The sequence below is a fragment of the Sylvia atricapilla genome, chromosome 13 (assembly GCF_009819655.1).
Source record: "Sylvia atricapilla isolate bSylAtr1 chromosome 13, bSylAtr1.pri, whole genome shotgun sequence".
NCBI classification, from domain to species: domain Eukaryota; kingdom Metazoa; phylum Chordata; class Aves; order Passeriformes; family Sylviidae; genus Sylvia; species Sylvia atricapilla.
Window position 1 is genome coordinate 6,936,719 of NC_089152.1, and position 144,179 is coordinate 7,080,897.

Here is a 144,179-nt window from a genome sequence, read left to right on the forward strand (position 1 = left end):
TCTCAGAGGCATTGGCTGAGCGGATATTGAGGGGAAAGGCTGGGGAAACGGGCAGGGCCCTTGGTGCAACGCTTGCCTGGTAAAATTGTGATGAGCAATTTAAAAAGACAGGTTGTGATGACCTCCTGGTGGTGCTTATTTCATCAAGACAATTCTGTGCGCTAACAACAGTTACTGCTGATGGCCTTTCCCCTCTCTCTTTCTAAATCTTCCTTTTGCTGTCTTTAGCTTCTTGCCTTCCCCCACAGCCTTTCATCTCTCATTTCCTACTCAATCCTCCCCATCTTCCATCAACTAACCTTTATTTAACCTTTCACCCACTTTTTTTCTTTTTTTTTTTTTTTATTAAACCATAAGAATTATATTTTGTGGCTGCTGGGATGAAATAATCATTGTCATTCCTTTCCTTTTATGTTGGCATCAAGGAGGGGCAAGCAACTGGGAGGAAGAGAAAGTGATGTTCTAGCACAGAAGCAGATTAGGGCGTGTGATAGGCCTGCACTCTCTACAACTGAATTCATAATGCTTGAAACAGATCAAGTGATGCAGGACTTTGATCTCAAGTGGAAATATCCCATTGTTAAACCATCCCAGTTCCTGTAGCCAGCAGCACAATGTCTGGGATTTGCCTCATACTGCACCAGGTGCCCACCTCTCATCACCAGTTTAAATCTTTATTATCCATCTTTGGATTCAAACTGCAGTGTCAGTCTGGCTCCAAATCCATGATCCCATCTTGTCAGGTATTGTGATCAGAGTTGAATTTTTCCCTTTCATGGTAATCTAGACCAAGCATTGTGTCTGTCTTTTCTTCCTGAATTTCAGAATGCGAACAGTCTTGATTCTGTACTTTTATCTCTTTCAGAAGAGCCACTTTGTGGGAAAGAAAATAATTTTTCTATGTCCTTTATATTACTCCCTTCCCCAAGGTTCTTCATTCACAGACATATCCCAAACTGAAAGTAACTCAGTGCTCCAGAGAAAAATGTTGGCTTTATCTCCTGGGGCATGGCAACTTCCTGATGTTTTGCCTCTCAGAGTGGGTGTAATGAAAACTAAGTGTTGAGGAGCTGCATTCTCTGTTGACATCCTTAATAATGATTGTTTACCTCCTTATCTTGGCATGGGCTATGTTTGTGCCTCCAGTGATGATCTAGCTTCAGAAAATTCAGTGCCTGAATTTGAGGAAGTCTTCCAAATTCTGGTGTCCTTATTAAAACTCTTTCAAACCACTTTAGTCAGAAAAATCACACTGTAGATTTTGTGCAACTGTATTTTTGTTTTTCATTTTCTGATAACTTGATTTTGTTTTTCTGATTTTCTGATAAGTTGCAACCAGAAGATACTGTGAAACTGAAATCAAAGAAAAAAAAAGGGAGACTGTTTAGGGCAAAAGAATAGGGCAGTTTTCTGGCTTCCAACATGAGTTGAGCTGATGCCACCCTCTTGATGTGGTGTCCCTTGGGTCTGAAGTGATCCCAGCACTTCATGTGTGACTCGGTTTCTTCATGGGGACTATTAATTTTTTTTCTACAGAGAGCCCTTGTGCTTTTCTCTGCAAAAATGGCCCGTCAATGACCAAATAAAACAGCTGTGTTCTCTTTTCTGGAGGAGATATCTTGCGTTGTTCATTCCCAAGAGGCAGTCACTCGAGCAGAGTGGGGAAGTTGGAGTTTTTCTTACTCCTTTCACTGCTTTAGGGGCCATAGGGTTAATTTAGCAGAGTATTCTTATCTCCAAGCTGTACCAATGTATGTTCTTGGCATAATGAATCAGCTGAGTGGCATCAACAAAGAGATTTCAGCAGATAGACAGAAAGATAAATATCTCTTTGTTCTGCCTGGTAAGCAGTGCATTGCTCATCATATTTCAGGTTGACGGTAATTCAGTTTTGTGATTAAATACACTGCATGTTTTCCAGTGGCACCCGTGTTCTTGGCAAACACTTCAAAGGGGACTGGATTGCAAAGAGGGCTTCAGAAATGTCCCCAGTAGCACTGGTGCTCATGAGGCTTTCGTCTACTGGACTGAGCAGCTGACTTTAGGCCCCCACCACAGAATGAATATTCCGTCAAAACAGAGGATTTCTTTCTAGTGAAAATCCTTTCTAGGATTTCTTTCCTCTTGCTAATTCAGATGCAGCTTTAACCATTTGAGGTTTCTGCTTGAACTGAGTAGGTGATTCAGGTCCCGTGTTCTGAGCTGCAGCATTCAAATGTTCACTGATGAGCAGCACTTCCCTGAAAGCCACAAAGGGAGGGGCAGGTCTAGAAATATGGGAAATTAAGATGATTTTCCTTTCACCCCAGTTCTCATCAGGTAGAATTAAAACTCTTGTAAAGACAATAGGATTCCAGGGACAGGTTTGGGGTGGTGGTGAAGACAGTGCTTCCCTGTCAGAGATGGCAGAATAAGATTAGGGAGACAGACTGTCACGGGGGAAGAGTCTGAGATTGCTCAGACAGATCTGACCTAGCAGTTAGTTTAGTTTTAATCAGTAAACCTGGGTATGTACAACATCTATTAAGTACAGATGGATTGGAGGGCAATACTCTGCTATTTACTACACTTAAGGTTAGAGTGGGATACAAAGATGAGCACGTAAGTTCAATATAAAATGTCACCAACTCATCCATGTCTGGTGTCAGGCAGGGGATCCCTCAGCCTTGAGGGGTAACCTTGAGAGCTGTCCCTGCTCAAGGGGAGGTCAGTGCCACACATCCAGCTGCTGCAGAGGGAGAGCTCATCTGATGGCTGCAGATACTTACACCTTAAAATGTTTGATGTATAGTCAGGGTTTTGCTGTTAATCTGATCAGTCCAGTCTTTAGCCAAAACAGGGTTTATTTTGGGTTTGGTGCTGAATTCCCACTGATGGCCTCACAAGATAGTAATTCCTTCAGTTCACTCAAAATAGGAAGCACCAGCCCTGAGCACCCCTGAAAGCTGCATAGTAGAAAAACTTCCATTTCCACTGGCCATTGACCATACCCAGGGAGAAGGAAAAGGGCCTGACAAAAGAATATCATGAAGAGGGTCAAAAGGCAGGACATTTTGCCACTTACCACACAGATTGTACACATTCACTCCAGGAGGGGTGATTCTTGCTGCCTACAAATCTGTGCAGTCCTGCTTGTACCTGTATGATTCATTTCCACCATCTGTATTTGTGCCAAAATATAGATAGATACCCATGCTGGTGCATCCCTAGATGGAGAAACCAACAGACACAGACAGGTGGGGAGGCCTCCTTTTTTCCATTCTGCCTTCTGGAGATCTTGGCATACTTCCTCTTTCATTTATTCACTACTTTATTGACTATAGAACTGAAAAAATGGAAGAAAAAATTAAGAAAAACACTGACAGCACAGGAGAGCAGAGGAGAATCAATGAAATCAGACAGGAGAAACAAAATGAATGTGTTTTTTGCCCCTTCAGCAATTAATTCTCATTGCTTCTGATCAAATGGTTCAGGAAACTGTAGTCCTGCCTCTCCATCTCTCTCTCACAGAATAGACCATCTCAGCTTCATTTTGAAAAGAGACAGTTTTGATCCTGAAGGTGGTAACTACTACAGTAAACATGTGAGGAAACAGTAATTCTGCTCACTTTCCTCCATGCTTTTCAACCAGCATTAAAATTAAAGAAGAGGACAGTTGTGTGTTCTGGTCCCTATGGAGCTAAGATTCAAATGTGGAAATCTCTCTTAAAAGATCACAAACACACTTTGAGAGAATTTATTTTTTCCAATAAATTCCACAAGAAGCTCTACACACAGTGCTTCCCAGTTTTCCCCTCTTGCTATTGACATTGACACAGAAAGCTTAGACTTCATGCTCTGAGTGCTAGAGGCTATAAAACCCAAGATCCAGCCCAATTTCATCTGTCCCTGAACAGCTCAAGGAAGCTCTGAGTCTGATCTAAACTGTCCCTACCTTATGCTCCCCAATTCTCTTCTTCTTCTTGTCGTGTTTTATACACTTACTGACTTTTACAGAGCTTCCTGAGTAATTCTTCAAGGAAGACTGACTGATTTAAGGGGTTAGTCATCCTGCAGGTTAGTAAACATGACAGCTGGTCGAGGATTAACAGGAAATCATGAAAAAAATCATTGAGATTGATAAGGGATTCTCAAGCAATTAAAGTTTTCTCGCGGAGAATCAAATAGAAAACAGAAATACAGAGTGAAGGTCAGAGGAGGAGGGTGACCTTCTCCATGCTGACAACCACTGAGCCTCAGAATGCAGAGTTAGTGTAGGTGGTTACCAGCAAGGACAGGCAGTGCTGGAGAGCTGCAGGCCAAGGTGTGGGAGCCTGGGCAGAGCTGTGTAGGACTGGAATTGCAGTGGGACCAGCTGGTCAGGGCAGGACCACGACAGCAGGGTGTGTGAAGATGCAGAGCAGCATTAAAATGAGTTGTCAACCTGGGCTGGGTGTGCTGGTTGGTGCCAATGGTAGAAAAAATTGCAGGACCAGGCTAGGCAGCAGAAAAACCCTCCAATCCCTCCTCCAGGTAAGGATTTGCTAACCTGCTGCGGAGAGCAGACTGAGATGACTCCAGGGGGCTCCTTTCCCCTTTCCAACATCTCCATCTACTCCATCACTGGGATTGAGGTTTGCTGCCCATGCTGCTTCCTCCTTATTCCTTCCATGGCTTCTTTTGTTGCTGATTTTCTTCAGGCAGCATCTTTCCACTCTCTCACTTAACCTCTAGCTGCTTCTCCTGTCCCGTGAATCCCCAGGTGTGAGGGGCTCTGGCACTTTGTTTAATGAAGTGGGAATGGATTGGAGCCCACCAGCCCTGGAGCAGCAGTACCAAGAGCCATCTGCTGTGAGCTGCAAGTGCTGATTGGCATTGAGAGAGCTGAGCTCCTGCCTTGCATATGCTACCTGGCCCCCTCGAGTTGATTACTGAGCTCCTGACAGCTTTTAATGTGTGTCACAGCAAGGAATGTCAGCACCAGTCAGGAGAATTTAGGCAGCTTTGGTTTAAAGGGAGGGGAGCCTGGAGTCTGGTATGGCTTCATGTTCATCCTGAGGGCCAGGCCAAGGAGTGCTGTAGGTGAAGGGATGTGTTTCAGAAACTCAATGGAATTTGTATTATATCACAAGCTTTATCATCTTCCCCTTTCAGTCTGATATCCTGGAGCTACATGATTAAGGGAATATAGTAGATCTCCTTTTATATTTTTTTATAAATTTTATTTTTTAATTTTTTTTTGTAATTTTCTTGCCCATGCAGTAAAGCCTTTAAAAATCTGAATGTGACTTTTAAAATCTTGGAGACCAAACTGCTATTGCTCATGTTGGTGTTTTGCTAATTTTTAAATACTGTAGGTTTTTAAAATCACTTGATTCATGGCTTTCATTATACAGATATTTGTGGGAATACATTTACAAGTTAAATATAATTTCTCTGGCTGTGACAGGACTGTACAGCCACAAGGTTTTTGAATTTGTTGATCTCAGCGAGGTGTTCTCTCAGGACTGAAATGCAGCTCTATGTGCAGATTTTATGCTGTTGACTACTCTTACTTTATTCAGCTTTTCTCACTCAGGAGCTTTGGTAGTTTCAGGAAATCTTGTGGTGCTGCAACTGGAATTAGGTTTATTAGCACTTGGAAGGGAATATAAACTTATGGTTTGGTTCATCTGGAGGGTTCCTGTTTCCAGACAGGACACTGTTGTATTTTTTTTTTCTCATGTCTTGTTCTGAGAACATAAGTCATGTTTAACAAGTAACATTTTAAATAATAATGAAAAAGGTAAAAAAAAAATTAAACTGAGACCATTAAGCCAGAATGAGCAGATGTTAAAGTCTGAGTTAAGCACTGAGTAGCCACAATTACCAGACAGGAAGGAATTTAATTCAGCCTTTTCTCTCCTTTTCAGAGTCAAACAGCCGCCGGGCAGTGAACAGAGGCTACCTGGGTGAATTGCTGAGACTCTACCAAGACTGGCATCGCAATGATGTCTCCAACAACTACATTTACATTCGTAGGGGTCTCCTGCTCTGCCTAAAGTACATCACCAACATCCAGCTGGGTAGGGAGACTTTCTTTGGTTCCCGGGGAATGGAGATCCTCTTCACAAGTGTGCAGGTAAATGGTGCTTTTTGTGTTTAAATGAGGTGATTTGGTGATAAAGGCTGGGCTCTACATCCCACTGCAGGAAATTCCGTGGCTATATAAATTCAGGATAGGATATATAGATGAAAAAACTGATAACGCTAAGAACTATTGACTTTTACACAGTATTTTAGAGAAGCTGAAATGTTTCAGTTTTAAGCAACTCTTAATTCCTATGAGATGCATGGGAATTCTAGTTCATACTTTCAGTGCTTCTCTTCTCTTTCCCTGTATGTCCTGCTGCCTGCTTGGACTTCTCCTCCTAAAGAATGATGCAATATCTCTATAGGGGGATTGCTTAGATCTTTTGTGAAATTTTCCTTTATAATATCCAGATAATTCTCCTCAATCAGCCTTTTAAACAAAGTGCTCATTTAGCTAAGCCTTTCCTAATCAGAAACACCCATCTACAGTTTTTCAGGAGGTTAAATTTTAATCTTGTGGAACATTAATGTGAGTTCAAGAAAAATGCCATGGTCCTGAGGATGGGATGCTTATAAGGTATAGAAAAGGCAGGTACAGAACAGTGAGAGTTTGCTCAGTCTCTCAGCAAAATGCTTCCTTAGCTTGCTTTGAACTTAGAGAAAATCACCTGTATGATTCCATAGCAGTGTTTCCACTGTCATTCTTAATGGTTATGCATTGTCTCACTCTAGAACCATCAGAAAGAAAAGCCTGTCTCCTTCTTCCTTAAAAAATTCATTGCCTTATGATTCAGTGTGTTCATTTCTTCCCCTTTTCCATCACTGTCGTCAAGGATTCTTCTGTGAGTCATTTCTTACCAGCAGCGTATGGGAGACTTCTGGGATTTTTTCACTTCACTTTCCTCATGAAGAATTAACCTTTTCTTTAGGTAGGATGAGGTGGCCAGAGCCAGCAGACCCCCCAAGGGATTATGGTCTCTGATCAAGAGAAGTCCCTGGTCTGAAGAAACATCTGAATGGGGTGGATGGAAACAGCTGCTGGAGGGTGGATGTTGGCTGGTTCCCTCTCAAGAGCCTTCCACAGCCCATGAAGCTTTCTGAGCTAACATCTCCTGATAGCTCAGCCTGGGAGCAACTCCTGGGAAGTGCAAACGTGGGGTCACCTTGGGTGAGCAAACAGGAAATGACATACTAAGGCTCCAGTAAGCACTGATAATGCTAATCCTTCCAAAGGTCAGAAGTGGAGCGGAAATGACAGCTTCAGGGGCCTCCAGTTTGCTTTTTTCCCCAGTGTGCCCTATTAGGGAGACCTTGGACAAAAAGTAACCAAGGTTAATAAATTCAATGCTCAGTATTCTCTCACTGCTTCTTTGGGATATTGTCAGTCTTGCAGTGTCTCTCCAAGACATGAAGTGTTGGCAGGAGTCTGGTGGCCCTAGGAGGTCTCACTCATGCTCTTCCCTGCTCTAACTTGAGGGAGAGGCTGCTGCTGCCATGAAAATCTTCATAACCTTCATGATGGAAAGATGGCAAAGCTTGTCTCCTGAGACGGACAACGGGCTGTAGCAAGAGAGAAAGAGATGGAGACAGGACAAGATAAACAACTCCTGACTGGGAAATGAATGACTGTGTGTGGACATCGTTTTAGTGCCTTTAGGGAATATGCTGGCTCTTAACCTATGATTAACCTGGACCAAACTCTGAGCAGCTAATGGAATTTTTGAGGTGTTAAAATCTGGCTAGAAAAGTTCTGCTTAAACTTTTAAAGTTTTTTAAAGTCTTTTTAAGTGTTTTTTTTTTTTTTTTCCCTAATACAGACATATTTATTGAAATGAAAGCCATTTTGCCAAGATAGGTTTGTTTTAAACTCCAGTGGAAATTCTACTTAAAGGCTGGTTTTCAACTGAAACCTCTCTGGCTGCCTGTTGTCTGGGCTGATGGACAGATGATATACCCTGAGCTTTTAATAGCCCTTAAGCTTATTTCTTTACAGGAAGAGCCAATAGTTCAAAAACTGTCACCTCGCACAGATTAGAAGTGACTGCTACTCTATTTGAGGAGAGTTTAGAGATATTTTAGGGGACTTCAGAGATATTTCGAATTCTACTTCTACCTGGAATAAAAAATAATTTTAGATAATGAAATCTTTCATGGAGAGGAAGTACTTTCTGTTCCCATTCCCTTTCCTAGCTGCACTTAGATTTTCCTGACAGTTAAATGGTATATTCACATTAGCACTGTCTGGTTTTGTGTGCAGTGATAGAGCTGCCTACTCTGAGACAAGAAAACAGGTTTGTATGTGTTTTAGGAGAGACTGTTGCATGGAATGTTATCTTGATATTTTATCACTTTTCCATCTAGTTTCTTAAGCTTGCCTTGTTTCTCTTCAGCCTTCCCATACTCTAGAATAATATTATCCTATGTTCCACTCCCTGCCAGTAGGAGCATCCATCAGCATCACTATCTTCTGTCTCGTTGAAACCTCCTTTTTTTCCCATATATACCACATATCATAATATCTGCTCTGTTCAAGATTCAGTGGAGGAAACATTGAGTGTTGAGATTAAAAAGCAGATCTGAATCTGGGTTAGCTTTACAAGAGTTTTCTGAGCTAAGGATTTACTCCTCCCTCATTCACATTATCCCACCACAAAAATAAACAGGATAGCTTTACACACATACAGAGCAGACTCCTGTCTGCTTCCCAGGTGTCAGCAAAAAGGGCTTTTCCAATACACTGATGTAATAATTTTCAGTCATTTGTAAACAGTGTTACCTTAGAATCTGAGAGCACTTTATGAGCAGTAATGAAAACAGTCCCACAAATTCCCTCTAAGGTATCTGAAGGCTTGTTTGCACTCACAAGCTAATTTGCCATACAGAGAAACATGACTTTCAAATAGCATCATTGAGTAGCTCCGTGTGTTGAAGTTCATTTTCTGGATGAACATGCCTTGTTCTTGACTATTTAAATTCACTTGGCAGTGCATTAAAATGGTTGTCCCAAGGCAGGCAATTAAACAGTCCTGTGTTCACTGTTTTAGCAAAAACAGATCAGTTTTAGTAAACTAAACTAGTAGACTGTTAAGAATATTAGCCTGCTCCCACATGTAGACAAAGTTTTCTAATCTTTCCTTTAATAACAAGAAAACAAAGGCAACCATATGAAGCAGTGAATAAATCGAAACAGAAATAGAAACCAGTTCTCTTGGTGCTTGCTCTACCCATAATAAAACTTTCCTTGGAGATGCTTTCATAATTTTATTTTCTCTCCCCTAGTTCCAAACAGCCAGAGAAACTAGGAATACATATTAAAATTCTTGCAGTGAGTCTTGTAAGCATGTCAGCTTTAGATGATTTTTTTAGCCTCCCTACAGGAATCCTGGTTAATCCCACTGAATCTTATAATGCCATTCAATCATACATGAGAAAACAGAGTAGAATCCTCTACAACCAAAAGAATCCCAATGCAGCCATTTCCCCGTTCCCAATTATAATAAAGTACTTTATAATCACAGACTCATTTTGATTGGAAAAGGCCTTTAAGATCAAATCCAGTCATTAACCCAGCACTGTCAAGTCCACCACTAAACAGTGTCACTTTTCCTAGAAGGAGATCAGGCTAATCAGGCTGGACCAGTGTTCCAATGGTCATTTTATGTTCTTTATGTTCTTCTGGCCCTCTGCCTGGTTCTGCTGAGCCTTTGGACTGTCTGATTTTTTTCTTTTTTTTTGTCCAGCCCAAATCCTGACTTGGGCCCTCAGAGAGTTGCATAAATTATCTGTTCTTCACTCTTGGTTGTTCCATTTTATCTCTGCCACACGAATGCAGAATTATTAAGTGGTAGTAGAATGTATTGCAATATTTCACTTTTGCCTTGTAGCACACTCAGGCTGCTTATTTGAGTTGCATTCCTGTTGAGATGGGCTCAGCCTTAGTTCTAAACCACTGAAGAAAACATGCTGAGAGGCAGAGTGAAAATTGTGAGTTTGGGTAGGATACTTCACCTGTGACTCAGTCACTCTGATAGAAGCTGTGTTTTGTATTTGGGCAAATCTGAGGGCTGGGTTTTCTCAGAACTGCACCCATTGGTTTTAAACAACTTTGTCTTTGTGCAGCACTATCATTCCTTGATCCAAACTCCCTGACACTGTTATATTGAGAACTTGTAAGTCTTATAGGACTGGAAAACCAAGATTATCACTTTTTGCTGTAGTTTATGGGTGTGAATCATGAGTGGCAAAGAGAATTATGTTCTCACCAGAAGAGTGGCTCAGCTCTGGGGGTTTATGTGTGACAGGAAGGACTGTTGTAAGAGACTATTCTTAATGTAGTTCTCCTTTGTTTCCTAGGACTGTTTATCTTACAAAAATCTGGATCCTATCATTACTACTGCCACTCATATTCTGAGAAAGTGCTACCCCAAGGAGCATCTGCCTGTGGTGACTGTAAGGAGTTCATATTCCTTCCCTCTTCCTGGGAATGCCAATGCTGAACCTCCATGTGAGGGATCTGAAGGTAACTGGCTAAATGGTGAGTTCACAAGGAGGAAAAAGAGCATGACATGAAAATTAAGTGTGGGATCTGGGGAAGAGAGACTTGGCATAATCCTGAGGTTTGTAGTTAAAATTAATCTGATAATGTACAGTGTCACTCAATAGGAAAGAAATTACTCCCATGTTTTCTTGAAGCTGCTGGAGTAATTTGGAGAATAAATGAGAGAAGATGGAAAGGAGTAGGCAAAAGGAAAAAAAAAAATCTTCTATTATCCAAAAAAATAATGGAGCAGAGTGGGTACAGCAGAGCCTGGAGATACCAGTGCTCCCCAGTAACAGATGAAGACATAATTGTGCCTGTGCATTGGCTGCTTGGGGGGTAAAAACTGCCCTGCAGCTTTTTCAGTAAAGAATTATTATCCTTTTCCCTTTCTAAAGTAAAAGCAGATAGCAGTCATGCTGCATGAGTAAAAGATGGGAGCTCTTGCTGGAAAGCAGAACTCACACGCAGGCAGGACAGCTACTCTGCAGAAAAGGCTCCATGATACACAGAAGCAGTTTCTGCTGCATTCAATTTCGTGGGGAAGATGCTGAAATACTGTAACAATCATAGCAGTAAAACACCCTAATCTAGATAATACAGATTAAGAGAATTCTGTAATATCATTGCAGCCAAGCAGAAAATCTCTGTATTGCTTTGTAAAATGAGTTGGATCCATATCATGGGGACATTTGTCATGGTTTTCAAAGGCAGCGCTTGAGTCCAAGAGAACAGAGCTTTGAAAACTGGGTGAATTAGTGCCAAATTCATTTATATGAGATTAACAAATGGGATTTGCTTTAATCAGGGCTGTGGTGGGTTGTGGACTGTGTGGCACACATAGAAGAATTTACACAAATTTCTCTGTGGGGTGTGAGAGGGATATTGGGTTGAACACCTTTGTCTCTGCCTCCTTCCTACTTCTCCAGGTGACAGTGAAAGTGAAGGAGAGGAAGAGGCTGAAAAAGACTGGGATAATGAGGATGTGGAGAGTAAAGAGGAAGTAGGTATATGAGCCATAGTTCCCATAATTATTTACATACTGGAAAATAGAACTTTTTGTTGTCCATTTTGACACCCTGAAAGACTGTCTAAGCATGTAGATGTGCATGTGTTCCCATGTGAACACACTTCATGGATAATAGGATACTTGAAAGAAGCAAAGGAGATTTGCACTGACTTTAACTAAAAACTGCCCTGGATTTATTCTGTTCATTTTCATGCTTGTCACCCTGGGTGGAGAAGGTTTGGTGACTTCTCTGTTCCTGCACAGACACTGCCCAGAATCACATCCACAGTCAGGGATAAATGGTGGATCTGTGATCTGGTAGGCATTTGCCAGGAAAATGACACTTAGGGAAAATTGATTTATCATCTAGGAAAGGCTAACCCTCTCTTTATTCCCATATCAGAGCACATTTGGGCTGTGCACCTACCCTAAGGAAAAGGTTAGTTCTTTTAAGCCACAGATGGTGCATTTGAACCAATATTCCTTCTTTATTTGCTGCTGCACACAGACAAATAATACAATGAATTATTCAATACTTCTCTGAATTCTCCCTTAGCACTCTCCCTGCAGTGACCTAACTGGCAAAAAACTCTCCTACCAGCTGAGAATGAGGGTGCAAACTTTTTTGTTGTGAAAATACAAACAAGCTCATATGCAAATGTGAAGTAGTGAATGGTCCTAATAAGTCTTATCCACATAAAGTGGGTTGGGAAATCAAATTAAAGAAATGAAGTTGCAGACACAGTCTAATTAGAAATGATTGAGACTTCTGTAAAAGGGAGTTCTCATTACTTGCCCTGTCTTTTTCTCCTCAAATATTAAACTGATGTCACCCTGTGAAAAAAAAGAAGTTAAAAAGTCACACACACATTATCTGAGTGTCCTAACTTGCCCCTGTCTGGCTGTTTTTATCTGAATATTAGAGCTCGTCAAGATGCTCATTAGGAATAAGGCTCATAGTGGATTTATCTCCTTCTTTAATTAGTTATTCATTCAGTAACAGCTCCTCTATGCTTCTGAACTATTTCATTATTCATAAGGATTTACCAAGTAGATGTAAGCAGTTTTGGGGATGTTGGTTTTTTTAGTGGTTTTTTGTTTTGTGTTTTTTTGTTATATTTTGGTTTGGATTTTTTGCCTAAGAGCTTATTCTTAATATGAGTTTTAAATACTGTTTGTCTGGTTTGCTGGTCATATATCTCCTGTAAAAAAAACTTGCTAAAGGGAAAGCAAGCAGGGAATGGATAATGAACTTTCAGCTTCCCCTCCTCCCCCTCCCTTTTATTTTTTTTTTTTTGTGTGTAAGATCTTTTGCACAATGTTTGCTGTCACTGATGTGATTTACAAACATTTTCACAGCTACATTACACATATCCATGCATGCTAACAACACCAACCAAACTGAAGCTTGGCTCTACCCTTCTATCAGGAACTGTTCAGAGAGTTTTACAAAGATAAAAATCACCACATCAACCATCTTGTTCTTTTCCATCCAAAATTTGAAGCTTCTTATGCATCAGTATGCTCTCAGTGGTAAATCCTTTTCAGGCGACCTCATGCTCCTGGCAGGTCTTCACTGCCTTTTCATCTGTGCCCAAACAACACTTCAGATTCTGCTTTGTGACCCAAGTGTGGCTCAGGGTTTGAAATGCCATGGGCACTGGTGCATTCAGGCAATTTTACTTTTTTCTTTTTATAACAGCTTTGGAAAGGGATCTGTTTGTCAGGAGCAAATAATTTCTTTGATGGCATTTGGTGGGATGCAGAGACGTTGAATTAAATAATTCTGTAAAGTAATGCCCAGCCATCAATGCCGTGCCTCCATCCTTTCCTCTTGCTTCAACTTTTTTTGGTGTTTTTTTTTTTGGTGATGTCGTGTTTTTTGGGGGGGATGGTTATTTTTTAAAAATTTAAAAAAAAATTATTTAGGTTTTTTTTTTTTTTTAATGTAATAGCTGAATGCTTGACACAATTTGGGTTTGGCTCTCACATCTGATATGGGTGAGGCTGCACATTAATACACAGCAGCCTTCAACTGGGAAAGTTTCAAACACTGTTTTTATCCTTAATTCACTGATGGTTGAGATCATCTCATGGGGCAGGTGTAATACATGTGCTTTTTAAATTATACTTTTGTAGGACTGTGACTTGGAGACAGATGTGAATAAATTGAGGTCAAGGCCAGTTCTTGACCGGCCAGAACAAGATCTTGAAAAATATGAAGCTCTGTGTGCAGAACTTTCCCAGAGTTTTCAGGTATGACTGTGGTGCAGTTTCCTTTATTTGTGAATATTCCAATATTTAAGAAATACTTGAAAGGTCGTATTGACAGTAATAGCTAGACAAGACAATGTCAAAAGTGAAATCTGTGAGTCTTACAGGACTGGAAAGCCAAAGATTATGCCTTTTGGTTGTAGCTTTTTGGTGTGAATCATGAGTGATAAAAGGAATGATGTTTGATGCACATTTCTCTGGGTGTAGATTAAGTAAGCACTGTTGAATCAATTGCCACATGAGAAATCTGTCAGATAATATATGTCCTTGCTGGCAATCTCAACAGCAATATCAAAATCAGAATGAGATGTGAAAAATAAATACTGTCAAGTAGTGGTTTGAAGGAAAAGGAGATTGCACTGGCACTGAGTGAAATGAACAGCTCAAATAATTTTTTTTTCTAGTGATGCTTGGGACAAAAAAATAAGGAGTATTGCACTCATTACAAGTTTTGGAATTTAGGAGAGCTGAAAACCCTGCTTTAAATATGAATCTGAAGGAGATCACTGGGTTAGTGTGTCTCCTGTACACACAATATAGTGATGTTTATTGTGACAATAAGTAGCCAAATGGGATTAAATCGTACTCCTGCATGAAGGTGGGGTGGAGTTTTACATGACAGATTGGCCACTTTACCCACCTGTAACATTTATATTAAAAAAAGCAAAACACCTTGCGAAATATCTTGCCTGCTTTGTTTGAATGATTTGTTTAGGTTGAGTCATCTGGGCGAGTCATCTCCAATCAGATCCTTTTGGTTTCTGAGGATTTCTGCTTTGTGCATAGAGAAATGCTGGCCAGGTGGTCCATGCACTGATTTTGCTATGGCTGTTTTATTGGTTGAGTACAGTTTTGGGAGATGTGTAAATATTTCCTCTTTTCCTCCTTGAAAGGTTTCCTCTGGAAGGAGGCACAATCTGTCTGTAGTTTCTCTTAATTTCTTCTGCTTTTTAAATTTAAAGGAGCTTGAATTTGAGTCTGAGGAAAAGAAGAGCTTGGAGGACAGGACTGAGAATCTTCCCTCTGCTCCCTCTCATTTCATTCCAAGTGCTACTTCTGTGAAACATCCAAACTGCAGATGGAGAAACCAAAGTGTCACAGAGATGGGACCAGATCCAGGGGAACAAGATTTCAAAGCCCCATTGAAGAGCTGGAGAAAGGAGGAGGAATGCATATGGGATAAGAATGATGAAAGGAGAGACATTGCTGAAGGAGCCCAGGATAAAGACTTCTGTGAAGAGGAAGATCCAGCCAGGAGTCATGTGTTTGCTTTGTACTCCCTCCTAAAAGATGCTGCTTGGTACAAAAAAATGTTTCACCCTCAGTGTGAGGGTAATCCTAGTCCTGAAGGGAGGCTGGAGAGCTCAGATATAGTTACAAACCTTCTGGAGAAACATCAAGGGGAAATCCAGTTCCACAGCCCTCATTTGTATGCAGCCAGGGCCAGATGTGTGAAGTCCATCCCAGGCTACAGAGAGCTGGCATTCCCAGATTTCTGGGGTCACCAGCCACCTCCTTTCAGCAAACCCGTGCTGGAGCGCAAGCATGGGGTCCAAAGGTAATTGTGCTTTGATTTAGTGACCACCTGGAGAGCTCTTGGGCTCAAAACTGGCTTATCTAGGTCCTGACTCTAACAGCTCTGAATGTCTTAGGGAAGTTATTGAACAGATTTTTTGCCTCAATTGATAAATTCGTCAATATACCTTTATTTGTGATGGTAATCTAAGCTGGGTGGTGAATCTGTGAACTTGTTAGAACACGAATGAGAACAAATCCATTTTAGAGATGCAGAAGCCTCTGTGTCCTTGTGGGATATGCTTTTAACTTCAATCTTACTCTTTATTCAGCTTATACTAAACCTTTAGTGCTTGCAGCATCCTGTCTGGTTCTTTCAGAGAAAATCCTATCTGTCCTTTCAGGAAGGATCTCTCATTATGTAGGTGCTCAGATGAGTGGGAAGTTGTGTTTGGAAGTTGTGCTGGGAGACAATGCTCTTATAACCACGGGTTTTTTGTTCCAAGTAGAGTTGTATGCAATGACTTTACATTTCTTTTTAGTGGTACAGGGGATCATTGACAGGCAGGAAAATGGTGGATTCTATGCTAAATTTTAGAGTTGATCAACAAATGGCATTTGTTAAGACCACTGATTTCTGACTGGAAGGGAGAATGATTCTTTCTGCAGTAAATATATAAGATAGAAATCTTTTTCACAGGGAAAAATCACTCTACTATCTTCTTGCACTGTTGCTCTAAAAGCTCTGCTTTTATGGCTACAGCAACATGTGTAACTGTACAGCTAAAATGGAGCTAATCATATCATGCTTCAAGGCATAACATGATTGCTTCAAAGGTCAGGAAAAAATCTGGTATTCCACATTTGATCATCTTCAGGGATTAGAGAAGCTCTGTTTAATAATGAGTAGAAATCAGCTTGACTTAGAGTCAATATTCACTATGAGTCAGACTACTAGGTTTGTAAGTTATGGCAGATATTTCCTCACAAGGTAAAACTGGCCACTTGGGGGCTGGAATTGACTGGGAAGAACTGGGGATAAATTGAACTTGACCCAATCCAGTAGTGAATAAATAATCTTCTAGAACCAGTCATTTAAACCAAAAGACAACTTGTTGTAATGGACACAGAGCAGAAGCAATCTCACAATGGGGAATAAAGTTCACCTGGAATGAGCACATGGAGGTCCTTTCCAGTCCTTATAAAGAATTTCCTAAGACTCTTTCTAGAAGAATACTCTCTATCAATATTTTTCACACTGTCACTACAATTTGCTGCTTTCTTTTTCCCAGGGACAAAGTCCTTGATGATGTTCGCCGCCTAATCCAGCCAGGGGATGTGATAGGAAGAACTGTGTTTGATTTAGATGATCCCAGGTGGGTCACTTAAATTGAGTGCTGCAACCAGGGGCAATAGCAGTGCTATCATTGGGCTGAGTTTACTTGATCAGCTCTGATACAGGAAAAGAAGTAACAGAGGAGGTAAAGGCCTAACAGAGAAAATATCCAGGAGGAGCAAATTCCTTGTAGATGACTCCAGGGGAAAGGATTTTTTGTAGGAGTCACTGGGGCAAGAGAGCATCAAAACTTTTAGATAGAACAAGAAAATAAACCAAAGGGACTGTAGGTTGTCCCTGGATCTGTCTGCAGTGCATGCAGTGATTTGGGTGGTGCTGGGAACTGTACCTACAAATCCATCTTTTCCACTGCCGGAGGGAGCATTTCCCATTGGGTGTCTGCACAGCCAGTGTCACAGGCTATGGATGAACCCTGTTTCATAAGTGTGACACTCACACAGCACTTCCAAAAAAACTCAAACATTTGGCCTTGTGAAAGCTTTAAGCACTCAGCTATGGTCTGTGGGAAGACATAGAACCAGGCTGCTGAGAGGGTCCCAAATTTAAAGAAATTGCATTCAGAGGAAGGATAAATGACTTGGAGAACATTCTTTGGAGTAAAAAAGAGGCAATAGTTTGAAGCAGGAGAAAGTTATAAAGTTGCGTAGGATTAATTTAAGGGTTTCTAAGCAGTTGCAGAAAGAAACTCTATAGATGAAGGAAGAGTAAATATAGAGTAATTGTATACAGCTGCCTTCTGCAATTAATAAAATAATAGGAGTAGTGGGAAAGTAACTGGAATAAGGAAAGCAAACGTGGACAAAGGAGATTATTGGGAAAGATTTGATTTAGAATTACTGAGCAAGAGTAGAAAGAAAAGCTGCATTGGATAGGAAGTTTATGGATTTGTTCACCTCCTCCTCCATCCTGGGGCCTTGCTTATTGAAACAATTATTAAAACAGATTTTAGCATACAAAAGGTGCTGGGGAAGGCTTGTCTTTGAGGCAGTCTGCTACAGGTGTCCTTGCTTTACTTTACAGCAGTCTCTCAAGCCCAGCTGCTCCAGGCTGTCTGACATTTTTCTCCAAGTTTGAGTCAGGAAACCTTCGGAAAGCGATCCAAGTGCGTGAGTAAGTACCCCTGCACAGAGGTGTCCCAGCCTGCCTGCTGCTGTCACCACAGCCTGGGATGGTGGCCTTCTGGGTTTGGAAAGGGTCAGCCAGGGATGCAAGCTAGGTGATCTGAGGCTTATTATGCCTTCTAACACCTAGATGTCAGGGAAGGAACACGATTCAGGAAACAGAGCTCAAAATGTTTTGACTATTACAGTGTGAGTATTTAATGGTACTTGATGGTGATGCTCACAAAACATCAATCAATTTGACTGCATAGCCTGCTGTCAGCATGCTCAGTGGCAGACAGGAGGTGTTCATGGCCACTGCTTTTATTATTTCCCTTTACAGGTTTGAGTATGACCTAATGATGAACGCAGATGTGAACAGCAACCAGCACCACCAGTGGTTCTACTTCGAGGTCCGGGACATGAAGTCAGCAGTTCCCTATCGCTTCAACATCATCAACTGTGAGAAGCTCAACAGCCAGTTTAATTATGGTAGGAGCCTTTGGGGAACTGGGGTAACCTTCTCTTCCCAAGAATATCTTTTTAATGCCATAAAGGTTTCAAACTCTCCATGTCTATAAGTATAAGGGAGACTGTAAATTCAATCTTATCTGCCCTGAAGTCCACTGAAAAAGTCACTTTAGATTTGTCAAGGAACCTTTGTCTATCCTCAGGAGGACTGAGGAGGAAACTGAATATTGAGACCTGGGAGAGGATTTGTAGGGGGAAATAAATGTCACTGTTGAGTTTATAGAGCAGAACAGAAGAAGAATGGCACCAGTGTTGGGAGAGCTGGAGGGGGAAAGACAATCTGTTGGAACTGAATGAGCAGCACAGGATTGGAAAGTACTTCTAAGATTTAAATAAATGTGATAATCCTCAAACAAATATTAATGATTCTTTGGCTTTATCTAGTAAGACATCTTCAGACCTACTGAAATTTCTGTTGATATTAACGATGATAAAAATTCTGCTCCTTGCAGTCTTTGAGCGCCTGTTGTGGTACAGGGGGAAGGCAGAATTGTTAAGAAACAGGCAGGGCAAATGTAAGCCTCTCAATACCCATTTTAGAAGAGAAATTATTTCTTCTGCAGAGGGACTGTGGATTGAATTCTTAGCTGGCATAAGCGGGGTGGGGTTTTTTTTTGGTTTGTTTCCATGGAGCTCTGTTAATTTACACCAGCTCAAGACCTGACTCAGAATGTTTAATAAGTCCATAATATTGAACTTTGCATTCCTCTGAAGCCCTGTGGCTACAGCCTCTAGCATCACCAGGACAACTCTCTGAGGATCAATGTACCTATAACAAACAGCATTAGGAGTTGGAATCACTTGTATGTGTGAAAATGGCTGGATGAGTGACATGATAAATTAAAAGGCATTTACTCTTTAACCCAAAGGGCTGAAGTTCAAGTGTTCATCCAGACCCCAGATGAATTTTTTTGTTATCTTATACTACTTACCTGAATTACCAAACAATTCAATATATGTGTGTGGTAGGACCCTGAAAATGAAGGATGTTGATGTCCTATTTTAAACCACAATGCAATCGTTGATGTAGCCCCTAGTGCCTTTACTCTTGTAGTCAGAGATTCAGGCTGATACTGGTGGAAGGTTGTTGTCTGCTAGTTTGGCTGTTGTCAGCATTTATAATCTCATTTTGTGTACCTGAAACTGTACATGACTCACATGTTCAAGCATGCGATGAAAAATATATTTGGAAGAGAAATGTGAAAATACCATCTGGACTAAGGAGGGAGGCTAAGCCATGGCTGGCTTTTGGATGGCTTGTCCATGGGGTTGGCTATTAAGCAATTCCTCTGTGGGTTCCTTCTGCTGTTACAAGTGGGCAGTGAAGCTCCAGCTTTTCTGGTTTGGCTGAGCAAAGCTCACTACCCCTTCCAGCACATGCACAGCATTTACACAGAGCAGTGGGAAGAGATGCTGTTTATTTGTCACATTCCCTCTGCACTTTCCTGGGCTAATGCCCACACTCTGAGACAAAAAGCCTCTGGTTGTGATGTAGTGCCAAACTGCCCTGGGTGGCAATTTTTTACAGCTCCTGGTTACTTGTCTGGTTTAATTTTTCCCATTTTCTCTTGGTTAGATGGCACTGTGTGACTTTCAAATCAGCAGAAAGGATATTTAATGAAATAGTTGTGGCCAGGAGCAGAGCTAGACAGGAGGTGCAGCCTCCATCTCTCTCCTTCCCCCTCTTTCACCAACTTACTCTACCAAGGGAAATAATGGGATTTCATCAGAACCCTGATTCCAGTTTGTTTTCTGAAACGGAACATTTCCACAGGGGAAGTAAAAAGAAGAAAATTATTTTTTGTAATTAAAATGAGATGGCAGAGTAGTATCAACCATTGCTTTGAGACAGTTTCGTACGTGGGTCCTTTGGACTCAGAGAGAAGGGCAGGAGCTGGCAATCAGGATATCAAGACCCTTGCAGACACTGAGCCCCACATCCCTTCTCTGATCAGCTGTGTCTCTCAAAATTCGTGGTGGCCACATCCTGATACCAAGCACAGAACTGGCTTTTGTCCATAACTCACAGCACTGGTTCAGAAAACAGCATTATAGGGGCTGCTCCTGGCTGTGGTGAGTTAGTGCTGCCCCACAGCACAGCCAAAGGCCAAGGAAAAGGAAGGGAATTGCTGCTGATACTCCCTGACTCCCACAGTGCTGGAGAGTCCAACAGGGAAACCCAAAGGAAGAAGGGAACTGAGTAGCTGCCAATGCCATCAGTATTAATGATTTTCAAGCATCACCTCCTCCCAGCCAAGAAGAGGCTTGGAGGGGAGCAACTTATCAACATGAAAGAATACTTGGGAGGGCATTTTTCTCTTTCTTAAATGTGCTCTCACAGAAGTGGTGCCAGCACCATGGCTGAGCTTGGCTGCGTCTGTGCTGGGTCCACTGGAGCTGCTGGCAGGAGCCTCCTCTGCAGCCCTTCACCAGAAACACTCTGTGCAGAGAGCTCTGCTGGGGAGGGCAGCATCCTCACCCTGCCCAAAAGAGCAGGCAGGTTTGTACAGCAAAAGAAATTGATTCAAAAACTCCCTACAGATGATCAGAGAAATCCCCTCAGGGCATGAAATGGTAATATTTTGGAGGTCAGGAAGAAGTCATGCTCTGGGGTGATGCAGTGCAAAGATGGATGCTATTGTTATCAGCATTTATGACACTTAGGTGTTATTTAGGTCTAATAGTAAGTTTAAAACCTTCTAGTTTTGCTTGCTGATTTTGGAAGGCAGGGTACTGGATGCACCACAGATCTCTGATGCTATGGTAGGATTAAGAGTTTGATATTAGTGCAGCCAAGCATAAATTATTGGACTAACTGAGTTACTGATCTTGTTGATAACTTGATTCATATTACCTTCTTTCCCTTCCTCTGTTTGTAAACAAAATAGTTTGCAAAGGCCGGAAGAATAATTTATTTTTTAATAAACTATTCAACTAATTTCTTCTTGAGGGGCTTTTTTGTACAAACATGGCTGTCTCAGAATAATACACTTTGGGGGCTTTGGGAATGTATTTACTCTGTATAAACTATCAGCAGAGAGAGTGCTGACAAAATAACGATGATGCTTCTTTAGCCTTTTTCTTGCCACTCCTGTCTTTTCCAGCCAGAGAAGTGACATCACCTGAAATTGTCTTGTTTTCTGTAGGCATGCAGCTGGTCATGTACTCAGTGAGGGAAGCTCTCCAGGGCAGGCCTCGCTGGATTAGGGCAGGCCAGGAGATCTGCTACTACAAGTAAGTGCACTTTTGGTGAGTAATTTCTGCCTTCCTTTCTCCACTGTTTCGCTTCTGTTAACTGCACTGATGTCATGAGCCTCTTGCCACCAGTGCCGCCTATTTCAAATGTCTCTAAATTGGTGCTGGCTCAATGTGTTACGGTCTTCCACCCTCAGAAAACAGCCAGAAGTGAGATCTCACTATTAAATACCAGGGAATATGCAGAATTCCCTTGCCCAGGAGGAAGGAGTAGGAAAAGAGTAGTAGTGTAGTGGTTTCTTCCTGTCTGGGCAGAAAAGAGCTGGATGGGATCATTGTTTTCTGCAGAAAGGATGATGAAGTATTGGAATGGTCTGCCCAGGGAGGTGGTGGAAGCATCATGTGTTTAAAAAAAGTGGCACTTGGTGCCATGGTTTAGTTGAGGTTAGGGTTGGGTTGGACTCAATCTTTGGCAGTATCAACCTGGTGATTCTGTGTAATTCTCTGTAATTGTTTTTCTGTTGCATACTCTGACTTTTATAAGAGCTAGAGGAGCTGAGAAGCCAAAGAATGAGTTGGATATACAACGGTGGTGTGAAGGAATCCTGACAAGCTCAGTGCTGATTACTTGTGCAGGTTCCCTGTTTCAGACTCCTTTTGCAGTATGCCAGAGCCTCAGAAGAAAATTCCAAGTTGTTCTAATTTCTGATGTAGTTTCTTTTTCGAGGTGGGCAGGGGTTGAAAGCACAGATTATCTTCTCTCAGCCTGGCATTTGTCTACAGCAATTTGAGTAGCTATTTTATTTTGTTTCAAGTACTCTTTGCTGACCTTCATGCACCTGACCTTAACCTTTTCTGCCTCAAGAGCTCACATGTGTGGTGCAGTGGCTTCCCTTTACCTGTAATCTCTGACTTCTCTGAGTATGGGCAGACTTTTTAGGCTGGATACCATTGCAGAGGCTTCCCATATCATTAACAAGGCAGCTATTGTGCAGTGATTAAACAACAGCTGACTTCCAAGATTAAGCCATGATTGTGCAATTAAGCCTGTAATCAGATTCTTGTTCAGTAAATATGAGAGAATTGTTTTATTGATTTGGAATATTCTGTGTTTTCTAGCTGTACATTGAATTATATGTCAACATAATCATCTAGGATAAGTACTTGTTGTCTCTCATTTATTGCGTGTTCCTGGTTCTCACATATTTTTGTATAGACGAGAATGTGCATGCACACACATAAATACATTTTCACCTCTACTGAAACTTTAATGTTTTTATTTCAGTGCTTATAAAACAGCTTCTCAGTCATTAGAAGTTGTAGTGGGGAGGAATGTGAAACTAGTGGGGATGGGGCTGCTCAGGATTTGTCTCAGAAGAAGAAGAAAAGGAGATGGGATTGCTGCAGTGATATCACACTGCCAGTATTTTAGGGAAAGAGCTCACTTCAGTTCTATTCACCCTGGTCACAGGGATCCTAAGGCGGGGCTGCATATTTTGAAGGGAACCTCATCCATTTATTTTTACCAGGAGTTATTTAATAAATATGGGAAAAGAGTGATATGCTTTCAAAAATACAGAGGAACCCAGGGATGCCTTTAATTGCTTTTGCAGCAGGGCCTTTACTGAGAGACACCCCCGAGCTGAAGGGCAGGGGGAGGAAAAGCTCATTGCTGAGATGTCTGTGTAGAGCAGGTTGGCTGATCTTTGGCATTCATCTTCCCTGAGGATGGGGTAGTTCACTCATAAAGATGAATGTTGTGGCACAGCTGTGTCACTGTGTACCTTCCTCATATGTCTCACAAGAGTTTTTATGTTGTGGAGAATGCTAGCAGAGCTCTTGTCAAAAAGTAGCTGAGTGACACTTCTGCTCTATTTTATTGCCTCTCTGTGAAGTGACAGGATACACCCATGATAAACAGTTGCAGTTACAATAAGATCATCTAATTCTCTTGCTGTCTTGGCAGCTTTTATGCACTGAATAATATTCCTTTCTGGCAAATTATTTAAGGAACAATGGCAGCTGAGTGTTGAATTGGTGACAATGTGCTTGTGCCTTTGGTTTCATGGCTCATTCTGAGCATATTATCTAACCTCCAGCATTTTCAAACAGTAGTCAGGTCAGATAGTAATGAGGTACATGGAGTGTTTTGTTCTCACATCAGCGCTAAAAACTTGGCTCTTTAGTGTTCATAATGATGTCAGAACTAGGCCTTCTCTTTTCAGCATCTTTATAATCACATTAGATGAAATAAACATCATAACATTAGCAGGTCACTTCTCAGCTCTAATGATATCTGTGAGAGGGTGAGACATCAGTCTCACTCTGAGAGCACCTGGCTTTTGCAGTATGACTGAACACCTTAGTGGCACAAAGACTGGGGGAATATTCTGCCTCAGCTAGGGCTCTGCCTGAAATACTGACAACAAAAATACCTTATCACAGATCTGCCCTTTGGAAAGGAAGGTGTGTTGTGCATTTTCTGCTTTACAATGTGGCAGACCCCAAAATAAGAGTCATGCCCAGTAAATAGTTTAATACTGCTTTTTATTATATGAAGGTGTTACTAAAGTATCTTCCACTTAATAACCACACTTAGAGATATAAGGAACTCCAGACATGGAAAATGAGGACATCAAACTCCAGGTGGGAAGTATTTTGGACCAAAGGAATACATCAACAGATTGGAAGGGAGAAACATTTTACTTTCCATTTGAACTCTGTTTTGAAGTGGCCCAGAAGTCTGTGTACTTTCTTTGGCCATTTTAGTCTAAGCTGAAGCTGTATTTCATCATCTAACAGTGCTTTTCACAACACTAAATGCTGCAGATACGAAGTCTAAAGATCGGATGGCAAAGAGATATATTGTTCCTGAATCACTTGGTGCTTTTGGATTCCTCAGTTACAACCCAGCTCCTTTCCTGCCTGGGTCTTTGTCCAAGCTGCTTCACCTGTCTGTGTCTCTTTCTCCACCCACAAAGGGCAGAAAATTAGAGACACTTATCTGCCACCCAAAGAATGGGATAGATAAATAGGGAAGCATATTTTAATCAGATAGTGTCTGCAAAGATGTTTTTAGGCTCAAAAATGATCTTGCAGAGTAAAAGATAAATAGTATTATAATTATTATTAATTAACTTCCCATCACTGCTATGCTGGAAATATAATACTTGTGCATTTTTTTCTGAAGGAGGGCAGCAAGCAAAGCAATTTCACTACTACAGAGTGACTGAAAGTCACAGCAGATACAGTTGGCATGGTCATTGAGAGAATTATACTTTGGTCTCTTTTTTTTCCCTTCCAATAACCAGTGTGTTGGCCTCTAGAAAGCATGAGAGACTTTCAACCTGTTTTAGAAAGAGAAGACAAATAAGGTAGTGGGGACCAGATGTTGCCACAGTCTTTTATTCCTTTCCTTTTCCTTTCTTGTTACTTTAGGCTTCATGCTGATATGGTAGGGTGTTGTGATGAAAAAGTGGTGAGGAACTAAAAAACATCAATCTGATGGAGGGAAAAGGAAGCAATAGAGCTATTTTGGCTTGACAGCAGTAGGAGGAGAGGGAGGCACAGAGGAAAAATGTTTTTTTTTTTTTGAGTTTCTTTTAAAAATATTCCGAGCTACTGCTTTATATGATGGATTGTGAGGAGACCGGATTATATACAGTAAAAGTACATGATCATTTACACTGCTTACACACAGGGGGTTTTTCTTTTTAATGCAAGAGTGAAGAATGTTGAAGCCGCCCAAAGCCACCTGTAAGCTTCCTGTTACTGCCAGATAACTTGTTACACATTCAAACAGATGTCAAGAAGTGATTCAAAAGCCTGGAAATGTCTTTTCTGGGTGGGTAGTTAGGTGGAACAGCAGAGAGGCTTGGAGCAAGGATGAAATGTGCTGCTGGGCAGTGCTGTGGGAGCTGTGCCTCCCTGCCCTTGGATCACATCTGAGCAGGCAGCAGTGTAGACACTGAACTACCAGTGGAGCGTCAAGGTCAGAGGTGTCTCCTGCTGCAAAACCTCTGGGTGAAATGGCCATTTTAGGTAGGAAAGAACACTTGGCTGCAGAATTACTGACTACAGAGGGAGGAGTCTTTAGTCTGGAGTGTTAGGGACAAGTGGGAATAATGCCTATATTAGATATTTAGGCAGTATCTGCCTGCAAAGATCTGCCTCCTCCCACACCTCTAACTACAAATGTGAACTTGGAGGGGAGAACTTGGGAGAGTTCAGCACTTTTGTGACCACCCTTTATGAATAACGTGATCTAACCTTCCAAGTGACGCTGAATGTAATAGATGGAGATGAGAATTTTCCATCTGCACTATGCAGGAAATGGTTCTTAATAATCCTTCATTGTCAAAATTAACAGGAACTATATTAAATGTCATTGTTCTGACTTCAGAAAGTCACAGACTTTAACACTCTATCCAGTGAAATGCATATATAAATGCTAAGTACATGTTTCTATATTTATGGGTTTATTGAATTTTTTTCTCTGAGTCTCTTTGTCCAATATTAAGGTGCTTCATTTGCAAAGGAAATGTTGGGGTAAAGGTTTCAACTGAGAATAAAATCACAGGCTTTTCAGGTTGCCAGTGTGACTCAGTGTTCCTGCACTATCTATTGATCCAGTCTGTGTCACTCACCCCACATGTTCGTAACTATTGAATTCAAGTGAAAACCTGGCAGCATTGTATTGTCTCTCCCTTATGAAAAAGAGCTGAGTATTTTGGAGAATTTGACAAGAATAATTATCTTTTCTCTCCACCCCTTTGAATAAAAATGAACAGCAGCAAAATAAACTAGTATTGTAAAATTCAGGAGCTGAAATTACATCTTTTGGTTGCCTCTTCTATTTTGCACTTTAATGCAACATTGATGATAACATTTGTCAAAGAAACCTCACAGTCCTTCAGAATCAGAAGGTTTGGCAACAGCGTAATTGGTGCAATGTGGGAAAAATATTGTTTGAAACGTACTTATGGATGCAATTTGCTCTGAGGCTTCTCCCTAAAGTACATGATTTGCTACTTCATCTCTGCTGAAAGAAAACTTTCCTACTGAGCCTGAAGTCATCTCTTCATCAGAGTAAGTCTTCTGCAGGAGATCAGGTCCTGACACTAGACTGGGGAGCTTGCTATAAGATTTTGTAGTTTTATTGAAGGCTGTGTCAAGGATTTGTGTGCTCTCTTAGACCTTGCCAGTGCTGACCAGCCTCACCCAGAGCTCTGTTGTAGTGAGGCTTCAGCTCAGTCACTGCTGTGTCCCTGTTGCTGTATCTCTGCTTTGCAACACATCCTGATCTGGATCCTGACCCATGAACTGACCTGCTGGTTGGACCCAGACCTGCCTCATCACCACAGTCTTGTCTGATGATCTGGACCCCTTTGCTCTCCCCAGGCATGCCCTGATCTGGTGCTGTGGGAGGTTACCCTGCCTTGAGAGTTCCTGGCTCTTCTGTCTTCCAAACCAAGCTCAGCTCCCTATTTTTTAGGGAGCAACTGGTCCTCACCTCTCCTTGAGAGGGAAAGACTCAAGTCTTCAAAAAGGAGGGATACAAAGAAATTTTTGAGTAGGTCACAACTGGCAAATGTGTGCTGTCACTTCTCCTTCATGTGACACTTCTCCTTCATGCCCAGTCTCTAGTCAAACCCACTCCCCTCTTCTTCCTACTCAGCAAAGTGCCTTTGTTGTTATCTGAAATATTTTTACGTATGCCCTATTTATTATTTATTTTTATTCCTGAAATAAAATTCTTTTTCTTCCTGTGGTGGAACTGAATAGTTGGTTTGGTAGGATATTCATATTTTCGAAATCTCCAGGCTTTTTGCAGAATAATTTCTCATGGCATTGTTCGGGGCTGTGAATAGGAACCTGCATCTCTGAGCAAGATAATGTGGCTATCTGAAGAAATACAGCAGTTTTGGCTGAATGTATAGTTTAAATATGTCTGGACTCTGCTATATGAGCTACTATTAGCTGCCTGCTTCTTTATTTGCATCTTAACAAAACGAAGCATTAATGGATGTTATTTTCCTAGGGGAGCACTCCCATCCCTCAGCAGCACGGGACTGGCTGTGCCCTCCACTGCCACGTGCAGTTCTGCCTCCTAACTGGGCAGAACCTGCTGGGCTTTGTGTCCTCTTGTGTGGATGCCTCTCTGAATGCTTTTTTTCCTCCTGGCTGCACCAAATGCACATCTATAAATGAAAAGCATTTACTTTCCTCTTCTTTCTCTTCTTCCAGAAACCACTACCGCTGCAGGGCAGCTGCAGGAGGAGGTGTGAGGGGAAGGTTCTACTACACCCTCACCTTCAGCATCAAGTTCCCTCACAAAGATGATGTCTGCTACCTGGCCTACCACTACCCCTACACCTACTCCACAATGATGGTAATTCTGACATGTCCACCTAGATAAGATAATGGCCCTGACAGGTTGGAGCTGCTTGGGTATGTGTAGGTTTTTGGGATGACACAGAGGATTGCTTTCATACCTCCTCATCCCTGGCAGAGTTCAGGGTCAGGTAAGGTTGGGCTTTGAGCAACCTGGTCTAGGGGAAAGTGTCCTTCCCCATGGTAGAGGGGTTGGAATGAGATGATCCTTAAGGTCCCTTCTCACTAAACCATTCTGTGATTGTGAGGGTGAAATTGCCTTGTTACATCAGCAGCTCCTGCCCGCTGTAAAGCCCAGAACGCTGTAGAAGAAAAGAAATTTCCCTATGGGATAAGCTGAGCACAAACCATTAGTGCTTAGAGCAGTCATAATACAAACCAAAGGTGTCTCCACTCACTTGGGGTGGCAGGATCCTCCTCCTGATGGGCTGGGAAGCAGGGGGCTAAACCTAATGACAACTCAGCTGTGATGCCTGATCCTCCTCCTGACACAGGGTAACAGCCCAGCTTCCAGAGCTGCACCAGTGTTACCAGGCTGCTGGACCTCCTCTACTTTGCCAGCTTTTTCCTCAGTGCCAGCTGGGGTGTCAGTAGGAATTTGTGGCACTCCCACCAGTGCTGTCACTACAGAAACTAAAAGAATACAACTCCAAAGCATAAATTTAGTTATTGAGGATTTTTTGCTGGGCATGAGGGTTTTTTTTCTGCAGCCTTTTCTGTGGAAAGGGGTTGGTGGTAAGGGAATTTTCTGGGAAATGCATCCAGTGTGCTTCCTCTATAATTGATGTAGGGGAGACCAGAGTCTGAAGGGGAGATAGGATGAAAGAAGAGAAATGATGGTTCTGGGAGAAGCTTTGCTTTGATTCTAAAGATGAGAACAATGTTACTGCAGATGAAACCACACAGTTCCAGCAGATCAATTTCCTTTCCTTCTCACCTCAGTTTCAATTATCAACACGTTTTGTTTTGGGCAACGCATGCTGGTGTGCTTTGGTGGAGTTTGAGGTCGCTCTGTTTTGTATAATGATATCAGTTTTCCATAACCAGGTGCTGGAGGCTGTGTTTTCCAGGGAAGTGTCCCCCCCCAGGATGCTGTGCTGCCCTGCATGCCAGCAGAATTAGGCTTAGGTTGATTCCCACTCCAGAAAACCTCCTGTCAACTGTTTTGCATCCCATTATAGACATTCGAAGAAACTGCTTCCAGTATCTGGAAGAAGGCCAGTCCAGCCTTCAGTCCAAAACATGTCAGTTCACTCCTCATCAGCACCTCACCAGTTACTCTAAAATCCCGTGGGGAAGGGTCTATGCTCCTGTGGTAGAGTTGACCTTTAGCCCTGAAGGCACAAATATCTACAGCCTGCAGGGTAAAAAACAAATGCAATACTGAAGAATTGGTTGGACTTATTCATCACCATACATTTCACATAAATGCAGAGCCTCATCATTATTTCACTGTTATTGATTTCTATCTTCTGCTGGCACAAAGCAAGAGAGACTTGGAGTTTGTGTGCTCTGGGAATCACTGAATATCTCACCTGCTCCTGAATGAATAGAATAGAGATGAAAAAGATGTTATTCCTAAGCTTACAGGACCAGGTCTTTAAATATTTCACTGTCTCTTCAAATAAAATGCTCATTGAAGTTAAAGGGAATTTTGCCCCAGGAAAAGTTTAAATGAACTCAGACACAATAAGGACCACAAAGTTTGGTAAATGGAAGTTATGGGTGGAAAAGATTGATAGATCATCCTGTCCACCTCTAGCCAAAGCAAAACCACTTCTTCTAATAATTCTGAAAGTCTTCTTTGCTTGGGCTAATTTAAAATGTCAAGTGATGCACTATACATCTCCATTTTACTTTTATTTCCACAGTAAATAAACTAAATCAGGTTTGTGCATCAGTAGATTGCATTTTAAAGTATTTGTCCACTGGTGAAGTGTGTTAGTTTTACATATCAATAATAAATTAAAAATCATGAACCCAAAGGCTCAATTAAATACATAGTGCTTTGGGGAAGAAGGAAAACTTGTATATGGAGTTAGTAATTTTAAAATGTTTTTAAATATCATATATATTTAATGGTTATAGGCGTATTTGCAGGAAATATTACGGAATCCTATTTGAACTGGATACACTCTGCAGTTCATTACTTCTTGTCCATTAGTAATTAAGTTTCTTTTATAAACAGTAATTTATCTCTTTTTACATCACAATATTAATTGTTTTGATATCTAGCTCAAATCTCTGTGGTAGCTATACCCAATTAAGTTTCACTGGGTATCAGGAATGTAAGTAAATTATGATATTGAGTTCTCTGTATCTATGTGCGATTGTTAAATGCATCTAATAATTGAATTTACTTTATAGAGCTGTATTTTAATTGTTTTATAGTATAGCTGACTGTAAATTTCAGTTCTGTGTTTACCTGGCTCCATTTGGACCCTGGGAAATCAGTCTGAACACGGTGAGCCTCCAGCTTTGAGGAAAAGGAATGTGGTGTCCCATAAACGTGGATTAAAATTTAACCCCGTCTCACAGAGACAAACCATCACCCTGTGAGGGTCACCGAGTGAACTGACATGTTTTAGTTATTGTCAGGACAAGTGTGCTCACTGCACCTATTCCCCCCGACTGGAACTGGAGTTCCACAGCACCCAGCTACACCCTGCAGTGGCATTAATCACACTCAGCCATCGCAAGGCAAACAGAGAACTACACTTCAGCTGGTGTGTGGGTGACAAGTGGCTCTGTGTCTAATGAGCCGATCGTAATTTGTTCCAAAAAGTCTTTCTTCTGAGCTGCCAGTTCTTTTTCTCAAATTTCTCAAGAAGCTGTTGGACTTTAGGATTGTTTGAAACTGTCATAAACTTTGGGGGTGGGGAGAAAAAAAAATCTCTCTTTTTAAATAACTTCTTGGAAAGACACTCTTCAAATTTCCCCACTACTGATAGTACAAAATGTTGTTTCGATATAAACTTTTTGGCTGCCTCTGATATGGAGTTGTCACTGAGTTTCACTGGCATGTGCTTGACAGCTAAGCAATCAGTCCTGTAAATGTTCAAAATTGGTGAGTTTTCTCACATTTCTACAAAACCCTTATTAAAATATCAAGAGTAAATGCTTCTCTTCTGGATTTCATGTATGCATAGAAATGTCATTATGCTAACTAAAGCACCTAGGAACTGTTCAGGCAAAATCATAGGATAGTTTGAGCTGGAAGGGACATTTAAAGGTCATCTGATCCAACCCCTCTGCAACAGAAAGGGACACCCTAAAGTAGATCATGATATAAAAATAAATATTCTGTGCAGCTTCAGTGGACTGGGATGTATTGTGAATGGCTTAAAGGGTGGTAATATTAACTGGCAGAAGAGAGGAGCTGGGAAGTTAGCAAGATATGAAATTAGTATCAAAAATAATGTACAGCTACTGGAATAAAATTAGGTTTTATAGACCGTGAACTCCTTTATAAATCCGCTTTCCTTGCTTCTTTTTCAGTCCCATCTTGATATCCTGGAACAAAATAGGAACCCTAAGAAGGTTTACTGGAGGCAGCAGACACTCTGCCTGACTCTAGGAGGAAATCCATGCCCATTGCTCACAATCACTGCCATGCCTGAGTCTAAAAGCAGAGATGACCTGGAGCAATTCTGTGAGTAGCCCAGTGAAGCATTAAAAACAGTGCTGGTGACTTGTGTTCATGTCAGCAGTGACAATAACAACCTCTTTTGTGAACATGCTGATTTTCCTGTCTTTCTCATATTGGAAAAAGGAATATAAATATGAGGAATAGCCAATTATGATGCTCTTTAAAAATTACAGGTTTCCATGGAGGAGGGAGGAGAACTGATACCATTTTGTACTTCTAATTTCTCTTCAATGATGCAAAGCATTTGAAAAGTTCAAATTAAATATCTCCTAGAGCAAAAAACTGTGAAATAACAAATTCAACAAGATTTTTTCTGTGTTTTATGTTTTCTACAAGAATTATTTATGTATTTTGAAATCTTAAATTTGAAAAAAAAACCCACCCCAAACCAAGATAACTCATTCCCAGCTGGACCAGCAATTGAAGTGTTCTGGTGAAGTTCCAGCTCCTCCAGTGTGCCCAATAGATCCATCTGGACACAATATAGCTCTTTGCATTCTTTTTGAGTCCATACTGATGATGTACTGTTTAATAGTAAATATTATAATTGCCATTTTATATCTAGAGCTGGTTATTTTTCACTGTGAGAGCCAAAAATTTAGGCCTTCAGTGGCCTTGATGAGCAAGATTAAGATATGCATGTTTCTGTAACTCAACAAGTGTTAAGATTCTGATTAGCATCACATTGGGTTAGCTTTGATTTTAGAGCCTAAATCATTAACTACTTATATGTAGCTTGATTTTTTTCTGAAATCAGGAACAAGGTATACAGTGATTTTTTTTTTTAATCTCTTCAAACATAACACAAGTTGAGACCTTTGAGGCTTGTGGATATTTAAATTGCGTTATGATCTTTTTGGATGTTAAAGGTTTCATTACCTCACTTAGATCTTAGGCTAGAAGAATCCGAAGGGATTCTGTGACATGAACCACAGTTCTCATTGCAGATTTCTTCTAAACTAAAAGGGAGCTGAAATATGAGAGCTGGTGAAAGTTATTGCAACCCTTTTTAGTCCAGGTTTAGATCAGAGTGACTGCAATTATGCTGACATTACAGTGTAATCATCCACAGCTCATACCGTTTTTACTGTAATAACTTGATGACAAATTCAGATTTTACCCTGGATTAGCAAATTTATGTCATGAATATGTTTGTCTCAGTTGAAATATTAAAGCAAAATAGCCAAGTACAGGCTACATGGGGAATTTATAATGTGCATGCACATGCACAGCTTTAACTGTGGCTGTCCATGCCTGACTTGAAGAGATAATTCCTGCCCTTAAACACTTTTTTTTCCCATGGTAATGAAGATACAGAAAACCAGTGGGTGTGAGCTGGGGAGAGGGAGGTTGGTTATCACTTACCTTTGGCACATGGCAGGTGATCACCTGGTCAGATGTTTTGCTGACACTTCATGGCAGAAGGTATCAAGGGGGCAACTGAAAGTAAGTTGGAATATTTTATTTGAGGATTGGAGCCATCTGGGAGAGGCATGAAGTAAAAAAGGTTTTCTGCCCAAGTGAGAAGTCCTTTCCAATGGTGGTACAAAGCAAAGCTGAGCTAACATTTGGCTTTATCTAAGCAAGGCCTTGGAGTGAGTCAGTCACATGAGGATTTACTATCCTAAACATTGGACTTTTGCTCTTTTGGCTTTGAAAGGATTTTCTCGAAGGAGTGTTTTACCATAGGAAAGAAAAGCAAACAAACAAACAAAAACCCAAAAATAAACACAACAATTTCAATAAGGTATTGTGATATAAATGTGACCAGGTTGGGAGGTATGGCCATTTTCTGGAGCACTATATTCTCAGAGCACATTCTGAGTATATTCTGCTTCTTGCAAGTGTTAGAAGAGAGCCTGGCAGGTTTTCAAAGGTTGTTAATCTGTCTGCAGAGACAAGGCTTGGCTTGCTTATTCAGCCCAGGTTTGCTGAAAGATTCATTAGGCATCTATGAACAGTTTCAACAGATACTTTTTCTGAATGCTTCAAACTGTTTAATATACTGCATCTAGGTTCAAACCCCAATTATGTGGCTTAAATCCTCTTTATTGTCAAAAGAAATAAATATCTCCTGCCTTGTGGTAATACATGAAGCCACTGGGAGCTTGTAGTTCTCCCTGAAATGCCATGAAATCCTGTGCCACTAAAACCTTCCTCTGAAGCCTTGCACTACCTTAAGATTCCAGACTTACATCTACCCATGAGCCCATGGAACTCAATCAAAACAGAACATGTAAAAACCCTAGTTGTCAACTGGTAAAGAATTTTTTTTTTGGAAAGACATTGTCAAGTAACCACAGTTTCACTCAAGTTTTCAAGATTGTACAACTAAACACCAATACTCTTAAGTGATGAAAATATTTATTGTTTTATCAAATGGAAGAACAGCAAGGCAGCGCACCATGTTTTATGCTGTGGGGATGCCTGTAGGCAAATCTGAATAATCATGTATGTGCTTATTTTGTTGGAGTAGCTTGGATAATTATGGCTTTTGGGGATGCACTTAGTCTAATTTGTGCTGCTTTGTGTGGCTTTGATCAGCAGTTACTTCTCAGTTTCCTCATTTTGTATGACATAGCCATCTTTCTGTGAAGTGTTTTGGCTGAAGGAACGACCTGTTTGTCAATGTTTTCCATGCTAAAAACACAAGAGCAACAACTTAGAGCTAAATATGAAGAGACCAAAGGGTGGAGGATTTCCCAGCAATAAATCCCATGGCTTTGTACAGTTTCCATGCATGGGTGTTTCAGCTTGAGAGGGAACGTGGAGCTCCAGCACTGGGGACCTTGGCACATGGATATTGAATGAAAATGGACTGCCCTTGTTTTTTTCCTTCTGCTTCGGGACAATGTATGGTTTTCATGAGCTACAGTCACTTTGATTTCCTATCAAATTTATACTGGTTTGGTTACATGTCTTAATCTGTACTTTGAGAGTTTCTTTTCAGCAACGTCAGTGAAAATCTCACCAGGAATTTGTAGCTCCTGCACATGATCATACTGGAATAGTCTACATCTTTCTCAAGTATAGACGCATAGGGATAAGGAAACATCACAGATAAAGAGGCATTGGGTGGGTGAGGAGTACTGGGAAGGCAGCAGGGTCACTCTGGTGGGAGTGCAGTGGGAAGGAGTTATTTTGTATCGGAAGTGCCCAGGGAGAGTGAGGGCATGGCATCCTCTGTGTCAGCTCTGCTTTACTTCCCTTCCTCAACTCTTTCAGATTGCTCTTGTCAGGCTTTTGATTAATGTGGTTCTAGGATGGTTAAATTTGTCTGAGTTAAATTTATTAACGTGCACCTTCTTAATAGGAAGCACAAGCCATACGGAAGGAAAGAAAAATGGGCTACTTCTTTCCTTCATTATGCCTTGTTTGTGTGAGGCTTTGATATTCACTTTAGGCTCCTTTCTCCTTCCTCTCTTTATACCTGCCCTTTATATGACAGTGGTGTACTGAATAATTTTTATTAGATGTTCAGTTCTGAAATTGATACGAAGACAGAAAGAGGTGAGCTGGGAACTCTTTGGCTTCCTGTGGTTTTACTCTCATTTATGCAACCACTCAGCACCAATCAGCACAACCTCCACTCAAACTTTATCCCTGCCTGTGGGTACCTGGGGCTGGTCAGTGGTCCCTGCTGGGCTTTGCAGCTTCACAGACTTGAGCAAATAGAAACTGAGAGGGTCTATCTTGATTTTTGAGGTTGCTGTTTAACTTTAAACCTGCCCTTCCTGCCACCAGATGAAGAAGACTCGGCATCCAGCTAGTGCAGATGTCTTTAATACCTGTCCTAACTGCAATATTCTCCATGATCTTGTGATAAAGGTAAAATCACTCTGACTGTGTGTGGGGGACATTATTTCTGGCTATGTTAGGTCTGCCTGATGAGAGTTAAAGGGACTTTTGAAGGGAGAGCAATTCCCAATATCTTTCAGAGCATCTTCAAATGAATGCAGAAACAAGGAGAATGATGAAACTTCCAAATCCTGGTGCCAGCTTATTGCTTGATGAATTAATAGGTGTTTGCAGAGCTCTGATTTTCTTCGGTTTGTCACACACACAGAGCCCAGTGAAGGCAGTGTTAGCAGCCTGTATGTGTACTCAGTCATAGTTTGCAAACTCTTACTTCACAGTATTATTTATGCATGTGTGCAGTGTGTAACTCCCCTAAACTCCCTGGCAGACAGCTGAGTAGACCCTGCAAGCAGTAGGATACTGTTGTAAGTGACAGAGCAAATGGACACATTAACTCTTCAAAGAAGTGTAAGGAAAATATCTAAACACTGACACACAGGCAATGATAAAATTGTCTTCTCGTTAAGAAAGTAAAGGATAGTGATATGTTGCTAATGTTAACAGAGTGGTGGAATTAAAACTACCAAAAGCAAAATGATTGGTCAGAGAAGAACTGTGTACACTCTACACTGCCATGTGGGCGTTTTTCAGTGTTTCCTGGCTGAACCCTGAGTTGGGGAGGATTTGCTCTCACCTTTAGGTAGAGAAGGGAAGGGGCAGGACACCTCTGAGGTGTCATGGAGTGTAGGTGCCATTCTGGTTAGTGCTAACACAGAGTAATGACTCTAACAGCCCCGAAGGAATTGCACAACTCTCTTCATGGCTGATTGTCCTGTTGTCAGCCCCATTAATAATAGTGATTTTTCAGTGTGTTGTGTGTATTCCAGAGTCAACACGCCTAATGAGTGTCCTTTTAGCCATGGGTAGCATTATAGATCTGAATTTTGTGGTTTAAAGTTAACCCAAATTGTCCCAGATAATTACTGGCAGAGGTGAGGGAAATTAAACAAAAATGACACCAGCAAATGGATTTACATCTGTAATATCTGTCACTTTGAGTTGCTCTTCTGTCATAATATGTCCTCTTTATGCATGGCTGAGGAAACCATTATGAATATTGTCAAAAAAAGATAATGACACCTGCTTATCTTAAATGTTGTCTCCTGGGGCTTTGAAGCACATTTTTTGTCTAGGCAGGTTTCTGAAGAAGGATGGAGTAATGTTTTTGATATAGATATGGTAGAATGCTCATACCATTGAATCTGCAGATGCTCCTGGAGCTGGAATGAGGGATAAAGTGAGACTAATGAGGCGTCTTTACCTGGTCTCATCTTAAGCCTATGGAATAAAAAAGGCACAGTTGCTGGGAAAAACTATTCTATCATTTCTCAATTTGCATGTATAAGCTATTTAGATGGTTGTTTTGCAACTTTGATCTTTTTTCAGGAAGAAACAAGCCCTTTACCTTTAAATATAAATTGCTTGCAGCAAAGAGCAATTCCTGAGCAAAGAACAGCAGAGGATGTGAATTGCAGGGGCCACTTATGCAGGATACTGGGAAATAATGATCATGTGGAAAATGTACACAGTTTAATTAAGCACATTGATTAAATCAATATGACTCAAACAGCTTAGTGCTTCAATCAGCTTAATCTCATTAAATGTAATTCAGGCCTCAATAATTGATTAATAATGCATTATAGTTTATGAATTATTGACTCCGAGTTATTATAACTGTGCCTGCTCCCTGTGTGGCAGCCAGTGTTGCATGTTAATTATGAAAGGCTCAAGCTCTCTTGAATAACTTTTTCAAACCTGGGGATGGCACATCTCCTAGTGAAACAGGGATCAAATTAGTTCAACACCTTATTGGAGTCAGTCCTCCCCAAAGGAAACTGCACTCCTTAAAGGAAGCTCTCATCTAATAATGTTGAAATAAGGAGGTAGAATGACCTGCTTTGATTGGTAATGATCTTTTCAGCATGCAGAAGGGCTGCCTGTAGCAATTCATCTGGAGTGCTAACCTGGCATGGTGCTGGCTGGAAGCAGCTCACACCAGCAAGCACATCTGCTCCTCACTGTTACTGCACGTGATCCTCCCTCCAGCACACATGCAAACAGCACAGGCACTGCTGACAGACCCTCAGGTCACATATGTCTGCCAAATGGGGACCAATCCACACCCCCAGAACTGCCTGGATGCTGACTGGTTTCTGTGGAAAGGTCTGATAGGCTTTTAGGATGACATTTCCACCATGCTAATGTCATACAAGAAGAAAGAAGTATTGCTGCTGTTGATGATAATCTCAGGAGAGAAACCAAGAACTGAAGAAAGCCCCTGCTCCTTGAGTGGTTCCCCATTAGATGTCAATTCCACTGAATAGGAACAGAAGATGTTACCTCTGACAGACTATTTTTGTAGCTTTCTAGGTGCTTAATGTGGACCAAATTGCAATCTTATGCAGAAACTCTCCACCAGCATTACATTTCCTTCAAGTGTTTCATTTACAGATCTGTTCTGCTTTTTGCTTTCATCAGTTCTCTATCTCTTCTCCTTATTTGTGATTATGGTTAAAAATGAATAGATTTTACTGTGTATAGAAATTGATTGAGATTATTATAGAAAACTGGAGAAAAACATTTTTTCTTTATCCTTGCATCTTCAATAATGAGGTTTGTGTCTTTGTATTCTTTTGATTTGAAGATTTTTCTCCTAATTTGCAGGGCTTCCAGGCAGAGGTGCTGATTTCTCTCTCACTTTGTACCAAACACTTTGTTTTTGGTGACAGGAAGAGTCAGCTGTTGTGAAAACTGTTATCCTGCTTTAATGCAGCAGTGAAGGAAGGCTGAATAAAATTGTCATGTGTTCTACAGTGCTAAATAATTACAGAATTGAGAATATGGTTTTTTTTCCACTTGAATAGACAGTTTCTCAAGCTTCTGAAGCCAAAGCAATGCTCTCCAGTTATGCAACACTGATGGTGTGTGCTGAAATTTTTCAAGATTGTCTTTCAATTTCAAACATCTCTTCTGCTTTTTTCTTTCTGATATCCCAGTCACAACAGCGTTGGCAGCTCCTTGCAAAAAGAGCAAAGACAAATTTCTGTAAAACTATTCTCCTGTTTGAGTATCCAGCCTGCTGCCATAAAGATGGAAGCTGGTGGAATGGGATATGAAATTTGTGAGGCAGACACATGGTTGTCTGCAGGCTGAGGCCAGTATTTTTCATGATGTATCAAATGCTTTTTGAATCCCAGAGTTTGGTGGAGCCGACTCTGCCAGCACAGCTTTGACACTGTGGTCAGCCTTCTGTGAGCTTGGCAAAATGCATGTTATATATTGAATTCCAGTAGTCAAGGCAGCAAGGAATGGACAGAAAACACTGAACAAAGGTGCTAAAACTGCGCTTTGAAGAGTAGACTATCACAGTGTTTTTAGCAAAGAGAGAAAGTAAATAGTAGGGTAATCTCTCATTCTGTCCCACCCTCTGCCTGATGCAGCATGATAGCAGAATAAGCACCTTAAATGAGACTATTTGTAGTGTTCTTCATTCAGCTGCCATGTCTAAAATAAAATTTCTTCTGAAATTTGGGTATTTTTTCTAAGCTGTCTCTGCTTAGAGAATTCTGTAGCACTTTTTTCAGCACTTGTTCAGCTGCCTTTCCTTCTTTAATTTATAACAGTCTTATTTCTGCCCCAAGAGACTTATAACCTTTGCATTCCTTTTTAGAGAAGATTAAAGGCAGAATTTTCTGGAATGTAAGTTATCAACATCTTCTTGATTGGTATGGGCTTGGGCTGGAACATCAGGAGCTGGATTTGATGATCATTGTGGGTCCCTTCCAACCCAAGATATTCTATAGTTCTCTCAGTAGTGGTTAAGGCTGGCAATCTCCAGATTTCCAGAACATAACAGCCTTTTCTGATACACTAATGAATTAAACATCTTGAAAAATCTAAATTAGCATATCTTAGTCATAATTATTTTATTTCTTGATTGGTTTGTCAAGTGCCTCAGAAGGGTCTTCTCACAGGAGTGTGGTGCTTCTTGTATTTTTGCTACAAGGCATTGAAAATTATCAATGAAACTGGAAATGGTTTGGCTGTATGGGTTTCTTACATTGCTTTGGAAATTCATAGGCAGCTGATTGGAATATGCCTGTCTTACAACACCCCAGGACCAGTTCTCATTGCAGTGGACCTGCCAGCTTCTTCAGGAGTGCTATGTTGCCCAAATTCTTGTCTTAACAGAAGGGGGGAAAAACCATCTTCTCTCCCTTAGGCAGAAACAGTTTGTGAGAAACCTGCAGGAGTTGTGTTTGTAATGGCCAATCAAAGTATTGAAATGCAGCCCAGCAGAGCCCCCAGGCAGCTCTTACTCCCTCAAATGGTGAACAAGCATTAAACTGCTACTGGGTTTCTATTATCAACTTCAAAATACAGAAAAAAAAAAAAAAAAAAAAAAAAAAAACCAACAACAACAAAAAAAACCGAAAAAAACCCCCAACAACAACAACAAAACGAACAAAAAAACATACCACCAACCCAGATCAGCGTGCTTCTGTGAGTGGCACATTTCCCATGTCTAAAAGGTCACTGTAGTACTGTATAAGTCAGTCCAGGGAAGCATTTGGATTGAGGTAAATCTCTCCTCGATGTGGCAGAGATGGACTGTGAGAGGGAGGATGTTATTTTAGGGTCAGATTGTCACTGGAGATTGAATATTGATAGGAGCAATGTGCTTACTGTGGTGTGAGGAGTCAATGGTTGTGTCTCCAAGTAAAAGCCAAGGTCAGGAAGGGGTTCCTTCGTCTGGTCACAATATTGCCCAGTTGGTCACCTGTCCTATTATGCAGGGTGGTTGTTTTTCACAAGGCGGAAGGTCTGGAGCACGTGTTGATGTACAAAGTGGGCTGTCTTGAGGGCAGTTGGGTTTTCTCCTGGACACCTGTGTTAAAACCTTTGCTTCTGGTCAGTAGTGCTGAAGGTGTGGATGGTGGCGCAGTCTGTGGATCATTCTTGCTCCTTGAATTAAAAGATCAGTAAGAATTTCCTCAGGCTCAAGCTTTCTGTAAGGTAAGAAATTGGCATTTTGTAACAGTAGAAATGTGGCCAGTTGTTCTCCTTTCTGTTTGGTTGTACCTCCTCATTGATAACTGCTAGGCAAGCTGTGATCAGAGAGCTGGAGCAGGACAGCTGGCAGGTTGGCCTTGTGGAAGAGTAATCTGTGGCTGGAAATCCCAGGGGATGTAGCACATGTACCAGCTGCTGTCAGACCCACACAACCACTCCTGCCATCTCAGAGAGCAGTTTTTGTTTCTGGTTCAATTTTTTTTTCTTTTCTGTTCCAGAAAAGCTATGGTGATGCACAGATTGAGGTAGATACATATTGCTTTCTGTTGCCTGAAAATCTTGTGGAAACAAACTATTTTGGATGGCAAGATTGGGCAGACTTGGCAAAAAGTGGGGTCTGCCACTCTTCTAGCAAACCATTGCTTTTAGTTTGGGAACTTAGCTCAGGGACAGTTTGTCAAGTCTTGCACAGTTTGTGTTAAAGAACTGCTAGGCTGTGACAGAACCCAGAGTGTGTCCTGCTAACAGAGAACTCTGCTACTCTGACATAGAATTTTTGTGATCCTATGATTCTTGAATTTCTCACTCCAACAATAGGCTTCAGCTTGCACAGGCAAACCCATCCTCAACACCCAGAACTAACAGACTGTTGGGAAACAGTGTGGGTGGCGTTATAACTTTCATGTTGCTTTCACCTTGATCCTTCCAAGCTGGGAACTTTCTTGGTGCTTTTAAATCTTGGCTGACTGGTTTGGAGAGACTGTCTACTGCGTCTGACTTGAAAATAGAAAAGTCATTCAGCTGATACCTCAAGGCTTTGAAAACTTTCTGGAAAACAACAATCTAATTTCTGGATTTAATGTTCCAAGCTATGCATTTTTGTCTGATAAAGGCTGACCTAGCTAGTCATGTATTACAAATGCCTGGAGTTGTTTGGATTGTATGGAACAACTTTAGTGCATATTTGCCAGAGCTTCAAGCAGATAGTTTGTTCAGCTACTCTGCCCACATCCATGTGAGGGGCTCTACACTCTTGTGAAATGTAGCAAACACTATTTCTATGTGCTGATCTTAATCAAGTGCTATTTCTATGTGCTGATCCTAGTATTAATCTATCCAAGAGCATGATTGAGTGAGGAGGCATATTTGCAATACATGGTACGCATTTGTTTTTCTCCTGGTTTTGTACCTGGAATTCTGAGCACCTGCTATTTCTAATTCCCACCTGTAAGTTGATTTTGCTGGGGGGTCTGTGTGGATTTCTGCCTGACCTGTTTAACTGAGTTTAATTTCTGTAATTGGAGAATGAGATCCATTCCTGTGTGACTGATGCAGCCAATCTTATCCCTGTAAAATAAGCCAGCAATATGTTGAAAGTAGTAGTTTGCAGATGCCACAGGCTGATACTACTTGTTGCCTATAACTGACAGATTGTGGAAACAAGTATTTGTGATTAATGGGCTGCAATTATACAGAAATACTAAAATGAAATGGGACTAAAAATACCCCATAATGATTTTTAAAAGGCCGTTCTGTTAATGAGGGGATTTGTCCATCTCTGCATCAAAAAGAAACGTGTTAGCTCTCTGAGCTTGCCCACCTGTTTCTAATGCAGAAATAGAAATAAAACCCAAGCGGAGACAGCTGCTCTGCTCAGACTGCAAATGTGCTGATAAGATCAACGAGTTGACAAGTGACACGGTAGATACTGCAAAGTGCACCAGCATTCCAGACAGCTAAACTTGGACTTCTGTATCATTTCAGGGCACTTATTATGTGGCTGTAACACTTGGAAAATTATATCTATCAAATCACCAATGCGCTTAGAATTTAATTTGCTCTATCATTTGCAATTGTCGTGCTACTTAGCTATGGGGGGGAAAAGAAAGTAATTTTCCTTGCCACTTGGCAATTCTTTTTGTAAGATTTTACTGTGTTTTTTTCCATTGAATTTGTTTAACAAACTCTTTTGAAAATATTTCTGTCTTAGCATGGGTGCTTTGTAATTATGAGATTAAATTGAAGATGTTGAAATTTTTTAAAAACAAAATGTGGGCAGAGGTGATGAATAAATGAAGAAATCAGAATGGGGTTGGAGGTATGTCTTGGCCCACAGATAAGGAAGGTTTTGTGGAAAACTTAGGGACTTTCTTTTTTTTTTTTTTTGTTTTATTTTTTAAGAAAACCAGAGAGACCTACTACAACATTCTCTTTTATTTTCTCATTCTTCCCTTATCACTTTCATATCATCTTTTGCTTTTTCCCCCAGCCTGAAAACATGACATGATAGTGATGGATAAAGAATACCATAGCACTCTGCAAATGTGTGTGCTTGATAATTTTGGGAAGGATAGGTGAGTTCCAGATTGAAAATGACAGCTGCTCTTGATATAGGACAAATAACATGACTGAGAGAGGGCTCTACTGATTATGTCTAAGTGCACAATTCAATTCATTTTCATAGCTAATGAAAAGAGGAGGAAGTGGTTTGAAGTAATGGATTATGTAGAAAATCACTTCTAGGGTCAATGTGGATGGCATAGAATTCTTTGAGTGGAGTTTGGGAAACAGCTGTTGAGCTTCCAGCTCTGACTTATTTGTATTTTATCCTTGGGCAACTTACTTGATTTTTCTGTAAATCCTTACCTTCATAACTTGGAACACACTTGAAACATGTAATCTTCAGTCTATGAAGTGCTTCAAGAGCAGATGAGTGAGATGGAATTTATTATCACTGGCATCTCTGACTTTGACAGGTCTCCCAGAGGATGTTTAGGTCCCATGGTGAGCACCTAACAGAAGGCTGTAACTAGTGATTGAAGTGGAGATGAAGAAAATAGAAAATGGATGGGAGGGCAGAAAGTCCTTAAATTCCTTGCTGATCAGGCTGTGCCTGCTGGAGATAAAAATGCAGAGAGGCTTTTATTGTAAAAATGAGGCTGTAGTGGATAATGCAGCAGAAACACTCTCTGGCTTAATTTTTTTACCTTTGTGCTTGCTGTTCTGGGGGTATTTCTGAAAAATTCCTGACAAAACCCCCATATTTAAGTTCTTCTTACCCCTGTAGCCATAAGCAAAAGGTGCAGCCAGGGCTGAGATCATTCCTTTCCTGTCCCGAGTAGCAGCAGACGGCGTAAGCTGCAACAAGATTAGTGTCTCTAGTGTCTTGTCTGCTTTGTCACTTCACAGTGCTGCAGGTCACCCTCACACAACCTGGGAATTGTCATTGTGTGGGGTAGGGAAGTGCATTTAGCAGAGCAGGCGTCGAGGGCCGTTTTTAAGCACAGTCCTGTAAATCCTGGCCTCTGGCAGCCCAAGCTGTTTAACTGTGTTTTATGAATCAGGTCATATCGTGTCTGCCACAGCTTCCAGATGCCAAGCTCCTTCTGTGACAGTTCTGTCAAGCGTTTTGAAAGGGCACAAAAACAACAGCTAGAGGGTCACCATGAGGCACAACTCAGCCCATGAGAATTGAGTTTCAAAAAGAGCTAGTGGCCAGAGGCTGAAAGAATAAGCAAGAGACAGATGAAGGGCTCTGGGTGTCCCCACTATCCCTATTCTGCCCATTTTTAGCCATTATTAACCATGAATGACCAAAAATGAGGGGCTTGTAGTCTCTGTGCCGGCAAAGGTCTCCAGCTATGGAGAATGTCTGTCAATAGACTTGAAATGGCACATCAGTGATGGCCTGCTCCTTCATTTTGTACCCTAGATCATACCCTTTAAATCAGAATGCTCCCAGGATCCCCCTCCTAGCTTTTCAAAAGTCTCTCCCACCAGCTGAGGCATCACTTACCATGCAGACACCATGACCTTGTTTGCCAGCCTATCAACCCGTAATGTGAAATTGGCCTCAGCCCTGAAAAAATTTCTGTTTGCACAAAGGGTAGTGCTCCCCGTGAGGCCATATAACCTGCCTTAAATGTAATTTAATAGGCAGAAATCAAATAAAATATATCAAATTAAAACATGCAGGTAATGCATGCAAACCCTAAAATGAATTTGGATTATAAGCAGGCAATGAGACTGAATGGTTGGTTTCTTCATCCATGAGGGAAGCACCCTCAGAGGAAAGAAATGATTTGGAGGGTTGATGGGAGTGTTGGGTGTCAGGTGAAAGTTATTTTTTGATGTAAGGCATTTTTCATTAGCTGCATATTCTTGCAGTTAGAAAACATCAGTTAGAAGTCACTTCATATTTTGAAAACAAGGTATTAACATAAGAAGCTTTGTTAGATACAGCAGGAAGATAAATCATCTTTGCAATGCTAGCCATTAGGCTGTCACAACCATGATTTACAGGGATTTTCTTCTATATAAATAAATGTTTCTTTTAAAAGCACTCAGAGTTTACAGAGCAGGAGACGAAAGAGGCAGCGAATGCTTTGGGATATAATGGTTTTCATAGGAGTGTTTCTTATGGCATGTTAAGAGAGGAGCTCCTGCAGTGGGTTGTACAGGCTGTATAGAGAAAATGAGCTACAGTGGAAGGATTCTGGGGCAGGGTCAGCTGAAAAAGTTCCAAGTTCTGCTGTGGAACTGTTGGGGTGACAGTACAGGAAGGCACTGAGATTGAGGAATCATCACAGTATCATGCTTTATGAAGTCAGTCTGTGTACTACACATCAGAAATTCAAACTGATTAGGAGCTATCAATTGTGCTGCTGTTAAATAATTTGTCTAAAAGAACCTTCTGGAGAATGCTTTATAAATAAATTTAATATCACTCAGGAAACTATGAAGAACTAAAAGCTCTCCTGTGTGAAAGCTCTCACTCTTGCAGTGATACATGGAGTGCTGAGGAAGGATGTCACATCTTCCTCTTTTGTTCCTTCTGGGGCTGCCAAGGCTGTTCTGCAGCCTGACTCCTTTATTCAGGAGAACCTTTTTCTGCACTTTGTAGCAACTTGTGGGGATAAAAAGAACATTTTTTCCTCACCCTAGCCTTCCTACCATCTTATTTCCTCGAACAGACAACTCTTCCTAACTTGACACTCTCCTCCCTGCAGTGATTGATGCAGGAACACATCATCCATTAGACATCATTTTGGCTGGCATCTGAAGGAAAGAACTTACTGACCTGAGACAGGGACTGCTCAGTGTGTCTTTCCACAGACTATTTGAAATTTCTGCATGTTATCTGCTTTACGCAGTGGCAAATTTTGTTCCACCTAGTTTTGTCAAGTAGTCTGGGACGTGCATTGTGCTATATCAGCCTGGTTCCTTCTTCATCTTTTGGATATCTCAGCAGTAGAACTGCTTGGAAAAAAATACAGTATGAACTTAGTTGGGAACTTCAGGGCTCATCTGTGCTATTTCTCTTGGAAAACTTATGTTCTGCTTATGACGCAGCGTGTCATGCAGTCTAGGAGATGAAATGTGCTGCTGCTTGTCGTGATACAAGGTCTTTGGGCCAGCATCACTTTTACTCTCTTGATCTGATTGAAAGACCTTTTATGTTGACCCTTCATTTGTGTTCTTTTGCTCAGATATTTGGGGAGTTCATCTGAGACCTTGCCACAAAGACAAGATTCGGTATTCAAAATTTGGAGAGTTTTACCTCATTGATCCCTTGTTTGTGGAAAGCAAGAATTTCCTTTGGGATCACCTCTGGACAGTGAAGTTCCAAGATTTAGGATAGACAGCAGTGGTGTAAAACTCAATTTAGTGAGGCCACAAATGAGGTCAACCTGTAGAAGGTCCTTTACTGTGAAGCAGTTGACATAGTGAAGTGTTAGAAGTTTTTTGTAGACTTTCTGTTTATTTCCTTTTTCCTCTGTGTTGTTTTTTGTTTGTTTGTTTGTTTTTTTTTGTTTGTTTGTTTTTTGTTTTTGTTTGGTTTGGTTTTTTTTGTTTTTTTTTTTTTTTTTTTTATATGCAAGAAAACACACAATTTAAAATTCCCATAGTTTGCTTACTCCAGGAGAAATACAGAATAATATTTTTAAGAAACATTCCCTGCTTGACTGATTCTGGAGGAATGAGTGATAAATATCAAATCAAGTGAAGACCAAAAATTTAATTTTTGCCATCAGAGGCAATCTGTGATGCTTTTTATCTTAACAAAAATTGGTATTTTATCCCTTTGACAATGAGAGGCTGTGATTGTAGTTTCTTTTAATATATTTTACTACTTTCAAGTCATTCCCTGAGGAGGACTTCAAGTCAGGGAGAGATGGATCTGTGCCACTTAAAAGCACAACATATATTTAAGAATAAACATTACTTTATGCTGTAGGTGGTAATAGGTGGGTTTTAAATATGTTCTGCATAAAGAGTAAGGAGCTTTTTTAAAATAAACTGTAGAGTTTGTCTTCTGTAGAGCAGAACAGCTTGAAGTACTACACAATTTAAACTTGTGTTAAACTGTTAAATTTGGCTGTTATTCCCAGAAGTGAAAGAAACACTGGAGGTGCTCCATTTCTCATGTCCATTTTAAGGCTCACAGGCTCATTGCAGGTTCTGGGTTCATCTCAGAGTGGACAAAATATTGAGATCTTCACCCAATTTTTTTACCATTCCTTTCATGCCTGGATTTCCCAGAAGGAGAATTTAGCAAAATTTGGGCTTCTTAGCTGGATCCACTGAAGTTAGTAAAGAAAACAAAACCCTATTGGGTTATTTCTGTCCCTAGCCACTGCAAGATTATTGTGTACAAAACAACTTCTTGTGCTCTGGGCAATGTGGTTTTAATGTTAACTTCCACCTCTCCGCAGGGGAGACTTTTTAGTGTAGCTCACTGATATTCAATCTAAATGTTCCTTTGTGGAGTTTCTTCCCATTAACCCCAGATTCACCCAGGTTTGGCTCTCTGAGCAATTCCTCTTGCACTGAGTCTGCTCTGGGAGCTGTGGCAGTGAAGGGCACGGGGTGTTGTGCTGGGGTAAAGGCTGTGTCCCCCACAGGCAGGAGGGATTGGGGCATTTCTCACTCTGTGAAAGCCATTTATTCCTGGAGTGTGTTCTGGGGGCGTCCCCTCTGCCAGCAGCTCCTGCTCCAGACTGTCCATCTGCTGCCCTTAAACTGCACAGAAGCTATTCGTGCCATTCACAGAGCAAGGGACATGGCCAGGGGGCAGCTCATGCCTCAGAGTTCACAGCTCAGTGATGCTCAGCCCTGTAGGTGCAAAGGCAGCTTGATCCCTTTAGGGATCAGATACTCAGAAGCCTCTCTGGCAGAAGATCTAACCAGAAAGTGCAGTTGTTGCTCTCACAGTGTTGAAATGTGCCTTGCACATGAGAAAGATGAGCTGTGAGTGAGCAGTGGGTATGTAGAATGAAATGTAAAGCAAGGGGTGAAAATATTGCTGGTTTGGAGCTGAAGCCTTATTAAAGTCCTGTCTGTCCTGTTTGGGCAAATTCTTTCTAAAGTATCATATGTCACCAAAATCCCATTAAACTGTCACATAAATTATCAGGGTTTCCTTTTTCCATCACTGTGGATTACCCAGGGAGATATTTTTATGACAATGGAAGCTTTTTCAGTCTGCTCCTCCTGCCTGATTTCATTTCAGATGAAATCCTTCTCTCGGAAAAGAGCCCATGGATTTTATAGTTCTATGGATCTCTGCCTGTGACAGCAGCTGTCCTTCAGGTCTCTGTGTACTCATCTCCTGCCTGCACCTTCTTTTAGGCATGGGACAGTTTAGAACAATGATCTGGTTCTTCTCTCAGTTCAACTTTTTTGTCTTTGTGCAAAAACCCCAGAAGGTGAAAGTCACATAAATGCCTAACTTGAAAATTACTGGTTTTTTACTACTTGCCAGGTCTCAGAAGCCTTGCATCTCTGCAAGACAGTCTACATTTCTCCCATGCTGACTGAAAACACATGGATTGATGGCCTGGCCATGGCAGTACAAAATACTTGAGTATCTGAAATTGCCTGCTGCCACAGAACAAATTAAAGCCATAATGTGTGTGTTATAGAAGCCAGGGATGATAGATCTTTGCCTGCCTTCTGACAGATAATCTTGAGCTCCCTACATCAGCTACCTAGATCATGTGTTGGATCTGATCTTAGTGGTTGCTGCTCACACCTTTCAAGAGGATATATAAGCAGAAGCTGAGAAATAATAATCCTAAGGGTGATAGAGAGGCTTTGGAAGATCATTCCTAATGAGAGAAATCCCAGAAATTATATTGCTCCACTTTTGAAGTGGCAAGACTGTCACTAAATGAGCAGGTAAGATAGAATTTCCCATAAATAATTCTGTTCTGTATGTCGGAAGAAGCCCTAATGATGTCAAAACATGATGATGAAACATTTCTGAAATATTTTATGAAATATTTCTGATTAGCCTCTAATTAGTGGCTAATGGTTAACATGGCTTAAAATGGCTGATATTAAGTAGCAAGCAGACACCTTGCATCAAAGAGAGCACAGGAGGTGGCAGAGCTGCCTTGTGGACTGGAATAGTAATTCCAGCAGCCCTCAGAACAGAGAGCTAGTTCCAGAGGATTAAGGGGAATCATGGACCAAGTTTTTAAAGGATCTATCATGACTTATGTGGCTATAGGCCTCTGCTGGCACTGATTTGGGTACTCTAGTGGAGATTCTTGACTCAGGACTTTATGAACAAGGAACCATCAGGAGGAAAGGCCAATGTTCAGGCACAGCAGTGAGGGCAGTCAGGACCCCGTGGGCTGGCTTAGCTGATAGCAACTTGTGTTTCTTTTTATGCAGCCTAGTCCCACTGGGCAGTGAGGACAGGTGATTGCAATCTCTTTACAGCAGCCTTTTGCAATTGAAAGGTTATTTCTCCTTCCTCTCTGGTCACCTTTTCTTTCTGTGTCTGAAACCCTTTTTTCTCCAATTTTTCAGCCTAAGACTTCTAAAACATTTTGTGATTTTCAATGGCCTCTTCAGTTTTCATCACCTGTGGTGGGGAGCAGTGGGCACAGCACTGCAGCTATTTGCTTTTGCTCACTGGGTTGAGCAGAGGGAAGTAACAGTGTTCCTTGCCTTGGCTGTGGCGTTGCCTGGTGTGAGTCTCAGGAGAGAGCGACTGCTTTACATCACTATCTCATCTGCTGTAATCCCCTAGTCCTTCTTAGCAGTACTTCTTCCTTGCCAGCTGTCCCCATCTTGTCCCCATGCCCTCGGAATGTGGCAGAGGGGAGCAGAGATGGATGGCAGCAGTGAGCACAGGGGCGGGAAGTGCACCCAGGCAGAGGAATTCCTCTGCTAGTGACAGCCCTGGGAGGAGATAAATGCAGGTAACTTGCTTGACAGCAGCTTTATAAGGTGCCTGGATGGTTTCAGTTCTGAAGTCTGATGATATTTGAGCAGCTCAGAGGGTGTGCAGAGTGGCACTGGATGTGCCAGTGAATGCTGAGTGGTTGTATCCAGGACTGGATGATGCAGTGGTTGGAAATTTCTGTTAGACTATTGCAGGTGCACACTGGGATGGGATGGGGATGTTAGTTATAATCTGGGGCAATTTGCAAAGGGTTTTATAGTAGGCTTTCCATAGGTGTAAGTCCTGAAAATAAGGTTCAGTTGTTCCCCAACCTTCCCCAAGAAGAATGCTTTGATTTGAACCAGAATAAGTTCATGTGGGTTTCCTTTGCCTTCAGTCATACTGAAGGTCCTGCTAAATAATGACAGATTTTCCTGCTGCTTTAAGAGCTTGGGATTTTGGAAACTTCCCCAAAGCAGGCTTGACAACTTGCTTACCAATTTCCTGGAGTTCAAACCCAGCATTACTGGGAGGTCAAGCAGAACTGAGGCTGAGCAGTCTGTACCCACATTCAGCTCCCTGATCATCTTTGATCCAGAGGTGAATGAATTCATAAAACATGTACACAAAAGGAGGTTGCCAAGCAACTTGGAGGCTGAAACTCTCCCATCAAGCTATGAAGGTAGAGAACAGGCAGCCAAGATGATTTGTAATGTTCACTTTGCCTTAGGTAACAGTAATAATACATATAATACAGAAATATTTAAAAAAGGAATAGCTCATTGATAATTCTGGAAAACAAGAGCTGACCCTGCTAGAATGTATTTTGCCTCTGTATTAACATGTGTCTGCTTTTGGAGCATCTAGCCAAAACCAGGCAGAGCAAGGAGACAGCAATCTGGGGTAGGGGAGATGGGCAGGGAAGAATTATTCTGTCTTAAGGCAACTTGAAAGTCTGACAACCAGTGGAAAAGTTTTAGGAGGGGAGAAAAGTATTGACACAGATTCTGCCTCAGATCTGGCTCGTTGTTTTCTGTGATCTTAGTATTTGATTTTTTTTACAGATATACTTCAACATATTAATTGTACATCACACCATATCCTCTCTGGTTTTTCAAAACTCTGCAGCCTTGGGCATGTCAGATGCATCCAGGACATGGTGCAGCTGTGACATACATTGAAGAGCTCTGTGATGGTCCTCCTGTTTACTTTATCACTTACTCACAGAATGACCTGTAGTGGGCACAGCTAATTAAGTTGGGAGGAAAAATTTTGCTTTCTCGGTTTTTCTCTACTCTATCCTGAGATAAACTTGGCCCTTTGATCTGTGTAATTCTTCTGGTAGTCACGCTGTACTTAGACATAAAGGAGAAAAAGAAGCCTGTGTCTTAATGTCCCTGGGCTTGTGCAAAGGAAAGAGAGGCATGCAGAGGCACAGCCAGAAAGTTTCAGCCCAGGACCCAGATCTAGACTGGATTTTTCACATGCTGTGTGCATAATTCCCTTTGACCCCTTAAGAAATCCTAGCCCTGTGTCGTTTCAACGTCCTACCCCTTTACAAATGGCATGGCTCAAACCTCAGCTTGAAATAATTTAGAACAGCATCTCAGGTCAGGGCATCTGGAACTGCTTTTCATTTCCTTTCTGTGCTCCCCTTGATGAGGGACACTGCTGTGTTAATGGGGTTTTGTTCTTTTCTTTCAGGCTTCTCATTCTCCAATTGATGTCACGATTAGTGACATCAAAGCCACCTCTTAGTGAACCTCGGTGATGACAGGACTAGAGGAGGACCCTTAGAGGCAGGAGATTAAGCAGCAAGTTAGCACAGACTGCAAGAACAAAGCTCTCATTTTCATGCATATATCCACAATCAAAAATGAGTGAAGAGAAGGAGAGATGGGAATTAGGTGATGCATTAGTAAAATTATCATTCAAAGGTTCTTTGCTTGAAGTCTTGCAAGAGGAATCAGTGGTTCTTTAATCTCCCACCCAGGGTATTGTTGATGCCATGTTATATCCTGGGCATGTCGAAATGTAACACAGTGTAAGGAGACATGATTTGTTGGATAAGGCTTTATGTAGCATGAAAAGGCTTCTCTACTTTCTCTTTTTATTATTTACATTCCCAGAGAAGATTATGTGCAGTGTGGGCTTTGCAGAGATAAATGGCTAACCTGAGCTTTCTGGCAGCCTCCTCAGAACTTGGAAAGGAGCTCCCTAAGTGTTAAGTCCCTGAGGGTTCTGGGGACATAAGCTTAGTTCTGGTCCTGGGGGAGGAATGAGACAACCATGAGGTTGTGAGTCCTTAACAGAGGATCAGGACATGGGAAATTGTACCACGGGGCTCTGAAAGAGCAGAGAGAGAAGGGCAGTAGGGCACCAGTATAAACCAGTAAGGTGTACTGGGTAGTACTGAGCTGGTCTGGTCAGGACTGCAGTTATGGGGGTGCTAGAAGTCAGGAATGAAGGGAAGGAGCTGAACTGAGATCTCAGCTGGTGCTGCCAGCTGAGTTTGCTGCATGCCTGGCCAGTGCTCTGTCTGGCCTTTTCATGAGCTCTGTTAATAGCAGTTAGCACAATAATTCCAAAGTAACTGGATATGCTGTAAAACATAGGTTTGGGCCACTCCTGCTGTTTTCCAGGTGTTCCAAGAGTAGCAAGTTTTATGGCCATGTCATCAGCTCTTTGCTCTATTTGCTGCATCATTAGTTTTCAGGCTGGGAGCACTCTGGGGGAGCAGCATTTGAATGTGGGATTTGGCTGTGATGGCTCCTGTGAAGGGAGCAGACAGTTAACAAGGTCTGTGGTTTCCTTGCTTGTACAAACCTTCCTTATGACTCTCCTGTGGGTGGGATGTCAGAGCTGTGGATGTGCTTGGCAGGAGGAGATCTTTCAAAGGAAACTTTCACCAGAATAGAGAGATTTCCTTGGCTGGACCTGCAGGCAATGGGGCCCTCCTGTTGTCACCTACAGGAGAACAGTGTCTCTGTTCTTTCCCTGCCCTCATGCTTCCTGGGTTTAAGATCTGGAGACTCCAGGAGCTTTTCCAAACACTGAGTCTAAGTAAGACAAGCTTGACTTTGATGAGCCTTGAGAGAAACAGCAGAATTCAGGTCTCTGCCAGCCCCGTGCTATTGCAATTAGTAGAATTATGGCAAATTGTCCTGGGTTTCTGACATGAAAAAGCTGTTGCTTAGAGGTGAGTTTTTTTTTGTTTTGGTTTTTTTTTTTTCTTATTTTGACTGAGGAATGAACCTCTCAATTGAGATGTTGAGCTCTGTACCAATATCCAGAAGAGGTAAGAGTTGTTAAAGCTGTATTCATCAATTGCAAAAGAGAGCACATTTTATTTTGCTCTGTGCTATTTACAGCTGCTGTCCATTAGAAGTCCTCAGGAGCCTCATTCCCAGCTATAACTGCACAGCCCCATAAGTTTAGCTCAGCAATGAGCCTGAAAAACAGCATTAAATCATGGTGATGGGACAAAGGAGAAAATGTTTGGAAATGGCAAAATGCAGCTGATGTCTTTGTGAAATCTGGTTTTTGTTTGTTGCTATTATAAGGCATTACTAAGGTAGATGGTAATGCACAATTAGCTGGAGAAGAATAGAACTAGTGTACTCTAATTCTGGGAGAAAAAATCAGAAAGGCATAGTTCTGCAGGAGCTAAAGGAGCCTTTTGCTTTCCATAAGTGCCTAAGGCACTTATGAGCACACACTGATGAAAATGCACCAACCCTCCAGTATGGTGAGGTGTAAGAATGGTAAAAGCCTAATATGTGGCTGTGGAGAAACAGAGTCCCAGTTGCTTTAGTGGACCAGAGCATGATTGCTCAGTATGAGCTCTTTGAGCTGGGAGTGCAGTTCTAGTGCCCACCAACTGCTTAAGAGGGAAGTGTGGATGTGGGATTATTCCCAAATCTGAGTGTGTCCCTGTGTGATGTAACTAAATTATGCTGTGAAGTACATACTGAGCAGAACTGTGCAGAATACACGGTTAAGGAAAAAAAAAAATGAATGCTTATTTCTTGTTTGAACGTGAAATGAGAAATTTCACCTGTATTCCCAACTCCACAGCCTTTTCTTGGTCAGACAAACAGCTGAACAGCTCTTTATTACCATGTGTATTTTTGGGGATGGTGTTCTACCTCCCTGTTTTACCATGATTAATTAATGATTTGTAAAGCATTTGGAAACTGAAGGATGGCTTTGGGAGCTAAGGACAAAGGCGTGTAAGGTGCTAATTCAGCATTTGTTTACCGGGGCACTCAGCTGATGCCTTTGGTTTTCATTCTGTCCTGTTGCCTCTCCCAGTGCTATCATCTGGAGCTCTTCAGACCACGAAGGGAGCAGAGCCTGAGCTCTGTTGCCTGATTGAGTGGGACAAATCTGCCCTGGCATGGCTGTGATGCCCTGACAGATAAAGCTTTCACTGAAGTGAATCTGTCAGGTTGACTTGTGGTAGTGAATGATCACAAAAGGATCATTTTAAGACAGATAATTGCTTTCTCCTTTCCTTTTATTTTCTGTGCCTGGCAGGTGTCTCCTTCTGCCTTCTCCTGTTGCCTTGGCCCATCCCTGAAGTGCGCTCAGCACAGATGGGATCTTCAAAGAATCTGCTGTCAAACTTGGTCTCTTCTAAGCATATGCATGCTGAGAGTTTTTGGAGGCTTGTAGCCAGACCAAATGTGTTTAGTGGCTTTTTCACAGGAACAGCAAATAACATATCTGATAACAAGGAAACTTTTGCTGTTAAGTTGCAAGTCTGTTTTGAAATAGGTTCAGTAGAGATTATCAATGAACCGTTTCGTAAAAATTCAATTTACTCTTTTTTCTTTTTTAAAGCGACCTCCCAAATCCCCTCCCCTACTTCAAATTGTCACAGCTTATGTTTCCCATGCATGAAAAGTAGTACTAGAAACAGATGAACTCTTCTAGTTGTAACTTCTGAAAATTAGTCTTTTTCGTCTGAGTGAGCATCTATATTATATAAAACTGAAAAAGTCTTTCCACCAAAAGCAACAGCTTGCCTTAGCTATGTGTATTGTTATTTCTACCTTTTGTTGTGTTGTTATGAAATAATGGTTAGGTTTGAGTACTCAACCTCTGCAGCTCTGGTGAACATATTAGTGCATTTTCTTTAATTGTATTGGTTTAGTTCAATTAATTATTATTTTGACCCTACAACACAAATTATTTCCAGAGATCAGGCAGCTTTCATGTCCTTGGAGCCCCTTATGGGTGGGCAAATTGGCTTAGATATTTAGAAAGTTCTGAATTGTTAATGGTGAAATACTGAAAGTGAAGCAGGACCTTAGAAAACTAAATAATTTCTTGCTGCCTTTTAAACCTTAATGAAATTTGATGGGATCAAATTTTCAATTATTGGTAGAAAGTATGGTAAAGCTATTTGGAGAGGCCACAACCTGCACCTGCAGAATGCTCTCTAATGGTAAATGTAAATACTTGTAAGTTATCACAGAATAAACAGAGAGATCAGGATGAAATGGGCTGGTTCTGAGGACCAAATCTATGATCAATTTATAAATAGCACCTTGAGAAAATATCTGGAATGTATAGGGGTGTATTTTCCTTAGAAAACAAGGGGTTTTTAGATAACAATTTGGATTGTAAAATTCACTTGCAAAGATCTTATTCAAGGAAAAGTCCTGTTTATTTTGGGGATGTTTCTGCTTTGTTTTGCAGGCAGCCGTCCCTACGTGTTTCTCACAGCCCGTGTTCACCCTGGTGAGAGCAACTCCAGCTGGGTGATGAAGGGGACCCTGGAGTTCCTGGTGAGCACTGATCCCATTGCTGAGCTCCTGAGGAAATGTTTCATCTTCAAGATTGTGCCCATGCTTAATCCTGATGGAGTCATCCATGGCAAGTGAGTTGTGACCTGTGCTTTTTCTGGAGTCTGTCTGTGCACCCAGAAGGTCTCCTCTTCAATGTTTGTACTGGGAGAATTGCCTTTGCCCCGTGTTTTATTCATCCTGCTATCAGTCCTGTGTGGAAAACACAAATCTGAGACAGGGCCTGGTGTGCTCTCCTGTATTTGTCCAGTGGATGTGTTTCTGTAGTGTCTGTGGTCAGATCTCTCAATTCCCTGGAAGGAGTGTTAGTGGTTCTGGAGAAACAGGATCTTTACTGACAAGTGGAGGTTTTTTCATTCTGCTAAAGCAGCAGGGCAGAATACAGCTGCAAAGCAGATATGCTTGGGAAAAACTGGCTGTAATTAATGCTTCGTATAACCTGGTAGGGGGAGGATGAATAAGGATTTCTTAAATTTTCACAGAAATATTTCTGTATAGTGAACCTTCCTCCACCTTCTTTTCAATCTTCCTTCCCACATGTTTCCTAAGAGATGCTGAATCTGATCTTGGAAAATATTGATTTCCTTTTTGCATTCTTTACCTTATACCCTCCCCATCCACCCACACTAACTCTCCTCTCCCTGTGCATGACTGGAAAAGGTACAACTCAACTCTGCTCCTAATACGTTGAGCTGAAATAAATACTGTTGTGTGAAACCTTGAAGAGGGCACTAAGCTAAGGTAGGCTTGCACTTTGCTGGAAAACAAATCTCCTCCTCTCTGCAGACAGTGGAATTTGTTCACTTTGGGTGTTCGTGGAGTGGCAGTGAGTTAATAACTGTTGCTCAATGCAAGGGCAGGACATCATGATCACATCCCACCAGTGGCTGCTGCCTTGACCTGGTGATGGGCTCTTGCAGGGTTTGCAACTACTGTGTCCCTTGGCTTTTTGCAGAGGAGCAATTTCTTCCCTTTTGTCACTTGATTCTTCTGTTCAGTTGAATCAAGGAGGCTTTTCATTGAAAAGAACTTGATGAATTTTATAAATTAATGAACCAATGGGTGGAGATGGGAGCTGGTGAGTCTTTTTTAGATGAAGGAAATTTATTGGAAGCCACATGATTTCTTCAAAGCTGTGGGGTAACCATAGTAGCAGCTAGGTAGAGGAAATCCTGATTTTTCTTTTGGAATATAGCCATGGACTGTTCTTTATCTGTTTTAAAAACACCCTGTTCCCTCCTGCACCCACCCTCCCCCAGCACAGGCTGAGTAAGCTTTGCTTCTCCAAGGTAAGGCAGGTGCTGGATTTTCTGTCTCTCTGTTGGTTCTCCCTCCCCTTTAATTTACTCCGTCTGTTCCTTGTTTGCTCAGGGGCTTTGTTCATTACCTCCTCAAACCTATCAGAGAAAAGCTTCAGTTTTTTGACAGTTACTGAAATAAAGAGATAGAAATGTCCACTAAAATCCCTTCTAGAACAGTTTTTCTCTGCACACTCTCAAAAAGTGCAAAGGAAAAAAGGAGTGTGCTCCCACTTAACCTTTGGAACCTGGTGCCTTCTGTTTGGAAGGATGATCTTAAGAGGGGGAGAAGAAGCACATTTGTCTCTATACCCAAACACACTGTTTGTATAAATGACCTTTTTCTCTCCTGTATTAATGCTTACACTCCGAAATGGACATGTTGTGTTCTCTGGGCAATAAGAGGCAGAAAGGATCAGGGATAGGGAAAAAAGCTAATGGCTGGTCTAAGGAGTTGGTTTATGATGCAGAGCTGCATCCTTAAGGACTAAATCTTGAGGTGATGTCACACAAAGCTGTACAACTGCAGACATCCCTCCTTCTCTTTATTGCTTCTCTGTGGTCAGAGGGTTGAAGGAGTTTAGTTCTAAATTGGTGCCATGCACTCTGCAAACACACTCCAAGGGCTCTCTCCAGACTGGTTAATCTATGATGTGTGTGTTTCTCTAAGAATAGCACAGAGTTGTGAGCAGGCTGGGAAAGGAGTGGTTTTGAATTAATGGAATCTTTCTCCAGGAGAGAAGTGTTACAGGAGTTGTGTGCTGCTCTTTGACAGATGCTCTATGAGTCTGTCCCCATGTTTTCTTCACAAGTTCTGCACCTAAATTGTCACCACCTCACCAAAAGCACTTGGGTAGGCATATGTGGAAGCATGGCATATTTGGATAAGAAAAGAGCATTTTGTAAATTGTGAAAGACTCAACCCTCACATACACTGGCTGTGCTCAGAGATGCACATTGTAAAGTGGCTAGAGTGTGCACTGATGCTTTTCTGAAGACCTCAGAGATGAAAAAGATTCAAGTTCTGTGAACATCTATACTGGAATAATTGGTGGCTCTGGGAGGTGCATATGAAGTGTGGGCTAATTTTCCTCAAATGGAGCATGAATTTTTACAGCTCTTTGCTGCTTTGGTGCCTCAGGTATTGCTTCTGTTGCCTTCCACTGAGAGGGCAGTGATGGATTTGAGGGCTTAGGGTACCAAATGTGGCTAGTGCCTGCACAGCATGAGATAAAATATGAGCTGCAGTATTTCTTAGCTCTCATTTCTGTGAATTGCTCCTCGGTGGAACACCCAGAAATGGTGTCTGGCCCTGCACCACACACTTGTCTGAGTTCCCCTCTGCTGTGGGAGGTGCCCCAGTTTCATCCAAGGCCCTTTGTGCTGTGCTGATGTGACAGCCCATCCTTGGCTCTCCTTGTGTGATAAACATCCCCCTGCAGACAGCTGCACCCCAGGACTCTCCCTTCTGACAGCACTTCCAGTGCAGGATTGTTTATTCCTTCCTTTATCAGCCAGGGCTGCTGGGCCCCCTGAGTTATTAGCTCTATTCATTCATTGTCAGTGTTTCCTCCTTCGTAAATATGCCCCCATATGTCTCTGCTCCCGAGGAATATGCTTTCTTTTCTATTTACTGCTTTTCCCAGGCCCCCACCTCCTCATCCCTCTCTCCACCCAATGGCCCAATAACAGCCAAGGAGATAAATAAGCTCTATAACTCTTCCCAGCTATTATTTGTTGTTGTTGTTGTTGTTGTTGCCCTACATGGTAATATATATAATAACAAGGAAACAAATCTTATTACTAAAGTAATTACAATAAATAAAAAGCTGAGAGGGGAGATGAAGGAAGGGTCTGTCAGGGGAGTGATTGCAGTAGGATTTTTTAAAATTTAATTTACTCGAGATGTTCTCTGCCACTTTGCTGATACCCTGCTGAGGGGGGCTGTGACTAATTAGCAGCCAGCTGTTGTTTTAACACCCTCACCTAATTTATAGTGTGCCTGAGCCTCTAAAACAGGAGCCTGTGTGATATCATTGTCTGTGGGACTCAGCACCAGCCTTGTGTCAGTAGTTGGCTTTATTGCTCGATGGTTTTGTTTCTCAGAAGCAGTATAGCTGAAATTTTGGGTGCTTTGCTACAATTCCTATTATCTTCAGCATATCCCAAGTGCTTTCAGGAGTTTGACCCGGAGAGTGAACACAATTTGTTGTTTATAACTGCTTGTCCCAGTGTCCGGCCTAACAACTGACCAACACAACTGCTGCTTTTTGACTAACAAGTGTGGTGTGGGCAGGACCTTGGGTTTGTTTAAATTCTGGGGCCTCACTCTCCTGCTGGCAGGTTTCTCATGGAAGTACCATATTGTTCCTGCTAATAGAATGGAGATTGCGATATCATCTGTCTTCTAAATGGTCGTGAAATCTAATTAGTTAATGGCCATATTAAAAACTGGAAGGATCCAAGGCATTGTTCCATGTTTCATCAGTCTCCCAGTTGCCAATTGCCAAAGCATGTGCATTCTTTGTAAGCTCCTAAACAGAAAAGGTGCCCAGTGAGTTGTGTGTGTGCCCCTGTGCTCTTTTCTGTACAATTTATGCTGGTGATGCAAGGTCACCTGGAAATTTTACTACAAAAAAATCACTGGGTGTGTGCTCAGTGATGTTACTGCCTTGGACTACTAAACACTTCAGCTTCTAGCCTTGGGAACGATTTCACTTTGGATAGGCTCTACCTTGCATTTTCAAGTTAGCATGAATATTAGATATGAACAGGTTGTTCCACAGGCTCAGAAAGGAATCCCTTTGTTCTGCATTCGTGTCTGTTTCCCTAAGTGATGATGTGAGTTTGTAATCAGATGTGTGCACTCCTTTGAAGACATTTTCAGGAGCCAGGAGACTGGTGTACAAAGCTGGCTTTTAGTAAAGTTAATGAGATGATTGAATTATATTATAATTCTTGTTAGCTTGATTGTGTGTCATTATCCCTTTTGTTTGTTATTATGCTTATTTGACTCCCATTTGTGGGATATTATTCCCATCACAATTGTGCCCATGCTGGGCTCTCTAGAGAGAAAGGCAAGGAGCAGCTGGTGCCTTGTTAGGGCCTGGTGCATTAGTGCCACAGGCTGTGCAGTGGGATTGGTGGGGATGAAAAGGATGCTGGGCTGTGTATTAGGGTTGGTGGGGATGAAAAGGATGCTGGGCTGTGTATTAGGGTTGGTGGGGATGAAAAGGATGCTGGGCTGGGCAGTGGGATGGGTGGGGATGAAAAGGATGCTGGGCTGTTGGCTCCCATGCAGCCTGACCCAGCACCTCAGCCCTGCCTGCATGAGGCACTTCATGGAGCTCTGAGCTTTGTAGCTGCAGCTTTTGTTCAGGATTACACCTTGACACAAGGGAAGTATCCTGCTGCAATGACTTCCACAACCACCTGATGAGAGTTTGTGAAGGATACCTCAGTATCATCAATGCAGGAATTGTGGAAATGTATTAAAAATCAGGAGTCTCTTTCTACCTTCTTGAGATTTCCAGGACACTTATGCAAAGCCTGGCCCAGCTGGCTGCATAAGCAAGTTTACACTGAGATGTAATTGCTGCTGAACTTGCATGGTACCTTGTAGCTGATTGTGGTAGACATCAAACACTGGTATCAAAGCTGAATATTTTGGAGTTGAGCTAATACCACAGGTAAAAAGGCTCTTTTGGCCACCCATCTCAAGATCAAACCTGTTTACCTGAGTTACAGCCTGTTGGAAGCTACAGATGCAGAGATGGAGTTGTTATTCATAGGATGGGAGAAGTCCACAAAATGAAATTGTAAAAACTTCACTTTTATAGATGCAATGAAGAATGTCCAGTACTTTACTGCAATATCCACACTACCTGGAAAGCTGAAATTGCCTGGGAATGAAGGTTATTGTCTCTTGTAATATACCTTCATGTATTACCCTGTGTAATAAATCAGGCAGTATTACTTTTGCCATGAAAACTGGACATCCCTGAAGTTCCAAGTGACATTTTTCATTTTATGTGGCTTTTTAGTCCTTTTAAGTATTAAAACACATAATTATTTTGTGAAATATGCACTGAAACTTTTGAAAGCTTATGAACAAAAAAAATCAGGAGCTTAGGCTTGCAAGCGTAGAACTGATTTTCCATTAATTTGCTTTTAAAAATTCTGTGCTGGGTTAGCTTTGTGTTTTGGCTAATGTTGTTCTTTAACTTTTTTATTTATTTGTGTATTTCTCTCTCACTTTTCCCCTTCCCTCTCTTTGGAATCTATTATTCAAATGTAACATTAAAAGCTGGTGAAGTACTGTGGTAGGAGAGGGGATGTAAAATTACATTGGGTTGGGGAAACAGACTGGCAAGTGGAAATGGTGTTTGTAGAAAAGTGATGAAGAGCCTTATCTACAAAAATAAGCTTCATTTGAGAGCTTATATTTTCAAAATTGCTGTGCAAAAATGTACCTACAGAGGTCCAGCTGAAGTTGAATTGTTTACCTGTGCACATGGCTTGTGTGATTGCAATTGGGTAATTACACGGGCAAAATTTGCTCCAGTGGTTTCAGCAAATTGCCATCCTAATTTTATAAACCCAGCTGAGTGTCCCACAGAAGCATCAAGAAAATAAAAACCAGAAAATTGAGTCAATACTGCGACGAGAGGGTGAGAAACCAAAACCTTTTCTGCAGCCTAATGAACAGCACTGCTGGGAGTCAGAAAAAGGTGCAGCACAGTTTTAATGCTGCAAAGTAGCTCCAAGCCATGAAGGGGTAGAACTAAAGGGCTCTTGAAGTTCTATAGCTCAGGTTTGAGCTGAGGGGAGAAAATAAAGAAGGAGGGGGTGACATTGGCAGAGAAAAATGCTCCAGTGATGGTGCACTTTGGGTGTGTGCACACTTGCACAACTCTGAAGTCAGTGTTTGAACACATCCCACCTTCATGAAATCATAACCTTGGCAGGGACTCTCAGGTAACTGTGCTGATGTTTTTCTGCATGGAAATAGGGGTGATTTATGATGTAAAATTCTTTTTACATCAGAAATTATGCTATATTCAGAGATGTGCAGAAGTGAGAAACTTTTCTGTAGTGTTTTAGAACTGGCTTATTGAATTTCACCAGTGGGTGTGCCCTTATATAAAATTGTTATATGATGTATTATATCCCATAGGATCCTTCAGTGTCTGGGGAAGCAGAACACAGAGAAGTGGTAGTGATCAATGTAGTCTAGGTCCTAATTCACCTTTTGATTGCTTTTGTTTGTCTCCAGAAACAGCGAAGACTTAAGGACTCATTTCAGTTGGAGAAGAGCTGCTATATTCTGCTCTGTGTGTATATATGTATATTTCATAGACTGCCAGTAGGAAAAAAGGATTTATTGCTAAATATATACACATAACAACCCATAATCCGGTTAGTATCTTCATGTCATGCTGTTTTGTTTTTCATTTGGGAGGATTTTTTTACCAGGCAGTGACAAGGTGTGAGGGCAAGAATTCTTTCCAGGTGCATCCCATGACAGCATCTCCAGTAGTGGTTTCCTTCTCTGTTTCATGTTGCCCCATATTTCTCCCAAAATGCTCATAATTTCAGCTTTTGAAGGAGAGGGAAGTACCAGTCCCCCCAGGGACCCTGGCTCTCATGGGGCACTGCCTAAAGCAGAATTTTGGTTCTCAGCTCTAGCTCTGGTCTGTGACGTCTTCTGCCAGCTGTAAAAGGAATGACATTAATGAAAACCTACTTCTTGAGGAACATTTCCTGTATTCGTTGTCTGTTGGATACCGAAAGGTCATTAGCATAAAAACAAAAGGCGAAGATTAAAAAAGTGATGATTTTTCTGTCTTCCCTCTAACAATTATGGCACATAAGAGGGTGTAAAGTGCAAAGCAGCTGAACACTCATAAACTATTTTAATACCGTTCAGAAATGAGAAGAACCAGGGAAAGAGGCTTTATGTAGCCATGTAGTTTATTGCACCAATCAGTCACTTCCACAGTGCACTATCATGACTTGAAATCCTTGCTCCAGTGATGTGAAAAAAAATTGGTGATCTCCCATCGAATTTTTTAATAGATCTTGGTCTGTATAATTGAAATCTCTAGCACCTCGTTTGAGTAGCAGTGAATTCTATGCTTAGATGGATACAGTGTTAGCCAAAGCAGGTCTGGGTCACATCTGTGAGAGCAGAGAGGTGACAGGATGTCTGAACACAAATAAGAAGGAGCTGTGGGAGATTAAACTTCATTTCTCATGGATATTTTTAGATGACAAAAATACCATCTCTGGGGTTAGAATGAGAGATCTCTGGAAAGGCAGCTGACACTTTGTGGGTTGAACCATCTGCATGGAATAGCCAAACCAAAGTCTGCAGATTTACCTGCCAAGTGTCCTGCAGTAAACCCATGTAGAGGCTGAATGTGGCAATTCAAAGATGGTGGGAGAATAGTTGCTTTCCTCTCCAGAGCATGCAAATTACAGAAAAGAGAGTTTGCTTTTGAATAACTTTGATGTCTGGTCTTGTGCACATGCTGGATTTGAGGTGGAGAACAGCTCAGTGCTTGAAGTCACAATAATTTCTGTCGCTTTCCCTGACATGCAGGTGAGGGCACCCTTGAACTGTGCTACTTTTCTGTCTAACTTAAGACAGCTCAGAATGGGATGTAATCCCATCCAGCACGCAGTCTATTCAAAAATCAAATAGTGTCCATATCAATGGCTTTGAGCTTTCAGGATCATAACAGAAATACAGCTGGGAATGTAAATAAAAAGGAGAATATTAAGGAAAAAGACTCTGTTGCTGTAAACACTAGAAATACTTCAAATCAAGTGTATCTTTTCATTACACAATTTCTTATCAAAACAAAAGCTCAGCTCAGGGCTGTTATTTATCACAGAATAACAGAATGTGCCAAGTTGGAAGGGACCCATAAGGACCATCAATTCCAGTTCCTGGCCCTGCACAGGACACTCCAAGAGTCACAGTATGTGCCAGAGAGCATTGTTCAAATGCTTCTTGAACTCTGTCAGGCTGGTGCTGTGGCCACTTCTCTGGACAGCCTGTTCTGGTGCCCAGCCATTCTCTGGGTGAAGAATATTTTCCTAATATCTGACCCAAACCTGTGACACTGACGGGAGGACCTCTGTAGTTTCTGGGATCCTCCTTCTTGCCCTTCATGAAAACTGGGACATTTCCAGTCTCCAGTCATCTGCAATCTCTCTGGATTCCCAAGACTGCTCAAAAATCATTGAGAAGGGTTTTCCAATATCAGTAGTTCTTTGAAGATGAATCTCATCAGGCCCCATAGATTGTAGGGATCCAACAGGAGCAGCAGATCCCACACAGTTTTGGAATTCACCTGGAGTGGATCATTCTCTAATGAACTGGCTTTGACAGTGTTCTTAGCTCTCTCCGTGTTTTAACTGATGAGTGTCTCTTCTGACAGTGTGGACTGATGACAGAAGTTTATTTGTTATACCTTGGGTTCAGAGTGCCAGAACAAAGCACCTGCTTTACTTCCTGGCATTACTGTCCCCACCTTTGGACTTGGCTCTTTCATAACTGATGGACCATTGCTTTGTGAATGTTGTGGGTTTCTGGTTTCAGGCCACTGGGTAGAAATTGTGGCAACCAAGTCTGCAGCAGATGTTGCAAAGCACAGAAAATAAATCACTTAGGTGCAATCAACCCCCTTCTGTTTTGTATTTTTCCCAGAGTGTTTTATTAATCTCTGAGAAACACATGTGGCAGCTCTGAAACCATAGTTTTACATGCAGTCTCAGATGGGTTGGTCCCTAAAGAGCACATATCTAATTCTCCACAAACTAGCAATGGTGCAGGTACAACAACTCTGTCATGGCTAATTCTTGCTTAAACCTCATGGAAACCTGAATAAGGAGTTAGCTTTGAGGTTTGCCAAAAACTCTGAGGGCCAAATGATACAGTATTCCATGCATGAGAATGCATATATAATGTTAATAGAAACCATTTTGATCCAGATTGCCAGGATTGAAAGGATGCAGTTGTGCTTGAAAAACAGATATGTGTGTGCATGCACAATTACTCAAGCTGGGGTTTAGGCATTTAAGTGGCCATTTGTGCTCTCATTTCCAATTATGATGTTCATCCTACGGGAATGGGTTTGTGCAAATCAGCAACACAAATATGCATATGTTTTGGTGTGTGCTACCCTAAAAACATGTTGCATTACTTGCACATAAACTTGGATTGATTTATCTTGTTTTCCCTTTGAAATTTCTATTTTAATCTGAGGAATGTGAGCTGTGGTGGCTGAATGGCAGTTCTTCAGCAGCATGATTTCCTTTTCCAAATGGTTAACTCTTGTAATTGTTTCTGTAATGTAAGATAATATTTCCTGCTAACAGTTATTTAGGATTCTGTCATGGCAAGCCATAATTCAACCCCATTGCCTGGTGGCCCAAATAATGACCAAGGCTTGCCCCTAGCTGAGTTATCATTCCTAGGCTTTCTGCTTTCCCTACATGCACATAAACAAGTCTGTCTTTATGCCAAACTCTGAAAGACAAAGGAAAGCAGAAGCAATATTGTTGATTCAGAGCTCCATCCTGCAGCTTCAGGGAGAGAGCTGCCTGTAGGACTACAAAGGACTTTAAAGGGTTTTTTAGTGACTCAGCTCATAAGATTTCTGGAGGCTCAATAGGCTCTTGTTTTTTTCACATTTTTAATATATCTAAGTAGAGCATCTACTGCAAATACGCAAGAGAAGATGATGTCCCGTCTGACACAGAAATGGGAGGCAATTTGGGCTGAAGCTAAACTGCTCAAAGATCCTCAGCACACTGAAATTTGCACCAAAAATAGGAACTTTTGAATCATCTGACTTATGACTAGTGGAAATACTGCTTTTAAAGAAGATTGTGTTTAATATCTCTTTGGTGGTTCTTTAAGAATGAGTAGATGTCAGGAAAGGACAGTAGTGATGTGAATGACACAGAAGGATGAGGTTTTGTCAGTAAACAGTTCCTGGGGAAAAAAAGGTGTTTAAGTTCCTTCATGCTAGTAACCATAATAAGGGTTAGCATAATAAAGGTTCATTGATTAATTTTCAAGCTGTAGCTTGCCTGTGATCCCTTTGGAAGGAAACTAAATGGAATGGAAATATGTTAAGGCTATATGACAGTGACCCAAGGAAGTGGGAAACCATATATTTTAAAACACTTATTGTGATCCAAAATGACATCTTAGTTCTTGGAGTTCAACACCATTCATGCTGGAGGAGTCTCTGAATCATTGGAAGCAAAATGCAAATTTATCTAACCTGGGAAATAGGTCTATGATTCATATAAGTTTGGGCCAGGAATGTAAGCACTGTAAGCTGCTAAAAGAATGTGAAGAGGAAGGCTATAAATTAGGCTTTCCAAATGGTGATTCACAGACAGGGTGGGTGGTAGGACAATTCACCTGGCTAGATGTGGAGCTGTGCCCAGTCATGGGTCCCTCAAGGACACTTGAACTGAAAATGAGCCTGTTTTGGACTCATCTGGAGAGTCCTGGATGTCCTGATGGTGCTGGGAGTTCTCTGCAAAGACTGGGCATGGGCAGGGCAGGATGAGGGAGGTTTGTTGGAGCAAGCTGAGAAAAGGTCTCTTACCCTGTTGCAGGAATGTTTTGGGACTAGAAATGAAGAGTCAGGGCCTTGACTATTTCACACTAGAGAGGGGAAGATAACTCCAGATGAGGTGTGAGTGCTGCAGGCAGCACAAATTCAAAATTACACTTAATTAATTTGAGCCAGGCTACATCCTTTCGGGCTCCTGGAAAAGTGTGGGTGGCTCATCCTTCCTTCCATTGCCATCTGTGGTAAAGCTCATAAGACTGCACAGAGACTCTTGGCTTGTGTCAGCAGGGCAGAGAGGAGCAGTGGCTCCAGCCTCCTCTTGTTTGTGTTCTCAGGAGTCCCCTGGGAGCTGACTTGCTGAAATCTTGCACTGGCAGAGCGAGTTCTGATTAATTTAGGTAGCCCAAAGCAGGAGCTGCTGGATAATCTCAAGAGGCTCTCTTGGAAGCCTTCAGTGCATTTGGTACCCTTCAAGGAGAGGAAGAGATGAGATAGGTGTCCATTAGGCAGCCAAGTTCAGGAGCTTATCTGCATTGCTTTAAGCTTGCTACATTCACATCAGCCCATTAGAGAACCTCTCAGCCCATTAGAGAACCTCTGTCCTTGAGTGGGAAGAAGGAAGAATTCTTACTAATTCCCTAATACCTATTGGTCATAGGCTGCCTTTTCTTTTTCCACTTCAAAACGTCACATTGGATTCCTGATGGAATTAGAGATTTTTATCTTCCTTCCCTCTGCTAGACCTCTGACTTTTTCTGGTTTTCTTCCACACTGAAGACTTAATTTCTCACATATGTAAGACAGTGAAAATTAAACAAACAAGCTGGCAGATAGACAGAATGGTTCTTCGTGTCTGGAAAGCTGCAATGAGCTGTGACTTAGGAATTACAGTGCTTCATATTCAAACTTTTCTTTTTGATGCATTGAGGTGGCACAGGAGCTGACAGTGACATATGGAGAAGGCCACCTTAGCAGGATTGAGGCTGTTATGTGATAAATGACATGGTATGTCAAAGGACTCCTGTTATCCATCATGCTGGCTTCCTCTCAACACACTCTCCAAAATGAGAGGCAGCTATACAAACAGCTGGGGGAAGCTGTAGGTAGGGTCAATGGTGTACTCAAAAGAGAAAATAAGGAAGCTGGAAGTGCATGTTCTCATGGGCATAGTATCCTCTGAGTCTTGAGTTGAGAATTGTAATGTCTTTTTCTGTTGAAGCTTCCAAAGTATCCCCGTTTTACATCTTTGTCAAGAATAAATCTCAGTTTCAAAAGTTGTGTCAAAAATCACAAAGACAAAAGGTTTCAAAAAGCCACCAAGTTTAGTTCTTAATATCTAAGCTTTCTCTAAAGAAAGCCAGTTTAGCACCATGTTTTGGACTGGAAGTATGGTTCTGTCTCCTGATATATCCCCAGATTTTCCCTCTTTCCTCAGATTTCCGCTCTTTTTTCCTTTCACCTCTGGTAGTTTGAGTCTGAAATGTAGGGGAATGAAAGTCCTGATCTGTAATTTCCTACACATATGAGACCTGGGAAACACAGGCAAAGTGGTGCAAGTGCTGTTATAAAGGTAATGATGATAAAAGAGTCTTGAGGGATGGAGCAGGGCTTTCACTCTCAACACACCTGACACAGGAACATTGTCTGTAGGACACTTCCTACTTGTTTTGACCATTCAAGTTAAGCAGTAATGGAGTAAGCTTTCACGGCTCTGTGTCTCCCACTGTTGGAAAGTGTGTGACTTGATCTCAGACTTCTCTCTGTGTCACATTTAACCCAACAGTAGCTCTTTTTTTAAATTATTTTTTTGTAATTCATTTTGGATTGACACATGCACCAGTGGCTGTTCAGGAGGATCAAAGGATGTGGTGGCATAACAGGCACCTATCCATTCCAACTTCCTTGAGTCCATCTCTTTTTTCATTAGCCATAATGGCTGCTTTTTCCTCTACATGATTAATGGACTCTCAATAGCTATGTAGTCTATAAACCTAGACAAGACAAGCAGTCTGTCTCTTTTGATCCCTGAACTCCTAAAAACCTGAGTCTGACTCTGCTTAAATGGTGCTTATGTGCCCACATGCACAGTAGTAATTAGTGCAAAAATATCAAATGTCACTACTTGACATTTCATTCATAACAAGTCACGTTTAAAGTAAAGGCTTTAACTTGATGATTCACCAATGGCCAGTGTCAAATTATCTGGGATGGTCTTCATGTTACAACTGTCAATCAACAAATTAATTAGAGTGGAGATAATTTAATCAGAGCCTATCAGTGAATTGGCTTAAGGAAATCCCCTTGCTTCCAGATTATTCCCACAGTCTGATTGCATTAGATGAGAGCATAGCCTTGAGGAAAGGTGGCTACAGCTTCTGTTGCCTTTTTGGCAAATCCATTTCTGGGAGGATGGAGTTCCCAGACCCTCAGGTACCTCTGTTCTGCAGTTCAGTGCAGGACTTCAGGTTCTACAGTTCCTAGAAGCTAATTCCTGGAATAAAGTTTGCTAAACACAAACCAACCCAAATATATAAGTCAGGTCCCTCCAGCTCCCAGTGCTGCTGTGCTCCACTTCATTTGACAGTACAGATTTTCCTTCACAAACTCTTCATGTGACGAGACACTTATTTCAGCTGTTGACCCCCATCAATGACCCCTCACTGGGAGATCAGGTGTAGAGAACCAGGCTATTATCTGCCTTCCACTCACACATTTCTAATCAAAGCAGCCAATTTTGCTAACTCCTACAGCTGAAGTCACAGCGAGGCAGACCTGGCTGAGTACAGAGAAAAGAAGTGCTTGGAATGGCATAGCCACGGATAAGAAATCCTTGGGATAAGGCTGAAAAAGAAAATTTAAGCTGGGAGAAATTCTAAATTCCAGTGTCATTTAATATAAGAAGTCATAAGAAACAACAGAATGAAGAAAAACATCTCTATACCCTCCATGCATCTCTCCACAATCCTTTTGCTCACTGCAGTGAGCAGAGGTAGAATGCTGTAGTGTATTCTGCTTTCTGTGCGCATGCTTAACACAAAATAGGTTAAAAAAAACCCCAAACCCCTCACAATGATTAAATAAAATCTAGAGCAGGTATGACAAGAAGACACCTTTTCAAATATTATGAAGGTTAATGTTTACTCCAGTTATGACACCTTTTGAGTCATTGTGTTCTGGATGTTGAATTCTCTCTAAACTCAGACAACCCTTGAAAGTAAGCCCTGTGCTCTGCCTTCAGAAGAGGAGCAAGGCCATGTGGCATCTTCTGCTTTGGTCTGCAAAATCTATAGCCCTGTCTATGAGCCATCACTTTTGTCATTACCTGCTACCAGAGGAATCTTGTTAAATAGGGCAGTAATCCTTGATGATGTGTCAAACACTTGTGCTGTTCTCTCCCTTGGAGCACTAATTTTGGTTGATAACTGTTTCTTGCTTGACTTCCAACATGATGTAGAGGTGTCACTTTATTATATTTGAATGTTTTAAGTGCATTTCAGTAACAGATAAATGATGCCAGTACCTTGTAACTTGATGGAGCAATCTGTCAATAGCTTACAGTCACAAATGATGGACCGGCATCTCAGACTGGACAGTGAAACTCAGCCTTTGACTTTGATTTTCATTTTTTTCTGGTTTAAAGGTCCCATAGGCTGTAATTGCTTTTTGGGACTGATAATGTTGTATTCTTAGCTCTGGATTGGAGAACAGCTGTTGTCTTCAGTTTCTTCATGTTTCACTGTCTGGTTTATAATTATAGTCTATAAATTGTGTTAGGATTTTTGGTAACAAGGAGTGCACTGAAAATTAGTTTCTTTCCAATGTTTGCAGGAGACAGGGAAGGAAAAGCAACATTGTCAAATCATGAGAGTCTTGTTTTTCTCATCTTTCTGGGTTTTTGATGTGTTTGGCATTTTTTCCAGGATTCCAATCTAATGTTTGCCCAGTGTGATTTGGATTTGCTGCATGAACTTTCAGCCAAAAGCTCCACAGTGCAGAAGCTTATTAACCATGGGAGACTGATATTAACATCATTTCCAGAGAAGGATCTGGTTCCTCATTTGTAATTCTGCTCTGTAAAGCTAATGGGAGATGCTCTAAGCAAAGTCCTGGGTCTCTGTGTGTAAACAAACTAATACTGAGAAACCCCCAGAGTACCAAGCTGGTTTTCCTTATGCTTTATACCTTTTCAGTTGTGTGAAAAGAAATGTAAATATTTTGCTTGGTTTTCCTTGTTATAGCAGCATATGGTGTTTTTTTCCTTGCTTTACCCCCACAGGGAGTTAGATCCTAATTTCTTTTCAGTTCAGAGTCTGTCTCTCTTAGTCTTACACTTTTGCCCTTTCCTTCTCTGTGAATGTCTCTCTCCCCACGCTGTTCTCCTTCTGGATTTTGTCTCCCAGTCTCCCACTTTTCATTTTTATTTATTTTTGCTTTGGTAATCCACTGGGATTTTTAAAGTTCCTATTTAGCATGATGTGGACCAAGGATCTTGAAAGCTCCACTCTCACTGCTTGTCATTACTGGTGGGGACTGCTCAGAGAAGGGTTTGCTGATGTTTGTTTCCTGGTAGGAGAGGAATTGTGTTTGAACATAATTCCTTTTGGTCAGATGGGTTCAGAGAAGGACATCCACCTTGAGCAGTGGCCCATGGGACATCCCATGAGGTTTGACGAGAACAAATCCTAGTGGCTGAAAGGCTGCCCATGACCCAGCCATGTGCTCTCCAGCCCAGAAACCCAAACACATCCTGGGCTGCATCCAGAGGAGTGTGGGCAGCAGGGCAGGGAGGGGATTCTGCCCCTCTGCTCTACTCAGGTGAAACCCCACCTGCAGAGCTGCCTCCAGAAGAACATCAGCCTGCCCAGAGGAGGCCACCAAGATGTTTAGAGGGTTGGAGCACCTCTGCTGTGAGGAAAGGTTAAGAGAAATAGTAAGAGAAGGCTTTGGGATGACCTAATTGTGGACTTTCAGTACTAACAAGAAAGAGACTATTTACAAGGCCTGGAGTGACAGGACAAAAGGGAATGGCTTCGAAGTAAAAGAAAGGATGTTTAGCTTAGATGTTAGGAAAAAAAAAAAATCTGTATTTTGAGGGTGGTGGGGGCTGGAACACGCTGCATAGATAAACTGTGGATGCCCCATCCCTGGAAGTATTCAAGGCTGGGTTGGATGGGGCTTGGAGCAACCTGGGACAGTGGAAAGTGTCTCTGCCCGTGGCAGAAGGGTGAAGCAAGATGACCTTGAAGGTGCCTTCCAACCCAAACCATTCTATGGGCACAAAATGCTGTAGTTCAGAGAGGGCGGGTTCCACACAGCATATAGGAAGGTTTCTCCACCTGTTCCCAGGTAGACTAATTATTACCTAGATTTGGTATCCAAGATTCCAGGAGTTATTTAGGGTACTCTGTGTTTTAGGAGCTGTAGTACTTGTTGAAAAAGTGTGTGCTTTATGTCAGCTATTGTCAGTTTACCCTGTTCTGATGGGTATTATGTCTTGTTTCCCTTTCTGGCCTCCCTCTGCTGCTCTGACAATATGCCTCAGACTGCGGAAACTTTGTCCTAGTAGTTCTCTTGAATGTGTAAAATAATTCTTCCTTTTCAATTCATTAAGTAGCTTTGCTCCCTGTTGGCCTGTGCTATTACAATATTTCCCCCTATTACTTATGTAGACTGTTTTATATTAAATAAGAGAGAGTGTTATATGGTCTAATTAACAGCATTCAGAATCTTTAGTGTAGCTTAAACTTTCCTCAGATCTGGAACAAGCTCAAGTCCCAGGGAAAAGATCCTGGGTTTATATCTTCCAAATCAGAGCTTTCATTTCTATAGCAATATCCCTTAATCTCTCAGAAATAATAAGTGATGCTTGTAAATTCTCTGATTAACAGTTCACTAATTACGGTATTAATGACAAGTATGAAACAGGTGGTAGGGGGAAGAATTACAAGAGAAGAGCAGCCATCAAACTTGAAAATGGCAGCAGCTTTATCTGTTTCTCCTTCTTGAAATTCTTTTGGCCAAGTGAAATTAAATTGTCTTTAATTATTTGTTTTAAATATTGTGTTAGTAATAATCCATTTATCTGTAGCATATATGGAAGGGCCCCAGGATTCCATGACTTACCGTAAACATCTCTGAGGTTTCACTCTCTGTGTTTGCATTTGGTGCCACTCATCCCAAATAATTAAAAAATACCTCAGCAGGTTAAGAAAAGAATTTAAAATAATTTAAAAGCTACATTGTGTTTTTTATTTAGATAAAATTAACTGGTATATATATATTTTTTTTAGTTATGTGGTATGAATAAAACATTTGTCTGTGTGGAGCGTATTGTAATGTAAAATTCCTTTTGCTTCCAGTAGGGATTTGGGAAAGGAGTTGCTTTTATAAACTGTCCTACCTGGAGGTGAAAAAATATAAGTGTCTAATAAGGAACAGGAGTGAGTATTGTATATAATTTCTGGATTTTTTAAAAAAAATATTATGTCCAACTTGCTGGTGGTACATTTGGAAGGAAGATCACCTTATTTATTCAAAATGATCTGTGACATATCTGCAGTGCATCTGGCTACAGAAAGGTTATGTATCAAATACATATATTGATGCCTCAATTCACTGAACAGAAGGATTCATTTTTTCCTCTTTTTATTTGTTTTGAACCATGTTTTTCACCATTTGTAATTATTTCCCCCCTGCTACTTTGAAGTGCAATGAAGATGTTTATAGGCAACAGAAAGAAAACATCTTTTCTTCTTCACCATGCAATGTAATAACAGATGAAAGGAAGGTAAAAAAAGCATAATAAAGAATTGACAGGCATCACATGGCAACCAAGAGGACAAAGCCTAATATTTGTAGTCATCATCAGATTAAACAGGGGACACCAAGTGTCAATACTGAATTCTGAGCAGGCCATTCTAATGGTGATGGGATAGGATAGAAAAACTTTCTAAGTTTGCTGAGGTAATCTTATGCCCAGGAGCAGAAGGAATAAGAATTGTTATTACCTGCTTCTAAAGAGCTTATTTTAATGTGCAGCATAATGCCCTGAATTCTAACAGAGATATCTTTGGCATTGGAATATGAGCCTAGGAATGTTCTGAAAATGCATATTCTGCTGGCCAGTCATACAAAATAGGAGAACAGTGGTTTGATTAATTTGCTTGTTTCAGGAGATGGTAAATAGCTTTCTAGATGGTCTTCTGAGTAACATTGTATGAGGCATTTCTACAGCCTTTATCTTTAAGGGAAAATTGGTCGACATAGGTACCTTGTGTATGAGTGGATCTTGTTTTCCTACACCCCACTGCAAATTCAGAATTGCTCTGCTGGTAATTGAAAGTGTAACCCAATTGTGCTGTGTACATTTCTCCTTTTTTTTTTGGTGGTGGTTGTTTTTGTTGTTTTGTTTTCGGTTTTTTCTGTTTCCCTCTCCCTCCATCTTAAGAACAAACTGCCTGTTTTGTGAACCAGTCAGAAACTGGCAGTGAAACATCTGGCTGAAACATCTGCTGGCAGAGGAATGTAACAAGTAGCAAACACAGTTTGGATTGTGAGGGCAATGAAACCTTTCCTTTGGGAACAGCAAAAGGAAGATATGTGCTGATGGTCCATTGCCATTGCAACTCTTGCTAGAACCTGATGTTGGATGTGCACACACAATCTCGTGGAGAATATCTGTTTACTGTGTAGGAAACCTGGACAGGTGTTCATTAAAAATGTAACCCATGATTTGGCCATAAAATGCAGGGCATGGCTTCCCCAAGTGTTGCAGAGATATTTCCTGTGTGGACATTCTGGGCTGAGTTTGAAACACAGATATGTGATCAGGTTAATGGAGCAGCAAAGACATATTTGCAGTTGGAAGCAGACAGCTAAATAATAATAATAATAAATCAGTAAGTAAATAAATAAAATTCAAGCAGCTCTCTCTTCTGAATGCAATTAAGGAGCTGTGTCCATTCAATCAGCGTAGTCACGTTGCATTTGATGAAATCCTGAAAAGTGGATGTAAATAATACTTTGAGAACATAGTTGACTCAAATGTCCTTTTGTAATGATGGGAAACATGTTTTGGAATGATTTTCAGCTCGGCTCACTGAACCAGAATACCCAAGGAAGTGATTCCTTCCTTCAAGGCTCTTGAGTTAGTCTGCACATATGAAAGTAAAAAATATATCCAGCCATTTGTCCTAAGCTTTATTCTTGACATTTCCCCTGCTTCAGGAGGATTTAATAACCTGTAAGAAAAGGGATTTTTCTGAGTTTATTCCTATTATTATTTTATTCGAGTGGTATCTCCCAAACTGCTGCTGCAGCAAGATTACTTTAGCTTCTTAAGGGAGAGATTAGGTCAATAATAAAACACTGGGATCTTTGAGCCTCCACTCTCTTTAAAAGTTTTTTACCCTGGAGATTTTTTGTGGGATGCAAGTATAGTTTATAGCAGAATTTGTGACAGATGCAAACTAATTTACCTTGGAACATGTTCCAAAACATTGTCATTGCTTCAAATAACAACCCTGCTGAGATGGTAGATGTGAGTGGAAGTTGGCAAAGGGAAAAGCAAGAAGGAGGAGACCCCCTGAGGCATTCCAGGAGAAACAATGATGTAACTTGTCACTGAATTATGCAAGGAGCTGTTCGGGAACTTGCTCTGGGCCATGACAAATCATCCCTGGGGGACCCCATAGCATGAACAGAGGTAGCTGTGAAGGAACACCATGAAAGGCCAAAGCTGTCGCTGTCTGCAAGGCTGAGTGGCTTTGGGCATTTATCTTCCTGACCCTGTTAGATGAGGAAGACCTGGTGATTATTTGTCCTCTGGAGTAAGGCAAGAGCATGAGGATTTATTAGAGGAAACAGGGATCTTGGAATAAATGGTGACAGCAAATCAGTCTCCAACTACAGAACGATCCTGTTCCTTTTGTAGGCCAACAGCAGAGATCTTTAAATTAGGTTAATTCCTGCTTGAACCTTTTCTCTTCCAAATGGGAAATTTAAAATGTATATTGGAAAATCTCCCTAGCACAAGAAAAAAATCACCTATTTCCTTTCAATGTCCATTAGTTGTTCTCTGTGACAGATTGAAGAATCATTTGGGGAGGGAAGGATTGAACTCTGAGGTCTTTCTGCCAATTCAAGACAGCGAGCTCTACCCAAGGAGTATTGCCAGTAGCATAAGTTAGGACAGCCCTGTGGCATCCCTTTTTCTTCCCACTGCCAGGCCAAACATCCCCTTTTGGCAGGGCTGGGCCCAAGTCCTCCCATTCCAGCAGCTTTGTGGTGTAAGTAATAAACAGTCTGCTCACAGGGATGGGGCTGGCATTCCTTCCCACCTCTTGCAGCAGCAGGCAATGCCTCTCGTGCCGTGTGTGCCAGCACTGTGTCAGAGCAGCAAAACCCTTGCCAAGGGGAACTTCTCCTTGATGCTTTGCCGATTAGGCAGATAAAGGGACAGACCTGGAAGAGGCAGGAAGGGAACTGGCAGCTTCTCAACTACCCTCATATTTATCTACAAAAGACCTCCTGGCCTAGTTAATGTCTTTATGTCACTTAGATAACAGTTTATACTAGAGCAGCTTCTCTTCTTCTGGAGCTTTACCCTTGGAACAAACTGAAAGAGAGGAGGTGTATTTGCAGAGGATGGTTGGTAGAGTATTTTTTGTCTTGTCTTTTATGTGACAGCTTTCAACATTTTGCATATTGTTGGTTTGATTTTTTTTTTCTTTTCTTTCAAGACTTGCTTAACTCTTGGAGAGGTGGAGAGATTGGTTTTCTCTACATAAGAATGAAATTCCTGAGCAGCCCTGGAAGCTTGAAATGAAACCCTGCAGTGAAGAGATGTGTGCTGTGTTGGTGTGTTGTTGCCCATGAGATCTATTTTGAGTCTCAACACCTTTTTTTCCCTTAAGTGTTGAATGGGCTTTATTGGGGGATCCAGGAAGGGAAAGATGGAATAACCACACGCCACAGGTCAAACAAAACTAAGCAATAAATGATTTGTTAGAGTGGATGTTAAGCATTAAGTCCTTTTAATTTTGTCAGTGTCTTCCAGTGGTGCAATTATCTTGGATTTCCACCTGCTGAATGACACCTTTACTTGTACCCTTTAGAGGCTGGACTCAGAAGGATTCACCAAAATGAAGCATTTACGGCCAACTTGAATATTGAGGAAGGAATGAATTTGTGGGTTTGGTTATAAACTATCACCCTGTTAATTCATCCTTAGCATCTGTGAACCATTTGATGCAGTATTTTTCCTTAAGAGCAATCATGCTTCAGGAGACATGAGAATACTCTCAGACGAATGTGAGGAAAGGGCACAATCCTTATCTTCAGTCTTTGGAGAATGGCTCACAACTGGGATCATGAGGGATGTTTTGGGTTTGTTGTTTTTTCTTTTTTTTTTTTTTTTTTTGGCTCTAAAGTGATTTTACTTTGAAATTCAGTGATTATGGTTTTGGCCTTTTGAAGACTTAGCACTCACCTCATCACCCCTCCCCGTCTGATGATGTATAACCCCATCCTGTGACTTCTCCCAGGGAAGCTGTGTCCACCTGCCTGAAGTGCTGGGCTGGAACCACACTAAGCACTTTCAGCCCATTTCCACACCTGTGAAATTAGTGTTTTACTACTGTTTACACACAACTGCAGTTACTGCCTTGCTGCTGGAGAGCAGCCGGGGCTGCTGGCAGGCCAGCTGCAGCCTGCCACAGCCACCGCTGGAGACGATGACAGAGGATCCAGCCCCACAGCCCTAACTGCAGCTGGGATTTTGCAGCTGTGGAGTCACACCATGAGAAATACATTCAAAGCTGCAATTCAGTGAGCGTGCTTTTCAGGCCAACAAATTTGCCTTGTGAGCTGGAGAGAAATGAGCTCTATAGACCTAATTTTTTTTCCTTTTTTTTTTTTTTTTTTTCCTTTTCCTGGTTGCAATCCCTTTTTTGCTGTCTGTCGCTGGTAATTTTCAGTGCTCAGGAATAGAGATAAGCATCCTTCATGGCATCCTTTGAGGACCACTAAGTAATTGCTTTTCAGGCTGTGAACAGCTTAAAAAAAACCCCTATGAATGTTTTGCTCTCTTTGAATCATCATTTTTCCATTTTTCTCAAATGTTTACTGTGCAATCCCAGGCAAGTCATTAAACTGTTTTGTAGTTACTTTAGCCATCTATACAGTGATGGCAGTAATACCTTAAAGAAGCTTTTTGGGCTTAATTTAATGATTATATAATTGTTTGAAATGTCCCAGTGTTAGTCTGAAAAGAGATTGTCCTATTGAAATGGAGATTTCACACTGAAAGTGCATTCACTGCACTCTGAGGGAGGATAGGGATGCTTAATTTTTTCAAAAGAGGGTAGGTCTTTATTTTGGGCATTCAAAAATGGCAAAGTATGCCATGAAAAAGTTTGGTGTACTTTTTCTCTCACTAGCAAATTTTTGTGATCAAACTTGCCAACTGCTCAGAAAAATCAACTTTTTGGAAAATTATTTATATTTTTCTCTAGTTATAGATATTGTTATACCTTAACAAAAAATTACAACTATTAAAATTATTAAAATTTGTCAATTTCTGTGCAAAAGCAGCTCTAGATTTTTTTGCTCTCATGAGTATATATGAATCACTTCCATGCATTTGTTCCTATCTACTATATGGCTTTATTAATTACACAGTGTTATTGGAATGGAGCTGGTCAAGAAGGGTAGAACAATGGTCAAAGTTTTAGCTAGATCCTTTCTTGTAGGCAAAAAAGTGACTTCCCTTGCTTATAAATATTCCAGAAACACAAGAGAAGCCAAAATAATTGGAAACCTTGTACAACCTTTATTCCACCTGATCAGAATGGCCTGCTTGAATTTGCACATTGATTTTTGCAGAGGATATTTCTGTGAGCTTATCTGTATTGACTAAATGTTATGCAGCTGAGTCTTTATTCTCTCTTGGGTCTGAGTGGTAGAATTAGCTCAAAGAACGAGTAATGCTGAAGAAATTAAAAAAAAAAAGGAAAAACACGATTGGGTGTAATCAGAATTATTCTAGAGAATTTGTTAAGCTTTTTGTTGTTTTTTTTAAGCAAGTGCCTCACTTGTTTCTCTTTCTACTCCATCTTGAAATTGAGGAAATTTTATTCCTCTGCTTTTTTAATGTGATTCTACTGAGAGAGACACTGTGGTATATCTGCATGGAAAACAATATCTTGAAGTTTCCTAGCAGTGACAGACTATTGTCTTCTCTGGCAGAGAATTTTGAAAACCTCTTGGTTCCAAGTTGGATCTTAGCACTGTTTTTCCTTAGAGGCAAATGTTGTGCTGCCCTGTAAATGAAATACATCAGTGCAACCATCCACCTGTAGCCTAAATTGAACCTAAATGTGTATTAACAGTTAAAATGTGTTCAGCTCTTCTACATAGATATGCAAATTTTTTTTTTTTCTATGAGGAGGTTAAAATGAGTTTTCTTATACAGACAGAGAAAAACTGTAGCCCTTGGTTGTTGATTTCTATAAAGATAAACAACGTGGGCCTATTCTTTGGTTGTTATTTGAGTGTGCTGAGTTGGATCAGCCAGGAGATATAAATTGCTTTTAGTGACACTGTGTCGATATTTTATCCATGGGCCTTCCAAACAGGAGAGCTGTAGCTGTAGATTATCCTTTTCTGTGTCTTCTAATAGGTGATATAGAGGTTGCATTACAGCTCTCTTCTCTTTTCCTTCTCTCCTTGTCTAAATAAGGGACTCTGTCAGCCTGGTGCTTTGTCATCTACTTTCCCATGAAAGAGTTCAATTTTTGATCAGGACTTGATATTCTTAACTCACTGAAAAAGGGCAGTGCCACTTATTTGAAAGATTTTTAAATATTTTGCTACCAAAATAGGAGGCTGATCATGAATTTTCTTCATAGGTGTCTTCATGATTATCCACCCCCATATATTCACATATAGACAGTTTTTACCCCTTTAAAAGATGAATCTTCTATTATGTTACATTAAAAACAAGCATGTAGAGGGGCTGGCAGGGAAGAACTAAGGGGAAAAAAAGCCCAAAATGTTTGGATAAAGTACTGTATCCTCCATTCTGGAAAATTCTGCTGATATCTTCTGATGCTTCAAGCTTCCTGATTCATATTAAGGAGAGAGTTAAAAATGAATGCTAAGGACCATAAATTAGTTGACCCAATCTATTTTTTTTTTTTCCAGGAAGCTAGTTAAGAATTTCCTGACTTTGGAAGATGCTGAGTGCTTGCAACTCTATTGAACTTCAATAGGCTATGATGAATAGCTCCATATTTTGAAAAATCAGGTCATTTATTTCAGTATTCAAGTAACTTCACTTTACAAATCTGTTTCAAGAGGGAATTTTTTGATCGTACTAGTCCCCAATTAAAATTTGTCAATTGCTATGCAAAAGAAGCTTAGATTTTTTGCTCACATGAGTATATATGAACCACTTCCATGCATTTGTTCCTATCTAGTGCCCTAGTTTTTCTTTACTAGAAGCTTCCAGCAAGTCTTAGTCTTGGACTGTTAATATGTTCAGCAAGGTACCCATTGCAAGTCTCTCAGCTCCCCTGAGATTGTGATAGCACCTCTTAGGAATTTTAAGTCTTCCTGTGCATCCTGAATTCTCAGTGCCAGCTTTACTTAGTACTTAAATGAGCTCTCTTAAAACTTTGTCCAAGTCTTGCTAGGGTTTGTGAAGCTTTCTGGAGATTTTTTTTTTTTTTTTTTTTTTTTTTGTCCCTGACAGGAATTCTATCTGCTGCTGCTTGTTATATGTGTACATTTAATTTTTTTCCTGACTGTTTTGCAGTGTTCTGCAAGCCCATCAGGTTTCTCTAGTGGATACTTTATTTTAATAAGTGTGTATTGAATGCTTCGTTTAACTTTACTGTTTTGAAGTGCCCAGAGACACCATGCCTGGATGAGCAGTTATGTAAGTGCAATTTGTTGTGGATTTTTTTAGTATCAGAATTAGGATTCAGCTGAGGTTTGAAGGCTCACAGTGCATGTGTGGGGGGGAAAGCAAACAAATAAAGGAGAGTTGAGTGCATCTACACACAGAACCCTGAACTGCTTTTCTTCCCTGTGACTGCTCTGCTCACTGCTGCTCAGTCCCCCAGTTGCCCTTCCAGCACTGCTGCAGTGCCTGTTGCCTGAGGTCTGAGAATGCACTGAAGGATTAGATTGGTGCTAGCAGAGGGCTGAATTTGCTTTGCAGAGAATTCCAGATGCAGAACTGTTCTCTCTCTTTGTGTCTCCTCACTGTTACCATTATTCAATAATTACTGCTTGTGTGCCTGCCCTGCTGAACATTTGCTTTATTGGTAACACTTTGTTGTCTGCAGCCTGGATGGGTGGCCCTTGTGGTAGCTGCCAGATTTTATACAGGGACAATCCAAATCTATCATTTTTCTGGCATTTCTAAAACGCTTTATTTCCTTTGCCTGGAGGATGTTCCTGGGCACTGCAGGAGCTCAATCTTTCCTCTGTTACTCTTTACCTGAGACACTTACTCTTTACCTGAGAAGGGATGTAGTAGGGGAGATTGTGCACATATTTTTGAGCAGAAAGCTCCACAAAAGAGTTAGTGGTCTTTGGGGATTTTCTTTTAATTATTACTCTGGTAATTTTTTTTTCCAGTAACTTCAATGACTTATTAAAGCACTTGTTATGCACCATTTTCTAGCTACTGCAAGAAGCAGTCTCCAGTTATGGTAGTGATAGTATTTTTAACTCACAGCTCAAGTCCTTCAAAGCCTTCATAGTCTCCAGGAATATGTGAGGGAATCAGGCACAGAGTTAGCCAAGAGTTCACAACACTGGAGAGAAATATTGTGTAGGAGTAGGAAGATACAATATGCTGGCAAAGAAAGAATTCAAGGATATATGTCTGTTAAAATTGAAAATAACCACATCCTTTCAAGGGCAGATGAAATATTTTACAAAAAAATAAGAGAAGGTGTTTTCATTAGGTTTTTGTGGGGGCTTGACTCTTGTTTCTGGTGGTGTGGTGTATGTTGTTGGTTGTTGGAGGGTTTTTTTCTGTTTTCATAGAACCATTTGGGTTGGAAGGGACCTTAAGACCATCTATTTCCAGCTTGCCTATTTTAAAATGGAAGCTGGATTGCAAATGGGTCAGATTCATAAATATTGTTCACCTGCACAGAGGAGAACATTTATTGCAAAGAAAGCAAACAGTGCTTTATAGGAACTCCTGGCTCCTCAATGGAATTCACAGGCAGAGTTAGAAATCCCATGTCACAAAGGAGAAATATAAAAAGCCTGGATTCATATATACCATTGCTGAGTAACCTGTGAGGAAATATTCCTATATTTCAGAGAGATATTTGCTGTGCAAGTAGCCTGTGAGGTTAGTAGAGGTCAAGTCCCAAAGGCTGTAGCCCCCTGTAATGGGAATTTCCAGTGATGTTGAAGATATAGCTGTAATGTCTTCATAATCATATTGAGTTTGCAACAACTGGGGAAAAAAGGTGGAGAGGAAGTGGGAAAAAGATGGGAAACCCTTCTAGGATGAGCAACAAACACAATCCAGTATTATCTTCCTTAGCCAGCCCACTGTCTTGCAAAGGAACGAGTTAGCAAGATTTGTACTTGGGTTTGTGTCATTTTGTAAGCTACAAATCAGCATATTTTGGTTAATTCTGCTTTTTCAGAACTATAATTTACTAATGGAGGAATTATGTCAGCCTGTGGCAAATTCCACCATAAATCACAGCAGCTTCTTGTGCATTGAGGACCCTTTTTGTGCTCCTACACTGAAATGAGTGTCTTGGTGACACAGTAAACCCATCCTGTGCCAGGTCCTTCTTAGGGAAGAGAAACAGCATCTTTTTTAACCAATGAGATTTAATCCTGAAGGATTAATTTATGAGCCTCCTTAGCATTACATGGGAGAGCCAACACTGCTTAATGTAGATCAGCTGTGTTTGAAACACATTTTTTGTAAAGTTTATTATTAACCTCTCTTCAGGAATCAACAGAACAAATTTGGCAAAACAACCTTTCAGCCTCCTACGGGGCCAAAAATATATGTGCTCAAAAGCATCTTATTTTGGAACACCACCACCTCATTGGCATGCAGGTGCGACTTGAGGAGATTTATCCCTGCTGCTCGTTTTTATTGAAGATGGCTGAGGTGACGGAGAATGGGACATACTGCACCTCAGCTGGGGAGGAGTGGCTTCAGGCTTCCTCACCTTCATCTCTCTGAGGTCTTCTTGGCTTCTTTCCCTTTTTTCCCTTCTTTCTTTTTTCTTTGCTGACAGCTCACTGTCCTGCTTTGCTGTGAGGTGTCAGCTGGCTGAAACAAGCCTGATTCCCTTACAAAGCTTTGCAGGTGCCAGGGTAGCACCTCCTGGACTGCTTGGCTAAGGATGGGTTGTAGAAAAAACAACTGGAGATCTGAGGCCACTGGAATACATTGTTTTTCATGATTTTTTTTTTCCTGGGCCTCCACACACCTTGCTTGTGATTATCACTTAATTCTATGATGTCACACTTTGCTCTTCTGCATTGTTTGTTTTGGTTTGAGTTTTAGAACAATCATCTTCAAATTGCAATTCTTAGTGCTCGTTTATATGCAGAGATTGCACCGATTTAACTAGCAGATTTTTAAATCAACTCAGTTAATTCGATGCAACCCATATGTGTGCAATTAGCTTAAGTCAGTTAAGAACCCTCTTCAGCTCTATGGATACAAGCCACATTTTAAAATAGGAAAAGATACAGGAATTAGAAACAGGCTAAGGGACATAAATTTAAAAGTAAAGTTTTAGTTAATGTGATATGCTTTCATCAGCTGTCAGGTTCTATTCCTAGTTTTTCATTGATTTACTGCTTTGCTGCATGAGTGGCTTCACTTCTCAAATATCCCTGCCTGCAAAATTAGGATTTGCTGACATCGCTTGTAGGAGAATATACGTGGGGCTGTTTGGGATAATGTTTTTCAGAGTTTTTCTTTGTTTTTTCCCTCCATGGAAAGCTTAAGCTTTTCTATGAATAATGGATAACGAAAGCTGGAGCCAAATCGTCCTATTTAAAAACAGTACTTCCATTTGGAAGTGTCATCACGGTGCCGTTTGGGAGTTGTTTGGCTGCTCTTGTCCAGGCTCCTCCAGCCAAACTACAACTCCCATGTTGCATCATGATCCTGCCTCTCAGTGAGTTGCTGTCACCGAGTCTTGATGCTGCGTTTAGGGAAAATGTGCCCCCTCAAGGAGATGCTCTGAAAGAGAGGAACAGGCGCCTAAGAAACCTCAAATTCATGTATCCTGAGACATCTTCTCTACCAGTTCTGATGTTTTGGATAGTAAAATTTGGAGTTTTGACAGAAAATTCAGAGTTTTCTGGGGAATTTGTGTTGAATTGGTGAGGAAACTCTACACTTTCTGCAAAAAGTCGATACTTGTTATAAGAGCTGAAAAGTGAAATTTTTACCCAAAATCAGTGTCTAAGCATGCTGTTCTAAGGCTTTTTTATTGAATAAAGTGTCCTCAGAAAAGACTCTTGAGATGACCCCATGTTGTGGATGATAACCCAATTTTTATTTGTTCCCTGAATCCTTATTTGCTCCCTCATAAAATAGCACAAAACTTTTATTACTTGAACTTTTCTTATAGATGGCAGCGCAAAGTGTGGTCAACTGCAGGAGAATGAATTATCTGGTATTTAATGACCATTGCTGTTACAAATAGAAGAAACAGAAATGAGCTGGGCATCCTTTGGTGTGGAACTGGGAGGGAGGCTGGAGGGAGGCTGGCCCATCCCTGACGATGCTGTTTGCTCACCTTTCCAGAAGATCAGGTGGACTCCTTGTCTTGTTTGATTATGACATTGGCAGCATTAGCTGGGGTGAGGCAGATCTCGTTCTGCATCTCCAAGTGATTTGTGACCAAGTGTAACTTAATGAAATGTGTCCACAGAGAGAAAAGGAGCCCTTCTATCAGAGGCAGCTGAGCAAGGCTGGGGATTCAGTACATGCACGGAACAGGAAAAGCACAGATTGCATCATTTATCTTGGGAAGCAAGGAAATGTCCATTGTGACAAAATCAGTCGGATGCAGCGGCTAAAATGCTGAGGGCTCATTACACTAATTAGTATCAGTGCTTAGCTGTAGGGAGGCAGGGAAAAACTGGCAGAGAGATATCTCAGGATAGTGTTTGTCCAGGAAGAAGAATTGTGCATCATGGATTAATCAGTTGGTGCTGGGGGAGAGGGTGGTGCAGCAGCCAGGGGCTGAAATGACACAGGTCGTTTTGTTGGCACCCAGGGGGCACAAGTGTCACTCAGGACATGAGTCTGGCACTGTGTGTGTGTAAGGTGCCATAAAAAAAGGAGAAAAGAATAGTAAAAAATTTCCTCTTAAAGGCTTAATGATAGAATAAATAGGCAGCATTTCACAGTGCAATTGAAAAAACATCATTGTTTGGTACTTTATGGGGATCTCTCAGGAGGAGCTGACATTTTGGCCTTGTTTTTTATCATCTGGCCAGTTAAACAGGGCCAGCCTGCCCTGGTGCTCCAGTGCTAACTGTGGTCTTTAATCTTGGTAAAAACCAGTTTGGTAGAAAGGTGTGGTGAGATGAGGTTTGAGGACAGTTAGCATTGCAGTAGGTCAAGTAAGGATGGGAGTGTGATTAGGACATAACAATGAAATATACACTTGAAGAAAAGAAATAGGGAATAGGGATTGTAGCTCCTGGACTCTCAGCTGTTTTGGTTATGTTGGGAAGGTAAACTGCTCTTGAGTCTAGTTCTATTGTACACATTTTAGCATTCATGTTGCAGTCAGAAGGAAAGAGAAGGATAGGAAATAAATTGTTGACTGCAGTAATGTTGATGACAATTGTTTCATTGTAAAACCTCTAAAATTTACATTGTTCTGGTGATATTCCATTTCTGGAATAAGCATTGGCATCACAGGGCCATATCAGGATGCAATGTAGCCATGATTTCAGCCCATGGACCTGAACAAAGCCAGAGTCACAGACAGAAAATAATGGTTATATTTCTGCCCCACTCCATTACAATATGAAGGAGGGATTTCCTGCTGCTGCTTCCTCACATCACCGAGTCTTGACCCCTGGAAAGATTTAAAAAGAAGATAAATAAAGGATTTTCTATCTATCTTATTTTTTTTCTCCATGTTGCTCTGAGTTTTCTGAATGGCAGGGCCATAACAACTTAATACAAATATTTCAGTTTTCATCCTATGCTGCTGTTATTTATAAAGTCCAGCATGCTGTGTCTGGTTGAAGCTGCCTCATGCTGTTCAATGGCATCTTGATGTTTACTTGTGCCTGCTGCCTTTTATTCAGATACTCTCATCCTACACTGGTACTGCTGTCTGCTTTTAAGATGCACAGTGAATGGTGATGCTTCTCTCTACATATCAAACATGATGCATCCCCTTAGATTTTATATTTCCCTGTGCCCCAGGTGCTGTTATTATCAGTCCTGACATCATTCATTCAATATGATGGCTCCTGTCTTGCCTTTTATCTGTTATGGACAGGAGACTGGGAAACATTTTATCTTCCAAGCACAGCAACATATTTTCTTTTAAAAGTGACTTTTCTCTCTCTCCATTTCATTCTTTCTTGTCTAATATCTTGTGTATTATTCTTATCCCCAATCTCTTTACTACACAACCCTGTTCAGTTTTGCTTTTCCAATGTTTTCTGGGTTTCTCATCCCCTGCCATTTTTGTACTTTTGTGGGACACAGGCTTATTGCAGTCAACTGAAATGTTCCATTGACCTTATCAAGCCTCATGTTAGGACCAGGTAGAATCTCTCCATCCATCCACATGGCTTGTGCAGAGTTTTTTTGCAGTATCGGAGGTTACTTTGTCCTCAAAGCCAAAATGTCTTGGCTATATAAAAGTAGAGGAGGAGGAGGGAGGACCATAACAAACAGATCAGGCTTTTGAACAAGAGAATCACTGTTTAATTATTTGAGATATCTCTGGGTAATGCACTTGGGTTGAAGATATGTAGCAATTAGCAGAATTTCAGGTACTTTATATAGAGCCACAGAATTGTTGTTTTTTTATTGGATTTTTTTCTGGCAGTTGTTTTTGTAAGCTGCCACTAGTCCCATCCAAGGTGGCATGTAGTCTTGCTAATGCTGCAGAAGAGAAAAGACATGTAAAGCATTTAAAGGAAATATAGTAGCTTGGAACTGTGTTGTAAGAAAGGCCTTTGATTTAAGTAGTGAGTTTCATTAAATCCTGCCAAACATTCAAAGCCAGTCTCAGCTCTCCAGTCCCTTTATTTGCTATCAGCATTTGAAATCAGCTTAATATTTTACCTTCACCCTTGACTGCAGAGCATAATGGGCAAAACCATTATCTGTGCATGTCATCACTATTAGGAAAGAGAGAGAAGGAATGAAGGGATAAGGGGAAACAGGACTAGCAGGGAATTGGCATGTTCAAAAGTAAACAGAGTTTAGCAGAATGAAAAAAGGACAGAGCAGGGAAAAAATCAGCCTCTTGTAATTAAATTTGACTTCTGCATGTCCTCAAGAGCTGTGGATACAGCCAAGCTAAAGGCTAATATTTAAAGCTTTAAATGAGCAGAGATGTTAATCTTTGAAGGGACAAATCTGAACTTTGTCTCCTAGCTCTTGGCTTTATGTAGAGATGTTACCTTCTCTCCAAACAGTTCATAAGAACTTCCAACTTATTGTTTTAGAGTTGGATTACACCTCTTAAACTAATACTAAGCACAGCAGCACCTGTGAACTGCAGAGCTGGGGATCATCTTGTCATTGTCACCTCTGAAAAAAGTCACAATTTGTGTCAGAGCAACAGAATTGGTAAATTACATTATGGACTTGATTAGGAGTTTTTCTTATGTGACAGATCATGGGATTTCTTTAGAATTGCTGAAGGAATAATGGACCTTTTTAGAAGCTTTTAGTTTAGTCTAAAAAATAAAAATTGAGCTTGGCAGTGGTTTAATATTAGTCTCTGTATTTACCGAATCCTTTTAGCAGTAATTTTTAGCTGTCATGTTTCTATTCCCCTGCTTTTGTTTCTCCCTTTATGCTGAACTCTTCCAGTGTGTACCAAAGCATTTTAGCAGAGGTAAATGTGGGTGGTTTGAGCAGGCATAAACTGATGTCAATTCTCACAGGAAAGGGGGGTATTGTAGGTTTGGGGTGGGACCAATGACAGTGTTGAGAAACTATTTCTGTATGTCTGAAACAATGAGACTCGCTTCTGTGTTTCTTCTTGGTAATAAATTAAAACATCAGAATACAAATCCATCTATCATTCTTTCCTTCAGAATGAAAATTCTGTTGTTATTCTCCATTAGTTTTTCTCCCTGGTATAATTGTGATGGAGGAAGACATCACAGCCTTATGTCAAGGAAGCATTTGGGTTTCATTTTTTTGCTGGTCACATTGGAGAAAGATGAGTTTCTTCATGCAGTTCTGTGGCATTGTACCTATCGAAGGGAAACTGTATAGGCACACAAATTCTTGGCAGAAATACAGCTGCTAATCTCAGCTGAGCAGCTGTTGTCCTGAAGATCAGGAGAGGTGAGCCTCAAGGTAACTTTATCTGGAGAGCCCTTAAGAAGACAACAGAAACTGTCATGTTTTCATGCAGAATTTTTGGCAGAAGCCTTCCAGCAGCATTTGCTGATTTTCCAAGTGTTAGCTATTGCTAGTGTTTTCTGATTTACTGAGTGAGTAACATGGGAAGTATGGATTATGAGGAAATAAGGGAATTCAGATAACTGAAACTGGAGTAAATTTGGAACGGATCTTGTGGTGTTGCCAGAAACCCCAAGATGTCATTAAAGACACGTTTTCCTACATTAAAGATACATGAAGTATTTTAGTGACTCATTATTTCTTTGTCTTCCATTTTTAACCAGGACTGACAGGGAATTTTAACAAGACTGGCAAGGAATTACCCATTATTCCCACCTATTGAAAAGACCTGCAATATTCCTGCCTTACAACCCTGTTTTTCAAGCATTTTGCAAGGCATTGATAATACCCAAAATGCCAAATGCAGCACACCATGCTCTATCAATACAACAGCAGAACCCATCTTTATTAGTACAGTTACGTTTTAATTTGTTCTAAGAGTTTGGTGCAGCAAAGGTGGGTGCAACTCCGTAACTAGAAGTTCATCCAATATTTAGGATATTTTAACTTTTTTGGAGAAGAAGCACCCCAATTTTACCCCAAAGTGCCAGCAGAAGCATTCTAGTGGACAGTTTGGAGATCATGAGGACCTACTACAATATCTCATATGCTGGAGGGAGAATTCCTGAATTTTATCATCACACCGTGATTTGAAACTTATCAACCAAATTACAGCAGGTCCTTTGAAGAGTGTAAGGCTCTGATCTGCACAGTCACTAACAAGGGAGATCCGTTGAATTTTTCAAAATTGCACAGTGCTGTACTGCTCCACATGGTCAAGTATCCTGCACAATCTTCCACTGATCATTGAGTCAGTAAGAGAATATGTTGTAACTAACTAAGGGAAACGTTTCCTCAGTGTAAATCTGGGATTCTTATTTAGCTTTTTATCCAGCCTCTGCAGTGAAGCTGGGTAATTGTTCTACATAATGCTCTAGCAGGCATCATGATTTCCTTTATGGGCTTTAGATAGAGACATTTCTTGTGAGTAGAGAAGCTTAAATGAGACACCCAGCTCATCTCTTTTAAGTACATTCATGTTTCACACTGGTCAATGAGGTTTGAGTGCCTGTCTTCAATTAGAATGAGTAGAAGTTGGATGTGCTTGTTTGCTCTGGGGGTTATGAGAAGCCTGTGCTCTATGCAAACTGCGTGAACTTCATAGCACAGAATTTAAAATGTTTCAGAAGATTTTTTTCTAAATGGTCTTTCAATTCCTGCCTTCTTAAGTAAGTGAAAAACTGCATTTATTTGCAGGACAGCAATTATGTGAACCTTAGAAGGAAAGGAAATTGTAAAATTAATATACTATAAGAACCTGAAAGGTATAATATGGATTATTGATTCATCCAGCCCATTATATCTGTGTTTTATTGACATTTCCTGTTCTCATGCCACGGCTTGCCAGGATTGGAAATGCTTTGGAATCAGCTATTGCTTTTCCAGTTTGTGATGTGTCGCTTCCTGATTTCAGCCTTCGTTGTTCACTGAGTGGAGATGATCTCAACAGGCAGTGGCTGACCCCCAGTTCCCAGCTGCATCCAACAATTTACCACACCAAAGGTCTCCTCTATTACCTGAGCAGCATTGGCCGGGCTCCTCTGGTGAGTCTCATCCAGATTCTTTTGTGTGATCCTGTGAATGGATTGATTATTGCACTTGTGTGAGCAGCCTTGTCACAGAGCTGGGGTGGTTTGGGAGCATCACGTCCTGGTACATCCTTTCATCTTGTGGAATTGCTTTGAAAGGCTTGACTATGTATCACCTATTGGATTTTCTAACCAGCAACTCCAGATTTCAGAATCTCTGTATACCTGGAATAAAAATGAGAAAATTAATTTCTTAAGGCTCTTTATGTCCTCAAAGTACTCCAGCTAAGCTAAATATTATGAGTAGGCTATTGCTATCTTCATGGAAGCATCAGGAAAAGTTCCAAAAAGATTCAGTCTAAATGGACTGTGCTAAAGCCCATGCAGTCACAAAAACAGAGGAAGCAAACCTCAAAGTGTGTGAGCTTCCCTGCTATTTTGGTAATGGGAAAAAAAGGGCTGGGTTTGAGGGCTACCAGAAATTCATGAGATGGGCTTGGGATCCATCCCATCTGCTCAGTTGCCCAGCAGAAGGAAAGGGTAGTTCTGAGACCCCAGGAGGAAAACCAGAAGGAGCTTCAAATGTTGACAGACAGATGTGGATACGCAGACTGGCAGGTTTGTTGGTGGTGCCTACAGCCAGGCAAGAAATGCCCAAGTGCACCAGAGTCCCTCTGGATTTTGTGAGAAAAGACCCAAACAAGGTGAAAATGTCTATGAGCTTCTCTAAGAGAATTCTTGCAGTAATTAATTTTTGTCTAAGCTGACAGCCCTGAAATTTATCTCTGTAGGCTGAGGAGTATTGTTGAAACTCAGCTCAGAGTTGCAAACTGAGTCACCAACATTTTCCTTTAGTTCAGAGCAGTGTAGGATGAGTCTTGTTTTACCCTGTAATTTGATGTCTGGCCTCTTTTAATACATGACCCTCCTTGTCATATTCAGGTGCATAAAGTTGAATACTCAGTACAAGTTTTCATCACTGTTGAGTGAAGGCAGACTATTGATCCTACCATCTCCCTCACTCACACACTGCATGTCAGACTTCATAAACTGATTTTTCTTTGCCTTTGAAAAATACATTGATTTTAGTTTATACATCCTCAAAAATGCCTTTTCCCTCCTTCTGAAGAGAGTTTGGGTTTTCGGGACGGTTTTTGTATGTTTTTATTGGGTTTTCTTTTAACCTCTAAGATCCCATGGAGCCAAGTTCACTGATAGCCAAATGATTTCTGTGAACTGATTTGGTTTAATTTATCCTAGGGATGTGCAAGCAGTTTCTTCAAATCAAAGAAAAGCTGCCTGAAGGAGAAAAGCAAAGAATTTTAGCAGCCCTTCAAACCAAGGGCCCTTTAATTCTTTAGTTAACAAGCAAACAGCCTGTTAAATGATGGGGGTTTGTTGCTTGCCTTGTTAGCTGTGGGAACCCTAATGAGACCAAGAGACTGGGTGCACTGGGAGAGTCTCATTGCAGAGAGTCTCATTTCCAGTGAAGAACAGGATGCTCTAAATGGGGAAAGGAACTTCCATTGGACCAGAAGGCTCTGAACAGAGTTTGCTGCCTCTCAATGGCATTATATCAAGCATGGAAACAAGCACAGCCTGCAAGAATGTACTCATTGAGAGGAAAAAACCCTTAGCATGTCTAGCCCCAAACTGACATTTAATGTCCTGTCACAGTGTTATTAAGAAAGAGACTTGACATAAAAAATTTCAAAAAGTTCTGTTTTCCAACAGCTTTTCTTGCTTTCCACTTTATATATTTCCTTTCTTTTATTTTAAAAGGTACCTGGTTCTGTGACTCATAAGAAGGATTGTTTTTTGAGCTAGAAGGCAGTCCTTACCTTTAGGATGATCAGTGCTGGCAAATAACTTTAAATAGATTTAAAAATTGTGCATATCTTTGAGTCATATCCCAGTGACTGCAAGCCTGGGAGCTGACTGGTTTGTGTGTCTCAGTGTCCCAGCCATATGGAAGGACAGGCTGAAGAAAAAGCACTGGGAGATGCCAAGTTTGCTCAGTGTTTGCCCAGACATATCCCAGGAAGAATTCTGTGTTGGGTGCGCAGACTCCAGAATATCTCTTAGCCTTGGCTGAATGGTGAGACATAAGCTACCCTGTGGTGTGAAAATCAGGCAGAAAGATGTGCTGTAGAGAATAACTGAGTATAAACATTGGCAGTGACTGTAATATCCAGTCAAATTAATTAAAATGTACTGCTATACAACTTGCAAATAGAATGAAAGTGTTTTCAGTGGCACTGACACTTCTACTGTGGAAGCTGGTGACCCCCAGTGAAAGATTCCATGGCCTGAACCAGCTGCCAAATTACAGAACCTGGCTTTGGTATTCCTTTACCAGTAAAGAAGTCTCAGTCCAGATCTGTCACTAAGGGCCTGTCTGCAGGCTTCTTGAGGTGCAGAATTATAAACCTACTTATCAGGCAGCCCCGCTCTCTGATCATCCCTGTGTGGTTTCTAATAAATAATATTTTAGGCAGATAATATATTGTCTTTTGTGTGTTGTAATTCTGTAAATTGGCAGGTAATTGATACCCAATTGAGCTGACTTCTCTGCCTTGAAATCAGACAAAAGCTATAAAATCCTTTTTGATATTCATAGAAATACATTCTGGGTGGTAACTGTGGTTAACCTAAGCTATGGCTGTGTGTTGCTGATAGCTGAGATGAAACACTAGCTGGAGCAATGGCTGTCATTAAGAGAATTAATAAATGCAGTTCTTTGGAAGGAGGCAGCCCAGGATAATTGTGTGTGGATCAGGGTTGTTGATGGGTAGGTGACTGTTCACATCCTCCAGGTGTGGAACCTGCAGGCCCTGAGCCCCACAAAAAGGTCTGGAGGTGAGTGGTGGTGTGGGAAGGAGAGCTGACAGGACAGAAACCAAAGGAAGGAGCAGCATGTAAGTGATGGGATGTGTATAATTGTCCATCTGACTGGTTGTTATGTGTGCCTCAGCCTCTCCAGTGTCAGGGGAGCTGAAGGAACATACGTGCTCAATTCCCAGATAAATAAACTCCCTGACGTGCTGCAGCTAAACTTAGTTACTGTGGAGCTGGTAAATAAGCAAGCTAGGGTAAGTCTTGCCCTAAAAGTTGGTAGAAGAAGCTCATGTTCTCCATCTGTTTCTCCCCTCTTGTGCATGTATTTAGGTAAGAATATGGGTGGGAGTGTTGATCTGCTGGAGGGTCAGAAGGCTCTGCAGAGGGACAGGCTGACAGTAAGTGCATGTCAGTCTCTTCTCCCAAGCAGTAATTGACAGGACAAGAGGAAATGTCCTCAGGTTGTGCCAGGGGAGGTTTAGGTTGACTATGAGGAAGAAATTCCTTCTCTGAAGAGTTATCAATCATTGGAAAGGGCTGCCCAGAGCGGTGGTGGAGTCGCCAGCCTGGAGGTATTTAACAGATGTGCAGTTGTGGCACTTGGGGACAGGGTTTAGTGGTGGATTTAGCAGTGCTAGGTTAATGGCTGGGCTTGATGATTTTACAGATATTTTCCAACCTAAATGCTTCTATGATTCTATTTTTTGCACCCCATATTTCTTCCCCATCTCTGCGTGGATCCATAATTTTTCTCTGCCTTCCTACACACATTCATTTGTCTCTAACATAAGTCCTGGAAAATTGTTTCAATGAAATCTGAAATCTTGAAGCTCCTTTCTACTCTACAGTGAATGCTTCCAGTTTAAAATTAAATAATTCCTTCTCTTTAGAGATTCTTATATTTTCATTGGCAGATTTCTGAATATTCCTGATTAAGACATGGAGAATATATGTAACAGCCATGTGTACATCGACTTCAAATCTCAGAGGGCACTGAGATTGATTATTCTTTAAGACCTGGGTCAATATTTACCTCTCGGGTCATTAAATTGTGATTTTCATTTCCATGGGAATCAATATCTGCCTATAAGGGCAATCAAAACTTCCGCTAAAATGGGAATGTGCCTTGTGTCTCGTTTATATGACAGCTGACACAAGAGGTGGATTGGATAGACAGGTAGATTAGCGTGGAATGAGATTATTTTACTTGAATGTGGGTCATTTTCTGTGCTTGACTTGCAGGAATTTGTGCAGAGGTCTGACAATACAATTGCACAATTATATTTTCCTGACAATTATGTAGCATGGGCTTTTAATTTAAAGATGACAAAGCAATGATTAATCGCTAGGGAAGGCATGGGTTTCAAACCTCACGAGGATAAAGCTGGAGTTTAGGAGTTTAGAAGTAGAAAGAGCCTGACAAATTGCTCCGTTGTGGTATCAGGAGTTCTCGTGAACCCTTCGGTTCCTGAGTTGCCATGGATTCTTGCACAGGTGTCGTGTTTATTTCTGCTACAGACAGAAGTGCACTGGGCTTGACTCTGGACCCCTGAGATCATGTCAGATCAAATAAATAAAGCAAGATACAAGTGACTAATGAAGTCTGACACAGGTCAAAGGCATGGCCCAGAGTTTAAGCTACTCTGAAGAGAGCTGGAAAAAAAAATATTAACACCTCCCTGCCATAGTCCAATAGTGCTTCCTATGAAGAACCAAGAAACCTTTCCAATGTTCAACATTTTGCCCTGTTTTTTCCTCTCTCTAGGTCTTCTGTGACTACCATGGACACTCCCAAAAAAAGAATGTGTTCCTCTATGGCTGCAGCATTAAAGAAACCTTGTGGCAAGCAGGCTGCATGGTTGACACAGCAGTTGTCACAGAAGATGTTGGCTACAGGGTAGGTCCTCTTGGTTCCTTCCTTAATTAGCAGCCTGTATGTGCTTATATAATTAAAACATTTAAGATAAGGTCACTTCAGAAGTTTTGGTGATAGGGTGCAAACTTTCTTTGCTCCAGAGGAATAATGGTCCAGGGAATTTTGAGTCACATGTTATTTCTTCATGCACCAGACATTAGGGACCCATCTACTGACGGTGTATTTGCTATTTATTTCATTTCAGTAAAATTATGGACTGAAATGAAATAACATTTGGCTACAAGCTAATAGGACAGACATGTTTTTCTGTGTTTTGTAATCTCTAAATATGTGTACAATTTTGTCCTCACCATCCTACCCATAATGTGGAAATAAATGGGAATTATGTAATGTTAACTAAGATGATGGCGTCCCACAGTCCTACTCAACTGAGTTTCTTCATCATAAAATGCTCCTGGACCCACTGAAAACATGAGATAATTCAATGGATGCCAAACAAATCTATCATAGTGAAGCTACCTCCAGATCAAATGCTTGGTGTCATACCTAGGATTTATTATTTTTTAATTAGAGCAAATTCTAAAATCTATTTTATTTCTTCTTATGAGAATGTCTTGTTCATCAAACTCTTCTTTGGATTTCCTGCCCATCTCTTTCTCTCTCTTTTGGTTTTTTTCTTTTTGCATATGTTGAAATGATATTTTCCCATTAAACAAGTTTTTTCAGGAAAAAAAAAGGAAAAGAATTTTATAAGGTCCATTTCTAGTCTTAAAAAAAGTTAGTTCCACAAAACATAATTGTGGCCTTAAACTGATTATAGAATTACTGCTTGGATCACTCAGACCTGAAAGGGGTTGAAAAGTCTTTGTCAGTTTATGCCTCTATAATTTTTGCTACTTCAGTATACTCAATATCCTTCCATGAGATGGTCATGTTTTCCATGCTCATCTTATGGAGCTACACAGAAAAAACAGAAACTTTACTGGAGGAAAGTGCCCCAGAGTTGGCTGTGAGGGGTCCCTGTGGCAAACCTTGATTCCTGAGGAAAGCAGGGATGGTTCCCACAGCCAGGGCAGTTTTGGCTGTGTTGGAATTCCAGGGGCTTGCAAAAGGCTGAGGAGGGCTCACTGCTGCACAGACAGAATTCAAATGTTACTGTCAGCACTTGGAGCCTGACCTGAATCTGCAATGAAGAAAGGCTGTCCAACAACACTCTGCAGTGCCCCACAAGAAACATTTTTTTAAGGCTCAAATCCTTGTTTTGTGCAAATTGGGAGGTGGGTGCCTGCTGCAGATCCAGTTTGTGGGTCATGTTCTCCCTGCTTAGGCTGGGGAAACTGGGTCTGAACAGGGACACGTCTGCAATTCCAGCTGGCAGATACCCAGCCCTGCCTCAGACCTGCTGCCTTGCAGTGTTTGCACAGGTTTCTCTCCTGCCTCCTCCAGGTAATGGGAATTAATCTGGCCTCCATGATTGATTTTTCTCTGCAGGAACAGAAACCGAATGCCTCAAGAAAATTATGGGTTTTGGAAGAGCCTTTGCCTCATATGTTATAGATGCAGCTGTAGCCCTTGGCAATGTACAGTCAGAGTCCTCCTTGCCTTTAATATTTGGTGGCCTTGGGTGACTTCCACAGCATTGGCATCGTAATCCCAACCTTTTGATAAACATTCCAGGCCCCTTTGACAGCAATCTCTGCAGGGGCATTAGTAAAGAAATATAATTTGATTCTTTTTGAATGGGATTGGGGGTTTATGGACAGGGTCCAGTGTAAGTGGAGCAGCTTCCTTTGCTGTCACACATGATAAATCCAGCTGCCTGAGAGACACGGAACACAGTCACACTGCTGCACTGTCATAAAAACAGCCTTTAAAGGGATGTGTTTTCACACAAAATACATTATTGAAAGATAATTAATGAGAAGAATCAATAGAGAAGAAAGAGCCATTAGTGTGAAATCCAGTGAATGCTGGTAAAATGAAAAGAATATTAAATTCGGGTTTGCTAATGCTTCTAAATGAGTCCTGTGTACAGAGACGTTACTGTTACCTGCCAGTATTTTTATTTAATTAAAAGAAAAAGATTGATTATGCATATAATTTGAATTGCTCTAAAAAGCTAAACTGGATTAGGGTTCTGATTATTGTATTTGATGTGATAAGTTTACAAAATCTTGTGTGGGGGTTCAGATAAGGGAACACGGTGTTCACACAGAGTTTAACTGGGTCTCATGGTTGTGCTAAGGCTTATAAACAACTGAGCTATATGGTTCTGCTGCATTTTTTTTACTCCCTTCTTAGTCAAAACCCAGGAAAACCTGGGAGCTGTGCATGAAGCCATCCAATCTTGTGAACTCTGTGCAGCAAGTAGCAGGCTGAAGGCAGTGCAGAAATGTTGGATGCTTTATCAAAGGCAAGAAGTGAATTTTCAAGGTTTCTCTGTTCAGTGTGCCCACAGGAAAGAGAGTGCTGCAGCTCTTAGTAGCTCACTGGAGATCTTGACTTAAGATTGAGGCTTGAGGTGGTCTCAGATTTAAAGTGAAATTTTTTGCTTTGTTCTAGTTTTTTCTACCTCAGTTTTTCATCTGAAGAATGGACCTTATGGAACTGGAGGAAACCAGTGATGGCTGCAGCCAAAATATACTGAAAAATGAAATATGTATAAATGAAAGATATGTAGGGTTAAGTAGTTTGCAAGAGATATTACAAAGTAGTTTAGCCCAAATATGCATAACTCATACCAAGCATGTTTTAGGAAAATACATTATTCTGTCACTTTCAAACCAAATATTCCCATACAATGATGTGAAGCAAAGCCCAAAAGAATAGAACTACAATTCTTCCGAATTAGTTGGTGAAACTGATGGTTACTGGAAAGTAAAAGTAGCTGGTTAGTTTTCACTACCCAAACTGAATTAAATTCAGGGGTAAATACCACTAGCAGTATGTGGGAACTCCTTCAGTTGGATTTCATTCAGTTCAGGTGTTAAAGAAGTGTCATAAAAGAAATGAGTGTTCTAATTTTGCTTGGTCTCCTTTAGGTGGAGGAAATGGTGTTTTGGCACATGTTGTGGTTGGTGCAGCAGCACTGAAGTTCAGATGGACACAGACATAACCCATATGTGGGTGTGTGTATTTAACAGTCCAGTCTATTCATTGGCACTAGGTGTGCCTTATGTAGCTGTTATCTATTTTTATAGAGTGCAAAAATAACACATTTAGCCCTCTGTAATGACTAAGTAATTGTTGCCTCTTCAATGATGGAATATTTGATGTTTCAGGCATGCTTATAGACTTTGTTGGGAAATACGATTTTGAGAGTAAGAAAATCACTTAGGGCTAAGGTGTAATATTAGCTGGCTTTTTTATTACTTTTTATTGTGATTCTTTAAGTGAGCTGTATAAAATGCATTGTTTGGACCTGGAAGAAAATATTTTGGTTTGCTTCACAATGCAAGTTAGTTAAATTCTGAGCTTTATTTTCACATAATTATGTGTGATGTTCTATGAGGAAACAGATCCCTTTTCTCTGCTCTGTACCAGCTTCAGAAAAAATTCCTCCCATGGCTTAATCCCTTGTCAGACCCTGGATTTATAGTGGGAGGGGATATGATTGAACTATAGAGAGGAGAACATGGATGTCAGGTACTAAGCTGTGACTCTTGGCAACTCAGCAGCAAGGTGTAGGTTGGTTGAAGCAGCTTGAGAACAAAACTGATTTCAGCACTTCACCCGAACTATTGGGTGTACAAATGTTTGATTTTGAGTGAGATATGTCAAGTCTACAGCAATTTTGCATTTTAGTCTTTGGAATGAAACAAAAGTTAGAATCTGAGGGTTTCACATGGGATATGGGAGATAATACACCAGTTGGAGCTCTCAGTATCTATGGCTAGATTTTATTATTGCCTCATTAAAACACAGGTCTCTGTATGTGCACATGTATGGTATCAACATGTGCACATCTGTGCAACTCTTTTTCTCCCAGACTCTTCCCAAAATCCTGGACAAAGTGGCCCCTGCATTTGTCATGAACAGCTGCAGCTTCCTGGTGGAGAAGTCCCGGGCGTCGACGGCGCGAGTGGTGGTGTGGAAGGAAATGGGAGTGCTGAGGAGCTACACCATGGAAAGCACATACTGCAGCTGCAGCCATGGGCTCTACAGAGTGAGTAAATCCTTCCAAAAACCCTCTGCCAGCCTGCTGATGCACACCTCATGAGCCTGGAGGAGATGGCCATAGCTGAGCACTGTGTGCTCTCTCCAGACCTGTGTAGGCAGAATTTCTTTTCAGGGGAATCTCATTCTCTTAGCCCTCATTCTTTTTTTACCTTCCATGCCAAGAAAATAGAGTCCCTCTCTGAGGTTTCATTCAGGAGGGAAATAAAAGGAAACTCCAGTCTGCAGCCAAAAGCACTGAGCTGAAGAAAGGAATGTTTTGGGGTTGATACAGGGACTTATCCTTGCAAGGGCTTTCAGAGTCTTGTAATAAAAGTTCTGACAGGTCATAAGGACATTTTTGAGACTAATTCAAAGGTAATTAACTGGAATACTCGTTGGTATAGGCTCACTGCCTAAAATGGCTGCATTCAAGAGCCTCCACTGAAAATCCTGCATGTGGAGTTTCCTGTTCCTGACAGGCAGAGGCAGCCAATCTAAGGCTACTTTTGACAGATGTCAGAGAATTCAAGCTACGCCTGAGACTGGGATCTAGACAGACCTGAATTCCACATCAAATGAGGCTGGTAGGAAGGGCTGTACTTGTACCAAATGCATCAGGCATCAGTCTGTGAGATCTCCTGGCAGTTTTTAAGCATACAGGATAAAGACAAGTAATTGTATTTGAGTGATCATAATTCTCCATTCATTCAAATGATTAAATTTTTTTTCTTTTTCTTATTCCAAACCTGTTGCTTTCATTTGAAAGGCTTCTACATTCCACCTCATTTCTTCCACTAGGGAGCAATCCTTATCTGTACAACATTAATAAGCAGTTAAAGATCCTGAAAGACCCTTAAGGAAAGAGCCATTATTACAAATAACAATTAATTAATAAGACATTCAAATTATTATCTTTGCAAGCTCTATACTAATCCTTTTACCTCTCTGTAGAATGTAGCAGGAAGTATTCAGCTGCTGTTTTAACCATGGTCTACTATACACACATCAATTCCAGGACAGGAAAGGCAGGATTAAAAAAAAGCAGACTGTTAAAATCAAGAGAGTGTAATGCCCAGGGCAATTATATCTAACACTCCTTACTCCTGAGAAGTGCTAATGGCTTTTTAGTAGGCACCACAGGTCAGGACAGTGGGTTTGAATCTTTTTAGACAGTGGGGGGAAATCTCCTTTGACTGAAATCAATGACAAAGCTCCAAATGATCTCTGTAGAGGAGGAGTTCACTGATTTCTTAGATAACCACAGTAAGACCTGAAACCAGTGGCACATCAAATTTTATTGATATCTAATGACTTGTTCTCCATCAGCATCTGTGAGGTCTTTAATCAAACTTCCTTCATATGTGCCATTAAATGCTTAAAATAGTAGGAAGAGAAATCTCTTAAAATGTATGAAATTATTTTCTGTATTCCTTCTTGTCCTCTTTATTGATATTGATCAGGGCCACAACCAGCCACTGAGGACAAGAGCAAGTTCACATGTGAGGGCTTGTGACTGGTGACAGAATCCAATGTTCCCATGTCCCTCAAGGAAGTCTGAAAGCTGTAAAGGAGTTCTGAAAATTCCATTAGGCATGCCTTGAAAAGCAAATCTTTGTTGGATCACTGGGTTATGTTTTTGAGGTCACATATTCTTGTCTGGTTTCTTGAGCTTTTTTTTTTTTTTTTTTTAGGGTTATGATTTATCTCAAAGATGAAGGATACATGAATATTCCCATTATGAAGAATTCCTTCAGCATTTCTCTAGCATAAGGATAAGAAAAACACTTATTGCAGCTTCTATGATTTAGGCAGATTTAAAGTATTTCCACTATACTTTTCCTATTGCACTAAGTACCCAACTTGTTAAGATCCAAATAGAATATAATTTCTTACGTTGATTTTACTGGAGCTGCATATAAATACATACAGTATCTCTTCCAGAAAATACATACTTATAAGTGATTTCCTCTTCGTTTTAGTGGTCTTTAGAGGTGGTCCTATTTACTTGCTCCTATAAGTGAATTAGTAAGAGTGTAGAATTGACAGACTGAACTGAAGAATTTGTTGCATAAATACCATTTAATCCTCAGCTTCCATCTATCAAGCCAAAGCTACTTCATCAGTATCTTAGAGCTCTAAAATCATTCTTGTAAACTGGAAATTAATCACATAAGAAGTCATGTTTTCCTAGTGGCTTCAACACGAGTTGTTCACTCTTGGACCCTGAAGTTGGATGTGTGTCTAAGCAGTAGAGTGACACTAATGCTCACAAAGAAGATGTCAACCTCCTGTACTCTTTCTGACATTTGGTTTGGAAGATTTGTTTAACTGTGGATCATTGAGTCAATTTTTTAATTGCATATGACTGATCTCCCTGTAGGGATATAACCAGAATATCCCCTGGACAGGCACACCCTTATGTTTTTTTTGCTTTTACACCTTGAAGTACAATATAAACAGCAGCTAGGATTTAAAACATCTTGATAAATGTGGCAGAGGCTCCCAAGTCCAGCATCATTCAGTGAATCAGTGGTCAGACTTCTGTTAGAGAAGAATTCATTGAAGCAGCTGCTTTGCTGTCTGTGAGCACAGGTACAGAAGCATCTGATGGGGATTGTCCAAAGGATTTAGGAAAAATAAGAAAGGTGTTGAGAGGCTACAAGAGGTTAAAATATTAATTGAACAAGGCTGGTGAGTGTACCTCATCTCACCACAGGTCGAGGAAGGGCTGAGGTAAACCAGAACTTAGTTTTACTGATAGAAAAGCTGTGAGAGTTTTTCCCCTGAAATGTGTCCCCTGTCTTGGAAATTTTAAAATACTTTAGTGACTGAAAGAGAAGGCGAGAATTGGGTACTATTGATATGTAAATGAGAAACAATAGTGACCCCAGCTTCCTTTAAGTCATTTGATTTCAAATGGAGAGGAGGGTGGGAATGAAAGGAGAAAAGAGATGGTTTGTCTGACGAATCTCCCTGTCTGTGTGATCAATGGAAATGCAGTAAGCCAACTACCCTTAAGGAAGCGAAACATAAAACTAAAGAAACTATTGATCTTATCTAAGGTTTTGTTCAACCTCGGAACAAGAAAAGGTGGTGCTAAAATATTCAAACTCTTTTTCATCTTGTCTGGATTGCCCAAATCAATCTTGGAGGAGCCCTATCTCCATTTGAAAGTTGCTAAAAACAAAGTAAGGAAGTTTCACAGGCAATTTTTGCCTTCTGCTTCTGCCGGTTTGCAAGCCAGTGGTCAAACCAGAAAATATCAATAATAAAATAATAAACGCTTTATCATTTCTTTGCTCATGTGATGACTGTCTGCATTGGTCCCTCGTTGGAGATTTTACCTCTCCAGATTAACTTGATTCCATGTGCTGCCTCCATTTTGTGGGATGAAGAGCCCCCTTCTCATTTTTGATTTTGAAGTCTGAATGCAAGGCTATGCTGTGAGGAGTTGGGAGTACATGACCCCAGAAGAATTATTGTTCTGTCATGTCACACTCTTTCACCATTCTTCCTGATTCCTCGTTACCTCCTCTGCTAATTAGGACCCTTCTGAAGCATATTCCATTGTGCTGTTCCATTCATTACTGCATGCATTGTCCTCCAAGTTAATACCTTTAGTGCCAGGATGTACAGCTGAGTTCCAAACCACATGTCTTGGTAATACAGCTAATCTAAAAAATCGAGGTTCATGCTCTGTGTGCATATTATGTTGGAAAAACAGTTTCCTTGGCATGCTATGCCTGATCAAAGAGTTGGAAAACGAATGGAAATAGAGTTTAGCTTTTTGCTTCAAACAGATTATAGACAACAAGGTGTAACAAATGAGTTTTGAAATTATTGCAGGTGTCTTGACAGTACCCTATGAAGGAGATTTTACTGCTGGTACAGATCCTTCTTTGATGAAAGCTTTTGGGAGAGCTGAGAAATAAGATTTTTTTTTTTCCCTGTCCATTTTAATTCTTCTGAGTCAGAGGAATTGAATAACCCTAATTTTCTCATAGGAGTTGATTAGAAGGAAAAGCCATCCCTTTGCAGAGACACTGGAACTGGAGACTTCAGCACTCAGCAGTGTGGTCATACAGTTCATAAGACACTCTTGACATGAATTCAAAAAATCTTTGCTGGACAGAAGTGGTGAGAGCTAGTCTAATTAGAAGATCTGATATTATCTGTCCCCTTTAGCCTTTAGATCAGCATGGGCTGACATATTTAAATGAGTGATGAATCAGTGATTTGCCATGGAAGAGTGGCTGAACTAAAACAACATGCCAAGATGAAAGCCTCCCCTCTTTCTCATCCCTCACAAGAGGTCTGCTCTGGTTTGATCTCTTTCTGCCCAGATGAGCCAAATTGTTACCCATGTATGATTGACCACTGAATTGCAGCACTATTTTTTCATAATTATCAGTGTCTAATTAAATATTTTCTTTATCTTCCTTACTTTTGAAGATGACTTACCAAATTTCTATGAGGATTTTTTTACGTATGTTTTATTCATAAGCAGTTTATTACAGTTAATACTCAAAAATTGAGTTGTTTTGATGGAACTTGCAGGTCACATGATGCTGCTTCTGTTCTCCAGTAAGATGTATATTGTTCTTGTAATTGGAAGTCTGGTGCAGAAACTTGTAAATAATTTTAATTTGGCCTATTGCCAGTATTCCACCACCAACAAAAATAATTTCAGCAATATTCCTGCCATAAAGCATGTCTGATAAGTAGTTGTAGACAGAAAAAATAAAGAAATGGGATATACTCTATGCTTTCTGGTGTACATTTCTGGAAAATGATTGCATCATCTTTGCAAGTCTTACAGACTCTTTGCCATTTCTGATTTCTTTTGTGCCCCAGAGCTTATACTTTTCCTGAATATGAGTAAGTCTCAAAAGCATTCAAAAGCTTCTTTAAAAAAAAAAAAATCTCTAAAATGCATGTTCTTTAGCTGACCCTCAGTGCTCTAGAGATCTCATTCTAAAGCAGATGCTGAGAATAAGAAAGAATAAATTTTCTTTCTGAGAAGTCTGCTTCCAGTTCTGGTCCAAAGTGGCTCAAATTGGAAGCAGCTGTAACAGCAGGAAAAGTATAGAAAAAAATAGTTATCTAATATTAATCTGACGACTGATGTTTCAAATTAAGGGTGTTGTTTTTTTCTCTTGTTTTAAGTTGTTACCCAAGGCAAAAGTTTGCATCATATTTGCTTTATTTTCCTGCCTCTGTTATTTCCGCCCACCCCTTGCACTAATTGATTGGTGATTCATTTTGTAAGATATTCTAATTGTACCTTTTAGGCTTGTGAGCCTCACTTCACAGAGCTATGTAGGGACTAATGATATTTAGGAAGTGGGGGAAGAAGAGAGAAGAGGTTTCTGAGCAAACAAGTCAGGAGATGGTGGGTGTTTGTCCTTCTCATAGACACTTAAATCTACAAGGTTCTCATATGAAGTTCTTATATGAAATTCTTACATGAACTGCACTTAACCCCTTGTTAAGTGATTTATTGGTTTGTTTGTTTTATTATTTGACAGGATGCTAACTAAGTCACATCTTAACTGCACTCAGATCTGTTTGAAGATGTGTTGGTTTTGGCTCTCAGATTGTTTGGAAAAGCAAATTACAGAACATTGTAGGAATTCTTTGGGCCTTGTATCTACACAAAATCCAGAGTCTGCCTGTAGGACCACCCCAGCAGATCTCATCTTTCTTGATGGGGAATAAGACATTGAATTAATGTCTTATTATTGTATGTTTTTATGTCTTATGTCTAATATATGTATTGATGTCTTATGTCTTACAACATAAGTTGTATTAAGGCAGGTGTGACCAATACTACAAGAGGTGTAAATACCACCTCTGTTCCCAAAAGTCATGGATGTTTTTTGCCATCTGCTGGTTTTTGTCGAAGGCGCTCCATGTTGCCATATGGGAGGGCTATTTATATGCATTTAAATTATTCTGTAAAGTTTGGAGAAAGGAAATGTTAATTTCCATGTTCTGTTTTCCTGTTTCCTGATCCATTCCAGTATCATTTTAACCTTGCTGTTTTGGAAAGGGTCAGTCATTGAGTAGGGTCATTTTTCTTATCATCACATGTGAAGAAGGCTTATTTCTTGGTTTTGGGGGTTTTTTATTATTATTATTTGTTTTGTTTTGATTTTTGTTTTGTTTCTGTTTTTTTTGAGGTGTTATTTTTGGGGGTTTTTGTTGTGGGTTTGTTTTTGGTTTTGGTTGGGGTTTTTTTTGACAGAGGAATTGGTTTGGGAATTTCAAGCCCTATATAGGGTTAAACCCTATTTTCTGGCATTAGTCTAATTGTATTAAAATTTCTGCTGAGAACACTCAGCCCTTCTTTCCACGTTTGCCAAATGTTGGTGTTTTGTGAATGACTCTGGAAAAGCCAGGAGCCTTTAGTCCAGTAGACAGAGTTTGTTGCTGTACAAACAAAAAATGTTTCCCTGCCACGACTGAATGATTCATTGACTCTGTCAAGAAGTCAGTGCAGGGGTGGCTGTCTGCACTGGTCCATCTGGGGAGGTGTCCCATGAATGCTGCCTTGAAAGGTGTTTTGTTAAAAGTCCTTCCCAGCACCTGCTGCAGTGGGTTTCAGCTGTTGCTCAGCCCATCTGCTTTGCTGCTCCTGGGCTGCAAGATCTGAGTGTTGGGGGATGGAGGAATGTTCCATGGTGCTTGAATTCACACTGTTCCTCGAAACAGGGGAGAAAGGTGCTGGAGAAGGACAGCACAGAGCTTTCTTTAGCCTCCCTGTCCCTAAAGAACCCAGGAAGGACTAAAACTCAATGCAAGAATTACCAGGGGCACTGGGAAACTGTATTTTATTCCTTCCCATTATTGCTCAGCACCCAAGGAAAGACATGTTTGAATTAATTTCTTTTTGTATGTATGACACAAGATGGTCACTGGTGCTAACTGGATCATGAACAAAGATACGAAATTAATTTCTCACATCTTATTTTGAGAATTCTTTCTCCTGAGATGTTGAGCCAGCTGTATCCCTGACTTGCTACGACCTTGAGAAGATGTCCCATGCCATATGGTTAAATTATAGAACAATAAAAATATGACAACAGAGGTGAGATCATAATAGATTTGGCTCTGCAAAGCTGGGAGGTGTCCAGCCCTGTTGAGATTCAATGGACATGACTGGCATGTAGAATAGAAAAGCAGAGCTGTCATGTGCCTCCTTTTGGGCCCACCCTTTTCCACTGTCATACAGTTGTATTAGCCCTGCTGTTTTACCCCTTCTGCTGAGGAGAGCTTATTCCACAAAATCCTGAAAATCTCCTTCATTCCTCCCACTTGATTATGATGTTAACAATGTTAATAGTGACTTTTTATTAAACCCGGGGTCATAGCAAGCTCCATGAGGCTGGGGAGTGGAAAACAGGCATCATCTTGAATAATGCTTTTTTTGAATGTTGATCTTCCTTTAGATATCCTTTTCACCCAGTGTGTTGTGAACAACTGATATTTCTAGTTTGTTTATGGGATTTTTTCCCCCTCAGTTGCTTCCCGAGATACTTGGTTGCAAGCCAGTCTTCCCATATTCCAAATCTGCCCTCCAGAAAGGAGTTGATAGATACTGACAGGGGCTATCAAACTATTTCTCTACAAAGTGGATGAGCAACAAGACTGCAGAGAATCAGAAGTGCAAGTGTCCTGTCATATCCATCTTCCAGCATTTGAGAGAACAGGACTAGGTGGAAGAATCTCAGGTTTTGACATTACCAATCTGGGCAGCCCAGGCACTTGAAGCAAAAAAAAGCTATTTGCTATTGCATTTGGGGTTGCACAGAGAAGAAATTGCATTTTGTGAGGGAACAAGACATGAATCAATGGTTCACCTCTGTATTTTCAACCTGCTGACAAGTGACTGCTATTGTGTCCCCATTTGAAAATGAACAAAACCAGTGTACTCATGTGGAGACACAAGAACAACAAATGCTGTCACCTTGTGATTGAGGGAGTAGGTTTGTCCATGTGCTGTAAGGAGGAACAAGCTTTCCTAGTATTAAAGTCAGTGCTGTCATGCTCGGAAGTCAAACAGTCTTTTGTAGTGCCAGGAGGCTGAAAATGCCTAGCAATTTATGGTCAGGCTAATCTCTGAATTGTATTTATTCAGTTTATGGGCATAGCTGAGGACCTCTTTTGACTTCAGATGTTATAACCTTAACTATATTCACAGTACAAATTGTTAGTGCAAACAGAAAAAGTATAAAAATAAAGCAAACTCAATGTTTAAAGATTACTTTTCATTTTCTATTTAAAATATTATGCTGACAAATCAGACAACTGCAGTCACACACACACTTGTGATTTTTTTGTATGAAATGTTACTGTTTTATTTGAAGTCCTCTAAGAAATCTGGAATGGCGTGACCTTGAATGTACATGGGATCTCAGTCTTCTAAAGAAAAACCTCTTGGGAAGGATAAGGAATAGAAAAGCAACATTCCTAATGGAAACTAACCTCAGCATTTCCATGGTGCCCCTTTAAAAGCCCAAATATCATTGCACATCATCCTTTCAAGTTTTCTGAGGAATTACAGCAGCTAGCTTTTTGATTTCTGATGTCTCTCTTGCTTGTTAATCTGGCCCCGTGTGGATTTATTGTACAAATCTATTTGGCAGCTGAAAATTGCCCTTTGATGAAGCTCCAAGTCTAATCATGAACTCCTCAGGCATGGAAAATAAGAATGGGTAGGTGGAAAAGCACAGGCTAAAAGAGCCATGTTTGCCTTTGACTGTGCATGGATTTTTAGAAGTATCTAAAGTTCAAAGTTTTTGATTACAGGATTTTCTGTAAAGATGAATTTCTTTCCACATAGGATCATAACATTTGCCATGCTGGATCAGATCACTCGTCCATATAATCAGGTATCTTTCCTCATGCAGACACTGTTTCCTCATGGCTCTGAAAAAACAAAACCTGCCCATAAGGCAACTGATTCAATTACACTAAGACACAGAAAGGAAATAATCCTACCAGCCTGACCTGCCTCTCCTCTGCTTCATACACTGTGAGCCCTGATTATCATTCAAAAAACTTGTAGTAATGAGCTACTTTCTCTGTGATTAATTATGTCACTTTTTAATTCTCTTTTGCAATCTTTTGTCAGACAGGGCTTCCTGCAGCATTGCATTCTACCAGTTGATGCCCATAACATGTATATGCTGTATAAGCATAAACTGTATTTTGAAATTTAATCTTCCTTTTGCTGGTTTCTGTATCCTTGTAAAATGTGCTTCCCACAGCTGCAGTAGTTCCCAGTTTGCTTGTCTGTCAGCTCTGTACCCACTCCTACTGCCATCCTCATACCTGTGTTATCCAGGTTCCCTGGTCTGGTCTCCCCTAAAATCACGCTAGAGGGTGTGTTCATTCTCTTCAGTCTCTAGACACATGATGGCTCTACCCAGCTCCTGTCTGCTTGGTTCATTTCCTTGTTTTGTCTCCAGTTCAGATTTATTTATTCTTCATGTGTGCTGAACTCTTTTACTAATTGTTACCTTTTCTCTGTGTTTCTCCTACCACAAAAATGGTTTCCAGTTGCCCAGTATAGCAGATCTGATTTTTATTTCTCTGCATTGACAGTACTGAATTCCTTCCTTACTGACCTAGTGCTGATGTTTTTTTTTTTTTTTTTTTGCTTAAATCAGGACGTGTGCCCTTGCCTGGTACTTTAAACATCATAAATAATACCTGTGTGTCTGCAAACTGTGCTGGGTGGTGGGCTTGTCCTCGAGTAAGAGTCAGATCTGCCAGCTAGAGAACGTGGGTATTGCAGGAGTCCACATCTGGAAGTTCTGCTCCTACTGCAACTCCTTGGGTATGAGAACAGTGTCCTGTGCAGCACAGCTCCACAGCCTCTCTGCCTTTCTGTAATTCTCACTCAAGTCTGGACTGAAGATTGACTTGACAAGTATTCCAGATTGTGGTGGACATAGCAGCAGATGTCATAGCAAGAGCAAAGGGAGCTCCGTGCTCCTGCCCTCCTCTGCCATGTCCATGTGCAGCCTGTCCCATAGCAGGGAAGGTTGCAGTGGCTGGGAAAGGTATCAGGCACTGAAAACGGAATTTTAGTAACAAATTCATGGAGCTTTGATGCCTAGATGAGACTGTTAGTTCTTCTGTGACCTCTTGCACATCATAAGCCTTTGGGCTTCACCCCGGTGGCTTTGTACAAAGCCTGTTAACTTGTGTTTATGTAAACAGGAAAATATCCAGGCTGGATTTGAGAATATCACAGGATTGGAAATCCATCTGGTCCCTTGGTATTTTCTAGGTGTCAGTAACTGTTAAATATTATTGCCTTATTCTCATTTGAATTCATCTGCCTGATGTTTTAGCTGCATTTGTGCTATTTTTCTCTGCTAGCTTAGAGAGATCTTTAGTAACTTAGAGTTTGTTCTCTTGGAGGTACTTAAACAATGCAACCTAAGCGACCTTTCTATCTTTTTTGATAATTAATTAAACATGCTTAATTCTTTAATAGTTTGTCTATATTGGAACATGCAGGAAAGTGCCTCTGAATTAGCTAAAGGTGCAAGTGGAAATTCTTGTGCTAAACCACATTAAGCTACATGTCAACACACTGAAGCAGAATTAAGGTGGCCTTAATTAAATTTGGCTTAACTCATTTCTAAAGTAAATTAAACCAAACTAAATTGTAAACACTTTCGTGTTGAATACCAGAGCAGAAATATGTTCTTCTGTGTGTGATAAACTTGTAAATTTGGGGGTATGCTTATGCCAGATGAACTCTGAGACAGAAATCAATAAGCCTAGCAGGAGAGTTTGGAATGGAATTTGAAGTTTTATGGCTTATCTTTAGGTAAGACCCTGCATTGCATACTGCATATGGATGATGAAATAAAACCCCCAAAAATGTTGTGATCTGCCTTGGATGTGTTATATTCTAATTTTTGTCTAAGGAATACATGTGCTGCCAGATGGTGGGAGATCTACAAGTGAAGATATGTGGTCTAGAAAGAGACATTTTGGCACAGCATGCAACATGCAGAGATGCAGATATTGGGGACAATTCAGAAATCATTTGCATACTTGTCATAAGCAGGGAAGGATCAGACTTGACTGAACACAGTAGAAATAATAATGATAATAATAATAAAAAAATATTGGTTACTTACGGCCAAGAGAAGAAAGAGAATTTAGAGACTTTTGATGCTGATGATGTGTGATACTTTTCTCTGTGGAGAATTAGAAGGATATCTCTGAATGTCTTTTGCTACAGAACAACCAACCACTGGCATATTTTCAATCAAGTAGTTGCCATAAATGAACCTCACTTAGCAAGAGTGGACAGGGGAGTAAACACAAGCACAACATGACACTGGATTGTCTGTCTAGACCAGAAGTATGAGATGCAAAGGCACGTTTGGATGATGCATTTTGGGAACAGATGGCAGAGTGGAGTTCTATATGACAGGATTCTTCAGGGCTTTTGATGAAAAGCAAAGATAAAAACCTTGGCGATTTTACCAGAGAGTTTTTAAAGGTGTAAATCAAGGGAGGAATGAAAGATGATTACTGGTTGCCTAAACTGATTTGAAGCAGAGGACCTTTTTTTGGAGAAAGAGTCATGCATTTTAGAGGAAGACAACTAACCTTTCAAAAGTGGTAGGGGGGAAAGCCCTGTGAAAACAAATGCAGTTCAAGCTCAAACACATTGTCATAAATAAACTGAACCAGTGCAGGAAAAACTGCAGGTGCCATAATTTCTTGAATATCTCCAGACTACTGCTAAAGAATAATGAGCAAGACTAATTGAAAGATCATCTCTGTTGATAGTGTGTAATTCAACTGGCCGCACTGGAACCTGCTAAGAAAATTTTGGAAATTCTTGTAATTTAAACACCTCCAGGTACTGGTCTGTTCCCTGCCTGGGGAGGACAGAAAAGGCACTAGCATGTCTGGCTGGGGTGAGGGGAATGGCAGTGTGCTACATCTTCATTTACTGATTATTCAAGTGTACATACTGAAGGTAAGATGGCAAAAGCTGGGAAATGATCCTCCTTGGCACACTGAATTAAAGCAGAAAATGGGATAAGCTACCTCAGAAGCACTTGTATTCCATATAGAAAAAGTAAATGTGCAGCCATGGGTTTAAGTTTGGGTGAGATCTACTTGAGATTTGGTGTGGCAGCAGTAAATACTATTAAAGATTCCAAACATTACAGATAACTAATTTGTAACACAAAAGATGTAGTATCCACTGCAGTTCTATTTTGGACTACTTTGTAACGGGAAATGATGAATTAATCTTTGTTGTGGGAGTTTGTGGTTACCTAGACACCAGTGATCATGACCCAATTACATTTAATGTGGGCAGGGGACAGTGTTCCTATTAACAGGTTTTCTTGTATATTTTTTTCCTTAATAAGGGTGATTTTTCAGAGCTGAAGAAATATTAGAATTAAAGCAGGAAAAGAAAAGAGAGGGAAAAAAATGGAAGTATTATGAATAGAAATTGAGTCCTTTTCTAAAAAGGATTTTGTTACATACCCAAAAAGGCACAATTCTCTAATCAAGAATTGAGGACATGTTCAGTTAAAAATGATGCTGGTTGAGTAGCAAAAAGAAAGTAATAATTAGTGTAGAGGACAGTGACTCATAATACTGATGAAAAACCTACGTGATTGATTATAGTGAGGCAGATTTCTATTATTTCAGTCTCAGTTACTTGTTTGTTAGCACTAATTGTTTACTAGTATTTCTGAATGTAATGAGTAAACAACAGTAGAGGTAATTTCCCTAAATGTGGCTCATGAAAATAATCTTGTGAAGAATAATAGCAGAGATTTATTTTTCCTGAACAAAGAAAATAGGAAAAATAGACACGAGCCATTGTAATGTTGGAAACAGATACAAGATAAAGAGTAAAAATTCATGGCAGTCAGTCCTTAGAACAGTAGGAAAGTATTTGAGGCCATCACCAGAAAATAAGTTCTGGAACACTACTATAGAAATTAGTGCATGGATAAGATTTTTAAACAGATGCCTTTATTAAAGTAGTGCCTTTTATTTGTTAGAGGCATTTCTTTTTCCACCCATTACCATGTTCATCTTTTCAAAGACTGTGGTTCCTGTCTGGGTGTCTTCAATAACGATGATACTAAAAGCTGATTATCTTTGCCCTTATCATTTCTTCCTCTGGGATTTTTTAGATCACTGGGCTAAGAGCAAACGGAACAAACTGTTTCTTTTCATGACCTTTTCTGTCTGCCATGGATTGACATCTGCAAGACAGAGTTATTCAGTTTGTTACTTGTGACCCAGAAATGGGAAACTTTCTACTCTGTCAACTTTATACTTAGTCCTAGTACAATTTTTTGCTTTAGGGATTGGATTTAGAGACCAAATTCTTCCTAGGCTGGTGCTAGGACTTATGCCTCTGAAGATGCTTTGTCTCATTTTCTATTGTCGTCATCATCACCACAGTCAACACTTTCTCAGCACCTTTTGCCACAGGAGATAAAAATATTGATATGTAGCTGGGGAAAGTAGGTGTTGTCTTTGAAATCTTCTGATATTTCAAGCCAGTGTTCCCATTTTGCACTAAGGTGAAAACACAGCCTTTAAAAATAACTTGCAAAAATTGAAAACAGCTGATCACAGAGCAGGTCACTACCCTCTTTGGCTGAAGAAAATTCAGATTCCAGTCTGCCTGCTTCAAAGCAAGGATTTAGATTGCTAGAAGGTCTTTTGTTGAACTTCTCCCAGCTTCTCATGTAAGAGTTGTAATATTTTGTGTAAATAATGAGAGGTTCCTTGAGCCAGAAAGAAACTTAATTGCACAACCCAGGAGCAATAGTACTCACCTAAAATAGAATAGCCCCGATTCCTTGTAGGGAAGAAGGGAGCTCAACTTGCAAGGATATTTTTCTTGTGGGGTCTGATCAAAAATATCACCCAAGAGCTGAGCAGCAATTCCTGAGAGAGGTCACCTGCAGCCTATCATACTCTCACAAAGAGATTTTGTCTTAGATAAAGTGTCTTTCTCAAAACATTTTTCACCAGCTCTCTTCCTACCTCTTTCCTACCTTCTCTTAGCTTTAAGAATAAAGCAGAAAGTTTCCTTTGGGGGTGCTGGAAGTAAGGACTGAATTCCACAATGAAATTGAATCAGAGATTCAGCAATGAAAAAGATGTTTTATAATGAGTTTGAGGAAGATACTGTAAAATGATTTCTGGAGAGAAGTACAGCTGGGTACTACCAGGGCTAAAAAAAGCCTAGAAATTTTGTCCAGTAGCTTTGTCTTGCTGGAGATCACTTATTTGATAAAATATAATTTAGACCATATATACACAGATTTTCTTTTGCCACAAGATCCATAAGGGCAGTTTGCAGTTGCTCATAGGTACATTTTTTTTCTTTAAGTGGTCATTTGTTAAAAAGATGTTGCTCAGCAGATTGTGCAGAGACTTGTTCTGTTTGGAGAGGAAGCTGGTAGTTAATAAAATGATTTTATCTTGCAAGATAATTGAAAACCGAGTGAGATTATTTGGTTTGAATTACTATCTCTACATGAAAAGAATGGAGTAGGAATCCAGCATTTTTGATGGTGTTTACTTTTAGCCCTGGTTTTTGGGGACTTTTTGCATTATATTATACTTTCAATTCTATTTTTACTGCCTTTCTCATATTTTTCTTCCTAGCCCTGAGGAGCAATGGGCTTGGATCTGTTGCGTGAGTTAGGGAGAAGGGCTGCATAACCATGTCATGATGGCCCAGAGCATGTATGCCTGGCTGGCTGGCAGTGATGGGGAAGAGGAGAGACAACCCTGGAACACAACATAAACAAACAAGCCTGAGCTACTTGGTGACTTGTTCACAACCTTCAGCTCTCCTGTGCCCAGGTGAATTGGCACCTGACGTCAGCCCTGTCGCCTGTGCTGCCAGACAGAACCATTCCAACCAAAGATGAAAACTGGGAATCTGCAGTAGGCAGCTGGACACCAATTTTGTAATGACCTTTTAAGAGCAGCTCTTCTGTCCCTTCCAGTGAGAGAGAATGAAATAAATGGGATCTGAAAGTGGAGCTCGGGCTGGCTTAGAAAGAGCGACAGAAAGGTCGCTTTTCTGATCAAGCCAGTATGTTCAGTGATTGGAAGGACTTCCAGGGGTCAGAGCATTGAAGATTTTTCTGGGTCAGGAACAGCCCTGCTAACCTCCACATGCACAGCAATGCCTTGAAGTTCCTATCTGACTGAGCAGCTCTAGGTAAAAGCGTTGCAGAGGCTGGGTACCTGCAACAAGCCACCAAAACTGCTTCTGTGGTTTCACACATTTAGGTCTCGCCAAATCCATTGATTTTTGTACTCTCAAATATGATTTGTACTAGGGCCTGGTATTAAATGTCAGCTTTGAAAATAGGCCTTGTCAGGACTAATGCAAAATTCACTCTTGTTGTTAATTTAACGAGATAGATCAGCAGACATTGTACATTTATTAAACAACCATAATTATATTTGTATTAATGCTAGTCTCTGCTCAGGAGAGATTCAGGCCTGGCATAATAGGATTTGTTTGTAGTGCAGGATTGAGATCTCTGAATATAGATACAGTGGTAAACTCAGGGCTTTGAGAATGAAACCATGTTGTGGGTTGAGCTTGAGCAGCTCTGGGATGTTTGGATGCTGGTTCTGCAGGTGAGGCTCTGGGCTGTGGCAGAGGTACATGGTTAGAGGCCTTGTCAGACCCTGAGAATACTGGCAGATTTTTGGTTATTCTGGATGCTGCAAAGTTGTTTGAAATCCATTGGTAGAGGTATTGGCTTCTTTCAGGTGCCCTGCATTTGCATGTCCATTCTCTTTAAAAGGTCAGCAAAGCATCCTGACAGTTCTAAAGGTGCCCTGCTGTGCCTGAAGTGTGTTTAGCTCCATGCTGTCTCCTCTGTAGGATATGGCATTAAGTCATTTTGGTATGATATTGATCATGTAGCACATTTTTATGATGGTAAGGTCATTGTTTAGTCTTTGGAAACAGGTGAATGGGATTCTTCCTGAATTTTCCTATGTACAATTATGTTATTTCTGGAAAATGACCCATGGTTATTGCCTGCATCCTGCACTGATGTACTGGGAATAAAGCAGATTTCTGGGACAGTGGCAGCTCTGCTCAGTTGGTTGCAGGAGGGAAGAACAACCTCCACTGGATTCAGCAGTGTCTTCCTGCTTTTTATGCTGACACAGTGCCCACCTTCCTCCTCTGCATACTGATGTCCTGCATCTTTACTCTGCTTGTCTGTCACTGCAAATAGGGGAGAACAAACTTGACAGTGGTGGATTGAAGGGCTGTAAATGGTTATTGATTCCCAGACCTCTTGCATTCCTAGAGGTGAGGGTCAGGAAGGGTGTGTGCTTTGGGACAGAGCATGCAGGTTTGTAGGGGTTTCAGCATGGGTGAGTGACAGGATGTACATGATTATGATTTTCCCATGGATTTGTTTATTCTGGCTGTGTGCAATCGAGAGACTGTGCTTGGAAGAAGGTGTGCACAAGGTTGTGTGTGCATCTGTGAGTGTACATTTATCTCTGCTTACAGGCAAAACATGAAACACAGCTAATTGGTATTAGCATTGCTTGAGTCTAACACAAAGATTGAACTTGATCTTGGAGGCCTTCTCCAACCTAAATGATTTTATGATTCTGCTACCTGAGTGCATGAATCTCGTGTGGATATGTGGAATGCAAATAGATATTCCCTGTGGGTCTACACCAGGAAAGGTACAACTAAAATTATGACAAACTCTGTGTCATTCTGCTGCCAGGTCACACTGTCACAGTTGCTAGGAAAGTAGGGTGGGAAGAAGGCAGACGTGCATAACCTCAGCCTTCCTGTTAAATCTTCCCTGCCATAGCACATTTGGGAGTCTGCAGTAGCCTGTGAAAGGGAAAGGAAGATCAATCCTAAAGGAAGACTGAAAAAAAAAATGCGTGCAGCAGTGGCTGAGTTCAGATTTCATTAGCTTCTGATATCTGTGTTCAAAGGAGAAAAAAAAATCACATTTCCTTGGTGACCTTTTAATAAATGCAAAGCTGGGGGGAATTCTGTCTCTCAGTTCCCTTCCATTTGTAACTAATTGGAGTGGAGGTGTGTAGTGCACAGAGCTGCAGCAGATCCTCTGAAGGACAGCATGCTCACAACACTGCCATTCGTGCCTTTCCTGCTTGCCTATGGGAGCCCACAGGACAGCAAAGGAGATGAATGCCTTGTGAGGTCCTGTCCCATCCCTTCCTCTACCCAGGACAGGAGCAGAAGGGTGGGACAGCCTCCTCACACTGAGCAGTCCTGTTCAGTGACACCTTATTGACCTGAGGGTTGCTGGAAAAACCAGCACAGGCAGTGCCTCTCACAGCTTCTGCCTTGAGCTGTTACCTGCTGCTTGTAGGGCAAGGGGGGAACAGCTTATCCCTTGAAATGTTTCCTCCTTACTGCTCATATGCTCTTTGTTAAAAGGTGGAAAGGAACTTTCACATCTTAACTCTCCTTACCTTTCTTAAAGGCCTTCTACAGCTTTTCAGGCACGTCTTTCTCAGCACAAACGTTTTGGGATTTGAAATTATGTGGATGGGTTTTGTGGCAGAGTACAGGGCAAAGCAAGACCATTTCAGCTGGAGATGGGGATGTGGAGTCAGACCCCTCTGAAGTGCCCTCAGCCTGCTGATACAGGGATGCTCAGCATCCCACAGATGTGTAAATGCTCCATGCCCTCGATCCTAATTGCACGGCTAGACCTTGCTCTCAGGGTATGGAGATAACAGTTTTGTGAGTGTGCTGTTGGCTCAGGTTGTTGACTGGTGGAGCATGGACTGGACCTTTTGTGAGTCCATTGCTAGAAAAGAGAAATCTTATCATGATTTCTCACATATTTTTTTTAAGAATCTTTTGCTACGTTCTCTAGGAAAGAAAAAGCTTGGGTAGATTTGTGAATTCACGTGAAAAGGTTCCTAAAAGAGGGACATCTCAAAGAGGGATCAAATTATTGTGGTACAGATTTGGCTTATTATCTGCTCATATAGCCCAAGAATGAGAAGCGTGTGGCTCTTCTCGGTGTGTTTGGAATACATAACTACAGTCCAGATGGCATTTAAGGTCAGGCTGGCTTTGCTGGAGAGCCTGACTGGTTGAAATAATGGAATGTAAAATTCTGAAGAGAGGCTTATTTCATGAAGACTGAATAACAGATATTTCAAGCCCCAAGGTGCTTCATTAAATATCCTCTCTTTCCAGTCAGTTCCACTGATTTCATTTGAGGGTGTACAGCTATGACAAACGGAATTAAATGTGAGCTCTCATAACTCCTCACCCTGAATCTAAACCTTAAAGATCTTCCAATAAGGCAGAATCAGTAATTGAAGGCCTTCTCCTTTAAGATGCCAGAATGCTCCCAAGACAACCAGAAATGTTTTACCCATATTTCTGTGTCAATACTACTGAGGCTTGGCATGATCCCAAAATACAGCTCATTTATGTGTATGTTCTTGAATTTAAAAGGAAAACAGGAAAACCGTAAAAATAAAAATAATAAGCCTTAAAAATTTTCCCTCCGTTGCCCGTGGCACATTTTTTTATACAACAGCACAAATTATTTCTTATATATACATAACTCAGTCTTTCTATACAGGAATTGTAGAGAATTTGCTTTCTACTTGAAGGGAAAATCAGTAGTAGGGTACATGGAGAAAATAATTCCATATAAGCCATGTAATGGGCTGACGATTTGCTTGTGAGTGGGTGATTAGTCCCTGTGAATGGCTGTGCCCACAGCTCTTGCAAACCTGGTACAAGAACACTTAGGGACTGAACAAAGTCTTTGTCTTCACTGATTGCACGTAATCCTAATTGGGTTTTGGATGCACAGCAAGGTTAGTGGCACCAGACACAGCACAAGTTTATGATTATGCATGATATAAGCTGCATCATCCACTGCTTGCTGACAAATGGACTGTCTCCACACCCAGACAAAGAGGTGAAAAAGAACAGGTTATATTTTTCCTAAATCATTTGGCAATCATTTCTGATTTTCATTAGGAGTCTGAAAGAGTCTGGGTAATTGTACTGCTCAGCGTGGCTTTGTGGGAAAGGGCTTAATTTTTATGTTTTCATTTATTGAATTTTATTGTATTGTTTCTTAGCTCATTGATGAATAAATCCTAGTTACACTATAGCAAATGCCTGGGAAATAGAAAAACAAGTCTGTGTTACTCCTTTGTACGTACTGGGGGTGACAGGTATTGCTGAATGCAATTAATTCACTTGTAAAGGACTGAGATCTGCATTATCGTGTTTTCCCATTTTAACACTAATTACTAGAAATTATTAGCATGGTGTTAATAAATGAGTGAAGACTGTGTGCACAATTTACAAGAGAAATAGATATGAATCTCTGTGTGCTTCTATTTAGCTCCTGCTTGTACTTTCCTGACTCACAAGAGGTGAGTGTTTGTACTGGTGGAGTGTTTGTGTGCAGGAAACATTTGTGAGTGCAAAGTCATCTTTACTGAAGACTATGACTGAATGTGGGCACATACATGGCTGAACTAGTTCAAAACACTTTCTCTCACACCTCCAAGTATGCAAATGTGCAGTGGTGTGTCTGTGCATGGTGAACATGTTATTTTAATTGTGTAGTTATGAATGGGTGTCTTTATTATGGTACCTGTGTCTCAGAAATGTGTCCTTGAACACTGGCGATTGTCAGTCTCAGACAGAACTTTCCACACGTGCCCTGCTCTCTCCTTCATCCTCACAGATGTGTCCTCTATTAGTTGCAGTTAATTAAGCCTTTTGGTTTTCTATTGTTTTGGGGTTTGGTGTTGGGGTTTTTTCCCCAAGAAATGGTGCATAAAGAGCTTGGCACAAAGTGGTATTTTCTTGAAAGCCACGTCTAGCGCTTTTTCCCCCACTGTCAGCCAATTACTTCCTTTAGTGTCTGAACATAAGACTTGCCAATAAAAGTCCCAAAATAGCTTCTCTCACTATTACTAATGTTTGCCAACAATAGCTAGGGAAGAGGAAAGGAAATCTATTTTTGTAGCTGGGTTCTAACATGAGGTAACCCTGCAGGCTTTAATGAAAATTAATTCGGTGCCTAAAGTTAAAGGCTTATTTGGACTGGCATTTTTTTGACCAAATTCAAATATGACAGTTGAGAGGTGACAGGTGTTGGGTCCTTATGGACAAGAAGGTGCCAGACAAGTGAGTGCAGCATAATGCAGAGAAGTTTGGCTGGGGTTTGGGATGTTATAACTCTAAAGGAGGAGCGTGGAACAAAGCTGAGTATGTGCCAGTCTAAGCTCCATCCACACCAGAGATGATCTTGTCTGAGCTTTCTTCAGCATCAGGACTGAATGTGAAGAACTGTAGAGTTGAAGTGGAAGGGGCAGACAAGTTCAACTCAGCCAGGGATGGACAGATACATTGAGGGAAAAAATCTTCTTGTTCAAGCTACAGCTTCTGCAATGTTGCTCATCTGGAGTGGAGACAATTTGGAGCCTGTACTGAGAAGAGTTAAGTGCAGTGCTAGAAATGGGGAAAAATGAGTTAATTCCAGATGTCTCTCCTTGCCAGCCAAGCCTGCAGCTGAGCAAGGTGAGCAAGCCTGTGCAGGATGGGCAGATTCAACCCAGAGCCCAGGTCACTAAGCAGGTCCACGGTGATGAAGCAGAACCAGGTCAAGCCAGGAACACAAACTGGAATCAGGATCAAGTCCAGTGGTGGTGACTGGGTCAACCCAGGAATCACTGGTGGATCTGCAGTGACAAAGAGGGTCCCAGGTGGAGCCAGGAACTCAGTCTGTGGATGGGAGTCTGGACTGATGCAGCCTGTAGGCAAGATGGATGGGCTGAGGTGTCTGCTGCTTTTGCTTGGGAGGAAAAACAAATTCAAGCTCCCAGTCACTGTAATAATGTCTATTCTGATAGCAGCAGGCACTTTCCAATGTTGCATCCATCCTTGAGCATCATCACTCTCTTCTCAACTCGTGGCTCTTTGGTCCCCTGATTGCCTCTGAAAAACTGTGATTGTTTATTGTCTTCTTGAGCCCATCCAGATTCCACCCCTGTCCATCCCTGCTGTGTGAGACAGCACCAGCTCTTCATCCTGCCTCTTATCAAGGCATCCAGCTGCACTTGTGGACTCTGGAGATCCTTTGTCAGAGGGGCTGGTGCTCAGGGGATGGGCAGTTCATCTGCCCAAGGGAAGGACTTGATCTCAGTGGAATGGGAAGAAGCAGGATGTGGCTGAACACCTGCCTGCTGTCCTGGTCTCAGGAGTGTCTGTCATTTTGTCCAAGTTTCATGTATTGCTGGCTTTTTATTACAGAGTATAAAGGATACAAGTTCTTTTTAAACCAGACTCTTTACTGTGGTTTTGTGGTGGCGGGCTTTTTTTTGAAACCTAATCTTTATTTCTTGTTAGTCACTGGTTTTTATTTTTTTTAATAAAGTATGGCAGAATTCCAGATTAACACCTTCAAACAGCTTTGTTCCTATCCATGAGAGGTGAAGTGTGAGAGGTAAAGAGAACTGCGGGTTTTCTCCCTAGCTCTGCCAATGCCCTTGACGAGCTGCCTTTGACTAGGTTACTCCTCCTCTGATTCAGCATCTCTGCTTGAAGCTTGCAGTGCTGCTCTCCTACCTCCCTGAGGGTATCCTGCAATTAATTGAGGGATGTATCTAAATGTCTTTAGCATGCAGGCTGAAAGTCACCAGGGACAAAGCTGTTACTAGGGCAGGAATAAAGGTCAGGCCCTTGCTGACATCGTTGTCTTGATTAATTAATACACTAATCTTTATAACTCCTCTTCAGCAAATATAGTTTGGCCTCAACCCTTATTTTGCTCATTTTTCAGTGACTTGGCTTTGAGAGAACTAATGGAAAGACCTTAATGGAAAAATCCTGCTCTTCACCATATACCTACCCCTTGACCAGCCCTATAACTTGTTCCCTCCTTGTTACCTTTTCCTCCTGTTTGTCTGAGGGCTTTGCAGGAAAGTCCCCTGGCCAGTTAAATGGTTTTTCATGGCATACCAAAATAGACTTATCCCTCAGTTCAGGTTTTGAGGAGTGATAGCTGATTACTTCAACTGCTAGGAAAACAGTGTGTGGAACTGATTGAAGGTGGAGAGCTAATATTTGATTCTATTTTCCTGTGGATATTTCCTATGGGAAAGGGCAAGACCAATTCTGGAAAACATCAGGAGGAAGTGTTTGTTCCCCAGCTGAAGGGTTGAGTCACCATCTGTGAGTGCAGCAAGGAGGTGTCAGTAGTTTGGATTCTGTGACCACATTGCCCTGAGGCCCAGCATTTTGGGACAGCTGTTTTTAAACACAGAGTCTGTCCAGAATCTATTAGGGATTGCTACCAGCATCAGAAGAGGCAGCAGGGCTTGGAGAGGAGCAGAAGGCAGAGTGAGTGAACATGTGTGGTGAAGCACAGTGAAGCGAGCCATCCTTGGATGGGCAAGAAGGAATATTCCCTCCAGTGCTACCCACTGGGAAATCAAAGAAATGAAGAAAATCTCTCCTTGTCTTTTGTTCAGCTCTTAGTTCTGCTTTGTTGTACTTTCCATTCCTTCGTGATTACATCCATGTCTCAGTCAGGTATTGTTTTCTGCTTGAGTTGGGAACATTCCCTAAAGCTGTTCTGAGTGCACAATAGTCTTGTTCTCTTTCTTAGGCCAGTTTTAGACTGAATTTTGGCAGATTACACAAGTGTGGAATGTTTACTGTCCTGTCTTACATCATCATTTATCCTGTATCATTTATTTTTTCCTTTAACAGATTCTTAGCACTGTCAGTCTAATATGCATCAGAGGTTGAAATGTATTACCATAATGCAATGCATTGTGGGTAAACCCATGCAAATTGTTCTGTGGAAAGTCGTGCTAAATTATATTCTTGGGGAAAAAAGACAGAAAAAACAAAGGCTTTTTTTTTTTTTTTTTTTTTTTTTTCCCTTTTCTTAACTGTTTGTTCTGTGGATTTCTGAGCAGCTGCCAGAGGCACAGGTTTAGGGGAGTTTGACATTCAGCACCACGTGCAGTGACGCTCCTCCCCACAGGACACTGCTGAAAGGATGGAGTTGAAAACTGCACTGGGTTTTCTGTGTGTCTCTGTGATGTTTAGTGTTAAAACATTAATAGCTTGTCAAAGGAAAAATCTGAGTGAATGTTGGAATACCACAGTAAAGAGGAACATCTTGACACTTTTTTGTCTCCATTGTCTCCATCTCCTCCTCTGTAGGAATATCAGTTTTTGTGAACTTAAAGAGCTTCAGACGCCTTTTGGCAGAGGAAGTTCTGATCATATGTAGTGTTGTTTTTAGATCTTTGTCTTCTTTCTTCTCTATTACCAAGGTCATTTGCTTGGGAACTGGCTCCTTAGTTCCTCTGAAAGTCCATACATATACTTTCCAAACTGAAGCAGTAATCCTCCTTTTGGGCAGAGCACTTGATTGTAGTAGAAATGATTGCAATGTCACAAACAGAGGATTATCATTTTCGGTAGAAATCATAAAAGGACTCCTAAGAAAAAGGCAGCATGTTCTTATGCAAATTTTCTCAGGTAGTACATCTGCAAGATGAAAAATCCTGAAAGCCTGTAATCTGGAGTCAACGTCTCCTCTGCTGATAAAGGTTTGTCTGCTTTGCTGTGAAGGGTCAGTAGATTTTCAAAGACTCAGAAACTTGTGGTTTGTTTTTATAAGTCCTGTGTGCTTCTCACCTGATGTTCTCTCTAGGTGAAACATTTGTCAGCTGCCCTCCATTTGCTTATTTCTGGTCTCCATCTCTGAAAAGGTCAATTTGGCCATATTCACAGCAGAGCAAGGGGCAATATGTGCTTTTGTGTGGGTCACATCAGTTACCCCACTTGAGAGAGCTGCCTCTCCTCACCATGGCTCTGTGTCTCTGAACCTGTCTCTCTTTCTTCAGTCTGTTCCTCAGTCTTCAAAGACTTTCTTTGTCTCTGTCTCTCCTAAAACATAAAGTGTGCAGATATTAAACTGACCCTGTGCTGGTAGTATTATAGGAGGGAAAATCCTTCCAGGTGGTTCACAAAAGTTTGCATCCAGCTGCCAGTTATGACCAATATTCTTCTTGGTGAATATGTCCAAAAGTCTAAAACCGTCTCCATGCTCCATGTCAGCTCCTCATGGACAAGCACCAGAAGTTCCCATCTTCTGTAATAAAGTAGAGGCTTTGTTTTGATCCTCATTTTTCCTTTCCTTTTAGTAATAAATTTTTCCAGTGAAATTTAAAGTATAAATATCCAGCATCCATATATTAGTGGCTCTCAGTTTACTTTGTGGCACTGGGCATAGGGACTGTGATGAAATGGACCTTTGGGCTCTGCAGGCCTGCAACCCCTTGTTAGCACTTAATGGCTGTTGGTTCACCTGAAAGGACCTTCTTGATCTTTGGTTTCTAACTGTGGATTTCACATCCCTGGGCTCATTGCAGGATGTCCTTCCTAACCCAGCTTCTGAATGAAATGATTAGTAACTTGCCCTTGGACTGTCTGGTGAAATTTCCCTCTGACCCAGCTTTCTCATGTATTCTGTAATTTTCTATGGTGTTATTGTATTACATGTTCATTTTGTGAACCTATATTAAATCAGAGCAGACGTCAAAGAGGGTCCTGCAGTATTTTTGCCTGAATTACCCTCAGTGTTATCAGCCATTCTCCAGGTGACTAGTACAGAGCATTCAAAAGGAAGAAAGAAAGAAAAGGTCGTATTTTCCCCGTTATTGTCCATTTCTCTGTTAAATGTGACAAGCAGAAAGAAGGGTCCTGTGTCAGAATGATTACACTGACACCTGTAAGAGAGCAGCCAGTGAAGCTCCTTGCTTTACTTCCATCCTCCCTCTTCAAAGGGAGCGGGCACCCGGCTGGGGGAAGTCCTCTCCTCTGCCATGTGTCTCTTTCCTCTGATCTGAGCTGGGCAGAGATGCTTTTTGTGCTTTCCCATGTGCCTTTGGCTTGGAAAATCAATGCCTCCTTTGTTGTTTTAGAAGTGCTAATACAATAAATTGTAGAATCATAGTTGCTTCCTGTCACTGACGCCGAGGTTGTAGGGAGGGATAGGTGGGAAGGCTGGCTTTGATGGTGTTTGCTGAAGATGACCAAAGAGAATTTGTGATATGGAAAAAAAAGAAATTAGCTTGAGGGAGCCATTTATAATTTAGCAAAAAAGCCTCAGGTAGCTCTTGACATGTATCAGAATAAGGGGATGGATATAGAAGGCATGAAAGGTTACAGTAATGAAAACTGAAATGAGAGAGGAAGGTGCAGGGCTGGGGATTGGTCTGTGTCCTTACCTCTCACTTGTGAGGGTTTGTGTGGAGGCCAATTTAAAGTTTTTAAGGACACTAACACACAGAGGGCCTCAGGATAATCTCTTCTGGACATGTGCATGTAATTATTCCACCATGGAAGCTGCTGTGTGCCATCTGATGTGCCCAGAAAAGCCACTCCCAGGTGGAAGCTCTGCTCTGAGGCTGTTGGCAGAGAGATATGAGGGATTTTGTGGAAAGCAGACTTAGACCTGGAAGAAAGAAATAAGCTTCTATGCTTCAAGGTGTGATTTGGAAAATAATAAGGTACTCCAAGGACTGGAATAATGAAAGTTTGTGTAGGCTGAGATTTGGATGAATTCTGGAGCCACAGGTTCCCTGGCAGAGCTTGTAGGCAGCCAGGATGGGAACAGAGCAGGATGCTGTGGGACCATGCTGGCTGCCTTGTACACAAATCAGTGCTTGCACATTGTCTGCTCTGTTATTTGATATTTGATTAAGGTTGTAACTCACAGAATTAGATGAAGCCCAGATTTTTTTTCCTCTAGGAGTTGTAAGGAAATTAAGAAATTGAGCTACTAAAAAGAAATCTTTAAAACTGGCCAGCAGACTCAGCAGCTGACTATCTAAACCAGGTTCAACAAGGTAAATAATCATAATTATGACTCCTTATGTTTAAAAACTTATTTGATGCCATGAGAGAACCACCAATAACACAACCACAGGACCTGGACTAACACTGGGACAAGGAAACCCAGTGACTGAGAGTATTAATAGAATTGATAGGGCCTAGATAATATGAATTTTATTCTTTTAAAGAGATACTGGAGCTAGAGGACAAATGAGAAATTAATATATAAAGTTTCATTCATGGCTTTCAAGGGTAAACCTAGGCTAATTTTCAGGCAGAATGGTATCACTGGGCATCCCAGATAAGTCATAGCTGATTAAAAGAGAAGCTTCCACAAAAAGAACAATAATCAAGAAATTTTGGGAGTTAGGGGTGAGAAATAATAGGGTCAGCGTGTAGTCAAAATGTATTTAAAAGGTTGGGAATAGTGGGTAGGATAAGGCAACATTGGGATGGAAAAAAACGTAAGGTGAATCCAGATACCACTCTGTGAATTGGTGCTGGTCAGTATTTATAATTTGAATGGCTGGAAGGCAAGGAGATAATAAGATAATAAGATCTGCTGCTAGCAACTGATGCAAATTACACTGTGGGAAGAAGGGCTGAAAGATTGTGGGTACTAGAATGGAAGATGAAACACAGGCTGTGGCAGGGTGCAGCATGTTTGAAGAAATAGTTTAAAGCATTCAGACACATGGCTGGGTTCTGAATTAGCTCTAACCATTCAGGAAAACATAAGTAGCTATTACAAAGACAGCTTGATAAAGATGTCTGTGCCATGTGCAGCAGCAGCAATAAAGAAAAAAAAGTGAGTGAGATGCCTGTGTGTGTGTGAAGAAATAGGGAGCCTTGGAAGGTGTTCTGATATCCCTGTAGACATGAGTGGTAACACCTCCTGCGGAGTACTCCGTGTGCCATGGGTCATTTCTTTGTAAGAGACAAAGCAGTGATATACACGGGCTGGAGGGAACAGATCAAAGTGTTGAGTGGCCTGGAAGGCAGCTTCAGCACAGGGAGAGCATTGGGGATCCTGGAGGTGCTGGATTATAAAGGGAAGGGACAAAGCTCAGCAGGGCAGAGGACACAGCAGCGTGTCACAGGGACACCGAGCAGGGGAGACTCTGCTGGGCTGGGGATGCTCAGGGGCAGCACAGCAGGGAGCAGAACCCACTTCACAGGGTTCTCCTCTGCCTGACATTGCTGCCAGCCCAGGACACAGTTTCAGTGGTTTGTTAGACTCCATCTAGTGTGGCAGCAGAGGGATGGAGATAATGTGGGGTGTCACGGTGGTGTTGTCCAAGTCACTCTGTGTTGACTTTCACTAAATCTGTTCCCTGTGTTGGGAAAGTTGTTGCAAAACTGAAAGGTTCCATCATCCTGGTGTCTCTTTTGGGATGGAGAATTAAAGTACACTAACCTTGCTGTGTCATTTTGGTCAATAAATATTTTTATCTGGTGGGAGGAATAGAACGTACCTGTTAATTTAAATGCTTGAAACCATGCAGAAAAATAACAAAGAGTTGTGTATATAATAAAAATGTGTGTCACCATTCCATGAAATTAAGATGCAACAATTGATTCTTTGTATAACATATAATTAACCTGGGGATCCCCACTGTGAATGACATTATGAAGACAAATACCTTACTGAGATTTTTTTAAGTGGGTTTGACACTTTGGGTATCATCCACATTTACATTAGCCAGGATAAGTATCATAAATCTTGGTTTTTTCTTTTTTTTTCAAGGCATGTGATGATCACCAGCCAGGATTAGAAAATTATTTTACACCCATGGTGAAATATGGCCAAACTGGGTAAATTCATAGCTGATGAAAAGGCTTAGATGGGCCAAGAGTCTGCTTACTTTTCTGTACATCAGAATTATTTATAGAGGCAAACTTTTAAGTGGAAGTAAAGGAGAAGAAAAGTCATCCAGGGATTAGGCTGCCAATTTAGGACTTGAAAAAATTCAGCTTCTTGCTTGCCTAAACTGCTTTTAAAAGCTAATTCATTTGACACAGATTCTGAGACACAGCCCCACCTCACACCTAATCTCCAGATACCTCAGGTTATAACCTGTCTGTGGCTTGTTCCACATTCCACAGAGTTCAGATAGCAGGGAAAGGAACATATGTGAGAGGACGTAATGGTGAGACTACTGATGAATTTTCAAGGCACCATCGGATACCAGTTAGCCTGTTGGAAATACTGGGAGCATGGGGAAGAAAGGTTCTTTCTTGAACAAAGCATTTGAATAGCCTCCAATAACTGGTAATTGTTTTATTTCCTTGCACTGCCTCAGAATTCCTATGGAATTGTCTCTAGTTCTATTTCTTGGCAGATAAGTTTCCTGGAGTAGCATTTGTTTTTCTTTAGAAATTGGCAGGTTGGGCTGTTTGGTGTGTTTTCTTTTATTTTGTGGGGGTTCTTTTGGTTGTTTTTTAAAAAAAAATATTTAAAATAATGGCATCACCTATGGCATTGGTGAGGTCTACTGTCAAAGGATTGCTCTCTCCAGACACTTATGTCCTCCTTGGATGGCACAGGCAGGCTTTTCCTCCCCAAAACTGTCTGCATTCCTCAGATAGGAGCTTGAGGCACTCCTGATCCTGTTACTGTGAAGCAGTGCAGATTCCACTACAGTGTGCATTTCTGGCCTGGCCTTCACTCAGCCTCTTCAGTTCTCTTTGAAATGACATCATGGGACAAGGAGAAAGATTGTTCAGTGTCTGCAGAGAGGGATAAGCTTAGTCCAGGTTCATCCAGGGCCTAAATTAGGTCCCCAGCATGTCACAAGGAAATGAATGAGACAGAAAACCAATGTACTACTCAATTTTATTGGAAAGCAAGAACTCTGTAAAGAATAGCATCTTTCTACATGGTTTGTCTGCATAGGTGGAAAATATCCTCATTTGTCATTCTCTTTTTTGTTCCTGACACGACCACCCATCACAATTATGGCCCACAAAAAAAAAAAACAACAACAACAAAAAAAGCAAAAAACAAAACCAAACAAAAAAACCCAGAAAAGCAAACAAAAACCCCACCAAAAACAACACAAAAAGAAACCCTCAAACCAAAAAGTTATTGTGCTATTCTGTGTCCAATCTCACTGTGTGTATGCAGTCTTTGAGGAGGTGGGAAGATAAATCCACCCCGTCTCCATCCTGTGTAGTTTTCAAATTGCGGGCATAAAACATTAGTAGACATGTTGGGGTAGAGTGGCCAAGAAAAAAAGAGAGCTCAGGTGCAACACTAATAAAATTTGGCTCTTCCAACACATGGTGAACTTGGCATATACTGAGTCATTCATGGGAGGTGATTAAGGATGGGAGAAAGGATGCTGAGGAAGGAACAGAGAAGGAAAAGAAATTTGGGAGTGAGAAAAGGATGGAGGGAAACAGGAGTGGAAATGCTGTGAGGGAAAGGTGAAAAGGTGTGGAAATGGAAATGTCAGACAACTAGCTAGTCAGTGGAAAGAAGGAAAAACCTTTCCCCGCAATAGAACTAGAGGATTCATAACCTAAATAACTGGTTTTTCTAGAGAAATTTGCAACAGGTTTTTGTTTGTTAAATCCTCAGTTCTTCTATGCAGTTTGTTGAGGACACTTTCTCCAGCAGACTGGAAGGAGAAGATATTTCATCTTCCCTTTCATTCTGTTCCTTGAACAGTGTTGCTCATGACATACATACCTTTAAATAGTAGAAGAGCCCATTTGAATGATTAAACCAATAATTTCTTCTGTGCTGTTGAAGTTTGCTCAACCAAAACACCAGCTGAGCTCAGCAGAAGTTTTGTGAGGAGACTCAAAGCAAGTCAGGCCTTTTCTCCTCACCATGTGGGCAGAGCACCAGATGTAATGAGGACAGATGTGCAGAGCAAGGCACACTTCCCCAAGGGTGCCAAGGTGGTCAAGGCTGCCATTAGCTTTCTTCTTGTTATCATTCCCCTGTATCAGCATCCCTTGACCTCAGCAACCCTTCCTTCTTTCTCATCCTTTTATCTCTCCCATCCTTTTATCTCCTGGCTCTAACTCCAGTCCCTCTCATCTTTCTTTCTAGAAATTCCTGCTAGCATTTTTTTTTTCCCTTGCATCTTCAGCCTTTTCCACTCACTTAATCCTCTTGAAATGTTTTGGCCCAAATTCCCATCCCCTCCATTTCATCTGTTTTCCATGTCATTCCTGCTGCTGAGGGATCTCTGGGGCATGAGAAAACTTGAGTTATTCCCTGCTGTCCTAGTTGTCCAAGTAGCCACTTCCCCAGCGGGTGTCAGTGTATTTTCATTCACAGGGGTTGAAAGTACAGTAACCTTCAGGGCTGGCTCAAGCTAAAATTAAGGCTGCAGACACCAGGCACCAAATGTTTCATTCAGCTCCCTAAGTTTGTCCTCTAGAGCTTCCAAATGGTTTTGATTAGTATTCCAAGGGAGAGCGCACTGATGGAATTAGTGAGAAACCAGACTGTCAATTTATTTATACCCAGCCTTAGGGCATAGCCATTGTGCATGTGTAAAGCTGTTGAGATGCAGGGAATATTCTGTAAGTGTGTGTGTATATGTATTGACTGGAAGTGGGTTTGCAGGGAAAAGCTGCTGCCCCAAGGACTGAACAGTGACCCAAAGCAGGAGAGGCCCTGATGTGACTGTGCTGTATTTCCTTTTAGGAAAAAAATTGATCCCTCAGAAATTTTCCCTCTACTTATATTTATTAGTACCTCCCAGCTCTAATCTTACTGTAATTCTCATTACCCTTGTGGAGAAATCTCTAATTTGACTCCTGGAGTCTTTCCACCTCCTTCAACAATATCTGTGCTCCAAAAACTATCACTGTCTTTGCCTCCTGGAATATTTAAAGCACATGAGTAATGAATAATAAAGTTTTTCCATTACACTGTCATTTAGCCTGGGAAGTACTTTGAGGGCAAACTGAGAGATATTGGAAACATTTAGTTGTGGATATTCATTTGATGCATCAGTGCTGAGCATGAATGAACTGGTTTTCCAATACAATTTGATCAATTTTGTTTAGGAAAATTTGGATTGACAATGTTGAGGCCAAGTGATAAGTCTTTTATTCCCATTCCCTTGTTTTGTATTACACTGGAAAATAAATATATCTCAAATTTGGACTGTTATTAGGCATCTCCTCCTCCCATTCTGTCTGTTGCAGTGTGAAAATGTGAAAAGGGTTTAAGAAAAGTTTTTCAGCTCCATTACTCTCTATAATAGCCAGGAAGCAATTAACCTGTTATCCCTTAACATGATGTCTGCAGAAGATTATTGCATGACAGGGCCCAAGGGACCAATTTGCCTTGTGCAGGGGAATGTGGTGCACCAAGCTGATGCTGGTCCAGGCTGGTACCTTGATGTAACAGAGAGCAAAACCTGTGTGGAGCTTTGAGCTGATCATTAAAGTGGGCTGGCTTAGTTAGCGTGTTTCTGAGGCTGGACTAATTAGGACTGATGAGCTTGTCTGCAGCTTTCTGGTGCAGGGGTGCTGCTTCCTCCTTCAGAATTTGCCTATTTGCCTGGATCCTTTTGGCAGGGGAGACTTTGCACCATGCTCCAGTGGTCACACAGACGTGACCAGAGGAGGGGACAGAGCTGTAAAACCTTGTACCAGAGGAGAAGATGGGGTCACTGAGAATCCAGGCTGGCAGGACACTGCAGGGGAGGTGCTGGCAGGCAGAGCAGCTTCCTCCTGTGCAGCTGTGACAAACAGACCATATATTGTCACTTGGTAACACCCAGACAGCTTCCCTGCCATGGCACTGTGCTTCCTACCAGCTTTTCAACCAAACCAGATTGCACTGCTTCTACCTTTCTACCTTCTTTCTTTTGTTTCTTACAGGATATTTTCATAACTCTGAGTTGTAAGCACAATCTCAAAATTTCTGCAGCTGGCTGTGCCATATGGCTCCAAGGGAAGTGCCTGGAGGTCAGGCTTCCCTTCCAGTGATGCAAGTGGGACTGATTATTAACCACTACAGCAGGTCCTGGCATTGCTGGCAGATGCCATCAATAACATTAGTTCAACAGGTCAGCTCTGTGCCCAGCTTCACTTTAAAGGCAGTAGTGCTCTGCACCTCCAGCTCCTTCCTCTGCTGAGAACTGAGGAGGGAGGAAGGAGAGAGAAATTTGCCTGAGTTAAAATAAATAAATGTCCACATTTGAAGTGAATAAAGTGGGCTAGCAGGCAATCCTCTGGCTGAGTTTCTAGCTGTTACTCCTGAGCTGTCTAATGTCAAAGCAATATGGGTCCATCATACAGCAGCTCACTTCAGTGCATGAGCAGTTACTGTCTTTGGCTTCTGAGGTGTGTTTTAGTGTTCATATTATTAGTATTATTATTTTACTCATAGTTTCTTAAGGCCTCTCCATATCCTGAGTGAAGCTCTAGGGAGTAATAAAGCCACAGGCTGATTTTCAGCTCAGGCACTGTTTGCATCTCCTTGATAGCTGTTTAGTATGTTGCCTTAATCTTGGAAGCAAGACCCTGAGATGCACCCCAGGGAAAGCCTTGAGATGTTCTTTGTATTTTTTTCCCCTGAGAAAATAATTCTCTTGCTGTGGAAATGACACCTTTTTTCTCTGAAATGTCACCACTTCTGCCTGCTGGTTATAACTCTGCCACACTAAAATATCTTAAGCCTTTTTAAGTAAAATAATAAAACATTTAGGAATCTATTTAGAGCTGTTGAGCATTCTCATTTTTTTGTGTTAATGACCCCCAGTTCCCATAAACTTCTCCCTCCATTTTTTTGTTTTTCTTATAAATCATTTACACTACACTTTTTGTAGCCATATCTTGCAGTAAAGGTGAATAGGAGGAGAGTAGAAATTATGTCAGACATTTGCCCACTGTGATAAAAACACTTAAGACACTGTTCAGAGGGCAAAAGTTTTGCTGGGGCCCTACACCATGCACTGAGGCTGTTCCCTCAGACTGTGTGTGCTCTTCTGAGCAGGTCCTTCCTTTTCCAGCCACTCAGAACATGTTTGAGCCCTGGATTATGTCCATCATAACTATGGATTCATGCTTTGCTCATAGGGCCTCAGAAAAGAAACTGAATTACAATGTCTTGTCCATAGGAAAATGTATTTGTGATCAAAGAGAAGGTTTTTTTAATGCCAGATTATATTTGCATATGCTGGACCTGCTGGAGAGGAGGTTATGGTGGTGCTGTGCAAATAGTTTCTGTCCTCTAACAAAAATGCACCAAAAAACTCCTCAGGAGAGCTGCAGACATTTAAGTGTGAAATCTCTTCTTTCTTCCATCCACCTGTGTGGTTTTGGCTCAGAAATAATCTTCCAGCTATACAGAGGTGCTCAGACCTGAGGGTCCCAAAGCATTTTACAAATATAACTTTATACAGGAAAAGAGCAGAGCTCTGTCCCTTGTCATGGATTACTGAACACATTATATTTTTATAATACAAATTATAATGTGTTCAGTACCCAGGAGATGCTCACTAACAAATATCTAGTGGAGAGTGATGTGCAGGCTGTGCTGATGTGGAGCCCACACCATGCTTAAGGCCAGGGCTTATTCTGGACTCCCGAGAGTTGCTACGGAAACAGCCTGGCAATGGAGCTGAAGTCTCACAGAAGCTTGGCTGCAGAGATGTATTTTTTGCTGCAGAAACACACACGGCTGTTATTGGCAGAGGCAGAAGCTGGTCCAGCCCTGATGGGTGATGTGGTCACTAAGTGGCAAAGATGAGGGAGTCTGCAGTTTTAGTTTCTTTTTGGTATATCTGAGCTTTGTTTGTCTCCTGCATGAAACTGCCATCAATTACACTGATTTACTCTGATGCAGGCCCTTGGTGTAAAACCAAACACAGATTATTCACAATCAGCAAGGATCCACAGCTTGGAGAATCCCTCCCTTGAAAGATGAAGTTGGTAATCCAAACCCTGTTTGCACCACCAGCTTTTAACAGACTGAGAAATTCCTGAGAGGTGTTTGTTATTTTGCAATTACTTTTCAATTGATTTTCTTAAAAAAACAATTCATAACTTGTTAAAGATCTCTTCCTCTCTTTTCTCCTCTTGTCCAGTTCCCTCTTCCATCTTTGCCACTGCCTAATGTTTATAATCACAGGTTTTATTTTTTTCCTATTACTTAGATAGACAGCTCCTCTACAGAGAAAAAGAAAAACTGGATGATTTGTAAAAATGGATTTACAGTCAGATTCTCCTGGGGTCTGAGTCTAATTCTTACAATGACTTCTGAAAATATACTCGAAACATTTAAACTATTTGCCTCTGTTTCCCCTGCTGTAAAACAGAGGCTATTTTAGGATATCTTCTGTAGACCATGTGCTGTTGGTTAATTTGCAAATGATCCTGTAGGGGAAACTTCATATGTAGGAATCATGAAACCTTGTGCCTCTCTCCATCAGGGCCTGCAGCTGGGAACGAAGGAGCTGGAGGAGATGGGAAGCAAGTTTTGCCTTGGTTTGCTGATTCTGCACCTCAAATCCCTGCCCTGCAGCAAGGAGCTGATGGCTCAGGCAGCTCTCCTGCTGGATCTGGAGGAGGAGATCACAGACCGGGCACAAAGGTCAGTGGCTATCATATCCAGAGGGCTCTGCTGTGGGAATTGTGTTGGTGGGGGTACGTTTTGGGTCGAAATCTGCAGAAATTGGCTCTCGTTGTGGCTGAGGTTTGCATCTTAGAAACTGCGCTGTATGGAGATGTAATTGACCCCCAAAGAAACTACTGGAACAGTGGGTCCATGCCCTGCAGCCATCCATGTGGAGAAAAAAGGTGAAAGAGAAGTACCTGTTCTCTATTTTCCAGTGATTTTCCATTTTCCTATCAAAGCTGCTTACTGGAACATGGGGATGGTACTGCCCCAGAAAAATTCATCAGCAGGATACATTTTCCTGCTCACTGTCACCTGGGGTTCTGTCCAGCTCAGATCCTCCACGGAGAGGATCTCTTATAGGAAAGGCATTATCTAAGTGCTGCACTGTAGGGAACAAGTATTGCAGATTATAAAAGGACATTGATAGCATGATTTAGAAATCGTGGGCCGCATACTGCAAGTACATTCCTATAAATTCTTGTCCTCTCTGCATGGAGCCCTTTAGTCATTTAGAGCATAGATTTATGACTTTTTGATGGACAGAAAGAAGTTTTTATCCCACTGCTTATCTGGGACATGTTTTTTCCAAATTGCAAAATTAATTTACTTGCTTCCTATGTTCAGTGGGGGGTATTTAAGAGAGTTTGCCCCATTATAAATACAAGAGGAATTTGACCTGGAAAAGTGTTTGTGTATGAGATTATTCAGCTTGAATTTGTGATGAAGCAGACATACATAATTTCTCTAGGCCATCATCACTTGTTAGTTCTGTGTGCATCACATATGTTTGCAAAAATGTTTTTCCAAGACAAATGGAGAAAGAAGACTTAGTGATGTGACATGATTTGAAGCTCCCTGATGGCTTTGCCATCAAAGAGCTCTCTCAGCTTCATCAATGAACTTCAAGTTTTTCAGTTGCAGAAATACCCCTGTAATTTATAGCAGACTTCCAGTCTCTCCCCTGCAGGAACATTTACCCAACATTAGCACCACCTGTTCCTCATGCCAAAACCCATTCTTGCAAGCTTGTTCACAGTTTTAAATGCTTATGAGGGACGGTTTAAAAAGAAGGATAAAATGTAGAGACATTTCTTGGGATTAGATGTGTTCACTTGTAGTGTGAACATATAAATGAAGCAATTAAGGTGGATGCTAAACACCATCCATGCTGTGGACAGCCATCCGAAAAATCATTGCTATGTCATTAGAGAGAGCTGCTGGAGCCTGGCTAGGTGGATGGTTTTGGGATATAAATCAAACTCTCTCTTTTGAACTGGAGCTAGAAGGGCCTTCACACGAAAATAATGTATGGGAAGAAAAGCACCAAACCCTGACTTCCCTCAAACATTGACAAAAAGCCATCTGGTCACAGTAACTCAGTGAGCGTTTTCGCTGATCTTTGTAGCCTTCTGTTACTTTTTCCTTTAGCTGACTTTATAACAACAGGAACTCATTCTATTTATCCAATACTCTGTGGTGGTTGATCAGTACAGAAGGAAGATCCCTAGTGACAAGTATTTTTAAAGAAGTTAACGGAAAAAATGAAAGTTCTCTTCCTTTGTACAACTCGGTACAACTCATGTGTCCTCAGTAGCTGAAAGCAAAGACTTCTGCCTCTTCAAGTTTGCCCAGCAGTAATGAGCACCTCCAGGAACCCCAGAATGAATATCTTTGCTAAAAGGCAGTTGATAAGTTGTTGTTAATTTTCACTTCACTGGTTGCAATTGCAGATTTGTGAAATTTTACCAGCTTGGATGTAGTTTGTTATTATTTGCTGACGAGGTAAGCAGCTGAATTGATAATCCCACCCAGAGGTGTCACATTGCAGGAGCTGGTTGCAAAAGGCTGGGTGAAGGGAGATGCAGGGACCAAAGTGTTTGCTGGCATAATCTCTTTAAGAATAAACAATTCGTGGCAAATGATTGTGCAACATATTGATTCTGATTGAGAAATTTAATACTTTCCTCCCATATTTCTCTGAGCCTAGCCAAGAGAATTCCATGGTTTGGTTTTAGTGGGAATATTGGAACCGATGGAAGAATGCAGAATACAGAGGGCTCACTGATACAGACAGGAGAGCAACTATTTCTACATCCCTCTCTCTACTCACAAGTTTTGAAAAAAAATTATTCTTTATCAAAACATTTCTCAGGAGGAAGCTGAGGGGTGACAGTCTAATATTAATCTGTAAATACTAAGTTTAATCTAGTTTTGAGATGTAGCACAAAAACCTTGCAGCTTTATTGCTGATATATCATGACATCAATGGAAATTATATTCTGCTGCTTCCTAGGATAGACCCACCTTTGTGGGTTTGAGTGAAATGTTTGTAGTTTAAAATTAGCTCTGTTTTTCTGTGTTGTTACCAGAAAAATGCACAGTATCCTTGCATACTTTCTATAGTTTGCCTCAGAAAGTGTGAGTAGGTGTGAATAAAAATACCCACATTTCTGTGTACCTTTGCCAAAGCAAAATCAGATTTGGGAATCCTTCAGGTGTAACACAGGAAAATTCTGGGTGGTCACTTGGTGATTTTTTTTTTCTTAAATGCTTTAAATAGTTAACAACAGTGTCTTTTGAACAGCTTATGAGCTATCCCTGTTCCAGAAGTCTGCAGTGCCCTGGTCCCAGGAAATTATATGCATGACAAATATTTAAGTGGGAGGCAATAGCTTTTACTGTAGCTAATGTTTCCTGGCAAATGAAAATGTGTCCCAAAGACTGTCCTGCTGATGTATCTAGAAAAAGATACAAATACGGGTGAGGCTTTCCATAGCAGTATTCACCAATATCAAAAGAAAATATTAGAATTGTTCAGCCTGGATGAAAACACGAGCTTTTCTTAGTTGTTACAGGTTTGTTTTGTGGAAATCAAGCTGAAGTTAAGCTGTGAGCAGTGTGATGTATCACGGAGTGCTGATGTTAAATACATCTATCTCAATCTAGTGCGTTTTCTCTGTATGGGTTTCTGAGTGCCCATCTCTGTAATGCTCTGGGTGACAGGTCAAGCTGTGGAACAAGAAGTTAATCCAGCACTGGATAAAGCTGACTCCCAGATGAAATGTCTCATTGCAAAGGTGCAGAGATCAAAAGCTGTGGAGCCAGAGAACTCTTCTGTTGTAAAATCCCTGCAGTTCATGTCCTGCACTTGTCTCTCTTTGCCCTGGTGTCTGGCGTGCGTGGCATTGACTTGGCATCTCAGCATCTCCCTCCGACAGCAAACATTTTCACCTGTCAAGGTTCATAACTGTTTGTGTCCTTTAATTTCCCTCTTCAGGCTCTCTGTGCTCTGGGTGTGCTGCAGCCTTGTTCTCTCACCACTGCAGGGAGGGGATAGAGGAGCAGGCTGGGCCCTGCTTCCCTGGAATAAACTATTTGCTGTGCACTTTATAGAGCTCTGTCAGAGCTGGTGGTCAGTAAATTGGAGGAAGGTAATAGCTGTCAGGGAAGTGCCTGCTCTGAGGGAGGCATCCTGTGAGAATGGGGGATTTCTCACACCGGATCAAGTCCATTGTGCTCCGTGTGCTGTCCCTAATGAGCCAAAGGAAGGTGAAAGAAGCCTTTAGCAGACCTAAATAAGCACAGTTTGGTGCACAGACAAGAACTTCTTCCTGTCCCCACTTCACGATCTATCTTTCCCCTAAATTGTCAACTGCAAAAGGAACCATTCACAAGCATGAGTAGGGCAACATTTGGAATAATTTCACAGCAGAGGCAGTGCTACTGAGAATAAACAAGAGGAGTTGAACTTCCACCAGTGGGGCTGTGTGGCTAATGGGACAGTAGAGTATTTCCCCTAAACACATGATGTCCCAGGATACCATGAAGTTGGCCTAACAGCTCTGTGTCACTGTTTTCAACAAGTGACAGCTGTCTCAGGAACATGCTGAAAATGGAGAAAGTGCAGAATGCAGCACAGAAGATGCATTACAGCTCCAATGCGTGATGGGGAGGAAGAAATGTTAAATATCTCCAGGCATTAGTTAGCTTTAATTATCAACCTGTGCTTCTGGGACTGACATCATATTGACTCTCACATTGAGGCACCATCACCCTCATGTTACATAAGACCTCTGTAGGGTCTTAGTTGCTGTGGCTTTTCTTTTCACTAATAGCATACTAGTGAAAAGATATTTGGATTGTTTTCTGCATTGGATAAACAGCCTTTTTTCCACCAGCACTGAATAGATCTTTGATCTTATTGACCATTCTGCAAAGATCAAAGGCCAAATATGTGGAGACTTTTCTGGGCTTTGCAACCACTTTCAACAAAGCCATGTACCTGGTGCTCATGCAAGCAATTTATCCTGCTCTTTCTCAAACATGGCCTCATAAGACAGTATTTCCATGCCCTAGGAAGAATTACTAATGTTTCCAGCATCCCACCATGCCTTACAGTCAATTCTGGCATTCAGAAGCTTTCTGTGGGGAAAGTGAAATGTGGCTTGCACTTCAGACATCATGTTTTTTGATAATAGTTTTCATGCCTCATTTCCTATAAAAAGTAATTAAGTTTTAAGTCACTGCTGTCCAGGTAGCTTCACATTTGTCATGACCACAAGGAGGATGGGAAGTGACTGTTCACATAAAGCAGGTTTGAGAGAGACAAGGAGCAATCCCCTCCCCCTCCAGCATCCTCACCTCCTTCCTTATGGTGTAAACTGATGGCGCATTCCTTAATTTTCCTTTCTTCCTTGCCCTCCAGTTTGTGCTAGGGAATGTTTTGCATACACTGCAGCAATTGCAGCCATTTGTTCATGAGACATCTCTGGTGTTGAGGCAGACTTTTGTGAAGTCCTTTTCTGCTGACTCAGACATTATTTATCTCCTGTGTTTGTTCATCATTTCTCACTTTTCTTGAGCAGAGCCAAATCTCTTTCCACCCCAGATGGTAAATATGTCTACCTCTGCTATTAATCAAAACCAGAAGGCTTAATCATTGTGCTGTTTCTTTGTCCAGATGTAATCTCTTCATCTTCCATACAGTGAGCAGACTTAGATCGGTCAGTGCACGGATGGCAAAGCCAGGAATTGACAAGAGGGATTTGCACATCATTTGGAAATGTGTGTGCTCTCCTTCTATACCAAATTGATGCACCATCATGATCCTGGATAGTATTGAAGTGTTGAATCTCCCATCTTCTCACTATAATGCACCTTCCCCTGATTATAGCTGTGCAAGCAACTTCACTGGTCTTTTAAACTGTGTGGCCAAAAGGTGATTCAGATCAAATGAAAGTGATTTTGTGGAAATGAAGCAAATGAAAAAAAAGGGAAGTTCAAACAACAAAAAATGCAGCTGGAGCAAAGTGTGCTCACTTCATTTGGGGTATCCTCAGTGCATCTTTGAACAGCAGAAATGCAGTGCTATAGCCACATGCAGCGATGGAAAATGGTTCCCCTGCCTGGTGGGATGGGTTCTTCCTACTCCTACGGGTGAATGTGGGTGTCAGTGTTGTATTGTTTTACATACTGAATTGCAGCTCAAGGGTTTAATTTCCAGACAGGACTTCACCCTGCACAGCACCCTATCTCCTCCCAGTTCCTGTCCAGCCCTGAGGCAGGCTGGACAGCTGGACTCTGGGGAGCCCTCTGACATATGGCTGAAGATGAAAGTGCTCTTTCATCACTTAGAGAATCTAACCACAGCAGGAATTATTTGACCAGACTTGAATCAAGTTTTCATTTGAGTGGAGTCCCATTTTTCTGTAAGTAAAGATTTGGTGCATTTTTTAACCTTGATCATCTGTAGACATTAAATACCTTGTGGCAGCTTTCAGAAGAGGAGGGTGTTTATTGATTCCATTTTTCCCTTAGTCACAAATTTTATTGCTGGTAAAGGAATTTGAAATTTCTACTGTTATATGAGCATCTCTGGATGAGGTATTTCTGTATTTGGATGCTGGAGAGAAAAGTGCTGGGGGAATGCATTTACCTAAGTAAGCCAAACTACTTTGTCACTTTGGTGCAGAACATGGGGCAAAAGGGGTTTCTATAATGCATTTCATAAAACACTTGTGAGAGCACAGTCTAACATTAATTCAGTATGACAGGTGTGAGAGTGGCTGGGCTTTGGCTTCAGAGCAGTCTTATGTTGCTGTAACTATTTAGGATCAGTTCAGGAAATGCTTTAACTCCTGACTGTTTTATAACACTCTCCAGCAATCTTTCACACTGATGTTGCAAAAGAGTGGTACCTTCTTGCACCCCCAGGGTGTGACCTAAAGAATTGCTGCCTCTGCACTTGAGAGGGAAAAAACCTTCAAATTTCAAGTTTGGATCTATTACTGATGTCAGATTTTATTGTTTTTATATGCCTTGATAATTTTGTTTTCAAAATAAAAATGTGAACCTTCTTTTGTCCACCCCTTCATCCTTCTTCTCCTGCTCTCTTCTGTGCCTCTGCTTTGTTATTGAAAGAATACAAGTCCAAAGAATTCTTTAGAGGCTCAGCCAAGCAATGCAGCCTATAATGAATATATTTGGTATTCAGAAGGCTTTCATGTAGCTGTTCACAGGTGAGCCACTGGAATTCAGCAACTTTCATTAACACTTTCTAGAGCTGTCCCTATTTTCCTCCTATTGATTTTTATTATTATTATTATTCTGAAATGCCTTGCAAGCTGCTCAGCTTCTGTTGACTGTTATCAAATGCCAGCTCCATTTATGCCAGGCTGGGTATAAGTATTCATGCTCATTTCAGAGGTAATTAATTTATCCTTTTTTAGCTAATAATAGCAATTTAAATAGATGCAGAAAGGAAGGAGAGGAAAAGAGCAAATGGGAAGAGAAAGAGATCATAGAAGGAACTTCAAACAGAATGCACAGAAGCACTGCTTGCTATTGTATCTGTCTGAGGTTATTCAAATTACCATACTCACACAGATCTGACTGGACTACAGATAATGAACTTGTATATGCCCAGCAGAACAAATGGGCTCTGCAGTGCCCTTTCTGTGAGGCATATTGCTGTGGTGCTGTCTGGCATTAGACATTTTGGTATTGATTAGGAGCATCTGTATTTCTGGGCTGCAGTCTTTCTCCCTTAAGATCTATCTTGAAATATGAAAGCCACTGGGGACATTCACATGCTGAGATGGAAAAATAAACCAGAAGGCTATCAGGGGTTCAGAAGTTCCCATTTTTGGAGTGTTCCCCAAAGCAATGCATTGTGAGGGGTGCACTCTTATCTCTGAGGTGGCCTTTATGCAGAGCAGGACACTGCTGACACCAGAACAGAATAATGTGGTTTTTTTCTAAGAGGATGCAAAGGGTAATGGGAGAATCAGTCTGTTTGGACTATTGATCATTTTGAATGCAGGCAGAGGTGGGATTTCATATTGAACGTGTCACAGATCTGGTGCTGAAGGGGCAGGTTCAGAGCACTGTGTGTAGCCTGGTACAGCCTATATCTGTACTGCAGCAGCAGCTGAACACCAGTTGCTTTAGATTTAGGGCTCTGGCACAAGATCAGGAGGAGAAAACTCCATCACTGCAGCTCTGCTGGTGATCCCTGTCCTTTGTTTTCCGCTGTTTGACATTATTCAGAGGACATGGATGCACAAGGCATAACTGTAGTGGGAGTCTTTATGTCTCCATGATGGGGAGGAACCTTATAAACACTAAGGTTGTTTCAAGGATCTTGGTTATTTAGTGTTTTCTTGTGGAACTTTTCCAAATGGTGTTCCCAGAGTCCCAAAATAACTTGAGACTTGTGAAAACCATAGAACAGTCAGATTTTTTAATACCAGTACATGCTACAGTAGCTTCTTTCAGGCAGGCAGAGCAACTGAAGGAGTGAGTAGGATGGCAATTAGATGAATTGCACTTCTAACCCTTTAGAAGTAAGGATGTTTTTTGGGAATTTGTGTATTTTTTCCCCTCTTAATTAGAATTGTCTCTTCAGTTGACCTCAACTTAACCTGTCCACAGTTCCCACCAGAGCTTTCTGAGGAACACAGTCATGTAGGTGAAAACTAGACTGGCTGAGGACCAAAACAGTCCTTTCTATCCCATGTGTTGGAGGGTTAATCATGTGGCATGGAACACAGGAACAAGAGACTTAGATCTGGATTGTTTGGATCAAAGGCTTCACCATGTGCTGTTCTCACCCCTTCAGTCCAACACAGTGGCTCAGATGTCCAAGTATCACAGAACTTAGAGGCAAACGAGAATGAATGCCAGTGGTCTGTGAGCTTCTACAGAGCAGAATGTCTCTCCCCCCACCAGCAGCATGAGCAGCTCCAGCCCTGCAGAGCAGGATGTGGTGCTGAGAGTAGCAGTGTATATATTGCCTATGTCTGAAGTAGGTTTTCCTGTCATGGGTGAAATACAGGGCCAGAAGGAGCTGAATCCCCTGTAAAACCACCAGTGGGATCCAGTTTTCCCCAGAAGTTTGTACCTGTATAAATTATTCAGACAATAAGAGCTAAGGAGTCCCAAATGGATTTGATTTAACAGCGCTCATAGACTCATTGTGTCCCCACTGCTGCCTCCTTTCTCTGCAAAGAGAAAATAAGAGCAGAGATTTCTGCTTTCGAGGTAAACGCCGTGTTGCAAGTCTTTTGGTCTGGTGCCCAGCCTGCAAATGAGAGTCTGACCAGCTCTCCTCCACTCTGGTGACAGTGTACAGCTGCTATCTAGGAGCATATCAAAAACTTAGCAAGACAAATAAGAGACTAAACAGTTAAGGGGATAGAGAAGGCAGAGAAATTCATAATTAAAGCTGTCAGGTTGCAGTAAAAGGAGCGCATAGCCTGGAAGGAAAGTGGGTGGGCGAGCAAAGTGTCATATTTGCAGGTGAAAGTTGGCACTTGAACAGCATTTTAAAGCACTCCAAAGCCACCTCCACTGACATCTCAGCTGCACTGTATATTCTGTCAGAGGTTCTGGCTGTTCAGTGTATCGTGGCTGTGACTCACACACACACACCCTGCCTCTTGCTGCCTCACTAGACACTGTACAGAGAGACAGGCAGAGCTATTGTGTGAGACAGGAGATAAATATGTGCAGGTTGTTGTTCCAGGCCCCAGCACACACGTGCACCAGAGTGGATGAGTCCTTGTGCACAGAGGTACAAATGTGAAAGCCAATCTCTCTAACCCCTCATAAGTCATTGTATTCTCTCAGAAACCATATGGATTTATTAGGATGTGCATGTATAATGTGATGTTGGTAAAAAAACTTGTTAGAATTAGACTGGAGTTGAGAGTAAAAGGATGTGAAGGGAAAGATGCACATGAAATTAGTACTTTTAGCCTTTTATATTTTGTCTGCAGAGCAGAAATGTGCTCAAGCTTAACATCCCAGATCCTATTCTTGTGAATGTAGGGAAAATTCTCTTTCGAGTACAGAATGGAGTCCCATCTATCCCTCGTCCTGGTCACTCTGTAGCACTTGGCAATGCAGCCCAGTTGAAGGGATCTTCCCCACAAGTCCAGGACAGAGCACTGCCACTTTATTATTGATGTCACAGTGCAATGGGAGAGGTGTGGGGCTGATTCCAGGCTGAACAGTGCAGATGGACCTGTGATGTGCTAGAAGGGCTCAGTGTGCTCATGGGGATGGAGATAGTGGGAAATGAAGCCAAGATTCATCAGCAGAACTCTATGGAAGATGGTGACTCTGGAAGAATTGAATTGGGATGCAATGGCCTAAACAAATGGAAAACCACACCTGCTGCTTGTGAACTTTCCTTTCTCAAGGAAAGACTGTCACTTCCTTCTGCTCTTGTGTCCCTGGGAAGATGTATAGGGTGTAGGCTGCTGCTGCCTGGACCATGAGTGCTAAAGGAAGTCATCATGCCAGGGCAAGGGCTGCTGTCAGAGCAGCAGGGAGAGACAGACTCAGAAGAGTGTAAGAGGAAAGAAAAAGCATTCCCTTTGCCTCTTTTGGGGGGTATTTTCTCTGTGTTCTCCCCATGGGCCATCTCCTATTCCTATTTCTATTTGTTCCTGTTAAAGCTTGTTTTTAACTGGAGGAAAATTTTAATTTCTGGAAGGTCATATTTCATTTTTAAAGTAACAGTAGCATGGTTAGACTTCAAATATATCCCTAACCATTTAAAAATACTTAATCAGCAGCTTTATCTATGGGCCATTATTCACCATTTAATCTATAATGGCTTCCTTTTAAGCATTAACAGTTACCACCTTAAATCCCTATTTAAACATGAATTTGAGGATTTGGACTTGTAAGGGAAAATAAGCAATAAAAGCAGCTGAATGCCAGAACAAGATTCTGCTATCAGGCCAGTATGATCAGAAGTGACGAATAAGGAAGAACAGAAATAATCTGTTCTCTATTTCTCTGTCTAATCTGTTTGTTCTGTTTAGTCTACCCAACATGTTTTTACATCACACTCTGTACTTGAGAATTTTTTTCTGAAAATGCCATTTTTTAGCACCTTCCAAAAAGCACCAGCATCTCATTAAAAGATAAAAGTCCCATGCAATTCAAAGAGAAAGCAAATACCCGTTCCAAGTAATAAAGCTGTGCCTCATCTTCCATTGAACTGCAGGGGGCAGCCAAGAATTTGGGTAAAGTGTTGCTACCCGGATTTATCTGGTCTGGCTTTTCCTGGAATTAATAGTCATTTTTTGTTCTAGTACACAACTCGTGTTTTCATCTATGAAAAAGTGAATCATAATAGAGGATGCACTATAGTATTTAAATACAGTGAAGTTTCCTTCCTGACAGTGCTCAGCATTGGAGATTTCAAAGAGGGATGCAACCACTTGCCATAGTGGACAATTACAGAATGCCCTTGTACCCTGAGGGAATGATTAATTGTTATCTTCAGATAGTGATTTATTTATACTTGGGAACACGAGAATTTGCAACATTTCTGAATAATTATAATCACAATAGTTCTATCTAATGAAATGTTCCAGTGCTTTCATTTTCTAGGTGAGTTACTAATGCTTTCTGAATCTTGCATTGCTCCTCACTGCACCCTGCTACCTTGTGAGTTTTATAGATTAGCTGCATGTTGTGAGGAAAGAAAATATTTCCTTTCATCCAATGCTCTTTCACCTTTGCAAATACACCTTTATCCTCCACTGTAACAGAATATTTGGGAGTGCCT

At 41.1% G+C, this 144,179-nt stretch overlaps 1 protein-coding gene across 1 annotated transcript; it reads left to right on the top strand.

Annotated features, from left to right (window-relative positions):
- Window positions 1-7,138: 7,138 nt before the first annotated feature.
- Window positions 7,139-76,338, top strand: AGBL1 (AGBL carboxypeptidase 1). The gene is made up of 13 exons (XM_066328066.1): window positions 7,139-7,219; window positions 10,405-10,570; window positions 11,518-11,591; window positions 13,737-13,853; window positions 14,834-15,429; window positions 16,679-16,762; window positions 17,764-17,853; window positions 18,187-18,335; window positions 21,521-21,608; window positions 27,816-27,960; window positions 31,461-31,614; window positions 55,367-55,547; window positions 76,114-76,338. Exons 1-13 carry the CDS (start codon window positions 7,139-7,141, stop codon window positions 76,121-76,123), a joined length of 1,935 nt encoding a protein of 644 aa, XP_066184163.1. The 3' UTR covers window positions 76,124-76,338.
- The last annotated feature ends 67,841 nt before the right edge of the window (window positions 76,339-144,179 follow it).

Bases quoted from the DNA above. Each gene is read 5' to 3' on its own strand.
- AGBL1 (XM_066328066.1), top strand. From the start codon at position 7,139: ATGAAGCTTTCTGAGCTAACATCTCCTGATAGCTCAGCCTGGGAGCAA. The intron at 16,763-17,763 runs GTGGGTCACTTA...TTTACTTTACAG, and splicing joins TTTGATTTAGATGATCCCAG to CAGTCTCTCAAGCCCAGCTG. The intron at 18,336-21,520 runs GTAGGAGCCTTT...TGTTTTCTGTAG, and splicing joins CAACAGCCAGTTTAATTATG to GCATGCAGCTGGTCATGTAC.